The sequence below is a fragment of the Pieris rapae genome, chromosome 20 (genome assembly GCF_905147795.1).
Source record: "Pieris rapae chromosome 20, ilPieRapa1.1, whole genome shotgun sequence".
NCBI classification, from domain to species: domain Eukaryota; kingdom Metazoa; phylum Arthropoda; class Insecta; order Lepidoptera; family Pieridae; genus Pieris; species Pieris rapae.
In genome coordinates, this window is record NC_059528.1 from 6,465,288 (window position 1) to 6,609,466 (window position 144,179).

Genomic DNA, 144,179 nt, shown 5'->3' on the forward strand with positions numbered 1-144,179 from the left:
TAAAATCCTTTTCTGCAAACTTGTCACCATGTATTAATTTATTGAAAATATCACATGGTAAAGACAATGTTAAATTAAATCTTTTTTAAAATAAATCATATTATTTTATGCCATAAATTTTATAAAAAATTCAAAAATTTTACCGTGATATAAAAAAAATTAATTGATCAGCTAAATACCAAACATATCAAGCTCGCGAAGAATTCGAATGAGAGGTGACTGAACTCAAATAGGGTTGGTCGACAAATATGTCAAAATTATTACAGAAAAAGGATTTGCTTTAGACACTAGATAAAAAAAATTATATGCTTAAAATCCTTCGTTATCGATTCTATTTAAAATACGTTGACCATTGAAATATAATCGTATATCCATGTATAATAGTACTTAGTTATATAGAGCGTATTTAATAAATCGCATACCTATGTAAAAGTGTAATTCTCGCCAAAATAGCTGAATTGGCGATGGATTTTTGTTTTAAAGTTTGATTACTGTTATAAACATAAAATTCGTCCTTATCCATTGCGCTTAACACTTAGTTACTAATTCTTGAGCGTTTAAAATTATAACTGCGAATATAACTGTCAATATTTAATAAAATACTATTATAATAAAGTTTGATTTGTATAGGATGTGTATGGTTCCCGCCAAAACAGCTGAATTGGCGACAGGTGTTTTTTCTGTTTCATTGATACGCTTAAAATACGTCGTTATGGATTGTACTTATTTAACACGCATTGAAATACTTTGGAGGTTGAAATATAAGCCTATATCTAAGTATTATGGTTTCTATATCAATAGTTAATTTAATAATATTCATCTATAAACAACAACAAAAATGGCGATGTTTTTTTGTTTTTCTGTTAAACAAACGCTGTCTGTCGGTTCTGCGCCTGCTTTCACGATACTCCAGCTTTGTAGGGAATGCAGAAATACCTTTTATTATAATAATTTGCATTTCAACAAAGACAATGTGTTCCGTCAAACTGCACCGTTTTAAATTCTTTTTACAAAGCCATAGATGATGTCATTAAAAATACAGTTAATAACGGGCCGCCATAACAAATCGGGCGGTGAAACAAAACGATTCCAAATTTAAAAAAATGTGTAAATTTATCACACGTTTGACAGTTAGGATACTTTTTTTATTGACAATGGTGTTCGGGCCACCGTGACGAAGCGAAATGGGATATTAATGTTGTGCTAATTAAAAATATTAAGAGCAGTGTTGACCTAGTGGCTTCAGCGTGCGGCTCTCATCCTTCGTCGTAGGTTCGATCCCCGGCTGTGCACCAATGGACGTTCTATGTGCGAATTTAACATTTTGTTAGCGGTTTGGCCTTAGACCCAAAACATCGCCATCGACGAATTATCATGAAACAGATGCGGAAATATATAGCGAATAAACGCTAATAAACCTAGAGGTAGATGCTTCACCAGGAGACTCTCATCATAACACTTGCTCGTATGGTAAAGAAATACATCACAGAAGGCTGATCACCTACTTATCTATTATATCTATTAGAGAGAAAACAAATGATCACGATACAGATATCTGAGGCCCACTCCTAAAAACCCACCACTGATTTGTTTATTTTTAAATAACATTTAAACTTAAATGATTTTCTTATTTTAATTCCAAACGCTTGACATCAATGTTTTCTTTTAAATTCTGTAAAAAAAAACTCGCGTTCGCTTCTCACCGTTAAACTCAAAAATTGCAGGCAGGTGCAGATGAAAGCCTGTAAAAATATGGACAAAGAGATTTTATTTAAATATAAATAATATATTATTTTATTTAAAGTATTCGTTACTCAGTAATTATAAGTAACAAAAATATTTACAATTTTCTTAACCTACATAGTAATATTAAAAAAAAAACTTAAACACACTGAGAAAGATTGGTTCCTGTGGTTCGTTTTACCTTCAATGCTGGCAGCATTTCTTCGCTGTATTGCGATACTTAATCTTTGAGTAAGGTAAGCACTAGCACTCTGAGGTCAAACTTAAATCTAATCTTATACTTTATAAACGAAATCAGTCAGTCAAGTAGGTACTTAAATATCTTTATCCCAAACTGTTTTTTTTAATAGAACAGTGGACAGGAGGTTCACCTGATGTTAAGTGATACCGCCACGGACACTCAATGCCAGAGGGCTCGCGAGTGCGTTGCCGGCCTTTTAAGAATTGTGTAGGCTATAATGTAGAGACAGAAGAGTTTTATAATTAGGTTTATCCTAAATCCTAAAATCCAAAAGTTCACATAAGTTATCGTGAAATAAACGCTGCCTGTATATTGGGAACTTTGCCAAAAGTGACGCCTTTTAATAATATATTTTAGGTAATAATTTTTAAGTTATTATATTAGAATTATTTTTACGTTATGTTTGAATTTATATGCATTTCCCAAATTTAAAAAAAAATGTTTTTAACCAAATTGTTAAATGGTCAAATACAGAATTGTCGTTCGTTATTCATTAGGTAAAGGTACAAAATCAGCGGAACCTTTCAAATTCCGTCTCTAAAAACCAACTCCTAGGATGGTTTCTCTCCAAAATCTTCGTGAATACAACAGAATAAACACTACTTATCCAGAGCTTGATAGATTCTGTATATTCTGATACGTTATCCGCTATTTTACTAGTAATTGTTCGCTTATTGTTAAGTAAAATCTAGAAATCATAATTGGATGTGTTTTTGTAACATTTATGTTTGCCATGATTATTTACTTCTAACAAACATAAAAAAGGTTAATTATAAGTTTTGTTCATCAATAGAAACAATACCTATTTCTATGAATAGAGTTTAACTACGTCAATACGTCTGGCTTTCTATTAAAATATTACTCTAACCTAAACAAATATTATAAGAAATCATAAAAAATTACGATTAATCCTTTTTCACTAGCTACAATAGATGAAATCGATACACAAAATGCAACAATTGAATTCAATACAATCGATACTGTAGCAAATCGAACGGAAATAGGCTCACAATTGCACACACCATTCAAACCATTGTAACCAAACAGGTGCACCGAAAATCCCATGAAACCTTCAAAAAATCAATAGACAAACACGAATCAACGATAACAAAACGTCACGTCAAATGCTCACTTAACCCTACAATAACCATAAAGAATTACAATTAAACGCGGCTAAAAAACGTCATAATATTGTCCGCAACAGTCGCACAGAGGGCAGCGGGAGCCAATGGGGAGGCGCCCTGCTCCCAAATGCCTCTTGTGGGCCAATGGCACTCCCCGGGGCGGGGCCTCGAGCTTTCGCCCCCAGCGAAAACCTTTTCGCCTCCAGTCGTTTACAGATAAGCCTGCGGGATGGACGATTATTATTACATTTTCTACGCGTGATTCTGTGCCTGAGGCAGTACGATCGATGCGATGTGCTGTGGTGTTGAGTCATTGTGATAAACTCTGTGTGCTGTGATATGTTTGCCTTATACTAGACATAGGCATGAATCTATATATGCAGTGTCATCGTGAGGTATGCATTCTGTTTATAAGGAGCTGGTTTTATTTGCATGTTTGAAAGTGTTGCCATGTAAGAGTTTCGAGTTATAGATTATCATGTGACAATTAAAAAAAAAATTCTTAGCGATTTTAAACGGGTTTTAAGTGTGTTCTGTGCTGTGTTATTTTTTTATAGATGTACAAAATTATTATCTATCGTATCCAAATGAGGGAAAAATACAACAAATAAATATAATAATGAAAATACTTAAATAGATTTAACAAGCGGTAAGAAATAGACAAACAAATATCTTTCGCTTAGGTTGACATGGAAGAATCGTTGGCTTAGTTTGGGACGTGGTCAACATCTAAGTCCTAGGTTCAATTAATAATTAAAAGAATACGCCTTTTCATAGTGACAATAACCATGTTTGTGAATACGATAATGTCATACTTAGACAGTCGACTATTTCTGCTCTTAAATCCTCGTCATTTCTGAATATTAACTTTAGCCTAATGATCAAAGGCACTGATCGGTGATCCGCCTACTTACCAAGAAAATTAGCATTATAAATCTTGTGTTATTTAATATTTTATATATTTTTTATTTGAAGTAATGTATTATAATAAATAGGTAAAGAAATGGTTGGGAAGACAGTCTATTTACGTATAAGAGACACACTAATGTAAATTACAAGTTTGTTATAGCACACACGTTTATTATTAATTTTAATTTTTAACAATTAAAACAATTATAGTTATTATAAACGATTTGGTTATTTGGTGTTTGTAAATAAAATGCAGATAAAGATGAAAATTCAGGCAAAAAAAAGTTAAATTCCGATGCTGTTTTAACCATTGAATATTCAATCGAACGAACATTAAAACAGACTAAAAGGCTTTTGACATTTCTCAAATTTGAGTGGCTTCAAAGTAAAAATAAATGTTAATAAATATTTTATTGCACACACATAAAAGAGTGAAACAATCATGATTGGTAAATAATTTTATTATACATAAGTAATATTAGCTTTAGTATGTATTTCTTTATGTATACTATATAAAGCGACAAGATAGGAAGTCTCAAAAGATTAATGCATTTCACTAAACTATTTACAGTTATAAATAGGCTATAATAATTTGTATAACATAAATTTTCGAGTTCTAACGTGTCTTATCTGTAACTAGCTATCTATTCCAGGCAAACCTACTAGAGAAAAATAAAAATAAATATCTACTAAGGACAAAAATAAAAATTACAGAAAACAATAAAGACATACAATTTAAAAAAATCTAGTTTATAGAATACATAAATCTATTTATAAATCCGCTTTTAATGTCCGCTTCAAGGAAATAATAATAATTATTACATATAATATTGAAGTTAATAAGGACTAACCAGTCCTATTTAATATATTTGTGAAATATTTTATAGTTCTAATAGTTCACTCGTCCCAGTAATTTGAGTGTGTTACAATACATACAAATCTTTCTTCGAAATAACTGACTGCAACCATTAAATTAAAAAGATATGTAATTAAAAAACACGTGTATATGTTTGACAAATGTCGTTTGTGAAAATAATATAGTATTTTGATTGAACTTTTGTTTGTTTGATAATTGGATAAAAAGGAATTTTGTGTGTTAATAAAGCATTGCTTTTGGGCGACTTTCATTTGTCCAAATTACCTTTAGAATTTAGACAATGCTGTATTCGTCGCGTTAGCTACACCGTAGGAAGTGTTTGAGCACATTGAGAATTCATTGGTCCACGGTCGAAACCAGAATGACCTCAGAGGTGGACCATTTGACTAAGATTCAGTAAATAACATTATTGTATTTAATATTTCATAAGCGTTTATTATTCTTATTATTAGAGAACAGGGACCATCGGGGAGAAGGCTCATCTGGTGTTAAATGATACTACCGCCAATAAACGCTCTCAATGCCAGAGTCTCACGTGTGCGTTGCCGTGCTTAAACGAATTGATACGCTCCTTTCTTGAAGGACCCTAAGTCAAATTGGTTCGGAAATACTGCAGTGGGCAGCTGGTTGCACATAGCTGGTGCGCGGCAAAAACTGATATAAAAAACGCTCAGTTGTGGAACGCCGGTGATACGGGTGGAATTTCGTATAATCAACGTCCAAAGATGAAACTTAACTGCAGGTAATCATCCGAACAATTCTCAATACTCTCCATGGTAAATGAGAGAAGATGCAAAGTGATCACACATCTTTACACGACGCTAACGGAACAAGAAAAGAAAAGATCTTACGATTGTCTATGAATTCGTTCGAATCATAGACAATCGTAAGATTCACAGATAATAAAACTTTAAACACGTGAATAGATAACCTTTCTGGCCGTTAATATTATTATTTTCACCAACAAACCGAGCGTTTAAACTCTGACAGCCCGTAATTATATACAGAGCAGACAAAAACTTGCTATAGCTAATTGTGGAGCAAATTATAGGGACACCCTTCGAAACAAATAGGACCGAGTTGGCCCTTAGAAATAAAGGCTTAGTAATAATAAATAAGTAAATCAGTGGTGCCACAACCTTTTTAGTTTTAGGCCTCAAATGTATAGGTAGATCCTATTAGCAGGTTGCTGACACACGCCGTCCTTTTTTTGGGTCTAAGGTAAGGCCGCTTCTTCACCATCTTTACCTTCACCTTTCGAGCGTAATACGCATAGACAGAAAGTCCATTGGTGCACAGCCAGGACTCGAACCTCTACTACTACTACTACCTTAAAGACGAGTCGCACGCTGAAGGCCTATACTGCACTCTTACAGCTTCACTAATATGAGAGAGATGTGTGTGTTATGTATTTGTGTGTGTAATTACTTCCATAATATTGTGATTGACTGTACATTTTGCTCTCTCAGGCTTTCTTAGTTTTATAAGCGTGGCGATTTTCTAAATCGTCAGAGTTACTCCCGAGAGTATAGCTAGGGGTAGGCACTCTCTTTGACTGTTACGTTGCATTTATTCGTTACATATAATATAATATTTCATTATATTCTATTGTTGTAAGCGAATGGTTAAAGTAATACTATAATCCTCTATTATTTAAAGCCGAACACCCGGGAACAATAGAGCGATGATTTCAATGATTTTGAATTGACTTAATACGATTGGCAAAAAGTCCGATGATCGATTTATGGAAAATGTGTTTCTTTTGCATAGTAGGCCTTATTTATATAGTTTTTTCCGCGCACCACCACTTAGTGGAACCAGCTGCCCACTGAAGTATTTCCGAAGTAATTCGATCTAGGGTTCTTCAAGAAAAGAGCGTACCAATTCTTAAAAGGCCGGCCGGCACTCGCGAGCCCTCTGGCATTGAGAGTGTCCGTGGGCGGCGGTATCACTTCACATCAGTTGAGCCTCCTGCCCGTTTGCCCCCTGTTGTATAAAAATAAAATACATAATAAATAAATAATATTACCCTGCCATAGATCCTTTTGCAATATTAATTCATGGCAATTAGTTGTAGCGACATCTATAATCTACGGCTGCAATACGAATATATTGTATCTGGCGCGGTGTTTCCAAGTTCTGAGTACTCATAAGCCACCGCTTTCAGACTTGCAGTATGAAGTGTATCCCACACACTATCAAAGAAATCTTTTTTGTTTATACCGACCAAAGGCTTGCTGTGATCCGTCAATGAGAATAGATAAATGATATTTTGTATGCTAATGATAATGGACGTGCAATCGTTATTTAAATTACTATAAAGTGATCTATCATTATTAATTCTATATGCCATAAATTATCTTTAAAACATGTTTTTATGCTTATAATTTACTTGATTAACGCTAATTCTAATATTTAACTATGCTTAAGTAATGGCAGCGGTACAACCGGGTGGTATAAATTGATTTTTCATTGTGCGAAAAAACGATAGGTGAGGTAAACTAATGCCAAAGTTGACGTTTGACAAGCACAGATTATGTTAACTAAACATATGCAAATAGTCTACTGTTCAATAAACAGATGGTTTATAACTAAAATGCATGTTTTTATCTTTGAGAACTCTTTCAAGTAACATATGCCTTTGTGAAGTATAAAAGAGCATTTTAACATATTATGTGCGTTTCGGTAAGATATATTTACACAGTACTTTTTACATATGTTTAAGAGACTTCTTAAGTTATATCTAGTTATAAACAAATGAATGATAAAGGTATTATAACTTTTTGATTAATATTATTTTTATTATAAAAATATGAATTATTGCTTCGATGAATTATTGTATTTCTTTACTCAGGCCGCTGTACAGTAACTATTTAAATTGAACGTTAATGAGTTCGGAACATTTTCAATTTATTATGAACGATTAAAATACATAAAAAAGAGCAATTTGACATTGCCATAAAGGAAATTAAAAAATAATGAAAAGGATTAAAACGCGGTTCCATTAAGGCCCTGTCATCGCTGATAGGATTTAAATTAGGCGCACAATAAGCTTGCTGTCAAATTCGCCATTAATTTCGAATTTCGAATTTGAAACGGGAGCGGTGTTGCCATTGCAGAATTCTATGCTTCGGTCGTGACAAATCAATTAAGTGCGGATTCTTTGTAGGCGTGACGTGTTGTTTTGACAGGAATTAAATAATTACGTTTGGGACCACGCAGTTTCCACTATTCGCGATTTTTGAACGAGACTTTCTGACATGACATTTTTAATATGGGCGAATAGGCGGTATACCTACCTAAAATGACCATTTAGTTTTCGACTCAAAACGGGACATTGGTTTAAACACTTTTTTAAAGTAATTTATTTAAAGTTACAAATTACAAAATGTTTGGTTATATTTTTATTTATCAGAAGATCAATTGTTTTAATATGCTGGTGACGATTTCAAATAAGAATTAAACTCGACGATTTTTGTATAAACTGCTGCTCAAATTGTCACGTTGTTTCATGAAACGAGACAATCTTGCGTGCCACAGTTCATTTCGGGGACACCGGGACTCGTAATTGGAAAAAGGGACAGTCTGGTCACGTTAGGTATACCGTATTTAGACTTAGTATTTAGTTAGTTTATTTTTAAGTTTCCAATACTAAAATATCATAATAATTCTATTGGGTTATCAAGTACCAAGATTGTGTTCTTAAATTATATTTTATAGTTTTTAGTTGTATATTTTTTTTAGTTAGTTATATATAGTTCGTAAATAGATACTGATCGTATAAGATTCAAGGTATTTATTATTAAGTATTGGAAAATTTAAATGTCATATGCCCCGCCCATTACAAGATCTAGTTTTTTATAATTAAAATACAGTTTAGAAAAAGTTTAGAATCTTCACTAATCTTTATGTAGATTATGCAATATTGTTCTACAAATTCATAATTAAATTATAAATGTTGAATAAATATAAAGTACTAGATTTTGAATAAAGTTATTTTGACTTTGACTTTTGGTAAGTACAGCAGATAAATACTTTTTAAAAGTCGCATTAACATATATTATTTTGACGCAAAATTATAAATTACAGACAAAGTTAGATAGTAACTATTGTTCAAGACAAGCGTATATGTCAAATATATATAAACACACATTAATAAAGTTTTAATTATGCGTACCACGCTTGAACCCCTTAAATGAGAGAAGCCCTCCTTTATTAATTCCTCTTTTATTATTTAATTTTCCACAGGCACAGATAAATATAAATATATACGTAAATGGTCGAGTGACGATGGCGGACTGATCACAGATTCACCTAGCTACGGCCTTACAGATATCTTACTCGTTACTATTTACATTATCCTTACAATAACAAATAAAATATATAATATTAAATACATAATGTACCCAATATGACTACTGTGAACTTATACATTTTTATGACGTCTTACAAAGCTAAGGCGAACCAAGCTATTGATTATTATTTTGAGGTTATTTCCATAATTGATCAATCTCCTTAAAGGCCGTACTCAACATTTCTAGTTTATAAAACCGCAATTTCCATCGTTATTAATACGTATAAATCAAATCATTTTTCATCGTCCATTTTTTTGTAAGGCAATTTAGAGGTATTGTGCCGGCGATAGCCCGTTCTTGAACCCGAATTTATATCTGACATTATTCAAATTCAGCTTGTTTCACCTAATTAGAATCCATTCAAGCGTACCCCATTAAAACTCGTCTAAATTAAAATTCAAATACACGTATAAATCACGTCACACAAAGACAATAAAATATGTCCAATACGTTCAATAATTAATACAACAATACGGAGCGAGTAATTAAAATAAACTAATTTCTAAATGCGAGTTTATGAATGGTGTTTTTTTGTTGCTGGCAACATTTCTCATTCTCTGTCAGCGCTGACAGTTCGGTTGTTCCTTTTTCGAAGTGCGAGCTCTCAGCGTGTCGTAGCAACCGTTCGAATTATCTCGTTTTAATTACATAAATATCACTGCAGTTTATAATAATTATCATTTTAAATTGCGAACAGGATTTAATTAAACTGACTATTGAAGATATCATTTTATTTTTATTTAAATCTTTCCTGTTTTATTGACGTTAAAATACTGTACTTATACTATACTTTAAACTATTATGAATTACGTTAATTTAGCTTTTTATATATACTATATTATAAAGGTCAATTATAAAGGACCACCCTTCCTTCGACCTACCAACACAGAAAATTCCCAAATCCATTCTCACGATTATCTCTCGTGCATTAGGATTTTAATTCTGGCAACACTGAACTGGATGAGCGAATCAGGAACGCATAATTACAACTTTCGGTTGGAATTTGGAAATGGAATCGCAGCACGGTAGCCAATAACATGTAATTTAAATGTTTTGAATTTCGAACACGAATCTTGTTTTACTTTTATTATGGACATGTGCACTGCTCACGAAATAAATCATTGTTGTATGTTAATAAAGAACGCTCTGTACGTCACTTCACACAGAAGAGTTTTACGTCATATTTTATTTAAAAATATTATGTAATAAGGAACATAAAAGTCAGTTAACACAGAAACACTGTCAACCAACCAGAACAGCGATTTGTATACTACATAAAAACCTCAGTTTAAAAATTATCACTACTTGTAATTACAAAAAGATACTACTTTTAATAAGATTAATATTATGTCAAATTTGCTGTCCAATAAATCAGTATTATCATTGAGTATCATAATAACTTCACAAAATATCTATGATTTAATGTCTTATAAGCCCTAGAATGGGCAGAGAGTCTACAACTCACTGTGGACGCATTCACTCTTGAGTCTCGTATTTCACTATTATGGTTTGCTAGAAACGGCTACGCTTCCGCTTTCCCTGCTGGTTCCAATCAAGCACCTGCTTGGGGATATGATTGGAATTCTCTTCAGAGTGTATGAGCCTATCCATTTCCACTTGCGTCGCTTGATCTGCTGGCTAATGAGATTTTCTAGAGCCAATATTTACCCAGAACGGCGAAGACAGCGGTTGACGAAGACTTGAAGTCCGTGCTAGATGTCTTTAATCACCTTCCACGTTTCACAATCATAAAAATATCGAACTATCTATTATAATATTATTTAAACAATATATCGAGAAATAAATTTACCTTAATTACACATAAGCATTTCAAAGCTTAGACAATATAAAAATAATGAAATAACAATAGTTTTAAGTGACCTGTCAGTTGAATCATAGATCATATATCGACATTTTATCTGTGGACCGGAAACCATGACACCTCCATATTTACAACCATCAATTATGATAATAGACTAGCCATCCTACTCTATAGTCTATTTTTTGTCTATTAACCTTCACAGTTCATTGAACGTGACTTTTAATACTTTAAAAGTATTATATTTATTTATTATAAAGAGGCTTGGTTTTAAAACGCTTCCAACACAAAGTCCTAAGACGAATTGGCAATATAATCACAATTACAGCCTTTTTAGTCTATCGGAAAGTGCCGTCATGCAATTTAAGGTTGTTTATTTTATTTAAAACAGTACATCGTGGTAGCTTGACAGTTATCTTCATACTTAATAGAAAAATATATATTTTGTAAATAAATGTATAAACGCATTAGTACCCATAACTACCACGATATTATCTATCCTTTCCATATATATTATAGAGCAGTGTTACCTAAGCATTTTTGATCATGTTCATGAAAAAGAAAATGTCCCTTTAATCAATGGCAAGAGTAGTATGGTATTATTATAAAAAAATGCTAAGCCACTGGTCCCACCTTAGACTTAGTCCCTATGTTAAAACACAACGTTCTATTGATCCCGAAATATAAATAATAGGATTTAGCTAATCACTAGGAAATTGTTAACGAAACACAACTGATATTCAAATTCCAAATCATTTTAATTAAGATTATTCTATGTTCAATTATTATTTTAATTAACTCAGATAGCCTCATTTTTATTTCAATATATTCAGCCGATTTCGATAGCCTCCCTTAACATGATGATGTCGCCTGGAGACACGTGGAGCTCATGAACACTGACTTCAGCACCATATTTCGAAGCTATCCAGCACTGGTACTTTATAACTAACTATCCTTACATAGCCTATCTTATATCTACTATAAACAAGTGCCCTATAACTACTTACCGTCTACTTAACACAACGATTAAGTAAATCATCATTATAAGTTGTTTAATTTATTTTAATAATACCGGTATACAAAAGTTTCCTTACGAAAGGAATTTTTAAATATAATAATAAATAATTCGGCTTTGTTATGGTGTGAAAGTGAGTAATTCACGTATGAAAATGAGGGTATGTACGTGACATACCCTCATTTTCATGTTGTAAAATTTCAATTTTTAATTTATTTTTTTAATAGTCTAACATACAATTCATTAATATTGTCTGTATATCAAGATTTTATATATCTTTTATACACCATTGCTCACAATGTACTGAACACAACACCCAGTTTTGAGAATAACACTAATTCCATTCTCTTATTATCTCAGAAGTTCAATTTTTACCACGTATCAATAAAGACTATACTTACAAACGAAGTCATGGGTCGAGGCTTGTAAACTAATTACACGGTTACCGTGTTACGGCTGCGCGTGCGCCGGTCACGATTTAGCTTTCTTTTTAACGAAGCGTTTGATAAGATATATTTATTAATTTTTTATAAGCATTTTTTATCAATTAGTATGTATTATTAATATTAGTCGGCATTACCATATACATGTATGCATGAATGTATATGTTCAGTACTGGGGCAAAAGGGCACACATGAAAATTAATAGAAATTATTAATAAAAGGCATAGCAATATACTCGCGATACTTATTGGTTAAGCGGGGACCAGCTCTGGGGACACCTGTTCTAACCAGTCTTCGTGTCTCTTGAACCACAAGACAAGAGTCTCTACTCCAAAGAAAACAAAATCAAAATTTGAGAAAAAACTACATCTGAACCTATAGGTGAGACGGGAGCTTAATTTTTTGATGTGAAACATCTATAGCCGCACGTAAAACCGATTTCTGGCGTGGCGACGCATGCCGTGGCGACGCGTCGCCACGCTATATGATATACACGTCAAACAAGGTACAGTCTAAATGCAGTAGTAAATTTCACATTAAAAATATTTAATGAAAATAATGTTTATTCAACAAATACTTAGTCATCGTTATCTGGAAAAAAATCGTTATATTTTATTTTATCATTATGACATATTTACCTGGTTCCTATCACACTCTGTTCTTTTCTGCATATTACTTTTACAAAATAATGTCGATGTTTCACATCTACCAGGCGTCCCGTGACGGCTCACATTTTTTTTCTTGTATTATTAAATAGTTCCTCCAATGTACAAGTAAAAAATCCTACTTCAAGTAATCTTACGTTATTTCATCTACAAGTTCTAGACTAAAAAGTGCGTCATTTAAATGCGTCAACAATTCTCTATAAAGTTTACAACACATCATTTTTATGAACAATTATTTAGAGATTTCTAGACGCTCGTGCCACGCCTCGGGCGAGACTTGTTTGGCGAACTCGTTCGAAATTTAACTTCACTTTTATTTTAGTTCAAAGTACCTATAGAGCACACAACAAACAAATTGTTTTTGAATATAGAATAAAATCAGTGGCACTACAACCTCTTTGGATTGGGCCCACAGATTAATGTATCTGTTTCATGATCTAAGCTAATAGACAAGTTGGTGATCGGCTCTGTGCTTGACACACGTCGTCGACTTTTTGGGCCTAAGTCTGGTTTCCTTACGAGGTTTTCCTTCACCGTTTGAATGAATGTTAAATAGAGTAAGTCATTGGTGCACAGTCGGGAATCGAATCTACGACCTGAGAGATAAGAATGGCACGCTCAAGCTACCAGGCCAATACTGCTCTCAAACTGCAAAATATGTCTTTTATGTGTAACTAAATATTATATTAAATATTTGAAGTTTTAGGTACTTCTTTCGTCGCGTTAGGGAAAAAATACGTTGTGCGTTGCCAGGTTTGCTTGGCCACGCTACCACTTTCCTAGCGGGTTCCAATCAAGTGCTTGCTTGGTATATGTTTGGGATATCTTCGGAGTGTATTGCTTATCCATTTCCACTTGCGTCGCTTGATCTGAGAGCAGATACAGTATAGCTGGAAGCCACAACCTCTTATTGCCTATGTCCACCTAATTTTAAAAACGAAAGAATATGTTTTATAATAAGTATGGTATTTATTAAAAATAAAATAAAAATCCTGTTAAAACCAATTAACGGAGTAACATTAGATTTCAACATTCTTTACTTCGATTAAGCTCCTGTCTACGCTTTTAATTTATGTAAAAACGGAAGTCAGTAGTTACACGGTTTTAAGAAAGCTATAAGTGAATTTTTTAAAAATGAAAACTGTATTCTATTTTTAAAGGAATAATGGTGAATTTTAAAAACATCCCCGAGTGCGTATTATAAATTGGTAGCCTCGTTCCAACATTCCAGCACCGCCTTCTTTTTTTAAATTGCTTTGGTAAATTGCCAGTAATTTGTTTTTTTAATGTTACAAGTTGTTTAAGTTTCATAGATTATAGAGGCACAAATCGGTTTAAACTTATCGATGTCACCATTGTGGCCATATTCAAACTTTATTTATAAAATTGTAACTATGCACAAAAGCTTGATAGCCCAGAGGTCATATAAATCAATTTTATGTAAATTAATTTATTTTCGTATTTCATAATTGATCCGAGATTTATATATATTTATCATAAATCTCTTACGACGGCAGCACTGTCCCCGCTATTAAAAGGCGAATCGGCATGGCTAAAAATTCCATGACACGTTGAGGCAACATCTGGAAAATCTGGAATTGATATCAAAACCAAAATCAGACTGATACGTATTCCCTATCATCCTGAGAAATCCGTTCCATTTACCAACCAGATGGAGGAATCAATTGATAGATTCATCGTCCTCAAAATTGTACAATGTTATGAGAGAGGCTTTGGAGAGAAACCGATGGAAAAACATGTTTCCTTGCTGACCACAACACAGAGATGAGCTATCGACTATAGAGAGATATCTATATTATATATTTTTAGTTAGTTAGTAATAGATAAAGATTTATTTATCTCTATTAATTTTCAAGACGTGACTGATAAGGACTACTATAAGATAATTTATATTTATAGTTCTTAATTATTGAAGTTGGCAACATATTCTAATTATATCACAATTCCGTTAACTCAAATTAAAAAATGCCTATCAAAATTTCAAATATAGAATAACAGAAAGCTTTTAAACGCAAGATTTTAATCATTAAGCAGCGTTTAAACTCTGTTGTCGAAACGCCACGAGAGGGCGTGGTCGCATGATGGATGTCTGCGCCTAAGATTGAATGTCGTACGTCACAAACCCTATTACCCAAGCATAAAGATATTTGTAGATATATAAAGAAATATAAACTCTATTTTGTAAACCATAAGATACAATGATGTAAAAATAAAATTTGTAATATTATTTTGTTCCGACTGGTCCATTTGGTTGAGGAAAAGGTTAGGTAACTGAATATTAATGAAGGAAGTGGTTTTTGTGGTCTAATTAAACTGGTGAAATATTGTCTTGTACGATTGGCTTGTCATTAGCTTTTATGCGTTTTACCATTAAGTCTAGTAATAAATAAGTATCTATTTCAATTGATTTCAGTATATCTTTGTTTAATCAGCATTGATTTAGAACTTATTAAATTATTGGATTATTGGAAAAAATAGGTGTTATGTATTATTCGTTAATATTGACCTAATAAAATGTTTTCCAGTTCTACATTCAGTCAAAACCGTTTACGATGAACCGTTTTTTAGAAAGAAATCATTTATTTGCTAAGATAGTGGTACAATTACATAGATTAAGTATAAAAATCCGAACGATCGGCCATATGGTCACCATTATGGCTCGAAATCTTCCAGTCAGTTTCACACTGCATTTTTAAAATTTTTTTGTTTGATAGATATTTTGTATGGATATAGAGAAGGAGGTGAGGGGAACAAATACAATTATACCAATTTTTTTATTGAACGAACCCTGCCGAACGCCGATTGTGCCTCTTTGTCGCTTCTTCCGTGCTCTCGCTGGCACTTTAAGCCTTAAATGGAACGCCTCAGAGCGAGGTAACGCCGCATGAATCATATTTTTTCGTGCGTGCACCCGGCTCCATCGAATTATAAGACGTTGTCACGTCAAAAAGTATGAAATCATATAATCTAACAGTTTTCTTAGAAATATTTTACGCTATCGTACATAAGTTTTTTTTATGTGACAGGGTACAAACGGGCAGGAGGCTCATCAGGTATTAAGTGATAACCATAGACACATTGCCAGAGGGTTCTGCGTTACCGTTTTTCTGAAATGGATTACTTGCGATAAAATATATCGTGTAAGTTTCAAAATCATGTTCTGTATAAATTTTCGGCATAAAATGAATTCAAAGTTGACACTTTGAAATTTGCTATCTTTAGATTTATTTATCAAGCGAAGTTTAAATCGTGTTTCGATCTATCAAAATGTAAACCTACATAAACTACTCAACTCCACCAAATATTTTTTCTATTCTTCCAACTGCAAAAAATGATGACGCAAAATGGAAAGAAACAATGTACTTTTTTGGAGTTTGGTGATCAAATCAGTCCTTAAGAAATGGTATGCTATTTTCTTGGATCCTAGGTGAAATTGGTTCGGAAGTACATTGGTGGGAAGTTGGTTCTACATTGGGATTGTACGCGGTAAACACTGCCTTAAAAACGCTGCCGCAGTGGTTGAAGGAAGAAGGTGTTACGGGTGGGATATCATATTTTACTTCGATGATGATGAAGATTATTAGAGTACTAATCTCTATTAGAATGGGGTTCAGAGATAAAGGATTATATATATTTTGTCGTTGCTATAACTTAAACCAAATAAAACAATTGCCCGTATACAAGATCACTAAGTAAGTATTTTGTTTTGTTCTAGGTAAGCTGTGAACAGAAACCGTCTACTTCATGTTAGTCTATAGGAAATATTTTCAAAATGACTTTCCGTTGTGTGCCCACGTTTCAAGCAGTTTCGAACGATAGCAACGCCACTTGGGTAAGTTGCATGGCTACTCGATCATAGATGTCGCTTTTAAAGATAAAATTTTGGTAGTAACTTCATAAATTATGTTTTAAATAATATTATTCTTTTTATAAATAATTTTAAGTTGCAACTTTATAATAGAAATTAATTTAAGTAGTCTAATATTAATATAATGAATGCAAATATTTTGTATAAGGCGCCCTCTAGTTAGTTCATGCAATATGTTAAACTGTTCTACTTTTCTTGATAGTACTATTCCGAGAATAGAGATGGCAGCACTAGATTACAAAAGAAAATTATAATATGCTATGCAAAATTCCAACACAATAGCAATTTATATTATTATTACTTAAAATTTTACAACAATTTAGACATTACTTTAAAATAAATATCTGCCCCGATTCTCGGGTCTCCAAAGGCTATAGATAAACTCTATGGTTTTGGTTATAGAAACTACAGTACCACATTTATGACACATTTAATATACCTGAACTTTTTAAGACTACAATAAAAGCTTAAGCCCACTCAACCTGAGACGAAACCGTTAAAATCAACAATGCCACCGATCAAATATACTAATGGCGCTATAAATTAAAACAGAGCCAAAACACTTAACCATCGTGTAGGTGTCATAAGTATTGACACTATTTGACATGCTTTTGACATGTCAATAAGGCATGAAGGGTCAAGATGGGTTCACAAAGTACCACGCTTTTTTTTAAAACATTATTATTATTAGAAATTGTAAAGTTATTATGCTATGCGAACAGTTTTCACACAGGAAATTCTCCCAGTTATTCAGTTGTACTTTAAAGTTATAAATATATTGTATATTTATATTAATAATTGCCTTAAAACATGTTTAAAATCCCTTCAAAATTAGATAGCTCGTCATCAAACTCATTGCTTATAAGTAATAAATATAAATTAATCAATATTTATATTATAATACTTCGTTTAGTAAAATCGATAAATCATTTTGTACTCAAATCCACAACTTGAAATTTTAAATAATTATCTTCACACGCGAAGTGTTACCTACTTGCTAGGGCTGGCATCTTTATTTTGTTTTAAAATTACCTACCACAAAGTTTCTACTCGACGTTGCCACTGCAACCTTGGGGCTGGTCAATAATTCAACTCCTACCTTTAGATTTAATCCATAGCCAACTGGATTAACAACGAATTTACTAACTTTTAGGTCTGAGACCTATATTTCTATATCTGTTTGTTGATAGTTTTTCTAATAGAAAGATTACCTATATATGTTCTGCTTTGACACGCCATTCACTTAGTTAGATCTAATAATACGAGCTAGTTAAATGTTTACATAATCCTCAGAGATGAAATACTTTTATTTTAAACCTTAGGTACTTTGTGACAACCCTAACACATAACATTCAAACTGGATGTATTAAGAGACAGTGTTATAGATTCGCGGACTTGGTCGAGTTTTTACGTATATGTAAAATACTACTAAGTACGTGCCATCGTCTAAAGGCATTTTTTGTCTCGCAACACTACTATAGAACCAGTTTTCTCGTCTCTTGTCTTATGACGGGGGCCGGCTATACACCCAATAGTCTTATGAAATATTCGTCTGATATATTAATTCATATTCAAAGTAAGAATCGCTGTTTGTATTAGAAATAAGTTTTGGCTAATAAAAGATATATTTTAGTTTCTTTTAATACAATATTAATCACTCAATCGAAAGTAGTAAACATATCACGAAAATTAAGAATTAGAAGCTATAATAAAACTATTATGGAGTACGAAACTTAATCGAATATTACTAACAGCAAAAGCTATATTTAAACTTTAAGAGCAGTAAAACCTTATCGGACAGCCGCGGCCAAAAGCTCCGAGAGCTTTCACCACTTCAAGTTTTGCGTGTACTATGAAAATCCAAATCAAGCAAGCACTCTGCAATGGGCCACTCCATGTGATAGCCTCGAGCGACGCACGCTCACGTGTGCCGCGACGCGGGAAATTTGAATATCGAATTCTTTTTATCCTGTAATTGAAAAAGTTTTTTTTATTTGTGTTTTGTGCCAGTGTTCTATTACAATACGTTGTTTATCTGTGCATAAATTGGAAGCAATTTCAAATATCAATAACGGGTAAACAATAACATCATTAGAGTGAGAGCAGTGTTAGATAAAGACAACAAAGTCATCGTGGAATAGAATTCTCACGTAATGATACAATAATCGTGTAAAAGTTCACGTTATTCAGTTTGTATTACGGCCAGACTGTTTGAGCCTCATTTGAAACTAAATTAGATTCCATAAAAGATCACGACACAGTGGTTGGAACGGTCACAGATAATGATCTGATGATTTACGCTGTGTTAAACCGACAATAGATTCTATACAATGTGACCAATTAGATTCGAGGCAAGGAATAAAAAGCGAAGATGACCAAAATTAACGAGGCGAATGTTAACATGATGGAGCAAAATTCAGTTAACGAAATTTGCTTCACAGATTTAAAAAAGAAAGACAAAATTGAAAAATCTAAAATTGATTTAAAAAGACATTCGATATCAATTGAAGTCATAGACAAAGTGAGCATAGATAAAACAATTCGACTGGAATTAAGAAATCCAGATAACGAATGTATTGTGAAAAAAATTAAAATTAATGACAAATCGGGTGACAATCTATCGAAGTTTAACGATAGTTTGATGGAAAACTGTGATACGAACGGTGTTGAAGATTTTGAGTATTTGAACGGTGATGGGGAAGTAAGTAGCATTCTAGTTTACTTTTAAAAAGGTTATTTAACCAGACTCACACATTCCTGCTACCCAAGAAGTACCTTGGGCTAAAAAATCTAGTTATTACACGTAATTTTACATACACAAATTCATTTAAGTATTTATTGAAAATAATCAAAATGTCGATCAACGCTTTATTTTTATATAATGATACGTTTTTCAACAGTTACTACAAATTAATATTTTAGTGATTTTAATTTAACAGATATAACTCAGCTTTTATAACCATTTCTATTTTTAATTAATTCAGTAGTATTTTAAAATACAATTGAGGGTTTTTAAGGCAGTTTCTGGCGCGCACCACCACTATGTGGAACCAGCTGCCCACTGAAATATTTCCGGACTAACTCGGCTAAGGGGGCTACAAGAAAAGAGTGCACCAATTCTTAAAATGCAACGCACTCGCGAGCCCTCATGAGCCTCTTGAGAATGTCCATGGTCGGCGGTGTCATTTACGGACCTATCCGGTCGCCAAACTCCAAAAAAATATACTCCATTCTTTGCCATCGTTTCTAAAAGTATGGAAAAAATATATGGTGTAGTTGTCTAGTTTATGTATCCATTTTGAAAGAACGAGATTTAAATAACTTCACTCTATAGAAAACAATCCAAACATAGCCAATATTTGACGATTTAAATTCATTTTATGACGAAAATTTATATAGAAAATGATTTTGAAATTTATACGATATATCGCAAGTCAAGTAATCATTTCAAAAAAAATTGACTTAATTACATTAATATTTTACATAACTAATTATTATTACGGGCCGGCGCGCCTCAGTGCTCCTGCATCCATTGCGCACCGCAGTCCACCTCGAGACATTGATTAATCACAGTAATTCGTGCTGGGATAGGGCCTTAACATCTGATCCTCCCGTTTGACTCCTGTTGTTCACATAAGTTCCAAATCTTGGTATTTATCCACTAAAATGGTAGACTAATGCGAAACTAAGTTCGTGAGGACAGAAAAATGAATATACATTGAATAATACATTGAAATTTGATTTTTTTTATTATTTTTATTTTATGTTAGAGAAGGCAGACGAACAGGAGGCTCACCTGATGTTAAGTGACACCGCCGTCCATGGACATGGAATTTGGCTGACAGTAGGTATTATTGTAGAGTATATTATAAATATATATATTACGTTAATCGCTAAATAAATTCGGGATCTCTAAAATATTTTTTAAGCTTAAATACAGCCGCTGTATTTAATTGATAATATCATTTTCAATCTATAAACCGTTTCAATCGTGAATTATAATTTTTGCGCTCCACAGATTATTTCGTAACTGATGTAGATAACAGATGGGTTACAAAGATACAACTTCACCTTTCGAATGGGTCAAATAGTATTGCTTTCAAAATTGTATGAGTACATTTGTTTTTCTTTTTAATGAAAAAGGTTTTTTTTTAACTTTTTTTTATTTGTTTATTGTATACATAATCTTACATAGAAAGAAGTTGGTGTGGTGGAAACACAAAATGGATCTTCTTTACGCGATGCGCGCGCACACCGCGCATATACATATAATATGTAATGCATTATAATAAAACTTTCAATGTATTAAATTCCTTTTATCTATTGTTGGTGTCGTTTTTTCTACAAACGTAGAATGTGACGAAAGATAAAAAATTTTAAAGATTTTTTTTGTTATGGCAAAGAAGTATAATTTCTAAAGAAGTATAATTTATTTACGCGTGTATAGTGTGAACACACACATATTTTTTTGTTATTTTTATTTATTGGATAACGAGTCGACCAAAACGGGCCGTCATCGCCATTTTGGTGACTTCGTTTCCGGCTTTTGAAAGAGGAGTATACTCTTAATATATAGGTTGTATTCTATAATTGAACTCTGGGCAAAGACATTTCTGCCAAATTTTTTTTTGACATATAGGAGACATACTTAACCCAGTCTCTTCTGTAATTAACCATAAGAAACTGTGCGTGCGCAACCATATTCTATTTCATCTTGTACCTAACATTTAATTGCAAGTGACTAATGTATGTGACCTATAAATGTATGTCGTAAGACTCGTGCGGGCGACATCAAGAAACAATAACACATACTGTCAATCTGTCAAAATCATTTGACAAAATGACAATTGGACCTTGATGAAATATGGAATTGCGGGTTCTATACCTTACACAATATTATTGTTAAATCATTTACTGTTTAATAACTTTCACCCTTAGGACATTAATTTAAATTTATTTTAAATGTATTCTATGATGAAAAACAAACGTATTGGCTATTGCTTTCTTGATCATGCAAATGTTTTAACAAATACTTGACGTACTTAAAATTTAAACGACAGACCACAGCTAGCGTTTTTCCACAGACTAACAAACAAATTAAATTACACATCAAAATACATTAGATAATCAATCATCGAAATATAATTAATTCTCTACATGTATTTCATAATTCACAACTTTTAAATATCGCATTAAAAAATTAAAATTACTTAAACTTTAACTATTACCTATAGGTTATAAATAAAATATTGGGAAACTTTAATTACTTAATTTCTTATGATTAAAGTATTAATAAGGACACAGACAACATGAAACATTAATTTCTTATGATTAAAGTTTTAATAAGGACACAGACTATAAATTTTATTTTTATTGTTTTTATTATGATTGTGCTGTCATTAATCTGTCATAAGACAATTAACACCTATAATACAATATTTACGCAGTAAAGTACACTCAATAAAACGGGTTTTATTTACATTTTATCTTAATACTTTTTACGAACTTCACAAAGTAGGTTCATAATTTTGACTTTGGTGTAATAATGTCGATAAAAAAATTAGTGCGTTGGATACTTTAGGTTAAATTATTTGTTCAATAATTTCGATAAATATGTTTATTCGTTTTGTGTAAAATAAATTCGTACATTATTTAAATTAATTAATAATTGAAACCCCACAATGCTGCAAAGCTCCAAATACCCTCCTGCACTTTAAAGGCTTTTAAAAATTTTGATCACTTTTTTTTTAATTTTATGGCAATAGTTATAACTTTATGCCAGTTTCCCCGTTACTCGAATAGCAGGAAGAAAAATTATTATCTCTGTAGAAGCTAAATCTTTTCCATGGATAATAAAACATTCATATCGTTATAAATAACAATATGGCTCAAATTATTAAAAAAACATATTACCTGGACATGGTCTGAGCGCAATAAACGCAATATGCACTTCAAAACTTTCACTTAGGTGAGCTTAATTGAGAAATAATAATTTATTTCGTATTAATGATAATATTTCTTACTTGCCGTGGCACAAAATCCTTTAATGTTAAATGAAAATTCCAATTGTAGAAACACATTTGAAGAATACTCATTAGCGCGAATAAAATTTCATTTTCGCGCCTTTTCACCACAGATTAACGTAATGTAAAGGCTGGACTAATTTGCTATAACACAGACAAAGATAATTAAAGCTTATTCATATAAAAACTATATTGGGCAATATCTAAATACACTTATCATCTTTTGATCTCATGATTCCACATTGTTTCGTCGTCATGCGACCAGCAAACAATAACTTTTCTTCTGTGGCTCAATGCTCAAGTATTGGTCTATAGATTACAAAACCAGGTTTACTAATGACATTTCTATTAGTCTATACAGAAAAATATTGTTGAGAAATGAGAATCGTTGACCGAAAGTAACGAATCTGAAAAATATAATTGATTTTTCACTTTATAATAATTAATAAATGCTTCATTAGATTACTTTACTGATTTATGTAATCTGTGGTGGCTATTGAAGTGCATATTTCTCCTTACGCGGATCAAAGGTTGCCGCTTCCGGGTCGCATTGATGAATCAGAGAAAGCTTGGAAACGATCTAATTTTTAATATCCTTCATTTTTTATATCATTTATAAACACACACTCATTTGTGTGTCTGTCTTATGATATATATAATTTATACCTAAAACATTTCTTTCGTTTTTTACACAACTATAATGTAATAAGAGAGCCTCAAAACTAAATTTATCATTTAGTATGTTTAATAAATCTTATCTGCATTTTAAGAAAAACGATATAGGGTGAATAATCTTGATTAAAAATATCTGATTAATTGATAAAAATGTCAAATACAAAAGTATGAAAGCATAACTAATTTGTATGAACAAAACAAAAAGATTGTATCTGCGTTCTGTCTTGACCGAATTCCTTACACCTGCGCGCCAGATTACCCTTTGGCCGCCATCTTGATCATTTTCGCGGGAAAGTTTAGTATGTCATAAAAAATTATGTGTGCAAATAAGTGGTTGAGTTGATGAGTCATTCTTATTTAAATATAAAGAGTTATTAGTTTTGATTCAGTTGCTTGCAAATAATTATACTAGCGGATAATTCCTATGATAATAATATTATAACCAACATATTAAATATCGTTCCTATTTTAAATAAGTTTTCTGTTTTAAAATAATTATCGTGTAAATTATATTTAATTTCAAATTTAAAAAAAAATATAAATAATTATTTATAACTTTTAATTGTTTTTATTATTGTGTAAATTATATTCAATTAAAAATTGTGAGTATTTAAGTTGTTCCCTTTCTTCCAGTCACACTCTTTGACCGTCTTGACCTAACTAATTTGTCAATAATCGACTCTATTCATATCTGTGGATAAATTAATTATACAAAAAATGACAGAGTATAGAAATGATAAGTAAGCTATTACTAACAGTCAAAATCTAGTGGGCCTCGGCCCACGCACTCCCGCCTCTACTGTGTAGTAGGTTTCATAACAGTTTAAATTTCAACTATTTGTTCTCGAATTCATTTTATACTGTGGCAATTTAATTAAATAGAATGAGAATTCGATACATTGATTTGACTGTAATCACTTTAAATATATTTTGTGATATGTTCGTGTATTTTGAGCTTTATTATAAACTTTTTTTTAAATAACACCCTGAGTACTATGCAAACGATTTGTTTATTTCATTGTTATTGATTTGTGACATAGCGGATCCGACAGACGTTCTGTTGTTAAAAAACAAACGAAATATATTTAACTAAATAAATATGAATCCACTTAAACGCACATCAAAATCCAACCTAGAACACAGAATTTTTATATATCTAAATATCTTGTGTTTTTGTTATACAATATGTTATACATATTTCATATTTAATTTGTTGAACTTCCCTGAACTTCCACAAATATTTGAAGATCAAAATTGTCCAAATCGGTCCAGCCATTCTTGAGTTCTCGAGATAACGTATAACAATTTGTATTTAGATCAGTTTATTGTACCTAATAAAAGTTTATTGACACAATTTATGATAAAAGTTTATGCAAATACTACATGTTATACGTTCGTAAATAAATTCGACACATAAATTCTTTCTTCATTTCATTAGTATCGAGAGAGTTCCAGTAGTTAGGGAGTGGTTTAATAAACTATCACTACAATAATACTGTTTCTGTGTCCTATTGTATTTTTTACTTACCAACTTTGATAGATAGCAGTATCTCATCAAGAGTGCTTACAAAGAGTATAGATAGCCATCCGTCAAAATACATTCACAGATAATAAATATTATAGTTATAATGAAGGTTTTTGTTACATAAAAATGTAATACAGTTATTTATAATCAGTATATTCTACAGCATCAATTATGTAAATAATGGTGGGTTGTTTGTCAATTACGTTATTTTAAACGAAATTTTTACCACGAAAAAATACTTAAAAACATTTAGTTCGGCTATTCCATTTGGGCTTCTATATATTATGTAATTGTTTTGATATGATTATTATAAATATACCATTAATACTGGAATAACATAAAAATACAACTTGTCCAATAAACTTAGATTTTTTATTTATTTATATTATAATACACCCTCTGTCTTCTTTGCCGATGAGTAGGGATGCCTACAAGTTCGAATTGATTGACGTGGAATAAGTGATACCTAGATGATCTTATGTTCCAAAATAAACGTATTTTATTTTATTTTTTATTTTATATATACTGGCACACGATCTTCTATTTTACCAATACATCACTGGGTATTGTGTACCTGATATAGGTACCTTGTACACTCCTTAATATAACAAGCTGAGGGTTTTAATCATAATATAAATGGGCGGCTTCTATAGGTGTCGTAAGCATCTTGTCATGAAAGTATTACAAAGTCAACTAGATTATATTTTTACGCAACGAGTACGAACTGGGTTACAATTTATTCCATTCATAAATAACAATTATTATGTCATATGATTACACCTAAAGTTTGTTGTCCATTATGGCATGCAACAGGCTATTTGAAAGATTTTTGCTCACTCTAGCTTTCTTACGCCCAAACCCAATATTGATAAAAGGGTGCCAAAAACCAATCGACGGATTATAGTAGCCATAATGTCAATACAAGCAATCCATTGTATATGTAGATATACATTTGTATGAGAATGACAGTTCATTTGTGCCAATATCCTATCTTAATATTTTAACTTACACCAGTTTTTAAAGTAATTAAAAAGCTATTTGATATGTTTTAAACATAGACATGAATATTTTAATATTATTTGTACGGTTTGATTTACTTTATATTGATTATCAAAAAGAGCGAAGAGATTACATTCTATCCGTCGCCAATATGGGATTGTCTTCGTAGATTTGGTTATTGGGATGCAAATAGATCGATCGACTGTCACGCTGTGACTGTAGATTTATTATTGGGTTCGGGCATTAGACGTGTGTCGATTTCCTAAATCGTCCGAGTTATGCCGAGAGTATGGCTAGCCGTAGACACTATCTACATCACATACATTCGTTTCACAGCAATTAACATTTCATTGTTTCGCTTATATTCTATTGTTTTAAGCAAATGGTTAATATAGAGTAAAACTAAAATCCTCTATTATTCAAATCTCCCCGATGAACCAGGAACTTATTAAAACTCTATTTACTCACTGTTACTTATATAACACAACTTACAAATACAAAGAATGAGTTCGTTGATGATCATGCACCAGTATATGATCACTCCATGTATTCAAACTGTATACGTAATGATAAAATAAATAAATATAAAAAATCGCCAGATTGCCATCTAAAGTTCTGATATGGAATTCCGTTTTTATTTGATGATTTTTTTTACTACTACTAAGTCTGATATTGAATTTCTTGTAAATACTATTTTATGAAAAATCAATTCAAATAAAATCAATACCTTTTTAAGAATTAATAGTAGTAGGGTTTTCAGGAAGAAATCGATTGTTAGTGATAAGCCGCCCATTAATGCCATTCCTGCTGTACTGTCATGGATTAAGCTAGCATGGGCTCTGGATCTGATGAATAATGGCAATTTTTAAATCTCCTTGGATTGAATAATATTAACTAATTAAAAATATGTATAATAAATATGTTGAGGTTGGTATAAAATAAGGCTTTGATGCAATATTTACCCATAAAATTACAGCAATGAATAATAAATCATATCTGAGATTTCTTTCCTCAACTCGTCAGCTCACTTGTTCTTGAATAAGAAATGCAAAACATTTAAGAAACAGAAGGGTGTAACCACCATACATAATTTAACTTGACCGTATGTCGAGTGGGATAAAGAACAAATAGAATAAGCCTTGAGTTACATCGTTCTAAGCACAAACACCTGACGTATTCTAAAAAGTTGTAACCGCCAAAGAAAGCAGTACGGAATCGAAAATAAAGCATATTGAAGTTACGTCATTATGTAGCGCAATCAGCTGACCACAAAGGCAGAATCAATCACGTGTTTCGAGGAAATAACGGGCCTCGGTCGAACAGCTTTGCGAATTCCTTTTTTGAAATTTCATAATTAACAACATTTTTTACTTTCCATACGACATTTTTGTAAGCGTTGCTTTTAAATTTTCGCGCCAAATAAACACTTCGATATATAAATTTCATATAAGTATTTTGTTGTCTATAGACACAATACTGTAAACTGGCAACCCCACACCAATAATTATGCATTTCAAATTAATTCCTCATAGTCCTACCACATAATGGACATCATCATTTCCCAATTTTATTAATTATAAATAAATTATGTTAAATTCATGATTATGTCCCATAAAACAAAACAATTCTTATTAGAATCAACAAAAATAATTTTGTTTTATCTGTATTATTTCCCTAGACAATGCTCTGTTTTGCGTTATAAGACCAAAGTAATGTCTACTCTATCTCTATCATATCAATGGAAAATTCTATAAATAATATATATAATTGAATAGATTTTTGAGTTTCACGTATAACGGACCTATTGAGTGTCTAAGTGCGGAAAAAAAGTCCACATACATACATAGATTCTTAAGAACAATTTAAAATCAACAACGATATAGATTATAAATAATTATTATTCCACAGACTCTGTTATGTAATTTTTTTTATATGAATATTTTAAATAACTTTATAAACTTTTCGCCGCAGCTTAATTTTAACCCAAATTCCCATTAATTGAACCTACAGTTAAATCTCAAATCGAATGGCGTTAATTACAATGCTACCTATTGAATACAATAAAATTTGTTAATTGACTTGTCGATTTAAAATAGAAGAGTCTATTGAGGTCATATAAAAATAATTGAATGCCCAGTTATTTGAGTTAAAAGATTTGTAGTTAGGTTAGCCAATAGCAAATGATAGAATCTGAAGTGACATTACTTTAAAAATATCGTTATATACGGGTTTTTATACAAAAAAAAGTATTAAAACTTTATGTTTTGAAAAAGAAATCAACACATATCAATGTCACCGATATATCGTCGCATTGTTGAAACGTCTGTAATGCATTGCTCGTTTATTCTATAACTTCCAATTGATTCATACAGATAATGATGAAAATTATCTAGATCAGAAAAATTGGTTCTAAATATAAATTTACTTCACTCAAATCAAGGGCGTGAAGAAAAACTGGCCAATCAACCAATTTTAATCGCTAAATTTTTGGTTTACAACGCAATTCTTACACTAAGCTCAACTTGACAGATTGAACTGATGAGCCTGTTGTGACATCTACAATCTGCGCTTTCAAATGCCCTGGAACACGCTAACGAGTAGTACGAGTTAGTAATACTACTGTCATCATATCGTAGAAAAAATTAACCTACAAAATTAATTCTCAGAATTTTTACACTTCATTCTTCACACCTATAAAATCATACACAAAAGAAGCATTCGAAAAGTATATAATATAGAATAAAATAATTCCGGACGACTGGCAACACTGGCACCCCGCCATCTTGCCTCGGGCTACAACCAATTGGCGCGCTCAAAAATAACCTATTCACTTATTTGCATTGTAAGTATAATTGGCTACTTTTTAATGATTGACAGATTTTAGAACTAGCCTATTAAATGCGAAGCAAACATGAAGCAGATTTATTCGGCCAATAATTTTCATTTTTTATTTTGACGTAATTGATATAATTGGTCTACGTCATCCATTTGGTCTTAACCGTGTGATTTTGCTTTGAAATAATATTGCATACATTACTGTTTTTCTTAAGTTGCTGACCATTTAATCACACATTGACCATTATAACCTTCCTCCAGGAACTGCTATTTCTCCGATATAAAGAGTCGTCAACCAGTCCAACCACAGGCTATTTAATAGGATCTCGCTGTTGTACTGAAGGACCTTGACAGTTCATCTTGGGCTGTTAACCCTAGTTAAGGTCGAGAAGTTGCATAGTCGGAATAACTTCGTTAGCGCGTTTCAGGGTATGACGTCATCATTATAGCCTCGGATTGTAGGTGTCGCTACACTCATCATAAACTCGACTATGTTTAGAAGTAACAATTGAAATATTAATATGTCTAAAAAATGATATAGATATTTATATTTACAATCGTTTCGTAGAAAATTGTTTTTTTTTGTCCTGACAAGAAACGGATAATAATAATCACAAAATACATAAAAACCCAAAATAATAAAATAGATAATAGATAAATAAAAAGGTACCGTTCCTATCTATGTTATATAACACAGATTACATAGCCATAGAAAATATCTAATATGGCCCCTTGTGACATAAGGGTAGCTAACCGGATATTGAAGAAATTCGTTCTAATAAGGAAATGCGTTCTTCATAGGGAGCTAGTTTATTCATATTTCAAAAATAGAACTTCGAACTTTATTAAACTCGTAAAATCTCGATTTTATTATTTGATTTTTTTTTCTCACTTTATTATTTGCGTTTTATACAAAAAAATATTCTTATTTTCTTGAGCGTTTATATCAGTATTTATTATTTTCTTAATAATTGATTTAAGTATCAAGATGATTACTACATATAATGGTGCAGTTAGATAGTACAGTATTAACGCAATTCACAATGTCTCATATAGTAAAACATTGTGAAGGCTAGTTCTTTACTTTTTACTCCAAATGTGTCAAGAAGAAGACAGCTTCTTATTAGAAAAAGTATGTTGGCTTAATGTCTTCAGCGTGACTGTTATCTCTGATAGCGTAGGTTCGAACCCCGGTTCGCCAAAGGACGTACGTACGAAGCTCGTACGGTGAAGAAAAACATCGTGATACAAAATTCTAAACGAACCTAACCTAAAAGGTTGTAGTATGTTTTTTTTTAAATAAATTATAGACACATAATGCGTCTGTCCCATGATGGGGTTCTAATACCCTTATTGTAGAAAATATAATATAATTTAACTGTACTTAAATGCAGTTAATAACCCTTAATGTTCAAGATCACTTACTATGGTCAAGTGGGAATGGTTCAGAAACTGGTTCCGTATATGTTATAACGTATTGTCAACTTCGGTTTCGTTTTTATTGCCACCGATAATGTAGTTTTTATCACTTAAATATGATTAATAAAAAATATAATATACACCATTTAATCAAGAAAAAAATCTTAATTTCTAACGTGCACAGAAAGATAACAAAGGTTTTTTACTAAAAACTTTTAAACGTCAATAACATATTCGAAATTCAAATTTAGTACCTGTTTCGAAATTAACAACGGACACTGGCATGAAACGGAAATACCGTTTCTTTTTTTTAAAGACAACTATCGCCAAGGGTTTTAGTATTATGGAAATATGGAATCCTAAATAGAATTTTCCTGTTCAGCGAGCCGCGACAATGCGTAGTCTATGTACATAGTATATAGTTACAGTCGGTTGCGCGCCAATCGCGACAGCGCCTAGTAATTAGAGATTGCCTCGGGGCGGGGTAGTTGCACTAACTAGTAGTATCGGTTCTCGAAACTCACTCAAACAGGAAAAAATAACCGGAATAAACATTGCAGTTGGCCTAAATTACTATAAAGAATTTTAGAATACGATTTAAAACAACTTTACTTTTTTTAATATTAATCTTACATACATTAATTTTTGGCAGGGATTTAGTTAGAAGAGAAATGCCGTTTTGTCTTAGTATGCAATAGCCTCTAGGAAACCAATAAAAGATTGCCTATTTTTGGTTGTCATAGTAATAAGCGCCCATAAATTACTAACTGATTGGTTAAAACGTTTTACCTAATTAATTTCTCAAATCAAATTTTAACGTATTAGAAATAAAAGCTACATTTACGAAATTCATTAAACAATCGAATGTCGAAAAGCAACTCGACTCTGTCCATAGTACTTAACAAGGTCAATTTCGAATTTATTGTAACACATGGTACCCCAGGGCGGTCCGCCCTGCGGCAGTCTCCAACGGCTCGTGGCACGCGGTACACGCGGTTATACGTCAACGTGAAAAAGTGAATCTTATAGTGCTAGTCTGTGAAAATACCGCTAAACGCGGAAATAAGTAATGAATTAAAAAAAACTCGTTCTATATTTAAATTGATAGTGAATATTGTGTTTTCGTTTCTACAGCGTCGCAGAATATTAAAAAAAAAAAACTTATTCCATTTTTAAATTACGAATACGACCATATTTTAATGTTCCAAAACTGAATAGTTTTATTTAGATTTGTTTCTTTTTATTTTCAATCAAACTTTATCTTTCAATTATTCCTTTTTCAAATTGTAGCAGTTTTGATAGCCGCACTAAATTGACGTTATTACTTTATTTGCATAATATACCAATACACATTAGTGTTGCTCGGCTATGTTTTAATTAACTATCGATAATCGATAGCTTTTTATTTATAACTTGTTGATTGTATTTTATTACAAAGTAAAACATACATGTTAACGATCTTGATAATGGAACAGTGACGAAACTTGGTAAATTGCAATTTCGTCCAGCAATTTAAAATATAATCACTCAAACCGGATTTCGTCCGTAAGGGGTCAATATTTCTGGCTGTACATTTATTGTTTGATATTCGTAGCTTTCACCTCGCATGTTGAGAGAAAACGTTCATCGTATTAATGCTGAAACTTTAAAGCTTTTGTGATAAAACAAATATTTATCCATAACATATATATGTTTATACTATTTGAAAATCTTAATCAGTGAATGTTAATGTGCGAATGTGAAGTGTGACCATATCCCAGAAAATTAGTTAAACTTTATCGATACGTCGGATACAACACTGGCGGTGGCGTACGTTGATTTATCCAGCGTGATTGAGGTGCAGGTAAATATCGTTTAAAACTGACTACAGGATTTTTAAAAGTAAATTTTCAAATTGGAACACTGATTTAAAAACAGGTATTCGAAATTTAAAAGTTCTCAGTTTAATACATTTTTTTCCTTATAATTAAACACTTCTCACATTTCAAGCAAATCTAGCCTTCAACAATAAATCAAAATGACATTTGCATATATTGAATGACTAACTGTATTTTAAGTGTTTTTATATATTTAAAGATTAAATATTGTATTCAAACAAAACCTAATTAATATAGTTAAATAAAAAGGAAGAAAAATTGTATATATGTATAATAAAACATATACACGATACTGATTGCGTATCTATATACCCTTCACAACATCGAGGGCGTTTGCCCACATAAAAATCATGTCGATTTTTTATAAGAAACTGGATAGATATTTAGCCACAAACCCAAGTGAGATGTGGCCTATTTAAAAGCACACCTGTCCTGTTTAAATGATCCGACATCATACGAGGTAATAATCTAATGTATTTATTTTTGACCCTTGTAAAAACTACTTTAACACCTGGAGTTCTCGGTCTAAGCAGCGTTTTGCTTCAGCTTGACTCTCATCCCTATATGTTCTAAATCCAGTTGGCCACCAATCGACTTTCTGTGGCCATTTAGCACTTGGAAATCGTGAGGAAACTGTATCTTTAATCCAAACGAAATGTGTAAGAAATCAGAACAGTTGTCTACGAAATAAAATTGACCGAAGAAACGGATTGGAGTCCAAAGCCCAATTAGTGTTGTAACTAGGGTTTCTAGGTGGCTGGGATTCACCTGCATTCTCTCAATATTTTAAGTGATCACCCGAATCCTGACAATTGTCAAAAAGTCCAAACAAACTTTTACGAAAGTTATCCAGCAAGCTATCATTTGGAACACTCTATGCTAAAGAGCTCGCGAGTAGGTTTACGGCCTTGTAGAAGGCATTATGTAGGCAAATACGTGATCCTGTGCCTGACACACACCGTCAATTTGGTTCTAAGGCAAGCCGGTTTTCTTCCGGTGTTTTTATACGGGGTTCGAATGTTAAATGCGCACATAGAAAGTCCATGGTGTTCAGCTGGGGTTTGCAGGCTGATGCCACTAGAGTAACACTCCCTATCCCTCATACACTAGGTTAAGTTATATAAACTCTGCATTCAAATGAAATATAAATAAATCAGAACTAGATTTTAAACCCATACACAAGTGAGTTGTCAAAAGTATAAATACATTAATCATGTACATTAATGACCAGACATTATTTTATTGACAACACTAACGAATCTCGGCCCATTTCGTATGTTAATGAGATATATCGATCAATTTATGTTGCATTGTTAGATGCTATTACGCATTCCACTATTGATTGATCGGCATAACGGAACTTGTAATATCGATATCGATAAATGGTTTTTCGCTTCACTAATGTAACAGGTGTTCTTTTGACTTTGTTACGGATTTGTATGTAATAATTGTGTGTAAAAATATTTTTTTCCTTTTGAGTCGAGACTTAGAGGTTCCAGATCAGCTGCAGCCCTCGCTCAGTGAATCGCAATACAGTATATACTATAATAGAGTCAATATACGAAAAATTATTTTTTAGTTTTTTATTGTTATTCCTGTGTAGGCTTAGACTATTGTTAATTCGGTATTATTGACTCTGTAAGCAACAAAAAGTTACAAAACAACTAACGTTATACCGCCCATCTAGTGATGTACCTACTAGATAATTTTTTATCGACAATTTTTTTATATTGTGTATATAAAAATTGCTTTATTAATACAATTTATCTAGAGTACATTAGATTTCATGTATATTTCGTTGACAATTTTGCTTTTATATCCGAAAGTCGTAACGACCACTACACAACTGTACTACACTACGGCACTGTAGAACCACTTATCTAAAGATAAATATAATAAGATACGTGTTAAGTTTATAATAATTTACTATTGAAAACATTTGCACACAGTTATTCACTAGTACATTTAAAAAATAACTCATTATATCACTTTGAAACTGACTCATAAATATAACTCATAAACGTCAAAACCCTGGACCTTCTCTCCACGCCAGAGGGCTCGCGAGTGCGTTGCAGGCCTTTTGAGAATCCTTACACTCTTTTCTTTAAGGAAAGCGGACACCTGGTTCTACATTGTAATGGTGCACGGCAATGCCTTAATTTCGCTCAGTTGTGGAACGACGGAATTTTTTATTCCGCCTGGATGGGTTAGAAACATAAAACTATCGATAAATTAAAGTACATCACTGATTGTATCTAGGCCGAATATGTGTCGTAATTATTTTTTAATTGCATAAAAAAATGAAATGTCAATAACAAATAACCAGTTTTAGTTTTCACCACACATCCGGTGATAAATATTTTAATTTTAAAATTGGATCACTTCAATTTCTCATATGAGATTAATCATGCTTAATTGATCATTGCTCAATTTTATTTTGACTAAATTGAGCACAGACAAAACATAGAACTCGGATACTTTGCTGTCTCTGCTAACCAAAATGTGTCTCGTTACTACTAATCTGTAAAAAATGTATCTGTCTATACTAGGCCATAAAATGTTCTTTATAATGTATCTTTGTCTTGTTAGTGCTAATATTAGCATCCACACTTGAATCCAAAGAGTCTCTTCTTCACAAGGAATAAAATTTTGAACCTAAATAGTAATAAAAAAAATTATATCCTGTGGCAGTTTTTTAGGGCTGTCATATTTTTGTTTGTATTGCTTATTCGTTGAGCGTATTGAGTGTTTAAATTTTATTTTTTATACAGCATTAATCTTTAAAGCTAATTTAATTATATCTCATAAAAATGTCATTAACAATAATACGATGTTCGCGTGTCTTGGTTCTAATTTGATATTTAATGGAATGGAGATGATATTAGAAAATCTTATTTTGATGAATTACTGTAATATTAATTTTATTATACATAATAATACTAACTTGTTTAATAATGAATTTTCGTTATAATTAAATCATAATATATAATTCTAATATTTAAATAATAAGTGATAACGCTGCCCATGGACACTCTTGATGCCAAGAGTTCGCGCGTTGCCGGCTTTTGAAAATTGGTGCGCTCTTTTCTTGAGTCTTAAGTTGAATTTGTTCGGTAATACTTAAGTAGGCAGCCGGTTCCACAAAGTGGTGGTGCGCGATAAAATATGCCTTTAAAAATACTCAGTTGTGGAACGGCTTCTGATTTGACTTCCGATGATGGAAGTCAGCTGCGGTAGATGATGCAGAGTGATCTTCGTAACGTACCAAGGAAATGCGCTTGAAAAGTGACAGGTCATCGACGATTCGAACCGTTCTTCGTTATCTATTATTCGTAATAAAAATTTTTTTTGTTTCTATCCCTATACACTACACAATTAAAAAACAAATCTAGTTAAAACTCTCACCGCTTCAACCATATTTGACGCGAAATGAGCCAAACTTCAACTGATATATATTATCATATTTCTTCATCTAATTTTGTTTGATTACATATATAATTACAAAAACTAATTTTACTGTAATGGATCATAATTATCCATAATTGTCTGTCTAATTTGATAATTATAATTAACTTGTATAATTGCTTGAGTATTGTTGGCCTAGTGACTTCTTCGAGCGACTCTCATCTCTGAGGCATCTCATCTGGACTTTCTTAAAAATTGGTTCAATTAATCTGAAGTAAACGCAGTTTTTTATTTTTTTACATTGTCATCAACACGTATACAAATCAAATCACAAATCACTTGTTCATGTAGGTAACATAATGTACCTACACTTATGAACGATCAAAAAAAGAAATATACATTAAATACTTCTAATTTTACATTTCCTGCCAGTTCTCAAATCAAGAGAAGGAGTGGCAATAAACTCTCCGTCACTCTTTGTAATCGCCAAGTTTTTTCTTTGAGACAACGTTTGTAAGGAGCTTCATTAGAAGCATTATATATATATTGTTTGTATAAAATTAATTAGTGTACATTCTGTTACCTATATGAATAAATGATTTTTGAAAATGAATTTGAATAATAATCAAAAAATAAAAAATAAACTTAAAATTAAAACAAATTTAAAAAGTTAGGTCCTGTGGCAGTGTACCTTTAATGCTAGCATTTCCTCTATTGCGATACTTATTCGTTGAGCGAGGGGAGCACCAGGTCTGGGGTCACCAGTACTATCCAGGCACCAACTTAAATCTTTAATTAGCGCCTTTGACTTGAACCCCACGGCTCAAGAGTCTACTCCAAAGGGAGCATTGTTTATTTTTTTAATGTATGTTTTTTTTTCTAGGAGCGCCTCGGCGGCGGAGGGCTGGGTCTGGGTAGTGGCGGGTTCCGCGGCGGAGGTCAGCCCTCGCTAGCGGACTTCCAGCCGCCTTACTTCCCACCGCCCTTTGCACCGCCTGCGCATCCCGCCACACCGCATCAGCAACAAGTATGTTCTTTACTTCTTATGATGAAAGCTTAAGCCTTTTCAGTAGCGAAATACCAACATATGGAACATAGAGAGTGATTCCTTCCTTCCTCCGGAACAAAAAACAAAAAAAAAATTTTTTATAACAAACTTCATCAGAGTTCATATTACATATATTTTTAGATGTTTCATACGTTCATTTAATTTTTATAGTTAATTTTCTATATGAATAAATTACAATAAAATATATCGTTTATATAAACCTAAATAACACATAAAGTATTTACAATTTCCTTAAGTTACATAATAAACATAATTATTACATATTAATAAAAAGAAGAAAAAAAATATTAGAAAATTACTAAAATTAATCAATTTTGGTACTACTATGTCAAATTGTACATGTGTAATTATGGTAATAGTATGTCTACTACTTTGTATCAATTGATAGAATATGGTATTATATTCTTATATAATACCATATTCTATAATGATAAGCATATCGAAACTGAGAAATTTACATTTGTCTCCTGACAGAGTCATGGCATGGATTATGGAAGCAGTGGAGGTGGAGAGTATGGTCAGCACTACGCACCTCAGCAATTACTGCCTCGTCACCACGGTCACCACGAGCCGCATGGCCATCTGCGCCACCATCGTGATCATCATGACATACATTCGCACCATGTAAGTGTTTAAGTCGTTCAAATATCCGGCCCTAACTTGCCTGATGGGTACAATCTATCACGGCGCTGTATTAAATCAATCAATCAAAAGTAAACAATCTGGCAGTGCCCCAGAGAGATATTGGATCTCAGGGTATCTGATGATGACGTCAGAAGCTTCTAAGCTCCCGAATAGAGCATACATACAATGTATAGAAAATATTTTATATTAAGCGTTATATTATATTAAGCGTTAACTGACAAAAGTTCTGCTTCATGTCAATTCCTATACATACTGTAAGAAATAGTTTTTTTTATAAATATTTAATGAATTAATGTTTAATGTTGGTTTGTATATTTTCGTGTATGTAATATTGCCAAATTGGATCTGAATATAAGAAATTATAATAAAAGAAATTATTCGAGTAGGTTTATCTTTGAGCTTAGCAACATAAAATTTTGCGATTCATTTATATATATATATATATATATCTATGTCGCAGTAAAATAGTTACGTCCAAGAATTGAATCTCTAGACAGTTCGGTGTGATCGTGAAGAACTGAGAGCTGGGAAATTCCGTGTTTTGTTTTATTCTAAATAGTTAGGTCAGTCTTGTTGCCTAGGAACGTTTAGGGAACTTGTGACAAATTCGTTCCGTCACTTGTCTGACGGTACTTCAGCGACTTAATTGAATAACGATATTCAATAAACTGTCTAGAGATTCAATTAACTCTCTGATTTAACTACTTTACTACGACATCTATACAATGATGGATTTGATATAATTCATTTAAAGAAATCCGGATATATCACTAACCACACACTTTTCATACGTATTTTTATTAAGTAATTTTGATAATCTAAAAAACCACATAAGTTAAGACGTTATATAAAAAAAAGTTCTTTCATTTTTCTATTACATAGCATCATTTTTGCCCTAAATAGACGGATATTTTGACAATAACTCTCATAATAAAGCTCGGAGCTAAGTAAAATCAATAGAAAATAACAAGAAATGGAATGCACCCCCGCATACCACGAGGAATCTTCGAATAGTTGGGACCCCTTGTAAGACGATACTGAATTATGTTATTAAAATATCTTCATGCAAACTTCTTGTACCTTACACACACATAAATATATAGACTAAGGGTCTCTGATTATCTTTAATTTTGCGAAGCAAAGCAATCACATCCCAGATTGTCCATTTTAACCATAGCAATTTTCGCGTGTTACTTTGACATTTTTAAACCAAACTAACAATAGACTTAAAGCTATTATTACCTGATAGTACCTATTTTTAATTTTTGAATTATTTAATAATACATTATAAAATTACGTATAATATATACTTACGTAAATTAAAAATGTTGTCATTTGCTTCGACTAGTCCAATACAATAACGAGTTTAAACGAATCTTTACAAAACTATCTAAAATGTTGCCATTATAAAATAGTTTTGGCAATTCAACAAAAAAGGTTGAAAAGGCACTTAGATAGATTAGGTCTAATGTCCTCAGCCCTCTTTTGTGAAGTTCTATATTGTTAAGGCTTATTGTTGGAAAACGATATTTCATATTTTGATATTTGATTCTTAAAGAAATCGCGTCTATCTGTTAGGTAATAAATAATAAACTTTATTGATAACAAAATATGCTAGTGACAAAATTGATTACATGCTAGGGAATTGTAGGTTATTAGATTTTTTTTATATAGAACAGGGGGCAAATGGGCAGGAGGCTCACCTGATGTTAAGTGAGCCGCCCATGGACAATCTCAATGCCAGAGAGCTCGCAAGTGCGTTGCCGGCCTTTTAAGAATTGGTACGCTCTTTTCTTGAAGGACCCTAAGTCGAATTGGTTCAAGATTACGATAATTATTCCCTGGTATATGTTTAAAACCATTTTTTTAAATGTATACGAAAATTTTCCCTAGCAAAAGAAAGCCTAGCCTAGCTAGAGAAAGGTGGTTATATTTTTATAAGGTGCCTTCACAGCCTGGAAGAAATGTTTTGACAACAATTATACATACTGTTATTGTGACATTGTCACTTGAATAAGAAATTTGCGTGAATGATGTTGCGATTTTTTAATAATTATATGAACGTACCGCTCTCTTTACAAATATTTATTATTATTAAGAAAAAGTTGTCTTGATGAACACCTAATCATACTCGTGTATGAGTATTGTCTGAGAGTTGTTGTTTGGCATTGTCTGTGTGTTAGGATAAAACAATGAATTATCTTTAGCCAACAATTTCACTGAGTCTCACGTTGTTTCATATTGAAGCATTTTTATATTTGCCAAAAAAATACAACATTATTTAAACAATAATGTTTTATCAATTCTGTATTCAATTATGTAGCTGTATATAGAATCTTAAACCATTTTCGACCATCTGAGATAGACATCTTAATCCAAATACTGATAAAAGTGTGCCAATAACTAATCCACGGATTGTAATAGCCATCTGTCGATACAAGCTATCCGTGGTAGTTTGGATCGGTGTATGTGGGTAGACCTTTGTATGAAATTGACAGTTCGACTGTGCCAATATCTTAAGATATGTTTTAATATTATTAGTTCGGTTTTATTTACTTTATTTGGTTTATACTGCATATTGATTATCAAATATAAGTGTAAAGAGCGAAGAGATTGAATTGTATCCGTCGCCCAAAACACATTACATGTAAGCGGAAGTAATAAAGAGGCAATTACTAAGTAGAATATTGTTTATTAAATTTTTAATCTATGGACAGTTATCGCATGGAGGCTTCAGCTATAGCGGCAGTGATCGGCGGTCAGATTATGGAGTCCGGGAACAGCATGAGCTGGCGTTACATCATGCCCTACACTCCACAGATGAAACACAGGTTTGTATAGCATACAATTTGATGTCATATGACTGTTTCCTTATATATTAAATCAAATAAATAACATAGGTAATTATTTATTTTTTGATCTTTGATTATTGTTATTTTGTATGTTTCTGTGTGTGTGTGTGTGTTTTGTGTCTGATATTGTAGGTCTTATGGATATATCTTGTCGAACTTAAAAAAATACCTTACCTAGTTTACTGTATATTAAATTTTTGACAGTTAGGAAATTTATGAACATTTTCTCTTTTATTGTGAAAGTTTTAAGTGCTGAGAAATACAACAAATCAAAAACTACGAAAATCTTATACAGACTTTATTTTATATACATGAATTAGTGTTAGAGAAATAATAGTCGTTAAAACTAAGTGAAATATCTTTTAAACAAATCTTTTGTAATGACAAAGTGTAGGTAATAAAATTAGTGTATCTCAATTGATGCTTCGATTGTATATCATTAAATTGATTAAAGAGTTGCGTATAAAATCATATATAATTTGGCTCATTATGTTTGTCAACTGGCTTTCCTTTTTATATACACAATTTCTTCATTTAAATTATAGTGATGACAGGATGTCGGGAGTATGGTTTTTGAATTAAATATGAGAGGAAAATACTGAATGTATTGTGTGATACATTCATTATTGCTAGTTCTCATTGCTATAGTTGCAAGTTGCACTAAATTTAAATTTAGAAGCATTCTCTCACAATGGTATTTTTTTTATCAGGTTTACTATTTTAATTATATACTGCCAGTATTAAATGTAACGAAAACATGTTCTGTGCAATGAATTAAAACCTATTTTCGGCAGAAAAAATTCTAATTTCATTATAATCGATGGTGTATCGGCCCTTCAAAATACCGAAAACTATTATGGCATATTTCAAATTCCATAACACAATTATGCTCTATAAAAATACCCTTTTCATATATTGCCAAGAATTTAATAAGCCAAGTAAATTAAAGCTCAAGGAATGTTTGAGAAATTTCTCATTTCTCACTTCGATGATAAAATGGTGGGAAAAAAGCGGGAAAACTAAACTGTCAATATAAGATTGGAATACAAAATAAACTATCAGATTTCTGTGCGTTGTGGTTGTTTTCTTTTTTTAAATTTAGCGCCGATACATGAAAACTCAAAAGCTTTACAAAAATGAACTGTTTTTTTTTTTCAGAATGCTGGCATGGATGATACCACGGGATTCATGACAGACTTACCCTTATTAAAATGTAAGTATATGTTGTATTAATAATGAAATCGTATGTAATACTTATAACAAAGACGTTGCCTTTAATAAACGCTGTCTCTGACACTTTCGACATGTTTATATGTTGGCAGAGGGAGTTCTAGCTATACTGTGTATAATATATTTATATTTTTTTTCGACATTATCGTATCATATTATTGTAAGGACAGTGTATGATTTTTTGTAAATAAATATATAACTTCAAAATCTCTGGGACCGAGGTACGAAATCAAATATACTGTAAAATCACTTTCTTTTATATATTTACAAAAAGTTGCCATTGATACCAGATTTAAGTTATGTATTATTAAACCTATAATTATTTAACATAATTTTAAATTTATCCGACGTTTCCCGTGATTTACAGCGTGCGTGGTCACGGTGACTGAAGACAAAAGGTGTTGAATGTTAAAAAGTATCACAGCTGTAGAAAAAGTTACATTATCTGTATTAACATAGCTTCAATCCGGTAAAAAGTGTTATCTTTAAATGTGTAAAAGCTATGTTAATGAAAGACAACACTATGAATAAAAAACATAACAACATAATATAAACGAAGAAATAAAAAACTTAAGGAAAATTTCAAAGTGAAGGGAGAAACTATGGATATCCAGACCTAGCCCGTTTAGCTAGCGGGCACAAGTTATCTTTTTTACTAAGCAAAGTTAATTATATTCTGTAGCACGAAATAGAGAATGTAGTCATTTGTCTTTGGTCAATTAGGCATAGATTTAATTCAAATATAGAACTACTGTGATAGTAATTTAAATTCCGCTTCACAAGTACATGTTATTAACTTATCAAATGATGACCTCATAGATAAAACTGTAATTAGGTTCTGTACAATAGCTATCGGATACATGTATCGATTGAACAAGCGAATATCGAATAGACAATCGATCATCCATTTGATTAGCGGATGCGGAAATGAGATGCTACTTATTTTTTTTATCGCCAGTATTAATCGGACATGTCTATGTTTTATAATAGCAGATTCAGATATAAACTGTGCCAAATACAAAATGTCTACTGTATACCGTTTGGACAAGATACCATTTCCAATTTTAAAAATCTAATTTCGTAATACTACTAGAAAATGTAAACTAAGCCCTGTTCTCACATACAAACAAATTGGGATAAAATTAGTCGATACATTCAACACACAAAGGCTTTTTTAATTGTAATAGGAGACAAGCGGGAAGGGGATGATGATGAAGAGATACCGCCGCCCATGGACACTCAAGACCTTTCAAGAATTGGTACACTCTTTTCTTGAAGGACCCTTACGCCCGAACCCAATAATAAATTCATTATCTCAGATTGACAACAATCTGAGATCAGACCGTGACAGTCAATGGATCTCCTATCTGCATCCCAATAACCAAACCCTACGAAGACAATCCATTTTTGGCGATGAATAGAATGTAATCTCTTCGCACTTTACACGCATATATTATAATCATTATAGACCAAATAAAGTTAATAAAACCGTAGAAATAATATTAAAATATACATGTCTATGTTTAAAACATATAAAATAGCTTTTTAATTATTTTAAAAAGTGGTGTAAGTTAAAATCCTAAGACAGGATAGTGGTTTACACTCAGTTGAACTGTCATTTTCATCCATATAATATACCGATCCGACCAACACGGATAGGTTGTATCGACAGTTGGCTATTACAATCCGTCGATTGGTTATTGGCACACTTTTGTCAATATTTGGATTAAGATGTCTATCTCAGATCAGAAATGGATTGATATCTACATGTTATTGGGTTTGGGCGTAAGTCGAATCGGTGCGGAAATATCAAAAAAATCAGCTGTTTCCACAAACTGTCTTAAAACGCTCAGTTGTGATACGGATGGTATTTTGACTTCCGAAAATTAAACCCAGATCAGAGCAGGGGATGGCCGCGTGGCGTCTTTTGCCTACTATTACGATGTTTCCCGTAAAACAAAACGGTAACGTAACAGTCTCTTGTAAAAATTTACAATGAGAATCTGCTACAAGTTTTTTTACTAAACACGAATAAACATTATGTTAACCAAACTTTTCAACAAATTTTTCAATTAGCTACTACGCTACAGATTTTATGTATATATTTTGTAAATATATTGATAATTAAAAGAGCCCGAGCTTCTATTGCTTAACACAAGGAATAATAACAATTATGTGACTTTAAGAGTTTTAATACAAAAATAACTTTGATTGAACACACCATCACAATACATTTTTTTGTAATGGCAACTCTGACAAAATAATTGGCGGGATATTTTTAAAGGCTAATGTCAGAATGCGGTGTTAAATAGTCAGCATGGTGCCTGTACTAATGACATAGTAATGTTTATTGTATTAGGGTTACCATATGAAATATTACAATGTGAATAGCAATCACGCTGCGCGCTTGTTTGGGGCGTGGCTGGATTCGTAAATCCATTGTTCGGTTACACTGGGGATTCTGTAATCACCCGTATTTTTCTATTTCATTAACCTTATAAAATTCAAATTATTTCTTAATATAATAAAATATAGTAACTGTTCATAGGTAATATGATTGTTTAAATCTACATATACAATAAAACCTATTAATGCTGGTAGGTAGGTAGGTGATCACCTGTGCCAGACACCGTCGACGTTTGGGATTTGGAGTGTCAAATGCACAGTCACATGTCAAAAAAATAATCTATATAGAGACTAATAAAATAAACTTAATATTATGTATATATTGCTCATAGCATATCCGTAGACATCGTCCCTCGGATTGTCTTGTTTATGACTTCGAGCACTTTCCACAAAAAGTTTCTTGCCTATATTAAAAAAAAGAAGAATCATAATTTTTCTGATATCATTTTTATGTAGTGCCTTATTTTTATATCATCCGGTCCACAGCGTGACGTAGATAGGAAAATGTAATCACACAGAACTCCCTTTAAATTTATTTTAAATTACAAACTTGAAATGTTTGATAGCCTAACCAAACCAAATTAAATAAATATAGTTTATTAACAATCTTATATGTTACATTTTATCTTATTTCTACTTTATATACTACTTAGACTTATTAACGAATTTTAGTTAAACTAACTACTTAGTACTTACCTACTTATATATTTTTCCATGTATCGAGGCTATTACGTTCTTCTACAAACTGTTTTACTGTAAAAACAGAACCTCTTACAGAATATCACCTTTGTCATTGTTATTCAAGGTTGGAAATCAGTAGAATCTTCTGAATTCCGTTTGAAATGTTTATTTGATATCGTTTACCACAGGAACTTCGTTTAACTTGAAAAATCTATTTTCGTATGATATATTAGTCTATTTATCGAGGATTACGTTACGTTCTTAAACAATACAGTGTTCACCGTAAATGTGTATTATAGTAAATTATATATGATAAGTAAATAATATTTATATTGCAACTACTAAATTGGCTATTTTTGTTTTATGAAGAGTTTGTTTTCGCAGCGATGAAAGGCCGCGATGGCTTAAGCGCAGGGTCATGTGCACCAAACGACGTGTTCTGCTCTGTGCCCGGACGCTTGTCACTTCTCTCTTCAACCAGCAAGTACAAAGTGACAGTTGCTGAGGTCCAACGAAGGCTATCTCCCCCAGAGTGCCTCAACGCGTCGCTCTTAGGAGGAGTCTTACGGAGGTGAGGATTATTATCTGTAGTACTTTTAATATTGGCCGTAAAAACTGAAAAAGCCAGGGTCTGACGTAATACAACAGAGTCAAAGTGTCATTAGCTATTATTATTCTTTATTTTTTGTGTCAATGGAAAGTATAGCTTAGTATTTATGTACATCACATATATTTACATGTATTTACAAAAGTAAAACACTGATACATTGGTACAAGGAAAATGAAATACAATATATATAGTACTTATATTAATTAACATAACATTCACGAAGAGATAAAAAAAATCAACTAAAAATTAAATTGTAAAAAGTAACGGAAATCGATTTCAAAGTTTAGGGGTCCAACTATATCCGGATCTTACTCTTTTATCAGTATGCTCTGATAAACTATATAATAAACTTAATACTTTTCTAGACAATACAGTTACCCGCAGCCACATTTCCACGTTTTATTACCACTTACATTTTTTGCGCTTGCAACACAGTACGGTATATGATTTGACTTATTTGATCTGATAGGTTTATTTAGTGGTCAGTTAGTTTTTGTCTGTGGTTTCATAGACATGATCCATTTTAACTAGCGAAGCTGTGGCTTCTGCCATTTCAATTATGTTCGGTCGAGAGTGCCTATGCAAATAGAAAAAAAAAGAGTTTTTTAAATCAGTTTACAGTTATGTCAATGGCAAAAATATGAGAATGATATATAATATTTTATGGTCGATATTTCTCTATGTTTAGACGATATAATACGCATATAATATACATAATTATTCCCAGGCCTAATGTCAAAATACATTTCATCTTGAGAGCTGTCAAAATTACCAAGCTAAAGAAAATAATACCTAGTATTGTCTTTTATTAACATACCTTTTACACATTTAAAGGAAACCCTTTTTTACCGTGACCACGCAAGCTGTCGCAAAAACCATGTCGGAAAAATTGAAAATTATGTTTAATAATTATAACTTTACAATAATACATCGCTTCAGTCCGGTGAAAAAGAGTTTTCTTTAAAAAATAATACCTGATTATTAGAAAGTTCCCAAACGCGAACATTGTAACAAATATGGCGCTGAGTTATATATTTAGGGAAAAAAGGTTTGCTAACGGGCATTGCGTTATCATCTATAAATAATAAAATCATATTGTTAAATAAGTATAAAGAAATATTGTTTTATATATATATATATATCTGCGAAGCTGTCACTGAAGGGTTTAATTTCAGGGGAAATTTATAAGCTCACATAAACATTCTAGGAATAGTAGCGTTAGAACCTAGGACGGTTCAACGAAGGTAAAAAGTCTATCTAGATGAAAATTTTGATATCCTACACTTGAGACAATATTATCAAAACCACTTTAAAATATGATTATTTCTTTACCAATAAACCTTATTTATATGCAAATTGAATTTAAATTCGGCATTGCTTAATTGAAATCAAATTTTTACGAGGTAATTGTCGGGCGGCTCGGAATGCAGTAATTGCTACTAGAATTATAATAGACTGTCCATAGACACGTGTAACATCATTTTCATTATTCTAAGAATTATTCTAATTATCGCGCCAACGAATGACGTTCGATATTTACATTTTTAAACAATATTTTTAATTGTCAAACTTTATTTAAAATAAGAACCCGTTGATTTCCGGTGATACTCAGCATTTTCTTTCGAAAGGAATACATTATACTTTTGATATTCTAAATTTAAAAATGTCAAAATACGTTTTTCATTTTTAGGGCCAATGTATGGATAAAGTGCCAAATAGCTATGCAACACATAAATTATTCGAAAGAAACAAATAGCTTATTTGGAATTTATCCGGACATTGTGAAACAGGCCCTTAGTCTTTTAATACGATAATATTTTATGGTAATCCGACTCAACAACTCCGAGGTCCATCGTGACCATCACAACAGCAATTGACATATTTATACATTTATTTTTCTTTAACCAAAGTATAGTATATAGTATATATTTGGGAAAAGCATAATGAAAACCCATTATTACCGGGTTCAAATCGACTCAATTCGCTACATTAACCGACTATTTGGCATCTTAATTATTTGCAAGTTGCGCACGCGCCGGTTTTTATTAGGGCCTGATTCTCACATGCCTGATATTTTACGTAGCAATTTTTATCGCATCGTGTTACTGCGTATTTATTGGATTTATTTTGTAAGTGCGAGTTACAAAATTTTAGGCTAAACATAAATCTTGTAGCACATTTTACGGAAGTATATAAAGTTTGAATGCAAGTTTAATAATAAATTTGTTAATGAGAAATGATTAAAATACTTATTTACAGCACAATTAAACAGTCTATTTATTTTTTTTATCGTAGGAACATGTTTTAAAATAATTATAAATAAAAAAAATCTATCAGATGCATTCAATATGGAACAGAATCAGGTACAATATGGAAGTACGATAATTATATCATATAAACAGTCGTACCATTCGATATAATTTTTGTTATCATAATAGGACCCGCCATCTAATTTAAATCGCCAAAGAGTACGAAACAGCCAATTATTCCTGAAAGGAGGTTGTAATGAATTCGATCTCGTCATGAACTTTTTGTAAACAAAAACAAATTAAGAACAACGGTTATTTTGCTACCTGTGGGTTCTCTTTGGTTTGCTTTTTGCTTCATCTTCTTAGATTTTGATGGATTCTAATTAATAAGTTTATTTTAAATTGGAACACAATAAACTTTTTACTTTGTTCGTGGTTGCTTAAAACTATTAAACATGAGATTTTCTTCTCTTGAATAATGATTGATGACAATTGACAATAAACATTTGATGTTTGTTCATAGGCAGGATTTAGTCAATTTTCGACTGGCGTGGTCTACCACCGCCGAAGGAATTTGTATGAGAATGACATTAACTTGGTCACGTGACCATTTTCATACCAATTCATTTGGCGTTAGTTGGCGAAGTCTATCCCAAATTATTTTCTTTCAATACCCGGTATATGATAATTTAATGGTCATTGGGAACTTGCATTCTACACATTCTTTTCAAGAAAATCTTAAAAATAAAATTCGGTAACGAGTGTTACTTGTCGGTAAAGAGGTAATTCATTTGAAATTAGAATCAATAGAAAATCGAAATAAAAGATTGACGGGATAATCGGTTTTTAACAAGCTATCGATGTATTAATATGAAAGTATCGATTCTGATTATCAATCAGAATAAAGCACGGCTGTTTGATTTTAATAAACATGTACCGTTATGAAATAAATTGTTAGTTTTAAATCAACTTAGCTTACAAGTTATAAATCTTACTATTTTTTATTTGTCTATTAGATAAAACTTATCATAAATTCTGTAACTCTAGTAACTATTTCTCGGGGCTGACTAGCGGACTAGAAAAACGTTGGTCTGCATGATACTTCAAGCGATTAGGATATTAATTATTAAAAGGTATCGACTGCAGCGCCATATGCCGGGTTGATTTGTGAATCTAAACCATCCAGGGTGCCACCCAAACGTATACAAAAAAATCATTCAAATCGGTCCAGCACTTGAAGAGGAGTTTAATGACACACACGTTATAGAGAAAAATATACATAAAGATTTCAATAAGATTTTAATGATTTTTAGTAGACTACGCTTGAGCGGTCAAACAGCCAAATCCAGAAAAACATTGCGTCGTAATTTTTTTTTATCAAAAGCACTCCACTGAAATTATTTATTTTAATAAATTTTGATGATTTAATACTTCTTGTTCGCAGTCAACTCGTACTCGTACGGTAAAATAATGATGTAATACTTAGGGATCCTAAACTTTATACTTCGCATACCACGTTGCTAGAGTTAAATGACGTTTTTAACAGGTAGGAGACTCACCTGGTAGGTAGGTGGACTCATTGTTCGCAATTAGACTCAAACTCAATCCGTTTTGCGTAAAGGAGACTCGCCTGATAATAATAATGATTTATTGAAAGAATATGATACAATTTCATGATGGTACAATAGTAAGTTTGCATATTCTACCACACAAACGTACAAATTTGTCTTTAAAGGAATATTTCATTTTATATTATTCGTCATATAAATGAGTCGATTCTTATATTATTTTGTATCATACTGATATTAAGTGATATCCGCCACCCGTGTACACTCCCAATGCTACAGAGCGTTGCCGGCCTTTTAAGTATTGGTGCGCTCCTTTCTTGAAGTATTAGTTCGAGTATGTGCTTTGGCAGCTGCTTCCACATAGTCGTGGTGCGCGCCAAAAACCGCCTAAAAACGATTAGTTGTCGAACGACGGACGTATATGTGATACGGGTGGAATCGTCCGATGATGAAACTCAGCTTTATAATCCGAACAACTACTCTGAACAATCCATGGTAAACGCAAAACCAGTCTCTTACTCGGAATTTTGACATAAGGTTTTCACACCTATGAATAATAATTTTCAATTACGCGTGAGTGATTTTTTTATAGGGCAACATTTGACCACTTTCTACGCGTCAATCAATTTAGTAATCGATCTTTATCTGTGACTCAACCAAGTGGGCAGTAGCGAAGTCACGTCATTCAAGTTTCCGGTTACAAAAATAAAACTAGACAAATCCCGCGACTTACAGAGTTGATGTGTTAATGGAGTATAGACGATTTAGTTTTTTAGTTACTCTTTGAATTGGGTCACAAATAAATATAAAAATAAAATTAAGACACAGTGCAGAAGTAAGAACACTTTTAATTAGTTGATCTGCATTTCTTTTTATGAGTCTTTCAATTACTTTATTTATTTTTCATTTCCTCGCTCTATTGTAATACTTATTCATAATAGTTTTAATTTATTAGTTTTATTGTAATATAACTATAAATAAAAATTTATTTATCGTTTTCAAATGATCCAAATCCTTAATTTTTTTTATTTATTTTCAGAGCAAAAAGCAAAAATGGCGGACGTTTATTACGAGAGAAATTAGAAAAAATAGGCCTTAACCTACCAGCGGGGAGGCGGAAAGCCGCGAACGTGACCCTGCTCACTTCATTAGTAGAAGGTAATTTTACTTTATTTATTTATTTATTTTTTGCGCTTTCTCTGACCTAAGGATGATCCTCCGTCAGCACTTAATGAATGTCCCAAAGGTCCAGTAGGCGAACGAGTTGGATGCTCGCCTTAAGCGATACCGCCGCCCATGGACACTCTCAATGCCAGAGGGCTCGCGAGTGCTTTGCCGGCCGGCTTTTAAGAATTGGTACGTTCTTTTCTTGAAGGACCCTAAGTAGAATTGGTTCAGAAATACTTCAGTAGAGAGTAAAAACTACCTATAAATAACGCTCAGTTGTGGATTAACGAATGTCGAGGGTAATATGGGTGAAGAGAAAAGAAGTATTTAAGCTTAGCGGTCTTTCTTTGAATCCAAGGAAATTGATAAACATTTTTCAGTTATTTGTCTATGTCTATCTATGCCAGATTTTAGTTTTTTATATCTTGAGTCAAAAATACCTAAGAACGACTTCCACGTCTAATGGAAATGGCCAATTCATTTGTCTTATTGAAGTAAATAAACGAAAAGATGTCGTGACATCAACTTCATATATATTAGCTATGACTGGCTAAAGAATAAATCATTATTTTTACAGCTGAAGCGGTGCATTTAGCCCGTGACTTCGGTTATGTATGTGAAACAGAGTTTCCTGCGCGGGCGTTAGCGGAATACCTCGCGAGACAATACGCAGAGCATGACGCTAGACGAAGGCGGGACCTCTTGCAGGCCACGAAGCAGGTAAGATATTTTCCATTTATATACTAAATTACTTTAACAAAAGTATGGAGTCACAGGATACACTAGTGTGGTCACAATATTGTCTAGACCGCTGTCAAATATGTCAAAATTCACACATAAAAAATGCATTGGCTTCGAGATTAGATTTAAGGTCAAGTCAAAATCGGTTTAAGCCCCATATGCCAAAGTTCAAATATAAAAAATGATTTCCAAGTCCCGAAACAAAAAAAAATTATGTTTGAGTGACATTCTAGAATAAATGAGAAAAAAATTGCTTTTATTCGTGGACTCGACTTCCAACGGAGTGAAAGCCTCCTGCAAATTCTTCCACTTGCCTCTCATCCTCGACACCATTGTCCAACCCTTCCCCGCTATCCCTTTGATTTTATACATTAAAGAATATTTGCTTATAATAAGTGCGAGTTAATAAAAATATGAATTTATAATTAAAATCTACGTTACTAAAATTGCATTCAACACATCGATTTTAATTCATAATAATGTTCGTATGTTTATACGTCGCTTACTTATTTATTTATTAACTTTACGTTTCAGGTTGTCAAAGAAGTAATGGATCTTCTAAACCAAGATAGGTCTCCACTCTGTAATACTCGGCCGCCGCATCTCCTGGAACCGGCGATACAGCGACATCTAACGCATTTCTCGCTCATCTCGCACGGTTTTGGAGGACCGGCCATTGTTGCCGCTCTCACTGCCATACAGGTGTGTATTTTGCAATAGAGGGCGCCCTAAAAATAGTATCGTTTTCAGTTTCAAAAATAGACACCATAGATCAAACTATAAAATTGTGGTTGTGTTTGCGCCACAGATAAGATATAAGGAAAATTCAAGATTCTTTTATTTTTTATTACTTTAATTTTCTTTAGTGCTGCAATATAAATTGCTTGTTTCTATACAAGGTCCTCAAAATATAATCTTTTTATAATTTTTTAATACAGTTGCTCAAAAAGTGGCATATTGCAGGGAGGTATAGCGTTCGGAAAGTGGGCTATTACACACTCGTGCTTTTTCTTTGCCATTCCCGCACTCGTGCGTTTTCTTTGCCAACTGTCAAAACAATGTGTATTAAAAAGAAAAAACCAACCACGAAGGTTTTATTAAAAAGATTCATAGAAGTTTTTATGATATATGATTTCTAAATATTATAATAATTGGATTCAATAAGTTCGATTAGGTTTCTTTTCATTTCATATCAATTAAAAAAATATTAAAAAGAATTTTATAATATATGCAAATACGTATTTTTAAAAAGTTTACTAATAATTGGATTCAATAAGTTAGGTTAGGTTTATTATATTTCATATCAATAAAAAAAATATTAAAAAGAAAAAACTAACCATGAAGTTTTTACTAAAAAAATCACAGAAGTTTTTATGATTCGTGCAAATATTTTAAAAAGAGTGCTACGCTACTATTTGTTTAAATATCAGATTTAATGATTGGACTCAATGAGTTAGATTTGGTTTTCTTTCAATAAAAATAGTCTACTGAAGAATTGGCTGTATGGGCCAAGTTCCCTTTGCCTACCCAGAATGGGTGAAGAAAAGAAAAAACAAGCTTTGCTCATATTCTTTGCGGTTGGCGCCATTTTCCAAAAATGTTCTTTCGAGTTGAGTTATTTGTTGCACAGAATGTGTAATTTCGACGATATTTTATTTGAATGAATACTACCCGAACGCAGTATAATTGCATAAAATGCTTCGGAGAACAATTTACCGGAAACATATAAGTCGCTACATATCTACGTGCAACGAATTTATTCCGTAGAGAGAATAGAAAAAAAGCAAATAGTTTAATTAAATTGCTTTATTTTTTCGCAACTGTATTAAAAATAGTCGTTCAGTACACGTGCGGAACCGTCATTGCAACTTGTCCCGACTGTCAACCCTCACCTTCGGCTGCGCCTCGGCTCGGGTAGACATTCGTCGGAACTCGTTGCAATGACAGGCTTTCCGCACTTGTAATGAAATATACTATTTCAAATAGACATGTAGTTCAGAAATAATGAAAGCATTTTTGAAAAATATTTAAGTTTATATTACACTTACATTACTAATAAAAATATAAATCTATCCTCTTTGACACATTAGTATAGACTTATACTTTAGCATAGATAAATAATAATTGTATTCAATGAAAGTTTTCCAGAATGAGCACAAATCCTTTTTTTAAGTAAGATTTGATAGTTTAACAATAAGTAAACTATGGTGATTATTTAATGTTTTATGTTATTCATTTCAGAACTTCTTAAACGAGTCTTTGAAGCATTTAGATAAATTATATCCACAAAGCGGTATGGTTTCGTCATCGTTAGACAAAACTAAAATGGACCCTGATATCAAAAAGTAGCAGTGTGACGTCACCACAAGAAAGTATTTGTGAAATTACAACAGTATAGAACGTGCCAATCTCGATATTTTTTTTAATTACATATTGCATTTATACAAATTGGTGTTACTATATATGTTTTCGTTTTAAGTTATAAACCACTTCTGAAAACTAAAAATATATAAACTGTACTTTTTTAATTATACCGCAAAAATAAAGTGCAATTATAATAATACTCAAGATTGTGAGAATTATGTAAATATAGATTGAGAAAGTAGATGTAATTACGCATTTTATTATAAGTGCCGAGACAAATTACTTCTTTCGTTGCAGTGTAACGCTATACAAGTGTGTAGTGTTATGCTTGTCAGTTGACCATGTCATTAAAATATTGGCTAATCACAGTACCGTTACCAGTAATTTGTCTAAGAGCAACCCCGTTTTGTATTCTCTTCAAAGAAATAGTATTTTAATAACAGAGAGCCATCGCAATAAGTACACATATCAAAGTAAATGTACATAATAAAGTAAGATAATAAACTGTTTTAGAAGCGTTTTTTCACATTCAGGATATATTCAGTTTTAGATATTTTTAAGGACTAAAATTACTAATTTGTGAATATTTTCCACCTAAATGATAATAATAAAAAGTCAGTCTTAAATCCGCTTAATTTAAACATTGGAACCTCCTTAGTTTTAAATTAGATATAGTTTTTGCTAGATTCATTGTGAACGTGTGCCAATTAGTTTTAAAGTTATATTAACCTATTCTGAGTGTTTTACGTATGTTTAAAATAATAATTTGTAAATTAATTATTTCTTTAATTTAATTTGTAATGAAACCTGCAAGAGGTATCTTAGCTATGTCCAATAGTCACTCCAACATCATGGTTTACTAAACAGTAACGCATTTTTTTGTGTATTAAATTACCAAGTATTTATTTTTTCACAGACTGTGTTGAGACTTCAATATGAAAGTACTTGATATTGTGTATCTATTTATTGCCATCTATGTGTTTTATAGTATAAAGCTTCAATATTTTTATATATTGACTATATAAGTGAACATAAGTTAGCGTGACCACGATTCACGTCTGGCTAATTGCTCAACGTATAATTTATATTTTGCTATGTGTCATTACCTTCTATTCATTCTTAATTTTAAGGCAATATTTCTAACTACTTAAATCGCTATTAATCTGTGCATTGTTTATGTACGTGGAGGCATAAATTAAGAAAATAACTACATATAAAAACATTATATCAGAATTTTACAGCGAAGTTACAACGCAGTTTTAAGGAGAGGTATCATATAGTAATATCATCCTAAAGGAGCTTTTACATTTATACCCACATACAGACAATATGTACACAAAAATATTGTGTAATGAGAATAAAATAAGTGGTCTTGCTTGAAGGTTTATTCCTCTACTCCACATTATTAAACAAGCACGTTTATTATTTATTTCAAGTAAAATGTGACGTGCCAAGAATTAAAAATTAATTTTGTTTAATGTTTATGATGTATTCGATTTTAATTTTAAGTTATTTTGAAACAGTTATATGTAAATATGTATGTTACAAAAAAAAGGATTTAATTAAAAGAAAATGTATGAGATGGGTTTTATTATTCAAAAATGTACTCTACAATAACGCTGCACCGCTAATCTTCTTTTATATCATAATTTTACTAAAAATATAAGGGTCGAATTTCGACTTTCGAGTCAAGGTCCGCTAAAAGTTCTTGCGTCCCACAAATTATAGTCGACTATGTGTGGCTAATACGTGATTTTAACTGCATTCTTACATCATTAGAATAGGGTTTGTAATAAGAAACTTAAAGTAGGAGACGTTTACCGCAATCTATCTTCGTCTAGACACTAGTGCAAATCATTTAATTTGTGAATATAAACTATAAATAAAACTATATAACATATTCTTACAAATTGCCAAAAAAAAAGAATCAAAGATTTACAGTATAAACTGTCATTTATCAGTTGACTTTACCACATGTTTTAACGTTTATTAAGACGTTGTGACGGAGTAACTGACAGCTAAAAGTTTGTTAGTGTAGTTACTTGTTTGAAATTTGAATTTTGATTTTTGATCGTTTACGAATATCGTTCAAAATTATAAGAGGAATAGATGAAAAATTCCGAATAATTAGTAATTTACGTTACATAGACCTTATTACCAGAACTTAAAACGTTCACATTGCGTAAAACTTTAAAATGATTAATATTAGTGATGAAGAATTAGCCCGAAAGTGTTTTCAGTACCCGCAAACATTAGCCGGTAACCTAAATATCGTTTATAATGCGGCTAACTCTGTGACATGCTTGTGGAATAAGTATCAGATATTTATTCACGAGAGGTTGGACTTTGAAGATTCAGCTAAGCACATAACTCCAGATTTTCCAGTAAAAGAAATATGTTTAGTAAGCAATTATATTTTAGCATTAGACTATAACAACAATATTTATCAAGTCTCCTTAAAATTCAAAACCTCTGCAGCTAAAAGACCTAAACAAAACTTTCAGATTAAAGATCAAAACATATTAACATTGAAAAGTATAAATAATGATGTGATAAGTTTAAAATGTAAAGATAATTCATATTTTCTATGTACCTATAAAGTTGATGCAGACTTTAAGATATTAAAGCAGATTTTGATAAAAGAATTTTCAAAAGAAATTAAACCCCAATTATATCCATATAAGTTAACTTCAATAGAATTTGATATACTGAAGGAAGTTTTCAATTGTAAAAGTTCATGGAGCAATCATTATTTAATTATTATCTCTCTTGATAAGACAGTCTTTGGTTGCCTATTTACTTCATCAATTGAGGATCTAAATTTGTTACAAATCTATACTTGTGCTACATCTATATCAGACTTAAAAATATTGAATAGAAACTACCCTGAAATTATAATAGGCCTTACAACTGGAACTTTAATTCGCCTTGTACTAAATAGGGAAAGAAACTGTGATATTGTTCATTTAAACACAAGTATATGTAAATTCTTGGAATGCAATGAAAACATTATTTATACAGATGGCTTAACTTTGTGGAAGGCTGAAAGCCCATTTAATGATATAAAATTAAAACAGTTCCTTGTCAAACAAGTTAAAGATATTATTAAATGTAGAGAACAAATTATTTGCACAACATACCACAATTTTATATACATTTTGAATGTTGAAGATGAATCATGTTATTTAAAACCAAATTTAAATGAAAAGTACTGTTCAGTTGACCAGTTGCTAAATAAGACTCAGTATTATAATAAACTACTAGAGGAAATTAATAAACTAGAAATATTAATTAATAAAATAGAAAGAGAAAGGAATTATGTAAAAGCTATAGCATTATCAAATAAGCATGAAGTGATGGATACAGTGCTAAACTACAGCTCAACTGTTTTTGATAACTTTGAAGATTTACTAAATATAGACAAGGTTGTATTAACAGATAATCCTAAGGATATTTTTGAAAAAGAAATTTATTTTATTTTAATTACTATATCTTGCTTGGATCCTGAGCAAGATTTTAAGGAGATACTCTCTGGATTATTAGGTGATTTCAGAATACATATTACATTATCAACAAATGAGAAAATTATAAAAACATACACTATTAAACATGAAGATGATTTAAAAAAAATGAATATAGTTGTAACATTAAAAAGAAAGAATTTGGATTTAACTAAAAGATTATTTTCTTATGTTCAACTTATTGCAAAGATACCAGGAGCTTTAGATGAGAATGAAAGTTTGTGGACAAGTTTACATGAAAAAACCATGGAACTTACATGTGATCATTTTATAGTATCTAGTGAAAAATCAAATATCATGTATTTGAAACAGGACATGAAGGATGTTAGCGACTCCATTTTAGACACCGCAATCAAACATTTTTATACTTTTTTTGAAATAACAAAATCAGAAAATATAAAAACCAATGATTGGGTCTTTTATGTAAAACTGCCAAGTAATTATAAAGCAATCCTTAAAAATGACCTTTATAAGAATTTTCATAGCAGGAAAAGGCAATATTTAAATGAACAAACATCTGAACTGTTTATTAAATCTCAAACAACGCTTCATTTATTAGTAGGAAATGAGAAAACAGAAGTAGAAATAATAAATGATGGTTTTTTAAATCCAATATTAAAAGTTTCTTGTGCCAATCCTAAAATAGCTCTAGATATGCGCAACTTTTTTTCTACTTTAATATACAATGATTATTCTGGCTTAGACAGTGAATTATTTGCAAATTGGTCACTATATACTACTCTGGAGGTAGGTATTTCAGCTTAGTACTGAAAATTATATTGTCTCTAATCAAACTAAGTTAACTTAAACCTCATAATAACTACTACTATTCTCTTTAGACTTTTGTTATGGCCACACATTGGAATGATTTTAATCAATTAAATTTTAAAATTGAAAAATGATATCCAGTTTACCAAAATTGTTTTGTCAAGGCAGCTTTGTGATTCTTAGGGGTAGAGTTGGCGTTACATGTAATATTGATCAATTCTTATTTAATTTCAGACACTTCAGAGGGAAATAAAGAAATTTGTTGAGAGTGGAACAAGAGATGATTTCCTAGATTTACACAACACATTCCAAAGAAATATAATTGCGAATTTACCGATTTATTATGCATTTTATTTAGACTAGCCCCATAACCCAAGCTTTTAATTTATACAAATTAGTAATATTAGTATACTTTCTTATGTATTCTGAACCAAAACAGTATTTCTCTGGGATCAAACTCAGACTATGGAAAACATCAAGTACAAGGGAATCTTCTAAAAAAATTAAATAACTGTTTCTTCATAGAATTCATTGTAGGCAATAATAACAAATATGAAATCTAAATCAAATTTATAACAGGTTATCTTTTTTGACCAAATAAAACAATATCAAAGACTTACTAAAATATTAAAACCCTTTTTTTGGTGCCATACACATTGGCCAAAGAATAGACCTACTGTTCCTTTTCTAATCAACGTAGCCAACAGTTAACATTGAACATAAATAAACAAAATTAAAAGCATGAGAACTCGAATGTAAAGGGGTAAAACGGTTTTTTAAAATCGCTTATTAGAATATGCGAAAAATGATTTTGAATAAAAAAAAAACATAATTGTACGATAATATTTATTTAAACCATCCTCCTAAGTAGTTCGTTGATCTTGTCTTCGCGGTTTCCGAAGTCTCCGCCATCAACGTAGTGAATGGTCTTTTTGCGCCATCCTCCGGTTGGGTTGTTAAGCTTGAAGGGCCACAAGAAGTTGCTGGCAAACTGTAACAAAGAATATTTGATGTAAATATTAAAATTATTAATTTTGCTTGAAATGTACAAAAAATAAAAATACGTTTATTTTAAGAATTGGTGATAAATGGCTTGTTGAAAATAATGTTTTTAACTATATTTGATGTGTCAATAAGTATAACTGATATGGATTTTTGTCCACTTGCCTATAGAGAAGTGCAATTAAACAAGTCTCACTTTACATACCTATGAATGATACTATTTTGCTTAATAGCTCAAACTGCCCAACATTGACATATTATTTATAGCTAATGAAAGAGAATATTCTATTAGGAAGGAATTAAATCAATATCTTTCAAAAACAGTTACAAATGTACTATTAAGCTAATAGCTCAAACTGCCTAACAATGACATATTGTTTATCACTAATGCAAGCTAAAAATTATTATCTTGCAAAAAAAGTCACCAAAGGTTTTCTAATTAGTACAAATTTACCTTAAACTTGTCACCAACTGTGAAGATTTCGTGGATGAGATCCTCCACACAGATGATGTTGCTCTTTCCAAGTCTGCTCTCAACAATCTTGTTGGAGGTGATTGGCATACGCTGACCTTTAACTTTGGCAAAACCACGCTTGTAGATCAACTGAAACGTGATAATTGTTGGTATAAACTCATATTGAAAAATAATAGTTTCACATACCTCATCTGTTGAATAATGGCATTTTAATATGGTGATTGCAAAATTGATTATTATATACATATAATATATTGTAATTAATTATTCAAAGACAAAAGCATCCTCACCTCTCGCACACTCTTCAAGTTAGGGTAGCCCCAGGTGATGTAGGGTTCTGCAATTCTGAGCATGTTGACAGTTGCCTTGTTAAGCTTCACAAACACACCATTGTTGATCTGTCTTAGTCTGAAGAGCTGTAGAACCTTACGGACTTTTGGAGAGACCTGGTTGATACCACGGATACGCATGACAAAGGCAAGTTTGGCTTCTCCAGGAACATAGTAGTTTCCACGGTTGCGGGCCTGAAATTAAATTTTCATGTCGAACTATAGTCAACTATCTAATAACTATAAAAAAATGTACTGTTGCTGTTTTTAATATAATTGCATTAAAAACTCAAAACCACTTATCAAGTAATTCACCATATGTATCCCAGTAAAAAAATGTAAACATCCATTATATAAACGATCAAAATAACATACTCATTACCATAAGCCTTCCTTACTTCTATATTCATAATTCCAATTTGAAATTCAATTCAAATAAAAAAGATTCAAATTTACAATTTCTTAAGAAATATATTAAGCAAATATAGGAAAATAAATTTAATTTACCTGTCTTGCTAGCCTAATTTCATCACGTTCCTTTATTCTGTATTCCTTAACATACTGTTCTGCTCTCTTGAAGATTTCCTTACGTTTCTTAACTGCTGCTGACCTTCTTTTAAGTGTAACCTACAGAAAAATAACAACTAAAATATGCTCAAATGTAAATCAATAACAATAAGTAAGACTAATTTCATCAGAATAAAAATTTCACATCCTTAAAAATCAGATGAACTATGCCTTGAAATTAAAGGAGTCATCACTGAAAGATAATCTTGCTTTAGGTTTTAAATAAATATATGACTGTCCTTATTGTTCTTGAATGAACTAAACATTCAGTGAAAGTATATAAAAACCACAACAAGTTATATACAAAATTTAAGTAAATTTATGTATGTATGAAGTACACATGGTTGGAACTTTATATGGATACCTGTAATCTGCGGGTTTTGAGAGCTTCCCTGCGCTTCCTGTGTTTAAGGACTGATTCAGGAACAGCAGGCAACTTTTTGCTGTCTTCCTTACCCTTCGCCACCTTCTTTTCGGCGGGTTTCTTCTCTGTAGTCGCGACCATTGTGCTAAATTACAGAATTAAATATATTAGCTTCTGAAGAGAACAACACTATATGATGAATTAATGAGGATATTAGATTAAATTTGTGAAATTAACCATTAACTAATTGGATGTGAATGGTTAGGTTAAGAGATGTTTTGTAAGCTTGTATATGATTATAGAACGATTTTCGCAGCATTAATTAATCAGATAAGTACTGAAAATTAGGAATTTAAGTAAATTGGCTTATAATGTAAGCCCAGGTACATTGAACACAGGCAATGGACATGGCATGTTTTTCGAGGTTATATTTAAGAGAACAAATAAAAACTAATGTGCATCAAACCAGATTTAAAAAATATACAAATACCATCAATAATAATAATTAAATCATTAATAATAATACGAAGGAAAAATAAATAAAAGAAAGTCTATAAAAATACGGCTTGGCCGATCAAGCGTTCACTAACAAGGGACCACTGTTTATAACACTTTAACCACAGAAAAATGTTTTATGTAGGAAATATCACTGGATACGTTTCTGACTACAATAAGTTGGCAAAATATCACTATTTAATGTTATAATTTTATAAAATATTAATAACCTGCGAGGCAAAACTCCACGCGGCACGTGTGTCAAAGTATAAAAAGAACGTCAAAGAAAAAAGATGTCCGACATCAGCCATTTTAATTTTTTGAGATGGTAACTCGTAAATTATAACAGACTAAAGTAAAACTTACACTATATAGAAACTTTTCAGGACACAGTATCCATAGCAACGATAACAACGAAGTATAGTTCGCTGCAAGAAGGCAATTTAGATCAACTAATTCTCAATTCAACAGTTTAAATTAAGTTCCCTAGCATTAACATTGCAAATAAAAATGGTTGAAAAAGATCCCCAACTAAGCGCTCTAGAAGTAGGAGAATTGGACTTGTTCGTCCAAAGTATAGAACCATGGCATATTGAGAGCATTGGCAATCAATCGTACGAGAAAATATATTTAAATTGTTGGTTAAGTCTTCTTATATTTTATGATGTACAGCAAATTTATTTCAGGTGGCTAGATTGGCACATTCGTCTACAAAAATTAAATCAACAAGCTGTCTTGGAAGGATCGTCTATGCAAGAAGAACTTACAAAAGAGACCCTTATTTCATATGGAAAGGTAATTAAAAGGCATCGTGATTAACTGATAAGAATACACACATGCACAATTTTATATCAAAATGGAGCTTACTATTAATTATCTGTATTTTTAAATGTGGCAACAGTAATATTTAATATTTACCGCTGATCTTGATTCATTTTCAGTTACCAATTTTAGTAAATGAAGCGATTTGCATCCAAGTCTGGCGAACAAAGATATACCCTCAGATTATGAAATTAGAACCTGCGCCGACTCATACTTTTGGAATTTATATGGTTGTATGTATACTGCTATATTATGGACAATGGAGAAGGGTCCTAATACGTAGATTTTTCTTAATTCATTAAATTTCCTAGTAAGTAAGGGTGAAAACTTTTTCTAGCTATATCATGAAGCTGCAGCGGTTGGTTTGTTGGAAACTGTTCTTTTCCACGAAGATGGAGCCCAGTGCATCAAGGATGTGGTGATAGATTTGGTGCATTATGCTGTTGACCAGCTAACTGCATTGATCGCACTTATTAAGTATATTTCGAATATTTTTAATTTACTATTTAAAACAGTCTATAAACCAGAGATCTTATTCCCACTCAATTTGTCTGATATCGGACTGACTCGGTTTGGATGATAAGGCAGAACTTGTCTTAAAAAATATCAATGACTAGTTCACTAGTCTAGACTAGACTACTATCAATGATAAGTTACGGAATACCGTAATAATTACCTTTAATATATAACCTATACTATACAAAACAACAATTATGAAATACTCGCGTTCTTTATCAAACGCGTTCGCGATTTTGTAGTCCTTAAAACTTTGTTAAATGTAACAGACTCCGTGACTTAGTAGTTACCGCATAAGACGTAACTTTGATGTCCTGGATTCAAACAGTAGAAAATGAGAACGGTAATTAATTTGTTTAGCACTGGTTATCTCAAACCTGTTACCGCGAAGGATATGGAATGTGAGACCACTGCTGAAGAGTTAGAAAGACAGAAGAGGGATCTTCAGTTTGATATCAGTATGAGATGCATATCCATTGTTCGGTAAGTAAGGAAAATAGGAAAAAATGATGTACTAAGCAGAGTACTTCTATGCTTAGTCATGTAGTTGTCATGTATGTACTAATTCTCTGCTTAGTAGGTACATGAAAATTATCTACTTGATTAATAATCACTTTCATTAATTATTTATGAAAACATAGGGTAATTAATGAAATTAATATATTTATATAATTTTTTGTTATCACAAATATATCACCTATCTTACTATATCCTGTAGCGCAATTTCTTTTTCCCGTATACGAAAGAGGGAGAACAAACAACATAGTTCAATGTACACAGACATTTGATAATAATGCGAGCTTCTAAAATAAGACATGCGAAAAGGATGGATTTTATTTTATCTTGTGTTGGGAGTGCAAGACTTAGCGCTGTCTTTCGTATGTCAAAACGTTTCGGATTTGACATACGGGAGTCGAGTAGCCTTAAGTAACTGTCCCGTTTGTCTAAAAGAAACCGGATTATTGTATTTTTTTTATTGTTTGTTTTATCTGTGTTATGGGTAAAGAAACTGTTGTTGGCAGAGATACCGTACATTTTGTAGATACAATTATTACTATAGCGTAAATTAACAATGAGAAACCATCTTGTTTACAATTTTTATAAACAGCTATTTGACTGAACATATGGAGACAGCAGGAGTGGGTGCGTCTATATCGACCAATTTGTATAAGACATATGATGTACCGTCTTTATTATGTCATCTGATTAATTTCACCCCGTGGAAGAAGATAGGTGATGATGGTGAAATCCAGATATTTACTTGTAAGTATTACTTTATTAGGTATTTAATTTATGACTATTGATGGCTCCTAAACTTGGTTAGGCGCACTCATTAAATACATATAAATTTTATATATTACACTTTATAAACTACATATAAAACAAAAGAACGTAGGGGTGATATAACCTTTTAAGGTCTGAGCTTCAGATTTGTGTAATCGTTTCGTGGATTTTTTTAAATAGGCAAGTAGATAATCCGACCCAGGCCGTCGACGTTTTTTGGTCTCAGGCATGCCGGTCTCCTCATGTTTTCCTTCACCGCACTATTGTTAAATGTCCACACAAGGACATTGATGAACTACAAACTCTAGGATGAAAGTCACACCCAAAAGCCACTAGGCCAACACTTTTTCTATCTACCAACTCTTATGCTTTTTTAGTTGGGCGCTGGACAAAGCCAACTTCGGAAGATTTGTCTCAGTTACATCGTACGGAGGCGCAGTTATGGCTGTGCCTTCGCCAACTACTGTTGGAGCCTCGTCTTCAACACCACTATACTATTGACGAATGTCGGCGCTCTGCGTTCTGCTCTGTAAATATTTAAGTATTTTGACAATTGTACTACCCTTGCTTTATCGTTGGCTTGATTAATAAAAGTAGTTTGATATTGCTAATGTTACAAATAAATTTACATTGTATAGGTATGTAAAAAATGTTCTTTGGAATACTAATTTTTTTTTAGCTGCAAGCAAAAATAACAGATGCAATGCTCGACCAAGCACCCCCATTAGGTGACCTTAAGATGTTCTTATGTAGACTAGCTGTGGGGGATTACTCTAGTCTCCACAACCGCTCAAATGGAGTAAAGAATCCTGGATGTACGCTAATTGAAGTAGTTCCAACTGTGAGTTACAAAAAAAAACACGTTTATTATGGAATATAAGATCATCATGGTACCTATCACTTATTCCGAGTGGTGGCCGAGAGAAAGCTACTTATTTTTATATTTTAACAATTTCTTTAAGAGAAGAAATATATAATAATCTTCTTAGGTTTATTAAAGTACCTTTCAGTATTTCGTCAATTGTTTTGATCAGTTGATCAATCAGTTGATTGTATGATTATTACAATTATCTTTTTGAGATGCTTTATCAACATAAGTCGATAGTTTAGATTTTATAAGAGTATCGTTTTAGTTTTTTAGTGAATCGATCGCTCCTAAGTAACATTCGTTAACCACAATTTCGAACTCATTCGCAGATTAAAAATTCGTACTTGAAAGAGGTTCATAAGCGAACAAAAATAATAGCAAAGGCGCAATTGGAACACTTTCGCATGGATGGCTCAGAAGAGTCCAAATCCTTGGCGAAAAGACTATTAGAGTCATATACAAGTGATACGGCGCTGGTTTTGGACAATGGTGGTGCTAAATGCGCCAAGTGCGGCGATATAGCAAGCAAGAAGTGTTCCAGATGCAAGACTGAGTGGTATTGTGGAAGGTAAAAAATTGTTGCAAATTATATTCTTTAGTTTAGCGTTGGCAACACATCTGTGCTTCGCGGTTTAAGCATGATGTGATACGATATGACTTACCTCGAGAAATACCTAGACTATTACACCAAAAGGATTTTCATCTACACATAAATAATTCAAGCATTTGTTAGAAGATTGATTTTACGATAAGTTATATACGTAGTCAGTCCCTAAGTTCTGTCTGTAATATGTATTTATAAAAACAAAAGTACTGATCAGTTTTTAATGAGTGATATATCAATTTATAGTACATTAATTAAATAATAGAAATAGCATAAAATTATTCGAAATGCCCTTATTTTAAGTTATAGCCTTATATACAGGCCGTTATGCGTCGCGGTATATCGCAGCCCAGTGAAATTTTTTTAAGATGACTTCTCCTCTAGCGCCGGATAAGCCACGTAGCAAGAGTAGCAAATGCTACGCCCCCCACCCCTTTTTTTAACAGCTCAATTTTGCCTCACTTCTAAAAATCTAAAACTCGATTTCTTCGTGTTAAATTGTAAAAAAAAGTAAGCATTTTACAAACTTGATCTAAAATAATGTTTTAATGTTGAATTATAATCGGTATATTTCAATTTACTTAAATTAGTCTAATTGTAAGTGTTAATAACTCATATATTTGCCGATATTGTATCCAAAAAAAAAATTGTAACGGTGTTTTTTTATTTACCCTAACGAAAGGATTAAGGTTCGGACTGGAAGAAGGTCAATCCTCTAGTCTAATGAAGTCGATGCTTTTTGACGCTCAAGTCAGGCAGACAAGCCGATCCAAAACCGTCTCCTGATTACAGTTTTTGACCCGCTTTTCGCAGAAATGAACCTCAGTTGGCCCGTAATAGGACACTATAAAACAGACCATTACTGATGATGGAAGATGTCGAGTTGCATCCAGGCACTATATTTTACAGCTTCTTCAGAACTCTTAGCGTACACGCTTTCATTCCGTTTATTGTACATAGCTTCAATATCGAATATTTTTTCGTCCGTAAAGAGGATATCACAGTATCGGTTTTTCGCGTACAGCTTTAACAACACCCGCGATCTCTTAAGCCTTATTGCTCTTAGACGAGCATTTTCTTTTTTGTTTGCTCGTAGTCCGTAGACCAAGATCTTCATTTAAAAAGTTTTTTTACTGTTATTCTTTTGACACCCTTCTGCAAAGGCTGCAGCTCGTTTTCTTTTGGATAGCTTTGATTAATGCTGGTGTTCACCTCAACACTAGACTTCATTGTACCTATCGATACCTAGTACACAATCCTAATCGATATATTCAAATTTTCAAGCAACTTGAAAATGATACTCGGCGAGTGCCTACAGCAGTGCAAAACAATGACAGCTATTCGATTTTCTTTCAATTTCCACTCCATCGTGAAAAATTAAGGAAAGTGATTGTTTTTTGTTTTAAAACAATAGTCACACATTCAAAAATAGAATGCAATTTTTTTTTTAAATCATGTTCGAAATAGTGATAGAACTTTTAGAACGAGCGTGAAAGCCCTAAAAAATATTATACTTATACTGCACTAGTTATATCTTAATAAAGTCAGTACAAATATCACGTCGCCCAAACTGAGGATAATTAGTACGAAGCTATTCAATATCACAACCATTTAAATATTTATTTCTTAAGAGGGAAGGTAACATTTTTGGTGCATTATTATTTTTCAGGGAATGTCAAGTTCAACAGTGGCCTAAACATAAAGAATTATGTGACCAATTTGCTAAACTATGCATGTAATAGGTATTATTACTAATAAAACTAGTTTAATTTTTTTGGTTTTTTAATTATATCATAAACCTAAAGATTAGCTTGAACTTTTCAAGTAGTCTTTTAGTACATCCAGGGCTGGAGTCTCTTCACCGAAGTCCTGAAGTAAAAAAAATTAATTTATTTCTTTGTTGAGATTAAGTTAAGTCTAATGTATGCCATTTTGTAAAAAAAATGTCTGAACGATAAGAAGGTAGTCTATGCGCATTGCAGTAGACACCATAGGGGCGTCCAGTTAATATAGCGCCGCTTTTGCACTGGTAACCCATATGAACTAACAGTGTTCGTGCATAGCGCAAAGAACATTATTCACTAATAAAGTGTCATGATAATAACTGTTTAACTATAATAATAACAGTGTGTCAACATAGCAAAAAAGGTTGGCATTGTAAAATTACCTTTTTTTTTGTTAATTTGTCAAAACCATATGGTCTGTCTGAACAAACTATATACTGTATATTATTATTTTAATAAGTAGGTAAGGTTGAAACAGTTTAGTTCTAATTCATGTTTCGGACTAGTGAAACATGTATAGGTCTACTACACCTATACATATTTGCAATATTAAGATCTGCCAGATCATCGTTTTTTTCATAAATTATTTAGAAATGATCATGACTAACTTTGATTACTACACATGAGCATCCAACAATTTTTCTCGCTTTGCCATCCTTGTCAATTTTGCATAGACCAGCCCATTCACCAAGTTTCTTGTTGTTGTCAACCTAGTAAAATAAATTCTAATAATAGTTTTTCATCAGGCCGTAAACGGCATTTATTATACATTTTGTAATTTAAAAAATGTCTGCATGCTAGGAAGGTTGACTCAGCATTATGTGAGGCACCATAGGGGCACACAATTCAATGTTTGCTCCTAAAGGTCATTCTTGACAATTTATCAAGAAGACTCGTGCGGAGCAGCAAAATACATTTATAGTATAATGATATAAATAAATTTAATAGATAGATTTTAGTATCAGAAATGCATGTAAACTTGTTTTAGCATAAATCTTATTGTTTATTGATTTCACGATTTTACTAACAATATAACCTGAATAATAGCTATAATTAAGGATTTATACCTTGACAAGTGGAATTTGATGTTCATTGCAGAGTGCCTGAACTAATTTCTTGTATGCATCTTCATCACAGTTCTCAGCCAATACACATAGAACTGCTTGTCTCCTAAAAATAGAAAATATATTTTAAACATATATATATTAAAGCGCTCAATAACGAAATCTTTAACTTCTTTAAGATCAACTAATAAGCATAAAAGTATAGTTTGTAAGATACATAATACAAGCAAAAGTAATATATATAATAGTTTTATAAATTTATTGTGTAGCACATTTGGGAGGCCACAGTCTAGACAAACCATTCAGTGGTACTATGTATGTGCATTAATATTGGCTATGAATGAGGACCGCAGTAAATAACACAACAGACATTTCCACAAAATTTGTAACTAGAACAGCTACAAATAAGGTGAATATTTATTGACATTCATAGCCTAAAATATTGTATTGTATGGTACATCTTAGCACTGATTTTAAATGTGTTTAAGAATCACCATGTTATATATAACATGATATCAAAAAGAGAAACATACTTGTCCAGAGCTTTGGCTGCCTCATGGAGACCATGTACTAGACCACCATGGATAAGAGCAGTCTTCAAGACTTCTTGTAGGGCTGTGTTTACATCCATAGCACCGCCGCTCAACACGGGGGCATTGGGAACCTCACTAAATAAAGAAAATAGATTATTAACGTAAGTCGACCTAACCCCTCGTCCTCATGTAATACGATAATAAATTCTAACTCATACATAATATCTCGTCTGGTTCAATTCAACTATAAAACATATGGGAATAAAAATTGTAAAGTAATGTGTAACTTAATGAAGTAAAATATAGAAATCAACAAGCAATGTATAGGTTATGTTGACATCTATTTATGTTAACATAAAATACAAGATTAAGAATAAAATTTTCCACAGGAAGCGGAATTGATGCCTGATGACTCACGTATTGAAGTATCAGGAATAAAAATGATAAGAATAGTAAAGACAAATGAAACACCAAAAACAATACTCACACATCGGTCATGGTGGATGTATTTTACACTTTGTGTACCTGAAATACATAACAAATAACACTGAATGACTGGAAACCATATAATATCACTTAAATAAAGCACTGAAAAGTTAAAGATTTGATAAATATATTTAGATTCAGAAAAATTCACAATATACACTTTGACACTTTACCTGGCGTACCGGAAAAAGACTGGAGTTGCCATTTCTGTTGAAAAGATAAAGATGACATAATGTATATTATGACATTGACATTCTACTCTTGTGATCATGATTCAATGTTGCTATATATTTAGTATAAAATATGTGCAATACTATATTTCGGTGTCTTTAGTATATATTAGATTGGTTGAAAAAAACCTCATTTGTTCGCGCTTATTTTTAAAAAGAAATTCGATCGTCGTCGTATTTCAACAAATCGTGTTTGTAAATTTTTATTTTGTTATTTTGTAAACTTTTGTTGTTACTTTGCATTTTCGTAAAAAGTATTAACACTATGAATGTAAAAAGTTTTAGATAGACATATAAAATGATAGAATATTTTAAATCATATTATTTACATAAACCATTAAAGTAATGACGAGAAATCCAGACATACTATTTATAACTGAATATATCAAGAACGTGCTTTATTTTGCCACAGTAAGACAGGGAAGGCATCTCAAAAGCACCGCTGATACGCATTATTTCTGCATCGACAATCAGTTGATTTACGAAAATTATTATTCAGACTTTGGTCCTTTAAATATAGGATGTGTTTACAAATACTGCAAGCTTCTTAATGATAAAATAAAAGAATTCCTGAATAAACAAGTCATTGTTCATTATGCTTCTATTGATCCCAAGAAAAAAGCGAATGCTGCATTTTTAATTGGATGTTATGGTGTTTTATACTTGAGTCTTACTCCAAAAGACGCTTTAAAACCACTTGTGATTCATGGGCAAAATTACAGGTACTATATTTACTATTATAATTGATAATTATAGTAAAGATTTCTTAAGATAATCTTAACTATTATATTATTTAAAGGCCGTTTCAAGATGCTACACAAGGTGATTCATGTTACACAATATCGCTGATAGATTGTCTTCAAGCATTACTGAGAGCACGGAACTTAGGCTTTTTCAATTTCCAAGACTTTAACTATGAAGAGTATGACAGATTGGATAAAATACAAGGGGGAGATCTTAACTGGCTGATACCTGGTATTTTGCTTGCAACTTTCCACTTTTTTTTTTTAATTTTCTAATTTAAAGGGTATATTTTTTGTTTAAGGTAAATATCTCGCGTTTATTGGACCAGTGGATTATAGTGTATCATTGTATCACCCACCTGAAATGTATGTTAGTTATTTTTTAGAAAATAACGTGAGAATTGTCATACGTTTGAATAAAAAACTTTATGATGGAAATGTGTAAGTATTTCATTCAATAAAAATAATAATAATCTGTATTGGTTTTACTAATATTTAATATAGTTTTAGCAGTGTCGGCATAACTCACTACGATTTATTCTTTCCCGATGGAACATGTCCTCCACGCCATATTTTATTAAAATTTTTACAAATCAGTGAGGAATCTTATGATGCTATAGCGGTGCATTGCAAGGTTACGTATAATATTTTTTTAAGTAGCTAAGTATAGAATAAAGCGCATTCTTTGCTAAATAATAAGAGATTATGTTTTGATGAAAGACTCGTTTAGGCAGGTCTGGGTCGCACTGGCTCTTTGATTGGATGCTATCTTATAAAGCACTATCGAATGACAGCCCGTGAAGCAATCGCATGGATGAGAATTTGTCGTCCCGGATCGGTTATAGGCCATCAACAAGTAACTATCTCTATCTAACTAGCGTTTTCTCTTATTTCATTTAAAGTTTATTATTTTAACGATTACATTTTCCGTAGGATTGGCTAGAACAACTCGAACCGTGGCTGTTAAAACAAGGAAATTCATATAGGTAAACAGGTGATGACTTTATTAAAAAGTGAACATTTATGTATTCCTTTTCATTTATTTTAATATTTTTGTACGATAATTTGCAGAAAGCGTATGTATGATGATATAAATAAACTTCCGACACACGAATATGGCATCTACTCAATTGTTGAGAAAATTCATAGACAAAAGCCGGTTGTGTTTAATAAGTCACCATCACCTCCACCACCAATACAAAGATCAGCCGCTCAATCAGACTCTTCTTCTACCACAAGACCTCATGCATCTAAAACCAGGGATGGTACGTACATATTTAATCTATAAAAACAGTGTTATTTACAACAATTACGTTATCTATGGTTTGTTGAACAAATTTAATGATTATAATATATTATAATGGTTTTGGAAATAACACTGTTTCGGTACATACTTTGTTATATAATTGTTCAACGAACTTCCAATATCAAACAGTGTTATTTCTTAACAACAATATATAGAGATCAATCGTGCTTAAAATACGCCATTTTGTACAGAAAAAAATGAAAACGATGACGAAGAAGTTTTTATTACGTCATGCGATTTAACTATTAGGCCTACACGACCACAGACTCAATTAAAAGGTTGTGTCATTAGTACTATTTGGGAAAATGAAGATGATACAGAATCTGGAATAAATCGACCTTGTTTGAAGAAGTATCTCTGTTGTGCGCCTTGTACTAAAGCGTTAAATGATGGTCTGTGGATGTTGGCAGTTCGTTGTACAAAACTAGCGCCAAAGTGGTGTAGCTCTAATATATGTTGCAACTTATTTGATATGGTTGGTTAATATAAAATTGATTATTTATATGATTTTTTTAATATTCAATAATATATTAATTTTTTTTGAGGCAGTTGCTAATAAAACGCCCGAGAAGAAATTTGACTGGAACGTGAAAGTAAATACCCAAAAAGTAACACAAAAAGGGTATGTAGTACTTGTTTACATGAAGTATGGAACCACTTCCAGAGATTAAACAAAATTTAATTTAGAGACACCGCTGGGTCAAGAATACGTCGTGGCAGTGGTGCAGGGGAGCCGCGCGGTTCACGTCCTTTAACCCGCGCCAACACTCCCAAATTTCAAGAAAAAACAAGCACCAAGACTATTGTAAATAGTTTTATTTATTATTCAAATGGGATATTATTTATATGCATGTTTATCTAACATTTTATTCGTTCTATTAGGATTCTAATAAAAACACTACTACATACAGTCCCTTGCCTACATTCCGGACATCAGAAGGTCCAATATTTAAAAATGTGTCTGATGCTAAGGTAAGATGAGACAATAAAATATATTATACATATAAATAAGATATAAATAGTTAACCTCTCTGTTTCCAGAACTTTTTAATGCGAAGCAGCCTGTTTAACGATCAGAAAAGCAAACATTTGGCGTCTACGTTAACAGTTACACCACAATATTCGTATAAATTTTCTAAATTAGAAAACGAGAAGTTGGGCTTTAGCCATTTAAGGAAACCTTCGCCAACACCTAATGGTGCGTTTTAAACATTAATTCGGCCATTCTTACAGAAAAGATTCTAAAAAGATTACTATTTTGTAACACTATTGAGCACGCGTTAAGTAATATGGTTATTTGCAGCAACCAAGGTTTCAACTCCGTTTAGAAGGCAACTTGGTCGCAGCCCTAGCCCATCACCAACTCGACATGCAACTGAACAATCACGAGCCACCAACACTCCAACCCCATCTACGACCGACAGGTTTATGGCTAGAGATTCAAAAGTCGCATTGCGAGAAGCTTTATCAAGATTGAAATGTAAGTGTTTTTGTCTAAAGTTACCAATATCTTAAATAAAATTAAGTTGTATTACGTCTTTTAATAATAATTAATGATCACATAAATGATAATTTAAACAAAAAATTTAAATCTGTATAAACACGTGCTCTATTTTGTCGTCGTAAAGCGTGCCGCGAAATCGTAAGTTCTCAATTGGCCATAAAATCTAAAAAATATATTTCAATGGATAGAAACTTTCAAATATTTTGATGCTGTGCTGTATTTGTCTGTCAAGTGTCAGCAATGAACACCAGTGTCAAATTACGAATGTCATGTTCGAAAATTATGAAAAAAAATTCTAATCATTAATATTTAGAAGTTTCGACATATAATTAAAAAAAACCATTGATTTAATTTATTAAAAAATTATGTAATAGATAAGTTTACATACTTTAAATACTATTGCCACCTAAGATGGGTGCTTTAGTTTCAAGAGCATTACGGCCTATAAAGTCATTCAATATTGAAAATAGGGCTCACCGGGTGATATCAAAAGAAAAACCTCAAGTTGCACCAAGTTACCCTTCTACAGTCGAAGATTTACAAAGAGTACAAGAAGCTATACCAGATATTGATAAGAAATTAGACTCAAAAGATTCGCATCTCGACGAAAGACTGAAAAATGTTTATGTAACCTCTACGGGTACACCCGAAGATGACATTACACGGAAGAAGCAAGATGAAAACCCTAATCGACCTCTACCTCAAGATAGAAATGCTTTAGAAGATTTTGATTTTGGTTTTAAAGAACCAGAGAGAGTACCCTATGGACGTACTACGTTACGTCAAGCAATAGAATACATCACTTCATATCAAATGAATCCTGAAGAGGCAACAGCAGCTAAAATAGCGTATGAATATAAACTTAGAGAATCAGATGTTGAAAACATTCTTAAATATTTTAAAACATATGAAGTGTATGTTCCTGAGACTAAAGATAGTAAAGCAGTGATTGCTGGGCCAACAACTAATAGGCGGAAATTAATGGAACAGTCAGTTGGAAAAATTGAAGCAAAACAAGATTCAAAAGATGAGCAAAATGTGAAAAGTGCTTCATAAGACACTGCTTAATTGCATCATAGTTTTTATACAATTTAGGGTCTTTAAAGAAAAGAGCGTACAAATTCTTAAAAGGCCGGTAACACACTTGCAAGCCCTCTAGCATAGACAGTGTCCATGGGTGGCAGTATCACTTAACATCTGGTGAGCCTCCTGCCCATTTGCCTCGTTCTATATATAAAAAAAAAGTTTTTTTAATGTTTAAGCTACATCTCACACTTTTAGCCAGTTCTTTATATTCTGAAATTTGATAACAGGTGGGTTAACAATATTTACTGTTTATTTTCTAGTACAAAGCTAATATTTAATTTAGGTACCTTAGAATTCTGGCACAATGTTGTTATATTAGAACATTATTGAATTTTTAGTTGATAATATGTTAGGTTATTGATATGTGATGTAGAATAGTTAGATGAGTTAATAAAGAATATTTTATTGTTAACATTTTTGTTTTAATCTTGTTATGTTTAGTTAGTGTTGTGCATAAAAGGTCTATATAAGTGTTGAGTGTCAATTGTTTAGTAACAATATGCATAAACAATGTAAAGCTCTCTAAATTATTAATAATTTGTATAAACATGTTTTAAATTAATTTATAAATGAATTTGTTTTTAATTTATGCTTTGACAGTAACACACGGACAGAAAATATCTGTAGCATTGCACCAACTGGTATTTAGAATATGTAACAGAACATTAGACTATGTTATTCCTAATTTAATAAGTTGACTTCACTTCACTTTGAATAGGTTTTAATAATTACTTTTACAACTTAAGTTCAAATATTATTGCTTAACCACAGGAATTAAGGCTGGGACCTATTATCCCAGCTAAGTAAGCTTCATATAATATATGTTTAGTTCGGGTTCAATAAATTAAATGAGTGGCTTATATGCTAAAGCTATCCATCCTACTCCTGATGAGATTTTATGGTCATGACGGACACTTCATCAGGTTATCAAATGTATAGAATAGGTGAGTGCACCTATGTTAGAACAAGTTAGTGCACTATATCCTGTGTTTGGTGAGTTTCAATAGATTGTATCGATTTATAGATATTTAGTTTAAATCTTTCATAGTGGCTGGTCCCAGAGATGGATCAATTGGAGCGGCATCATTGGGTGCGAGACGAGACGCGCCACCTGCTAGGCGAGCGCCATCAGTTCGCTCAGATGAAAGGCCAACCGCTACACAAGGAGATATGTTGAACTGTATTAAAGTAGGTTTATAACTAACTGAAGAAAATAGTTTGGAATGGTGAAGTTCTTTAAGTATGGGTAAACATCGAAAAATATCAGTTTCAGTAGAAAATGTATGGATTGTTTACGAATTTCATACATTAAACAACCCCGACAGCAAAAATCACTTGGAGGTTTTACAATCAGTCTCCCGAGACTGCATTATCAGTAGCGTTGCCAGATGTCCCGTATTTCCTGGGACGTCCTGTATTTTAGGCTAACTTTAAAATATCCCGCCGTGACTGTCTCTGTCCTGTATTCGAATCGTTGTCCGTTTTTTTTTTTTAAATTAAAATTGAAGAACGTGTGGTTAATTACTGACGCAAAAGAATTGTTTAACGGTTTTAGTATGCCTAGCTCAAACCCTTTCCAGGTTCCTTATAAGTGGACTTATGTGAAAAATAAATGTATCGATAATTTAATGAAAACCAAATTCTCGTATTCTTATGCGTATTAAAACATTTTGCCCGTATAGGCTGAAAAATAAGTTGGCCATCCTAAGAATTTAAAGCATTATAATTTTTTTTTCTAAATCCAACCCTTTTTCTGAGAATAATTAAAAGTTAGATTTAAGAGATAGGTGATGAAAGAGCTTCGCATTCCATGCAATGTGCGCTAGTCTACCTAGACGGATTATATTCATGAAACCCAATTTTGTTTTAGTTCCAGAGAAGATTTCGTGAAATGGATAAAACGACCATTCTCGATAAACCAAGGTAAGAATAGCCGATCTTTATCCGAACAAACTTTTAATTAAAATTTTGTTTTTCTAATAAATAAATTAAACAACTAACTAGGTACTACAACTACTACCTTTTTAAATATGTTGTATAACCAATCGTTACAAATTAAAATACACCAATCGTTTTGCGTTTACACACTCGTCCTGCCCATTTTAATTAGCTTTTTTTACGTGTTTCGTTTAGTTTGACACCAAAAGAGGCAAGTATACGAGTCGTCAACTCTAGAGCGAGTACAATGGCCACTAGAGGACATACACAAGATTTGGGGTTAGTTATTTGTATTTTGGCGTTTTAGGCAATTTTTGAAGTTGTTTCTTTTATTTATTTTTGAATTTTTACGATGCGCGCACACTTTCACAAAAAACCGACACCCTGAAGTTAGCTATAGTCAACATTTCAGTTAAATTAACTATTCAACATAATTGTCATACTGTGGCCTTTTGAGTCTGTTACAGTAATGATTTTTAAGAGTGTTAAGTCCTACCAACTCGTAATAAACGTTTCGCCGGAAATCGAATTAATGATATCCAGATCTGTTAAACTATGTCAAAAAAGCTGTATAATAATGGGTTGACCTATGACAGTTCGTTTCGACAAATTTTCATACAAATTTAATGTTCAAAACACACTACTGTTATAGTATATTGACTGAGCCCCTTTTGCTGTATTATTTTCGTTCAAATAATGCTTTAGGTACTTGCGGCAAAAAGTTAATGGTTAGCAAGTGTGGACAACCTAGACCTTTTTGGCTTCTAAAGTGCTTTGATTTTATAAAATTTTTTTTTTTAATCATCAATAATTTATTTTTAACTTATAGACGCTAACCGTTAAATTTTTGTCGTGGTGGCGTTAATACGTCAATACCATGCTTTATATGAGAATTCTACTGGCCTCAGAATTTCTTAGCCCGTGCTTTCGATTGCCGTGAGTGCACCAATTAATTTTTCTATGTATACATACAGTGGAAAAGCGAAAAGCGAAAAACATGGCGATATAGCGATCAGCCTCTTTAGTCTCTATAAAATAAAATCATGAAGAAGATTGAAGCCAATACAGTTGTCTTCCCACTGCACTTGTATTTAAAATAATGTTTGCTGAAGACGGTAGGTGGGTACGCCTATTTAAATCTGTTTTTTTTACCAGGAGATCACCCGATCGTCAAACTGCAACTAGAAATTCTTCAAATCCACGCCCCTCTTCTCCAAAAGGCCGAAGGACGCAAAACACATACTTTGACAGTCGAAAAAATATTTAATTTTCGTTTAATTTTTAAATTACTGCGATTGAATAAAAAATATATTTAAAAATGTTTTTTATTTACATTCCTTTACAGATAATACAATGTAAAACAAAATACTATACATTTAATAGATAAACAATGTATTTTTTACCTGTGGATATTTATAGTATATTCGAAAATCGAGTTGGATTTTTTAGTTTATCTTTACAAAAAATTCATAACGATTTAAAAGATTCAGTCTGGAAGAGATCAATTGCAACAGGACTTCTTTTAAGTACTGTTTTTACATTGGCAATAAAGTATAGACTCAACACTATGGTAAAGGGTAACGCCAACTATGACATATGTCAAGCATAAAATTTGACATACAGGAATCAATTACCCTTAGAAAATATTTCAAGAATTTAATAAAGTTAAAATAAAAAATCTTAAAATTAATCCAAAGCTAGGGTAAACCGGGGTCAGGCGGCGGTGGCGCCATACAATTGCCGTCGGGGTATCGTTTTTTGAACGCCGCCATTAATTCTGGATCAACCAGACGAACACCGTCCACTTGGTTACCTAATGTTATCCTAAAACATTTTTTTTATAAATTTTAAAAAGATGGTTGAAAAAAATCTAATAATTTATATTATTTCAAATTGCATACAGAATTTTTTTTCTATTAAAAGGGTAAATTGTCCAATTATTAGCTATTTATTACTTACTAGCAGACTCGGCCAAGCGTTGCTGTGGCTAAGGTTTTTGTTATATTACATAGTAGTAAATTAATCAAGGGAAACCGTAGGAGAACTTATGTGAAACGTTGGTACCACGACACGGACCTAAACTAAACTACCTTTAACTCAGCGCCATCTGTTAGAATTGTATCAAATAATAAACAAATGTTAATGTTATCGTAATTTTAGTAAGGATGCCTATTTTTTTTGAAAATGAAATATAGCCTATGTCACTCAGGAATGATGTAGCTTTCCAACAGTGAAAGAATTTTTCAAATCTGCCAAGTAGTTTCGGAGCCTATTCAATTCATACAAACAAACAAAAAATCAAACCTTTCCTCTTTATAATATTAGTATAGATTGGTAGGATAAACAGTATTTTTGCGTTTCACGACTGTCAGATAGCGCTATTCGTCATGAACCGCGGAGTTTTTTATTGGGAGTATTTCTCTTCGAATAATTGTGTTGCATAGCTATTTGACACTTTATCCATACATTGTGAAACAGGCCCTTATAATGATAACTTATTTGGATTACATATAAAAAAAAATTGGAATCTTATATATTGGAATAACTCACCAATTGGGCTGAACATTATGTGGTCGGCCAAACAGTTCGATTTTCCTTGTGCCAGGGCTGAGTCTCTCTGCGAAAGAATTATATATATATATATGTATGTATTTGAAAATTATTGTGCCGTTTCGATGGACACACAACATTATTTCACCATGCCTCCTGCTATTAGAGGATCTTTGACTCTAATATCTATATTAAATAATACTTTCTCCTCACCTATAATGCCATATATTTCGTCAGGCTTGTGAGACGTAGCGCGTACTTCAGCAACTATGACGTCACAGTCTAACCCTCTATTCAAATTGTCGGGATTGCCTTTCATTCCCACCTAAAATGCATAACTATATTTATTTATTTATTTGGAAACAGATACATCTTTACAATAAAAATAAAGTTAAAAATAAAACGATATATACATGACCATGGTAAGATATACAATGGTCACGGGAAAAAATATTAATAAGGAAATTAGTTGAATATAAAAAAAAAAACTAAATTAATGTATGAAAACTTGTTAGAGTTGTTAAGAAGTTTTTAGCACTGTTCATTTCGTTTATCAAAACTTTAGACATATGTAAATATAATGAAACACACAAAATAGTAATAATCTAAAAAAGAAAACTGAAAAAAATGGAATAAATTTCAAGTGTGTTGTAAAGTGTATGTTGTTACTGTAACTGGCCCTGTATTAGTATTATGGTGTGGAGCAGAAGTGTTCCACAGCACTGGTTATTCTGCCTTTTCATCTACTTTTGCAATTATACTTATTTATTTATGCAGTATTTTCTTTTCTCTGATATTAATTCAATCTATCACTATACCAGTCTCAGACTAACACGCCCAATATAGTCTGTCTCACTCTAACGCGTATCGGCTGCACCGGCCGCTTACGTCACCGATGTGGTCAGAGAGATGTGAATACGCAGTATGCGTTCTGTCCCGCTCTTACGTGTATCATCATATGTTAGTTTTTTATTTTCATTAGCGTTAGCTTTAAAGAAAAAGTAAAAATGTCTAGGAAGATTTGTGTGTAAATTTGTATAAATGGTAAACTTAACTCACCAAACAATGCTCTTTTCCATGATTTAGCCAATGTCCTGTCCGTCCCGTGCGTATGATTCTCTGCAACTGGTTGGTTTTCACCCAAATCAGTTCATCCACTCTTTCATAGCCCCACAGTTTTAAACATTCACGACCAAGTTCCATCGCTCTAAACAATTAAAATTATATCGAAATACATATTAAATATCATCAAAAATCTTAACGACGTACCTATACTTCGAAATTTAAATAAATTCAAGACTTCGTAAAGAAAAGTCTATTACGATTAATTTTTTTTTAATTTTATGGCAATAGTTAGAACTTTATACCAGTTTCAAGTAAAAGACACAAACACAGAGAGTGTACTTTTAAGAAGACATTGAATTTCTATAGTCTATGGAAATTTACCATTTTGCATAATATCTGTGATGGCGTTTGAAATTGGAACAAGGAATTACGTCAATAAACCGAAGTTCGTTATCGAACAAAGTTCAAATTTGACTTTATTATTTCCACTTTTAAAAAGGCATTTAATTTCTATAGTCTATGGAAAATTAACATTTTACGTATCTATGAATGCAATTGGAACAAGAAATATAATTTAAGGGAACTTCATTATCTGTGATTTTTGTGTATATTAGTGGATTGAGTTACAATGGTAATTAAATTCCAATTACGATTTTTTTGTCCCAAAATAGTGGGGTTTTGTAAAGAAAAAAATAAATATAAGCCAAGGTGGTATGTTCTTAAGCTTGAATGGATGGCGATAAATATATTTTTTACTATAGTAAATATATATATCCTAATGACGTCATAGGGAGATTTATTTGAAGAACCCTAACATTGTACTTCGTAAATCGCTTACCTTCCAGTTACCCATAGAAATATAAGTCCACTGTCCTGCAGCTGCGGTACACCGAGACATCTCATCTCATCATCAGACATTGTTCCATACGGCAACTCCATGTGTATATCCCACGGCGGGTCCGCCATTATCACCGCAAACTTACCTATAGTAATTAGTGATAATAGCGAATTTTTTTTATGGCTTTAATTTGTGCCAACTCGGAACATGGTACATCGCCAGTGTCGAGCGAATTTATTAGTTTCCATATATAAATAATTCTACTGATCGTGTGTACGTCACTCAAATCCTCTTAAACGGTTAGACCGATATGAATAATATTGCAATTTTTTATTTGTGTAAAACGACTGTAGGATTAAAGTCTGTAGCGACTTTCATCCTTGGGATAGTAGGTTCGATTCCCAGCTACACCAATGGACTTTCAATGTGACATGTGTAAGGCTTAAATAAAAACGAACAAAGAAACGGGTGTAATCTAAGCTCACCTAAGAGTTATCAGTGCCATTGGAATTTTATCAAAGTGTTTTCAGATTTTTTTAATACACAGGATTTTTCAAATTCACATGAAGACTGAAAGTAATACGGAATTACTTACCTAAAAAAGTCATATCCAAATATCTGAGATCGCATTGAATCCACTGAGGAGGTGTCAAAGTTAATACGCCATCAGGTTTCGATGCTATAATTGTACCTAAAAGATTTCAATATAACAATATATGTTTGTGTATTGTTCAAAGTACAGGCTTCCGCATACATTTCACTGCCTTGATATAGATAAAACATTCTAATCATAACACCTTTACCAATTTCTTAACTAGCGTTAAAGATACAGGCTAGACCTAGTTTATACATTGTTTGTTTAGAGTCAAACGAAGAACTTTTTTAAAAATTTAATTTATCTTAAATAAACTACCCTCCAAAAACATTGGATGGATGGATGTCAGATTTATATGGTTATGGGTACTTTTAAATTGTCCCTTTATCTAGTACCACCTGGATTTTGTACAGGACCTGCTAGCCTGACTTCACCAGCCGACTCACCTTCACTAGACTCTCATTCTGTCATACAGATTAAACATATACTATCAAAGCCTATTCACTGAATTTTATTTACATTGAAAACAAAAGATTTTAATATTAATATATCTGCTGTTATAATAATTCATACCATTTTGACCGTTTTTCGAAAGTGTGTCCGTTTTGGTTGCTGTCAAATTGGGGTCTGCATTGTCAACCTCGTAATGAACATATCTGTCAACAATTTGACATATGTCATAAATCATAGTAAATAAACTTATAATAATGTCTTTGGAAAGTGTTAGGGAGCGTTCAACTATAACGTAACGATTGTGAGGAAAGGGGTCTTGAGGCGAGGGGCGAGAGGGTATTAGGAACTTCGGGTTGCGTTGCTGTTTTTAATATAAACGTAGGGAACACAGCAAAAATTTTAGCAACTTTCCGGTTACAACATATAATTGTGATGTTGGTCACTTGATGGTCAAGTAATCTTTTACTAGTGGGTACAGAATGACATTAGTGTGCGTTATATGGAGGTGTGAGTGAATTTTTTTAAAAATTATGGTTTTTTGACTTTTTGACTTTGATTTGATGACCATCTAGAGACCAAGAAATGACAGTCAAAATTAATTTAGCTGTCAAACTCTATCTCTATATAGTTGGAACTAGTACAACGCTAAAATCAAGATTTCGATTTGAACGAAACCAAATATTGACCTTAAACATTATAAAGCCATTGCAAGTTACCGCAAGTTGTACATAAGTTCAATGTTTTTTTTAATCTGTTGAAACATTGAGACTAAATTCGCTCACTCAAAATATTACATCTTTTGGAAAAAAAATTGAGAACAATTTATAAGCTATTGCATAGATTTTATCGTGGGCTTTGAGCACGGTGAACGAATCAAGAAATTCCGTAACGAAAAAACCTAACATACAATCAAATCAAATTAGAGCGGGACAGAACGCATACTGCGTCTCACATCAGGTATCAGGTACGAGTTAAGAGTGAGACAGACTAGGCGTGTTAGTCAGAGTCTGGTAGTGTGGTAGATTGAATTCATATCAAAGAAAAAACTTAAAAAATACTGCATAAATAATATACATATATAGCAAAAGCTCTATCGGCAGTCCCAGACTGATACACTTTTTTTTATGATACAGGAGGCAAACAGGCAAACACATTTGTTAATTGTAAAATTGTCTCTGGTTCCTGAGTTTCAAATCAATAGTCGACTGTACGATACTTGAAAAGGCCGCAATCCAATAGGAGCGGACTGAAGCTAGTTAATAAATTAAATTATAAATAAAATATAACCTCACTTGCATGTGTCCATATGAAAGCACGTGTTCAAAAACGAACAATCACCCAACGACTCATCCGTATGGCTCTGTATTATTTTCTTGAAATGTAATTTCTTGCAGTTGTAATGCGTGTCCGTTTGTCCGTCGTTGTCTTGCGTTTTGTACGCGCGTACGCATTCCGCGCGCGTTCCGTGCGGACAGAATTCCATTACTTGTGCACCTGAGGTTTCATTATCATTTCAAAAACTTATTTTAATTAGTAATCTAGAGAGGTCATAATCTTATAAGGAGTTTTGGTTTGGGGAGCGTTCAAGTATTACGTCACGCAATTTTTGGATCTCCTTGACCCCCCCCCCCCATTTAACGCGCCGTAACGTTCTTCTGTACCAAATAGTAAAACTTTTCGTAACCACCCAGTGACTTATTACACCTTAAAGTTGCCATATTAGTGGTGTAAAGTATCGAACAGTCGAAAATAATATTAACAATAACGCATAATTCAATTCCCGCCCCGCATCGTAACGTTTTATCCCAAAACCCCCCTCCCCCCAAAATTAGTTACGTAATACTTGAACGCTCCCTTGGCTGAAAAATGGTACAAGAACGAATTGATTTGCCGGCATTCGAATTCAAGGCTGTATATACATGGGCTAGCTTAGTTTTCTTTTAAATACATGCAGTAAAGAAAAACTAGCCCATGGTAGATTTTTTTTTACAAGTACATTATCAGCCTTTCTTACATTGAAAACAAGAAAACAATTTCTTAGTCTTGTGGAGAATTCTACAAGCGAGTGTTTCTTTGTAAGTTATTCTTTATTACTCAAGATGTCATATGGAACATGGTGTAATGGTTGCAGCACCTTACAAACTTTGTGTACAAGAAAAAACTTGGCAATTAAAAAGTGTGGCGGAGAGTTTATTGCCAGTTCTTCTCTTCCGTTCTACGCCCTTGATTTGAGAACTGGCACTCAATGTAAAATTAGAATCATTTCATGTATATTTCTTTTCTTTTTTTGACATTCATAAGTGTACATTATGTTACTCATATGAATAAATGATTTTTGTTGTTGTTGTTGTAGTGTTAAGCCACACATAAAAAAAGAGTCAACATAAAAAAGTCCTTTGACAGGTTCAGGCGCTCAAGAGATTAGGCCAACTCATGCCTAGATGCAGTAAATTTTTGTTTATTAAGAAATATAAGCCTTGTACAATTAAACAATGTTTTGTAACTCTTGTTTATTGAAGTCAAAACCTCCTTACCTCCTTGGCTCTTAAACTTGTCGGCCAAAGACTTCTCCTTAGCTGTGGGTTTGCTGAGCAGATCCATTATTTCTTCGCCTACCCTCTTCACAGCTTTTTCTCTACTTGATGGCATTGCTAATAATGACTGAAAAATATTAAGTATTCAATTATAATATGATTTCTTAGTTCATTAATTAAAATATTTGTAGATTTGAATCACACTTTTATAGACATGCTTATTCACATAAGATACTTATAGAAAGTTACGAACATAGAGGCAGAAAAAGAATATGAGTATTAATATCGACATAGAAAAAAATGTGCCCTTTGGCTATAAATACAATACTTTAAGTTGAAAATCATGTTGACTTAAATGGTCAATGGTTGGTCAATTACATATTGATACAAAAAAATTATGTATTCAATTACCATAATATCACTTGTCCCTTTGCCTGCTTTTTTATCATCAGTACTTGTTTTTGATACTTTTTGTTTCGGTCCCTCTACTGGTGTTTCTTCACCTGAAATATATTTAGAATAAAATAATTAACAACACAAGAGAATGTGTAAAATTTTGTGTACTTTTATCTATGGAATTCAAACATAAATAAAAAACAAATTTCAATTGTCAGCCAAACAATTTTAACAGTTTTTTTTTAATATTTTTTAATAATTTATTCCCAAGAGTAATTTAAATTTGACTGCATAAATTTCCTCTGGAAACACATTTTTAAGATTTTAACAATCTCTTTTCTATAATTTATCTATTGACTTATAGCAAATTTTTATTGAGAATCTTGAAACACACTAATAAAAACATAAGGTTACAAACACACATGTATGTAGAATGACAAGGTAATTTAAAACTGTATCAAGTCATCAAAACCATCAACTTACATCTATTTTCAAGTTTCAGAATAATTATAATCATATAATGTAATTAACAAGAAGTAAATACTTGTTGAACAAACTTTATTATTATTACCTTTTCTTTTGCAAGTATTATTCTGCTCTTCCATAAGAGCAGCTAGCACTGCAGCAAGCCGTACAGACTCAGCGCTCACAACCTCAATATCAGCATCTGTTGTGGTATCTGTACGCTCTTTTATACTGAAATAATAATGTTTATAGAAATAATATTGTATGTGATATGTGCAATTTTATACTTTGTTGTTTTGTTTGAATGGGATTTTGATACATTTTTATCTGTAAAAAAGTTTGAAATGAAACTATGCTGTCACAAAAACACATTCTTAACCCAAGTTTTACCCCAATCAATTACTTGACTTGTCTATGTAAGTTCTAACCATAATTACAGCTCTTCATAACACCATGTATAGTCCTTTCAGTATCAGTAAATGGACTTTACAGAGTACACATTTAAAGTTTTTAATTTCGTCTGGCTCAGCAATCAAATTTGGGTATAGATTTAAACACAAGAAAAATCACTATTAAGATGCCAATTACATTTACAACATATTAATTTTTTTTTGTTAATTCCTATTAAATCCAAACTATAAGAGTTGAAACATTTAAGACCTTCCTATTTATTAGAAATAAATAGTTAATTAAGACTTACATTATAAGCTTTTGTGTAGCAAATTTTTGTAACAAGCTGGCAACAATGCCAGTGTCAACATCTCCTAATCCCGGGAGTAAGCCACTGGCCGTCGCTGGTAATTGTAGCTGCATGTCAGACAAAACTTGTAATAGACGCACTTCTAGAGATGCTGGTGGAATTAGTAGCTTGGATTTGTCTGATTTTGCTGAAATTAAAGAGTTACTTTAGATAGATAATCATAAGATTCCAATCCATTAACTATTATTTAAAGAGTAATACTTTCTAAAAAATATTATAAATAAAATGATGGGCTTACATTCAGATTTCGTAGCCGGGCATGCATCTTTATCTTTCCTATTTGGAGACCCCTCATTTTTATCGCTAACTGTATTGGACCCTAAAATACTTTGCCGCTCCTTCTTACGTTTCTCCAATTTCTCTCTTAGACTTTTAGTTTTACTTTTTACCGCTTGGATTTCCTCCCAGGTTTCGGACATGCTTACAAACACAGTTCTACTTCTTAATAGAATAGCTTACATACAAGTTAATAATTGTTCAACTAAAGAAATGGTTGAATCTTTAATAATGCCAAATTAGAGTACCTACACATTATTCATTAAAAATACTAGTATTATAATTGATCACAAATATTTTAAAATATTGTAATCTTCACAGTTCACAACACTATTTCAATGTCAAACACATTACACATCTAAATAAACTTACAGATTAGATAATAAAAGTCCTTTCATAATTGACAGCATGAAAAAAAATCTGTATAGACTATAGATAAATATATGACTTAAAAAATCGTTACGCAGAAAACTAACTTTAAAATAATGATTAATTTATTTTAAAAATCCATAATATAAAAATATTGGTGTTATACGTCACGAGACAATAAAAGGTAAAACTAAAAGATTAGTCGTATCAACTATGACGTCGCATGCCTGTAGGTAGTAAAATCGCCACGTTGTTAAAGCCTGTTTTCAATTTAAATATAATATGCGCGTAGCTTTGTTATTTAAGAATTTTAATTCAATCTCTATATAGATATAGAAAAGTGGTTTCACTATTGTTTAAACTACTACTTTGATTTATTGACTGATTAAAGAATATAGGCATTATAATTGAATTATATATGAATTTACTGCCCTCACCCGAAAAGAAAAGTATTCGGAAAATGTTATATCCATGCTGGCCATATATTGAAGAGTAAAAAACCGTTTGTCAATTTGACCTTTGCGTTTATTTTCTTTGTAACATTACACATACGTTGTATTTTAAGAGTTGAAGAAGCCAATTGAACTCCTTAGTTTTAATGAAAACAATAAACAACATTTAAAAATATGAGTTTTGCACCTGAGTTACGAACTCATGCACAAAAAGTATGCACCCTTTATAAGAAGTGTATGCGAACTATTGAAAGTTATTACATAGCTAGGTAAGATAATATTATAAAGTGGAATACTAAAACCATATTTATTTATTGAATCTAACTTATTTCTACTGGAATTGACAATTGGTCAACTATCAGATATGTGATATTTCAGGTTCATAGTTCGCTACCATCAAGTGCTTTTGAGAAAACAGTTTGATGATAATAAATGCGTCAGTGATCCAAAGGAACAACGTCGTTTGTTACGAGTTGGAGAACGCGAGTATTGGCTTAAAAAAGATCCTCGTCCTTTGGCTAAATGTATAAGCTGATTATAATTTTTATATAATTATTAATTATCGGATATTATGTATGGGTTCTTTTATTTTAGTTCCGAGATCGGTTGGGCTTGCCGGCGGCGTTGCTTACGGCCGCGTTGTGACACCTCCAGACTGGGTTCTTGACTATTGGCACCCATTGGAGAAAGCACAGTATCCAGAATATTTTGCTAGACGTGAGTGCAGGAAGAACGAGTATGTTGAAAAGTGGTATAAGGGCACTTTGATGTAGTTTAAAGTAAATGGTTGCTGTACTTTATGTTATTCATATTCTGGCTATTTAATTATAATTAATATTGTACAATTGTCTTTTTCGCCCATAAAATGTTTGGCAAATAATTAAAAATATTTAACAAATTCATATTTTTTAATACTTTGCTTAGAAAGTCAAATTTATGCTAAATCCTATAAATTAATTACTGCTTGAAGCTTACAACTTGAACAATTATTAGTAACGGCTAACTAGAAAAAAAAATAACAAAAATATGGATTGATACTACTATCAATCCATATTTTATATAAAGATATACAGTTCTCACAGAACTGGAGAACATTAACACTTGTTCTATTTTGCAGATTTTCTTTTTGAAATTATGATTTTTTGATTTTTTAAATATTGCATACATAATAATAATAAGCATCACTAATTTCGAGATATAGCCAAACACAAGGCATCACTTATTTCGAGATAGCCAGGTCTATGTTACCAGGTCATAAAATTTAAAAAAATTGGCTGTGACGTTCGTGCTTGACATTTCTCTAGTGTGTTCATTTTGCATTGCAGAATCTTTCAAAGCGAGGTTATGTTTACATTTAAGAGAAAAGTGAAATAATCTATTAAAATGGGTGATAATGTTGAAAATAAATCTATGAGGATGAGCGACGAGGAGAGGGCGGCTTTGTGTCAGAAATTAGATCAGGAGCTCGACGATTTTATTGATGGTTTAGAAAAGAAAAGATATACCGAAGGATGGCCAGAAGATCGGTGGGAGGTAATATTTTATCAGCCTTTAGTGTCGATAAATGTTCAATTTAAAAATACATATTTAATATGCCATGCTATTACTCTAGACTAAAATATTATAGGATATTATTAATAATATGGACCGCGGTCTCAAGTACATATTAATCCCTTTACATACACTTTGGAAAAATATTATAAAAATCCTTTTGTCTAGGAAGAAATGGACAAACATCCATTTTTTATGAAAACTGCTCCAAGTGGTGACGAAATGTCTCCGTTAGCTGAAGGTTTAGCAAAACTCAAATATGATCCTGAAGAGAATACACCATTAGAACTTGCTACTAACTATAAAGAAGATGGCAACTTTAATTTTAAGCATAAGAATTACAGACTTGCAATATTGGGGTAAGTTGTACTTTATTATTGATTTCTTTTGTGGCTTAACTCTACTGAGCTTCACTGGCTTTAAATGGATTTTAATATATCAAATGTTCATTGTTACTATAGTATCTTTATTTTACAGATATACCGAGGGCATTAAAGTAAGATCAGATAATGCAGAAATAAATGCAAGTCTTTATAATAATAGGGCAGCTTCTCATTGGCACTTAAAGAATTATAGATCAGCTTTATTTGATAGTGAGAGAGCGCTAGCATTTGACCCCGAACATAGTAAAGCCAGGCTTAGAGCTGCAAAAGCAGCTTTAGAAGTTGCCCTGTATGACAAATGTGTAGAGCACTGCAGTAAACTACTTGAGAAAGAAGAAAATATAGAAATCACTGACCTTTTAAATGCAGCCAATAAAAAAAAACTACTAAAAGAAAGAGATATAAGGAAAAAGGAGAGAAGAGAAAAGAAAAATGAAGAAACTAAAAATGTAATAGTTAAAACAATAATTGAAAGAGGCATTAAGATTTCAAACTGTGAAGATGAAGATGATATAGATTTGTCCAAATTAGAGCCATGTTTACCAGGAGCACAGGACTCAATAGTACATTTGGAAAACGGAGTGCTTAAGTGGCCAGTCTTGCTTCTGTACCCTGAATATCAGATGACAGACTTCATAAAGGCGTGTCCAGAAACTGTTTCATTGATAAACCAGTTAGAGCAATTGTTCCCGGCCCCATGGGATGAGGAAAATAAATATAATTCAGGGTCTATCAATGTTTATTTTGAAGGTTGGGATAAGATGCCCCACGTGGTTGATCCATCACGGAATCTTGGCGATTTACTTACAACAAAGTATTTTGAATTAAAAGCAGGGACACCTGCATTTTTTGTTTTGCCACGAGGTAGCAAAGTTGAGAGACAGTTTTTGGAGACATATATATAAATGTGGTTAGCTATTAGCTATTATGTAAATGTTGTATGTTTTTGAAATACATATTATTTTTTATAGTTATCTTATAATGTTTACAAATTCCTTCTATTTACTTGGGATAACTTGACTAAGAACTATAAATTTAAGTCCAAAAGTAAATTACTTAAGTATTTCTCCATAGACCCATTTAAATTTTGTATGGATACTTTTTAAGTTATATGTCTGCATATCCAAGAGCATCGGGTTAGCATATAAGCATATTAAAACCAAAGAAGTTTTCAAATATTGTAGTCTATTTAGGTATCTGTATCATCTTCCATGTCATAATTCTGATGAGGGTAGAATGAGCCGGGTGGGTCAAAACTACCCTTGTCCTCTGTTAGTGGGGAATATGGATGATGGGGCATGGCACCCATCCATTGTGGGTACCAGTATAAACCCTGAAAACAAATTTAGTAATAATATATATAATAAAATATAATTATATAATAAAGAAGTATAATTCTGAAAGTTTATTTTTATGATAGGAGGCAAACGGGCAGGAGGCTCATCTGATATTAAGTGTTACCGCCGCCTATGGACGCTTAGATTGCCAGAAGGCTCGCAAGTCCGTTACCGGCCTTTCTAGAATTGGTATGTTCTAAGACGAATGGGTTCCGAAATACGGCAGCTGGAACAAAAACTGCCTTAAAAACGATCAATGGATCATATGGAACGACGAACCCCGAGGTGATACGGGTGGAATTTCGTATTCTGCCTCGACGTCCAATGATGAAACTCAGCAGGTATTAATTCGAACAACTCCCCTGAACAATCCATAGTAAATCGGTTGAAGAAGCAGAGAGAGAGACCCCACATCTCTACGCAATTCGGTCAAGCGGAAGAAGCTGGTACTGGGGAGTTCCGCCCAGAGGGGAGAACAATACTCCATTTGGGGCCGAATTTACGCTTTATAGAGTTGCAAGCGGTGAAATGTATACCATATTTTAATGACCATAATTTCATTATGAATACTTTCCTGTCTTTCTTTCTGTCCTCACATACCTTAGTGCCTCCTGCGGCGTTGCATGTAAATCTGTCATCGTGTAAATCTACAGTATCCAAATAGCTCTTCCCGGCTATAGATCCATAGTTAGGTGGGTACATGAACAAACATCCTTCTAGGATATCTATAAACCAATTTCTTCATGATTACGACATTACGAAGTTCAGCCATACTGTCTTTTTTTATTAACGTTTGCGAGAAATGAACAATGAACAACTAAAGTTTCAAATTTAATTTAAAATTATTTAACCGTGAAGCATTTACCTTACATTTACATTGATATTAATGTATAAATCATGATTACTTAGTTTTTTTTAATATAACCATAATATTCTTAAGTTTAAAGGTCTGTCCACTATCCCCTAGTGGTATCCCATACCATAACCGTGCTAGGAACGTATCCAGCACGGAAAGTGTGAACCAAAAAGTGATTAAATGCTCTAATCTGTATATCATATATAAAATGCAACATACAAGGAACAGTGATATTTTCCTCGTCAAAGCCATCTGGTTTGGGCGTGGGTTCTATGTAGGGCGGTACTGCGTCAATACCCGTTCCTGGATCACCGGGTATTAAGAACGGACCTGAAATGTAATTTGAATTTCCACTCAGAACTTTCAAATTACTATGGCATGTAATCATTTGGGTAAATATGAAAAACAAAAGACAAAACGATGCGTCTTTCCGTTCGTTCTTAACAATGAACCAAACTTGATATGGTTTTGTCTTTTGTTTTGCTTGGTTTTATACTCACACCCAGGTCCTAACTATATAAGGTCTTTGTGGTAACAATAGAGATAAAAAGAAGAAATTTTTATTTATGTTTATTTTGAGGGTAGATAGTTGCTTTCTAATATTCTTACCTCCATAATGATTAGTGTAATTCCACTCACACACGTGATGGTCACACACAAGCGGCGTATTTGCTTCCTTAGTATAATATGTGTTACCATTTGGGGTTGTCTGCAAACCATTAATATATTATTATTAATATACATTACCATCGGGTTCCTTATTTAATTACAAATTATTTAATAATTTGATAATTTTCTTAAATTGGAGAAATAATTAAGATTAAATTAACATATTTTAAATATACATACTAGTAAAAAGTCGTAATGTCGGTATCTCAGACCCTGAATATTAAAATCCAAAATAAATGAACCGGAAGCGATGATACACGCAGCAGCGGAGAGTGGCGGTAATTTGTACATTATTAGACCGCATTTGACTATCGCCTTGGGTAGAGTTGAGACGTCCCTTTCGCGCTGCAGTAGCTTATTAAAGGGAAATCTGTAATTTCTTTATAGCTACAAGAAATGCCTTGGAATATTTCATTAGTTTATTAATTCAAACTAGTATTGGGTGTTTTGAAGAAATCCCTTTTTTAATTTTCTTACGTTGAATATTTTGTGGGTATTCAATTAGAAGATTTATTGATGTATTCAAGATTATACAGTGCAGTTGAGCGGTAAATAGCGGTGTTGAAAATTAAAAATTATATTTAATTCTTTAGTATAGCAGTTAGCACCATTTATGTGGATATTTTTGGAACTGATTTTTATAATGTAACATTGATTTTGTGATTTTGTCTACTCACTACAAATATTGAGAGCACTATAATGTGGCATATAAACAGTCTTTTTTTCAGATCACGAAATCGCCATGTATTATATAGCGACGTTTCCCCAGATTTTGACAATATTAAATAATAAACGATATTTATTACGAATGCATACCTAAATATACAAATGCCCACATGACACTCCAAACCATGCATATAATTATCTGTCGGGAAGGAAATGCTCGGGTCATCGAGGAGGTAGTACTTTTGCTCATCATGATAATGTAGGAAACCAAGAAACACGAAGGATCTATCTTTACAGTATGGAGCTATTCCTTTTCCAATGTTGTAAATGTCACTATACAGTTCGGATAGGAATATGTATACGTTTTTGCCGCAATAGTATTCTGAAAAAAAAAAATCTAATTGAAGAAAAATACTGTATATTTGATTGTAAATATTGTAGAAAATGTATCAAGCGTTAGTTATATCTAAACCAACTTTGGATTTTTTTTCTATCGAGCGAAGTTATTTAAATCGTGTTGATCTTTCAAAATGTATACATAAAGTACTCAAAGCCACCATATTTTCAATGATGTAAGACAAAATTGCACGCCATTATGGCAGAATATACGAAGTTTAGTTTACTACCACAATAATTTTGTACCATATTTATGCAAATAAATGATTATTATTATTACTCGCGTGTACGTGGTTGACTCATCAGCGCTTATGATGGAAGTTACCTTGACTTATATAAAATTCGGTGGGGACAGGTCCACCAGTGTAAGTAGCTCTCCTCTCAGCTCCGATTGAGTTATGGTTCTCATACATCGTTAACATATTGTCCAATACATCGTCAAGAGTAATTAGTAAGACCTATAAGTTCTCAGAGATTATTAGTTTGTAAGTAACCCCAATTTAATAAAAAGCAACAAAAAAAAAATGTGCACATTCATACGTTTGTTTCTTAACTTTAGCGAATCAATCGCAAACTTAATTTCATCTAATATTTGCAGAGTATTATAAAAAATCAGCGGCACTACAACCTCTTTAGGTCTTGGCCTCAGATTTCTGAATCTGTTTCATTATCATTTTTAAATCTTTTAGGCAAGTAGGTGGTCAGCCTCCAGTGCCTGATACCAGTCGACTTTTCGGGTCAAGACATGTCGGTTTCCTCACGATGTTTTCCTTCACCTTTCGAGCAAATGTTAAATACGCACATAAAAAGAAATTCCATTGGTGCACAGCCGGGGATCGAACCTACGACCTCAGGTATGAGAGTCACGCTGAAGCCACTAGGCCAACACGGCTTGCAGAGCAACTATTTTTTTATTTTCTAATAATTTGATAACACGATGTACAACTAAACTACCTTAAATTTTAATTTTCAAAGCGAATGTATTTCTTTAAACCAATTTTTGTCATAGTAAATCTTTTAGTAAGTATAATGAATTGCCAAGCTGATGGATGTAGTGTAGAAAAGAAATTGGGGATAATTTCGTCCTTAAGGAGAAACGGTAGGTAATCGGTGTGCTTTAAATAATAGAATTTTTGTTTTACTATGTGGCTATTAACCACTCGCTTACACAATAGAATATAAGCAAAATAGTGAAATGTTACTTGCTATGGAAGGAATGACTGCAAAATAACAGTTTGAATAAGAGAGTGCCTGCGTCTGGCTATACTCTCGGGGCGTAATTCCCATGATTTAGTTAATTACTATGAAAGGCATTTTCTTTTGTGAACTAGCGAACTGTATTGACTACCGGCGGGGTTCTTCCCTGAGAGATACGACCTCCAACAATTCAAAATACGAGCGTACTCCCTTAAAGGCCGGTAACGCACCCACTAAAAATGTGTGTCTGGGACGACTGCCTTTTTGGCGTCCCGCAGGCTTGTTTGCCCCCTATTAGTAACAGTTAAAATGCCTACGTCTGGGTATACTATCGGGGCGTAACTCCAACGATTTAGGAAATCGCCATGCTTATAGTATAAGAAAGCCTGAGTGTGCGAAATGTAGTATGGGTTCATACAATTACTTATTAATTTATGCTAATAAGCAAGGTACCTTCAATTCCTGAATATGCAATTTTATAAACCTTCCCAAATGGTCAGTCGCGATGTGGACCCGCTCGTTTATTAAATACTAAAACAAACATTAATTAAACGCCGATTTAGGATACTTAGGGCCTGTTTCACAATGTCCGAATGGTAGGATAAACAGTATTTTTGCGTTTCACGACTGTCAGATAGCGCTATTCGTCATGAACCGCGGAGTTTTTTATTGGGAGTATTTCTCTTCGAATAATTGTGTTGCATAGCTATTTGGTACTTTATCCATACATTGTGAAACAGGCCCTAAGAATAATAAGTATTTGTGATTATAATAATACCTAAGGCTTTTATGATGTAAAAAGTATAGCTTGAATTGAGACATATCTGGACCTGCATGCTTAGAAAATTATCAGAAAAAATCTGATCACTTATTCAATGTCTGGAATTAGTGCTTAAATTCAAATGTATGTCATATGCTTTGAGTATTAAGCCAGATTAATACTCAAAGGTCATATGCTATCTCTTTACCTAAAGAATATATTTGTCGAGAGAACTCTATTCTCAAAGACAAACTTGTGGGTCTGTGGACAACCACAGGTACAAACCTCTAACGAAACCAAAATTACATGTACATCTTTTACCGCATTTACCACGCAGAGTGCAGTTGAGTTTTATAAGCGGACGTCGAGGTGGAATACGAAATTCACCTTGACGTCCGTCGTTCTACAACTTTTCGTTTTTATATGTGTGATGGCGGCGGCAAAAATTGTTATTCAGTTTTTGCCGCCGCCATCACCCAACCATCACTATGTGGAACCAGCAGTCCAAGAATTCCAAACCAATTCGACTTAGGTTCCTTTTAGAAAAGAGCGTATCTTAAAAGGCCGCCAATCAAGTGCATTATTATTACGAGCCCTCTGGCAATGTAATGTATAGGCGGCGGGCGATATTACTTAATAACGGTCATATAAATAAATATTACTACGATACTAATATTAAATACGATAAATTATATAGACTCATAGGGTCTATATTTTTATTAAATATGGAAGTCAAGAATTTACAATATAAATTTTCTATTTGTATTTTGTACCTGATCTTCAGCTGTTTTAATCCTCATCATCTCATTTTGGTAGAGCCACAAATTATCCAATTTATCTGTGGGGTCGTGTCCATAAATTTCGAATGCGTCTATTATCATTGCCAATGTCAAATTTTCGTTGGGTTCAAGACAGCATGGGTGGTTTCTTATATTGTACGGGTACTATAATGGATACCGACTCGCTAATTACTACTTAATATTAGTTAGATAGATAGTACACTTTTTAAAACTACGTATATATTGATTTACGTCGGTTCATTATTTTTGGTAAAAATCAATTCGAAACAAATCGAACACTTAAAAAAAGTATGGTTTTCCACAAATAGTTTTTTTTATGAAAAATTTATTACCTACAAGATTTGACAAAGTCGTATATTCTTAAGCTCTCAGCTAATTTACTTAAATTTGAATAGAATGTTAAAGTATAGAAAACAAACAAGACTCATTTTCCCCTACAGATATGGTAACTGCAAGTATGGTATCTATATTATAATACATAAACTATATAATAATTCTTATCATCTAATTTGTTACATACAGTTATCTCTAGCCAGATGATACATAGTACGAGCAAGACGCAGGCGTGAATGAAGGCACCCATATTCGCAACATGGCGCCTAAAATGGACGCTTGTGTGCCAATTAGGCGCCAATGCTGCGTAATTTGTTCTTGAATTTATTGCCAATTATTTTTATGTGCAACCTATGAAACCATTTTTTTACACGCAATAATGTTTAGTAGGCATTAAAGGTTTCATCTATTTTATTTATAAGACTTTTTGCAACATTCCGCTAAAAGTATTCATTTTTATTTATCTTTTGATGTGTAATCAATATGGATGATCAGAATATTCTGTTCCTAAAACATAAGAGTGGAAACGGAAATTGAATTCAGAGTCATATTTATAAGAATTATTTATAATACCATGGCGATTGGCGACGTTAATATTGATTTAATTTGTGCATTTAAGAAGGGAGAAATAAAACAATATTCAAATAACATCTCATATTCAATAAATACACACCTAATCTTTTATTTTATCACAAAACATATTGAATACATTGTTATTAATTATTAAATTTATTGCGTCGTTAATTTTTGAATAAATAATTTCTTAATTTAGTTTTTGAAGTGACACGGTAATAGACAAAAAACCTTATAATTTTGAACCTAGCCGGGCATTGTTTACTCTCTGGAAATGAGTTTTATTTTATGGCGGTTAAACGCAAATTATTGACAGTCCACAGCGCACAAATATTAAACTTTTGTAACGAGTTCTAATATTTTTATTGTCGCTTATGATGCGCATATACCATTAGCATTAATCTATTTCTATGGAAGAAACATGTCAACACACAAAATATTACTATTTATATAATATGTGTTTTATCAAACGAATTTTATCCTAAAATATAGCGATATATAAGATTATAATTAGTACTATTCTAAAATGCTTTACAACAACAAGACGTCTGAATAAGACAGACAATAAACGTAATGTGTAAATCTGGAGATTTTACTTACATTTTTTTCATAAAATGTCATTTAGTATGTATTACATATATATATTGTTATTGTCTTTTATTGTACAATTAATAACATGTGAAGTTATCTATTAAATTAACTAGTTTAGTAAACCCTCCTATAACACGATAGATTCCTTCCGCTTGTAAAAGTATACTCGCCCTTTATGACCCTTGTAACTAGTAGGTACATAAATATTCTCTGAAATCTCCGCGTATTTAGGATAATGTCCGTTTTATACGGGAAATTGATGTCGCGTAATATGAAAATGCGTTATAAGAGAACCGTGTTATCAGGGGGTTTTATATGTGACATCGCAATTAAATGCATTATACATTATACAAAGTATAATTCTACTGTTTGCACAAAATTTGTAAATATATAACTTTAAAAATACATTTAAATGGAAGACTTCGTTGTTGAAGATTTAAATGTCTGGAAGACGCTCGATTCTTAACCTATCAATGTGACCATACTGACATAACGTCATTTATGTCAATTGTTATACATATAATCATTATTTTGGAAGACAATGGATACATCAGCAACAAGTTTAAATTCTTAACAGCTAAATCTAAATTACAAAATCACATCAGACTAAATATTGGCATTAATACGCCGCAAACAACTTGCAGGGTTATAAATAATAGACATTTAATATGCATTATTCTAAAAATAGTTCAACAATTATTGACTACTAAATTAAAACGGCAACCCTATTTTGAATGCTTTTATAAGAGCAGAACCAGAATCGTACATTCCGATTAGGCCGAATAACACGCCCAAACCAATAATGAAATAGTCATAGGCGACAGTGGTACTGTCGAGCTGATTGGCCTTCAATTTCAAATGGAAGTACGCAGGCCAAATGAAGCTCAACATCGTACCAGTGAAACTACCAATAAAGCCCATGAGTATCAGGAAATGTGGAATAAATACTGCCATCAGAATTGTAAACATTATCACACCCAGTCGCCATGCTAGACCCCAAACCTTCAGCTCACCATCCAAAGCGTAAATTGGGGGAAAGACAGTTTTGGGTTTTCCTCGAAACAGAACACGTTCAAGCAGATCACAGGCCGCATAATAAGGAAGGGGGTAGCTTAGCACAGCTTTAATCACGAGGAAGAAGTTTACGAGGCCCTTGAAGCCAGCAGATCGAAGGTTATTTGTTATAACTTGCTGAGTGTCGTTTTGGAATGTCAGAAAACAGAAATATCCAAAAGTAGCTTTGAATGCAGCAGCAGCGATATGAGACCAATTTAACATCCACTCGAATCTAGATCTATCTTCCATGTTGCCCTCCAAGGTGGGTAAGAATATTTGGGAAGTATATGAAAAGACGATGACACCCAGACTAATGGGGAAGTTTTCCAAATCGAGGTTCCATTTCACTTTAGACCAACCCCACTCACCAATATAAAGAATGCAATAGCCAAGAACAATGGCGTTTATTATTAAGTGGCTCATGGTACACCAGAAAGACAGCATACTAACGCTTTTGAGAGACTTTAAAAATGCCAGAGGCAAAAGGAATATGCCCGTTAACATCATCCAGGATCGGGTGTCGATTGACCCATCGGGGAAGGTTCCAATCATCAAATCCCCACAAACCACAACGTACAAGATACAGGTCATCAGCAGTTCAATAATCTGTGCGATATTGACAATTTTAGCGCCATATTTTCTCCCAAAGCATTCTTTAGCGATGCTGACGTAAGAATCACGGACTCGTACTCGTTGACCAGAAACTGGGTCATCTTCGTAGAGACAATCTACTAGAATTTTGCCTGTGTAACAGCAGATGTGGGCAATACCAACCATGGCGGCTATTGACCAGTATCCTCCTTGGAGCACAGCAAATGGCAATGATACAACGAACATTCCCTGAAAAAAATGTAAACAGACTTTGACAGTATTGTTATTAGATTGTATTAATATTATATTATATAAATTATAATTTTAAATGAAGACATACCTGGATAGCATTAGTAACGTTCCAGGCGGCTTGAAACTCATTGATCTTAGCACCTGGGCTACCACCACCCTCTTCGAACCCACCCTCTTCCGATGAGGCATAAAAGTCAACGCTTTGCATGCTCTGAGTTCTGAAAAGTACATTGCATTTTATTGCGACTTGACCTTATGAGAGAATGACATTGACATCTTTCGTGTAAAAAAATTTTCGTGTTAAAATTTAAATAGGTTTGTCTTTAAAACAAAATAATTATAATAACGTAGCAAATTTAATTGCTCTTCCTCCTAAAGTGACTTGTCTCTTTCAGTGAAGTGTGATAAAAGAAAAGAGACAAATGATTACTTTAGTTAAAATGGTGTAGATTTATTTTTCTGAACAAGGAGGTGAAGGATGAAAAGGTTTTATAACCATTCAAGGTATTTGATGTGATGTGTTTAATAGAGTATTAAATAATACCTGGGAGCGCCATCTTGTTGTGGATATGTGTTTTGATAACTGGTAAAGGAATCTTCAGCCTGAAGCTGTCCACTCAGAAATGGGTTGGTTGGGTTCGTAGACTGGTATGACGGCGATGTAGTCTCGTTCATTGTAGATAGCTCACAGCTTTCTCCCATGTCTAATATATATAAATAAAAGAACAAAATCAAATGGAAATTTGCGTTGCGTTCCATAAGATGTACGATTTAGTGTTTCACTAACCTGAATTAGCAAACCGGACATTTTGTGGTGGGCGCGGTGCAGTCCCAGGTCGTTCTGGTACTTGCTGCCTCACAGTCTGCATGGCCACATCCAGCACATTCTTAATCGGTGGCAACTTGAAACGCCCCACGTTAATCATTTTAAATTCTTTTTTCAAAAACTTCTATATTTAAAAATTGACGTAACAGGAAGACATAGACATTAATCTAATTCTTAACTATAATGGAAGACTTCGTTACACTAATTTTTTTTATTACATTTTACATCGACAGTAAAACCTTATTTTCACTTTTTTTTATAATCTGTTTAAGATTTGTTTAGAATATGTTATTCGCGGTCATTTTGGTTTGGTTTGATATTTTTTTACGGTTAATGTAACATTTTTTCACGGTTTTTGTGGGAATAATGCGAGATGGCTGGATTCTGGAGATGTACCGTAACCGACGCGTGGGATGTGCGCGGGAAATCGATCGATAGGCTCACGAGAGTTTTCATATTACGATATTAAGGGATAACTTTGATGTTAGAACGGAATGACAATTTTATGGTCGAATTACTTCTATTATGATATAAGTATAAGAATTCTTAGGCCAATTTTAATTTAATTATTGTAAAGCAATATAATTATAAAATTTCTAATATATTTACTAATACACTTTAAGTACTTGTTAAGTTGTTTATATAAAAATAAGTCCAGGCCTTAGGTATTAAAACATGTATAGTATATATATACTGATGGAATGGTTGCATTTTTCAAAAGAAAATTTTAATTAAAATTTGTTTCATAGATATTTGTACTGATATAGAGGAGGTGAGGGGAAATCACAATTGATCAAGTTACATTTATTTGGACGAATAAATACAATTATGTAAATTTTTAACGTACGAACGCTTCCGAACGCGGATTTCGATTGCGCCTCTTTGTCGCTCGTTACGCGCTCTCGCTTGCACTTCAAGGAACGCCTCAGAGCGAGGTAACTCGGCATGCGTCAGGCTTTTACTGTACCGTTTTAAAAAATTCTTTCACCATTTGAATGCCACATTATCACTGCTTAATAAAGGAAAGAAATAAGGATCCAAACTAAAACTACAATAAAATTACCCAATGTGTACAAAGTATGTTTAATCGCAGGCGACAACTAATGATGATAGAAAAAGAACTGTTCCACAATAATATTAAAGAACAAAAAATGTTTAAAAATAAATGCCGACCCGTGCGAAGCCGGGTCGGGCCGCTAGTGTTCTAATATAATTGATATGAATATGCATGTGTATCTATAAAATGTATGATGTCATATTTTTAGTAAAAAAAATATTTTATTTAAGTATAAAGTAATTTAAAGTAAAGAGGAGTCACGGGAAAATCTATATTACGGTAATATAGCATTGTTATTTTTAATTGCAATTTATGACTTTTATTACTTTTTCGTTATTTATTTTGTACCTATTGTGGAGGTGAAATGCTAGCAAACAGTTTTTTATTTTTAATATGTTTCACTTTTATAGTAAGTCTTTTTTTAACGCTTACATTAGAATTTGACTGCCTAATTTAAAAGGGTGTGATTTAGTTTAATTAATTTAAGAACTGGCAGTAAATTTAAAATTAGAAGCATTTTCTGTATTTTTCTTTTTTTTTGACGTTCATAAGAGAACTCTAAGTTACCTAAATGAATAAATGAAATGACTAATGATTAATAACCTATTTTTTATATTTATTTTATGTGAAGGTACTACCGTAACAAGTTTTATATTTTTTTTAAGCGCTCAAGATTTTTTTTGTGTAGAACTCGGCTGAACCAAAGACAATATTAAAAGAGTGTCAAATAAAACCAAAATCCGCATTTAGATATGTATAAGTAAAAAATATTTTAGTAAAAAACTCTATTTGAACCAAATTCATCTGCATACAGTTATGTAAAAAATAAAATAATATTTTTCTCAGAAAGCGTACGATATAAGAAAACACCCATGCTGTCAAGAGCCAACAGACAACATAACTCTAGCAATGATTATAGACGCGTATGAGATCTATGGCCACGATCCGACTGATAAGTTGGACCACCTTGCTCATTACCAAATTGAGATGACGAAGATAAAACGGGCTGCGGATCAGGTATGTAATAATAGACGTGATAATGTTATGTTTGGTATAGAAACCACTAACGCCAGAACCCAATAATTAATCCACAATCTCAGAATGAAAACAATCTGACATCAGACCGTGACAGTCGATCAATCTCCTATCTGCATCGCAATAACCAAACCCTACGAAGACAATCCATTTTTGGCGACGGATAGAATAACATCTCTTAGCTCTTTACACTCATATTTGATAATCAATATAAAAAAAAACAATTCGACTTAGGGTCCTTCGAGAAAAGAGCGTATAAATTCTTAAAAGGCTGGCAACGTACTCGCGAGCCCTCTAGCATCGAGAGTGTCCATGGGCGACGGTATCACTTAACATCAGGTGAGCCTCCTGCCAGTTTGCCCCTGTTCTATAAAAAAAAATGACACACGAAGAGCACAATCAGATACTTATACAAATATGGTACAGAAAGGATATACATCTGTGAAAATACCATGAGGACTTAAAGAAGAGAGGAGGAGGTAGACCAGATCCAAGCCACTTCCTCACAATCACAACCCGCAATTGCCATAAGTATAATGGTTCCTATATTTTTGTAATTACTGGTCTTAATACTCTTTCACGCTATAACCACCTTGCCTTTAAACATTCCAATTGTATGCCATTGTTTCAGTACTTAATAAACGAACATGTTCACATAGCCACCGATCATTTAGGAAGGTTCATCAATATGCATATAAAAGAGTTGAAGGTAAGATCGATAATTCAAATATTACTATAGTCCGTAACTTGGCAAGACTCAGGCTGATTGAAAGTTTCCGATTGTTTTTAGGTAGGAAAATAAACAAATGAGTTATATAACATATACACTAACAGTTTAATAAACTAATGCGCGCGTATTTTGACATTTGGAGAAAATATCCAACCTATTTATTTATTTTATATAAAAAAGTTAAAAAAATAAAATCCATTCCACCATTGAACTTTTTTATATAATAAATTATAAATAATAATGTTCGATGGTGCACTGATTACACTTTCCGGAAGCCTATTCCAGTCGGCCACTACCCGGTTTGGGAGAAAGTTCTTTAGGGAATTTGTGTAATGTTGAGTAGTCTTAAGTTTTAAAGAACTACCCTTCAAATGTGTATTTTCACTTAAAATAAAGAGCTTTTCAATTCCTAGAACATTATAGTGGCCAGTGAGGATTTTATAGGTTTCAATTGATATCTCAGTTTAGGATGTTTTTCATTAGAACAGTGTCAATAATAATTGATTTTAATAATAAGCCGTAATAGGCTGTTTTTCCCACGAGAATGTAAGTGCCTGCTCCTATTTCACCATGCCTCCTGCTGAGAGAGGAATCTCTCAGATGCCATGTGGGACGTGGTGTAATGGTTGCAGCTCCTTACAAACATTGTGTAAAACGAACTTGGCTATTAAAAAGAGTGGCAGAGGGTTTATTGCCAATTCTTCTCTACCGTTCTACGCTTTGAGAACTGGCAGAAAATGTGAAATTAGAAGCATTTAATATATTTCTTTTTTATTACCTATCAGCCTCTCGAAGGCATGACAGTTTCACACTCTTGTTTTTATTAACAACCACGCTGTGTTAATTGTGTAGAAGAAAAATTCATCAGTGATTCGAACACTCAGTTAGACACACGTCCACGACAGTTAGTCAATACTAAATCCCCCAATTTCCAGGTTTTACTCATTGCCCTGGACGACGCAATAGATAATATGTTAACTATGTATGACAATCACGATACGATAAAGACGGAACGAGTGGCCACCTACAATGCTGGTGCAGGCGGGGCTGTCCCAAGCGAGTTTTATATGAGTCAGGGTACGAAAAATAATATCACTAGAATGATAGACACATAAAATACTTACAATTTTTTAGGCAAGCATGATTATTGGTACCTCATAGAGACTGTTGCGACTCCATCTTGTCTCGGGAAGAGTTGTTAAATTATAAATATTTAATTTGATTTAAAGGATGAAAAATTACATTTTGTATAGATTCTATGAACTAGACAAGTCATAGATTTTAGGAATTTAATTCGTGTATGCGGTGATGTTAGTTATTTCGACGATGTATTTGCGTGTTGTTCCCACGAAAATGTAAGTGCGTGCTCCTATTTCACCATGCCACCTGTTAATATGGGACAAAAGACATCATATGGGACATGCAGTAATGGTTGCAGCTCCTTATAAATATATTGTAAAACAAAAAAAATCGTGATTTAAAAGAGTGGCAGAGAGCTTATTGCCAGTTCTCTTCCGTTCTACATCCTAGATTTGAGAACTGGCAGTAAATGTAAAATTAGAAGCATTAATTATATATTTCTTTTTTGACGTACATAAGTGTACATTCTGTTACCTATATAAATGACCTTTTTTGACTTACTTGACCTAATGTCAACCCTAGAGGCAGTGAGTGTCCCCAGAGTCTCCATGTAATCACTTCGCATAGATTCTTTAGATACTAATAAATGTCGTTTAGTTATATCCTATTACATTTTCAGAGTACTTTTGCGGCAAAAACGTATATCTATTTATATCACAATTATATAGTGACATATACAATATGGGTAAAGGTGTGCCGCCATATTGCAAGGACCGAGGATTTCATTTCCTTGGTTTTGTGCACTTTATGGACGATAATAAGTACTTCTTGGAGGAGGACCCAAATGTGGCATTTCAAATGGATAATTTCATACATGGGCTGGAGTGTCACGCTGGTGTTTGTATATATAGGTAAGTTGAAGGAGGTTGTATAGTTCAGAATGTTGTCTTTGGTATAGTTCAGAGCAGTTTTCATCTAGTGGCTGCAGCAAGTGACTATGAAACTAAACTTGTATGAAAAATTCTCGACCCGAACTGTCATTTTCACGAATTAAGTTTTGGTAAGGTTAAAACATAAAACTCTTCTCATATATTATCTATTGTATATAGATTCCCCTTCAAAAAAGGACTTCAACACATCCGGGACGTTTCAACACTGCCAAAGGCCATTGTGAAATGTGGTACAGAGGTATACAAGCTCCCTCCATTGACAGCCGCTTCTTGCATCATCACGTCAGGGTCTTTCATCTTGGACTTTAATATCCAGGGAATCCGCTTCCGCCATTATGATTATATGTTGGTAAGTCTATGAATGAGCGTTAAGAGTTGAGTTTGAGTAAGAATTGTAGCACCAGTGGATTTTTTACCATAGTTTCGTTTGCCCCTAAACGATGATGTTAAGTGACACCGCCGCCTATCGACACTCGCACTGCCAAAAGGCTCGTTATCGCGCTGCCGGCCTTTTAAGAATCGGTAATGGATATATACCGTTATAAGGATAGCCGTACAGCATGACTTTACTTGCAGTGACACAAGATAAACGTGCGCTGTTTATTAGTTTTTGAAACCTCGAAGTAATTCCAAAATAGGTTTTAAGGTTTTAATTTATACGTCACATCTTTTATCATACATCTAGTATATTTATATACAATATTAACCTTTAATATTCGCACTAATCTTACAAAATTTTCCTTTCTTTGTAACCCTAGAGTTACTAGAACTAAAAGTCTTCTATCGCTCGAACCCAATAATTAATCCATAATCTCAGATTGTGGATTGTCAGACCGTGACAGTCAATCGATCTCCTATCTGCACCCCAATAACCAAACCTTTGGATTGTCTTCATAGCAATCCATATGTACCTACGGCTCGCCTATCCGCTAGTTTTAATAGTGCAGTGAATAGGCTATCTCGCCCTTTCAAGTTTATTACAAACATTGATGTGTTTTACAACAGTCTACCAACTTACCGTAGCTTTGTTTTGCAGGCTCTTAATGTGGTTTAAGTTATCATTTTGTTTGTTTATTACTGTTATTTTTAATTTTAGTTATTATTATTTTGTTTATTTTGTGGTCGGTTTCGTTTTTTCATTTGAGATACTGCTTAAGTTGTAATGTAATTGATGGGAATGTGTGTGTTAATTTGTGATGTCATATTTTCTTGTATGTTACATACACACTGTTTTAGAATGTATATATGAATAAAAATTCATTCCAGTTCCTTCCGAACGGTCACTCTTACTACACTAAAGAGAAGTCATCACCTCTCGCGTGTGATCATCACGTTTGCGAATGGAACAATACAAACTTCTACGGTGGTAAGAGACTTCGAATATATATGGTAGGGGAGCCCACGATGCTAAATGGGGATTTACTCGAGCGTCGTAGAGACCTATTGGGTTGCAAAGCTTAGATGATAAGAAGAAAAAAATGTTACATGATATATACCTTTTCATCGGTGGGGAAAGCGGCTATAGATGTTTAAATATGTAAAAAAAAACTGTTGCATGGACATACTCGAGCGCGTCAGATATTGATAGCATCAATGTCCTACGTATTTTTAATAATGTACGTATGTTAATCTGATCATTTGCATGATGGGGGTGGTTGTACGTAAGGGTTAAAAATGAAAAAAAAAAAAATTTAATCGAGCGCGTCAGGTTTTCTAAGGGGGTGTTAAGTGCACCAAAAAAAAAGCTCTCATTCAATAATCTGACGATTTCGAGCTGACGCAAACTCGCAGCCATTATTATAATGTGCAAAAAAAATCGCCATTTTGAAATACTCGAGCGCGTCAGATTAAGATATATATGGTTCAGATTCATATTCTAAACGTACTGTCTCATAATCTGACGATTATCTAGAGGGATTTGCCTGATCTGACAAAAAAAATATTAGAAAAACGGTTTCCCCTAAAGGCCATGCCTGCAATTCCATTCCTGGGCGCTTAAAATTGTACTTATGAGCTCGCTGAGTTCAAAGAAATAATACTTCTATGCGTTTGAGTTCTCCCAGCTCGAAAGTCTGATAGAAGTTTCATAGAACACTATTTTTGAAATTTTCAAACCCCAATAACTTTTGAATGGATCAAGCAATTTTCCCGCGGTTGACGGCGATCGACGCATTTTTTAAGCTCTAATTATTTAATTTCATCAAAAACGATAATCCGATATGAAATGTCGAAGTTATGTGATAGAAACACTTTTTTCGGTTTTCTTTCGTTCACGATATCTCTCGAACGAATCAACCGATTTTCACCAGTTTGGTGGCGATCGACGTCGTTTTTCAAGCTTAAAGATGGATGAGTTTTTTGAAGTTGATGGATAAAGCCGTTTAAAAGTTATTGCAAAAAAACACTTTCAAAAAAACAAATTGTTATTTTATTAGATTTTTCAAAATTTCTCAAAATCTATCGGTCCCCATCGGTTCAAATTCACATGAAATCTAATTTTGAGGGAAACGCGGAGAAGGAAATGTAGGCATCACGCAGCTGCACGCGTTTATCGCACGAACTTTATCGACGAAATTTTGTTATTTCGGCTTGCGGAAATCGTCAGATAATATATTTTTCAATATTCTTGAATTATTTCATTCAAAATAAAAAAAAAATTAGCTACGCTCGAGAATGTCAAGATGACGTTTTTTTTTTACAACTTTGCTGCCCTCCCCTCTCTTTACGTCACTCTCAAATTGTCAGATTAGTGGAATATACACTTTTTAGGATGTGATTAACTTACACTACCTTAATCTGATGCGCTCGAGAATGTCTGATGATCAATTTTTTTTTACTAATCTGATCCTGTATCCTTTACGGGCGGCCTTATATATGGGCCTCATATTTGGTGGAGGTACTTAACCGGGTACAAGGTATCCCCCTGTATATTAATCTGCCGCGCTTGAGTAAATCCCGAAATCCCCTCTTGGGCTCCCCTACTATAAGTTCTAACTCACTGTTTATCTTCATATCTTAGCTTGTTTTTTTTTCTGGTGGGACCCCTACCTCCAGATTTGTGACGGAGTGGCTAAGCAGCAGGGGAGTGTCGAATTCTCCCCTTTCCTAAAAAGGGACATTATTAACATGGAGGGTTGGCGTCTCCCGCCGGGCCCGGGCGACAACTACTCCGGCAATATTGTCATAATATTTATGGGCGAGTTGGGGCCCGCTGCCTGGCGCCACCCGCCTAACCTCTTAGCTTGTTAACACAATCGATTTTTTATTAAGAAACCTATACTAATATTATTAGGAAAGATTTGTTTGATGAATTGAATGGGATCCGAAACTTCTGGACTATTATCATTATAATCCTACGTTATCCCCGATGAATCTATATATTATTTATAATTATTAAATTCTGTATGAAATTACAATAGTGTTACCTAAGGTATGAAAATATCATTTATAAGTCCTACGCGGTATACGCTACAGAAACTATTGAGAATAGAACAAAGTTATGTTCAACTGTTTTTGGAAGACATTAATACCTACAAATTATTTTTGAAGTTATACTTCTTTTGGCGCGTTAGGGAAAAATGATGACAGTTAATTCTTACGATGCGCGCGCACACCGTAGATACTAAAAACGACACTGAAGATTTAGTCAACATTTTAGTTTTTCTGAAATTTAAATAAACTTTATTTAACTTGATAATGCGTTAAAAACTTTCAATGCATTAAATACCTTTTTTTCTTTTGTTAGTGTCGTTTTTTCTACAACTGTAGATAGCTACATAAGTACCTACGTGCTATGACCGAATTAACTATTTACTATATAAATTTGACACTAGACTCGACGATACGGTACAATTATCATTAGCATCATTAATATTAGTGATTGTAATTCAAACCCTAGTCTCTCCTCTTCTCTCGATTTTCATCGTCACTAATTTCCTCCAACTCTCGTATGTTAGCAATACTCTTGGTGCAATTTGTAAAGCTTATTAGAAGATCAGACTGACAGTTCTGCTAAATGCGCACTAACTACGCAATTTCTACTGGCGTTATCATACGATTTCAGGTCTAAGCATCACAGTCCCTAGATCAATGGGCTGTATAGCTCCTATTTTAATTTTGCCCCGATTGTTGTATTAATTTCAGGACCTTTTATAATACCCGGCGATCCAGGCACCGGTTTGTCTCCGGTACCGCCCTTCATAGAGCAGACAACAGAAAGCTACACTGTCTCCACTGAATCACCACACGATTTCTCTAACATTACTTGTAAGACATTTATTATAAGATATACAGGATTAAATAGCGAATGAAGTCGTTTTTTAAATTTTGATTGTTACATTCTTGCTTGCACGCATAATGTTTGTCAATTCTACTATTTATATAGTAAAATTGTTTAGTGTGTGTACTGGTACTTTATTATTATATGTAGGCAGCTTAACACAGCTAATACGATAAGATTTTTGTTAATTAAACCATAGATCTATTAAATTTGTTGTTTCAGAATTTTGAGGAGGAGATTTGGTGTGGGATGTGTAATGCGGGGCGGGGATTGAATTATCTGTTATTGGTTTTTTTTTATAGAATTTTTTATAGAAACGGGCAGGAGGCTCACCTGATGTTAAGTGATACCGCCGCCCATGGACACTCTCAATGCCAAAGGGCTCGCGAGTGCGTTGCCGGCTCTTTAAGAATTGGTACGCTCTTTTCTTCAAGGAGTTTAATTAAAAATTTGTTAATATTATTTTCGACTTTCCGATACTTGACACTACATATATGGTAACTTTTAGGTATAAAGTAACTGAGTGGTAACGAAACGTTTTACTATTTGAAACAGAAAAACGTTATGGCGCGTTACATGGGGTCAAGAATCTCCAAAAATTTCATTTTGAACGCTCCCTAAACGATTATAATTTCGTCAGGAGTCAAACTCAGGCACTCCAACTTACTATACAAACTATTTAATTTCTAAGTTGTTGCGTATAACTGCCATCCCTGAAATCGTAGTTCGATCCCCGGCTGTGTACCAATGGACTACGTGCGCTTTTAACATTCGAATGAAAAACATGAGGAAACCGGCTTGCCTTAGACCGAAAAAGTTGACGGCGTCTGTCAGGCACAGGCTAATCACCTACATATTAGATTGACATTTATAAACAAATAAATCTGAGGCACAGACCGAAAAAGGTTGCCACTGATTTTTTTATTACAAATTTTATTCGATTTGTATTTTTTAGATTCGCTTGATGGTTGCTGGTTTATGTTCCCTCCAAACTACGGGTCGATTGCTGGAGTCAGCTACTTAGACCCTCTAACTGTCAACGAGTATCGATACACCTGTTCCGGTTCCGGAAATAATAAGGTTCTTATGCATTCCATAGAGTTCGGTGTACGAACTCTGCCTTTTAATAAATTTAAGAAATGCTGTTTAAAAAGGCTTACTATAAAGTGATTATCTAGTTGATAAAAGGGCCTGGAACTAGTGCTGGGCAGGCTGCTTCTAATTAATTTGCTATATTTGATTTAAAATATGTGTTGTTTAAAAGAGTACCGAGATTTTTTTACGCCGGCTTTTTCTCTCGGCCTACATCCTCTGTCTTCTTTGCCGATGAGTAGGGATGCCTACTGGTTCTTAATGACGTGAAAGAAGTGCAATAACTGTATATCCCATGTTCCATAATAAACGTATTTTATTTTATTTTAACGCTACTGAACGTTAGCAAGAATAATAAAATTGTCGACATTCGACAAGTTGATGCCTATGAGAGATGAAAGTCAAAGAATTTTAAGTAAGCTATCTTACAAGTGATATTAAAAGCCTTTTGTTATACTATATGTAATTTAACTTTATTTAACCAATTTTTGTAAAGTTACATATAGTAGAAATATTTAGAAAAAACAAGATCATAAAAAGAAGTTTCACTTGAATGTGTACACACACTTTTTTAAATATGAACTTGAGATAAATTCAAGTTCATATTTAAAAGACAAGTGACTGAATAAGTCTTTTGTCTTTGACCTCTTTTCTTTTGTTTCTAGTAAATGCTTAACATCTCCATTATATATGATGCTATAGTTTTAAATACCAAACTTTGATTTTTCTTTTAGGGTCTATATTGGTATCCCCAATGGATGGGGGCTCCGCCCCACCATCCCTACCCGCAATCTGGCGATATACCAAGTGACATGTCAGTACCAGCAGCCGGCGCATTCTACCCGCATTTAAGTAAATCAGCAATCAATGCGCAACTACCCTCGTCGCAACAAAAATAAATATTTTTGATAAAATGTTGTTTTAATTACCTTTTAAGTGCAGTCTATTGCTATGTCAGTTTATTTTAGACAAGGGCAGGAATTAATATATTATACACAAACGAGGGTAGTTTTTTTTCAGTAATAACTCAATATCGCTTGGTATTTTGTTGCCAAAACGAATGGTTATGGCAACTTATAAGGAATGGTTTATCTTCTGGAGCTTGGTCGGTCGGACTTTTTTCTACTTTAAGTATTATACTGGTGAAAGTCACCATTTGTTTTAATATGAAGGGGCAACATAATAATTCATACAATTTTTAATAACTTTTATTTATAGTTTCGTTATCATAATTTACAAACATAACGACGTCTAACCAACTCAGAGTCACTTAAGCACTACGAATTTAATAATACACATTGGTGTGCAAAAACAATTCTTCCACCAAAAACTTAATTAAATTTTTCCGACACACAACTAGAGTTGTATATTTTTTACATAAATGTGTCTGTATGACATATGCCTTGTATCAATTTATGTTGCAGCTATGCTATGCTACAGCATAGCATTCATTGTTAGTATGCTGTAACATCGCCTATGTTACAACATAGGCGATGTTACAGCATACTAACAATTTTATACAATACTTAGACGTTGAAGTTTCGTATTTATAATCTGAATATGTTTACAATGAAATAATAAATGTTAATATTGATCGCCGTTAAACCTCGACATTTGGAAAGAGACGGATTGTGTTAGTAGAGTGTTATCTCTGTCACACACTGACGTTGTTCTATTGGTCATTTCAAATACAAATTTATACAATAATAATGTATTGCACACCATGACATATTGCACTTAAGCCAGAATATTGTCTTGTAAACATTTTTATTTCCATAACATCTATTTTATGGCCCAAAACCTATTCTGACAGGTAACGTTTTCATTTGCTATAGACAAAAGAAAGATGGCGTCGTTTGAATTTTCAAATGTCAAAAAATTTGGGCACATTCGTGACAAAAAACCGCCAGTACTAAATAAAAGCGAATTAATTATCACATTTCATACAACACAAATACTTATCAATTTTAATGTACAATTAGATTTTCTAATACTTATTGTAAAGCTTAGACTAAAGGGTATAACATACTGCATATATTAAACGAAACTTAATGACCTTTATGCCTTAACAAAATTTACCTTAAATTAATGAAATCCTCCAAAAAACAAGAGAAACCAAAAATGGTGGAGATGGGAAAATCGAGTTTAAATCAACGTATAAAATACCCATAAACTGAATGAATCCTAAATTCAGTCATCATCGGAGAAATAACTATAAAAATATCAAAAACCCAAAGTAATAAAAACTATACTTTAACAACCATAAAAAATTATATTATAAATAAATGGAAGCATCAAATAAAAGTGCGTGTGTTCAAAATCGTACTAAAATATACCGTCAAGATATTTTTGACGCAACACATCTCAAAAAATATATACAATTCGATTATTTTACTGAAAGAAAAACAAACGAATTTCATAATCGTTCCCATGTTGTCTTTTGCCTTATAAACCGTTCAATTAGCCTAGAGTTTTAACTAAACGTCGCCGTTTAACTAGCGGCCTGAAAGATAATGGATATTAATCTTTCTCATCTCTGCTAATGCTTAGGCCATTTAGGCAATTTTTTTTATAGAACAGAGGGCAGACGGGCTCACCTGATGCTAAGTGATACCCGCCGCCTATGGACATTCTCAATGTCAGAGAGGTCGCGAGTGTATTGCCAGCCTTTTAAGAATTGGTACGCTCTTTACACTCCATTTTACTTGTTTGCCATTAAACTTTGGAAAACACCATCAGAATTGTGGTTTCCCGACGCCATACTGACAGTTTGAAGAGTACCGTTTCGAGTTTGAGAGTGGAAAAGTGGAATTAAATTTAAATTAACAGTCAACAGTCTACGCAAATAATGAAACGTCATCGATAAATGCCATTTGCCTAGTTGTTTTATTACCTGGCTGAATATGTTTCAGGCAGTTAGTTAAAAGGCCTGTTAATTGAACGGTTTATTAAGCTAGCTGCGACATATACACAGTTATATATTTAAGTTGACTCATTAAGAAGCAATTTGACATCCCAATTAATTCAGCTCATTGTCAAAAAGGTCAATGACCTGTCAGCTTGACAGGTTGGCAAAGACAATCTAGAAAGTTATTACGCATTGATAATGGACTAAGCAAAAAAATTGATTGTCAAATCGATGAAAATACAACCATTTAAATCTAATTTGATTAAAACAACGTAAGTAATAAAAATGTCGGCTATTAAAACCTACTGTACTAAACACTGATCCTTATTAACGAATTAATTTATTCAAAAATACGAAATGAAAAAAAAAAAACAGGATATGACGTAAATTATCCATGGAGCCGAGTCCGATATCCATGTTTTTTTTTTATTGGTTTAATTGTCAAAAAAACGCGACTACAGTCAGGCCTTTTGAGTCGCCGGTTCTTCGACTTCAAAGTCTTTTTCCCAACTCTCATCTGAATTGGCGCTAGCATCATCATTCACTTCCTTATCACCAAAGTAGTCCTCAACTAAATTCCCACATTCGTCGGCCTTTGTTTTATTCGGGGATTTATTTTTAGGTGTGGCAACTTTTATGGGTGACTCGGCGTTGTTATTGGCAACATCTTTAGTTTGCTTCTGTTTTTTCGATTCTATTTCCTTTTCGTATTCTTCTAGAAGTAAAATTTGCTGCTCTTCTGTCAGCTCGACGTCATTAGCGAAATCTTCTGCTCGTGGAAATAAAAGTACATTTATTTCTCACCAACTAAAAGGAATGTAAATTATGATGCAATCTACTACTTACCATCTTCCCAGGCGACAACATTGTCTACTTCAGGGGTTTCGGTTAGACCAGAGAGAACTTTTTTTGGACTCCTGAAAAAAAACGACAATCCATAGACAATTTTGTATTTTAGTCCGACTTCATAGGACCCGATGACACAGCGCCAAGTATGGTTTTTTGAAGATATACTTCTTTTGAGGCGTTAGGGACAAATTATGAGGGTAAATTTTTACAACCCGCGCGCTCACCGTCACAAAAAACCGACACCCTAAAGTAAGTTTTAGTCAACATTTTAATTGTTTCTATTGTAAGTGCCGTTTTACTACAAATGCATATTATGTTTTTTTAATTTTGAAGGGAGCTCGGCTGCATAATTTTAAATTTTCTCAAAAAATATACCCCTTTTTTAAGTTTACTGTCAAACTACAATGATGTAACAGTGTTGCCAATACATAAAAGTACCGACCGGCACAGACAACAGAGTTGCCTTTATATGGAAATAATATATAAGATCCAAAGTCAAGTTACTTCAACGTTCTAAAATTTCGACGTAAATATAATTTAATTTTAGTTCATTAAAGGTTTCATATGTGACAAATAAATATCGGCTAAGTCAAACCAGCAATGAATGGCTTCAATAAAATATAAAAGTATCCATCTGGGCCACAATGCACAAACCGTGCGGGCCATAATAATAAAAATAATAATAATATATCCATCTAATATAAAGATACTCACGTCTGTATAGGTGTAATTTCTTGCGGCAAATGAGCTAATACCGGATCGTCGGTTACCGAATCTGCGGGTACTTTGCGAGACATGGCGGCAAGACGATCTTGGAGTAACGCCACTCGGAATAGATACCTTAAAATAACCAATTTCATATACAGGATGTTATATAAATAACGTCACACCAAAGGTCGGTGATGGGGCAGTGTTATGTCACTAGACGGTCGGATAATGTTGGGGGATGTAACAGTTTTTGTCAGGCCGGCAACGCACTTGCGAGCCTTCTGGCAATAGGAGTGTCGGTATCACTTAATATCAGATTGGCCTCCTGCCCGTTTGCCCCGTGTTACGAAACAAAAAGATGGGTTAGCCATGATAACATAGAAGTATATACATAGTACAGTGTGTATGAAATTATTTTACTTTTTTATTTATTTTTTTTATTATTTTTTTTATTTTCGGAGGTTGCCCTTCCCTTTAGCCTTAGGCTTTGAGTTGATTTATGAAACACCTGTATAGTGTGACAATTGGACCTACCCACCCTTCACTCGTTATTCGGGTTCATGCCAAAAAAAACAAAAACCATACATGATGGATTTAAACTCACTACAATACCTGAAATATACTTAAAATTAAAAAAAACTCACCTCTCCCAAAACTCATCGTGTGAGCAGGCGTCGGGGACCAATTTCTCATACTGGGTCTTCAGTATGGGACTGTTGTTCAGCCTCTTGACGGCTGCGACGGGAGAGATGACGTCATCGTTCTCTAAGCTCTCTCTCCAGGCTGTGAAGTGGAGCATGTCTGGAGGTACTATGTATGTCGCGTCAACTCGTTGGAGGGATTCCAGTTCTTTCTGGAATAAAAAAAAAACTTGATAACCTTATTTAAAATCAGAGTACATGAGGTAACCATTATTTAAAAAAATATATCCGTTATGGAATGCGAAAAAATCGTTTATGGAATGCCTAAAAAGTAAGAAAAAATAAAATGTGATTAGTAATTTAGAAAGTTAAACGACCCAACCATTAACTATTAAGTCATACTTAAAAAAAAAAAGATTTTTTAATAAAAAAAACCTAAATATCTTTATTGAATTAAAAAAAAAATACTTTATTGGACTCAAAACAAACATTACATTCTATATACAATATTCATTGTGGTTAACCTAATACATAATATACTTCTATGAGCACTAGGGTTTAAACTAGGCCTAGACTGTATCTTAAACGCTAGAAAATCTTCGCGTTGTTACAGCCATTACTATAAAAAATAAGTAATTTAAAAAAAATGGTTACAATTTTTTGAATGGAAAATGAGTGAAATATTAATAAATGTGTTTTATTAGTTAAAATTCTCGTTTTAATTTTGAAAAATAAAAAAATTACGTCTTATTGTAATTGCTCTAAGGTCTTTGCCTTCTTGCCTTTTATTAAGGAATATGGTCTTCAATTTTTTTAACATACCTTATAAGTAGAGAGCATAGTGGTGTCACCAGATGAGAGGATGACTTCTGTGTCGTCTTCATCATCAGGTTCAGGGTTCAAGACGGTGCTTACTTGCCCTAAAAAGGTTTTTGTTCAAATGCTTATGTTTCTCTTAGTAAATATCATGTATAAACTGTTGCTAGGTTCGCTTTCTGGTAAAACAATGTTTTCGGGCTGATATAGCTGAATTATTAGACATATAAATATAATTACTTTAATAGATAAACTGAAACCTCATTGCCTGGAAAAGATCACTTGTATGAGTATCGGCCGACATCGTCCTCCTAATTTAGTGTGCTGATTATTAAGTGTCCTGATTATGAAGTGTCCTGCTTATTGACTGTCCTACTTATTAAGTGTGCGGCTTATTAAGTTTCCTGCTTATTAGGAGTCCTGCTTATTAGGTGTCCTGCTTACTAAGTGTCCTGCTTATTAGGTGTCCTACTTACTAAGTGTCCTGATTATTAAGTGTCCTACATATTAAGGTCCTGCTTATTCAGTGTCCTGATTTATACTAGGAAATATTTATAAGAAATAAACAAAGTTTTACCTATAAAGCTACTGATACTTTTCTTCATAGCATTTGTCTGTGGTTCGGGTACAGCCATCTGAAAAATCATTTTTAATTTTACATGCAATCATTGACTTTCAAACTCAACTTATACACATTAAATTAATTAAGTTGTCACTGTCATTAATGTAACTAGGCAGCAAAGGGCCATTTTTGAAGCTTCTATACATGAGAACAATGAGAAAAAAATATAATGTTGATACATACTAAATCAGTTTTAAGAAAGAAAACTCTAGTTAAAAACTTCTATGAGACTGTATTTCATTATGAGGTGTACAGTGTTTGCAAATCGTAATTTGTATAATGCAAAAATGTTGTTAATATAATATTTATACTCTTTTAAATTCATTAATTTTATACATTTATTATTACCTTCCAAGTCTCTCCTATAGCTGTTGATGTTGAATTGAAGACATGGCTTGCCTCGCTTTTGACAGCTGTGCCAATCTCAGCCAAGTCTTTCTTCACCATTGTATACACTTCTGCGGACTGGAATATTTTTTCTTTTTCAATAAAAAATATGGAACATACTTTTTCTGACTTAAGATGTTTTTTTAATTCAAAATCATATCAACTACAGCTATAGTTGGATCTGGTCCTGCATTCTTACGTGTCAGTATAGCCTCTACTAGTTAGTGGGTAGCCACTAAAAAACTTGGCAGCCCCATCCTATTACATAGAGAGGATTCCGGGGTTCCTTTAGTATTCTTTTACAACTTAATACTTGATTTCAGAATTATTTTTATAATTATATTAATAAGTATTCTAGCGTGAACACGTAACACATTTCCGTGTCTCGTTCGAAATTTTTTATAATAAAGGCTTTGTTGTTTTCCAAGGTTATGTGCTAAATTTTTTTCAGTAAAAAAGATCACTTTTTATACAATACAAATAGGTTAAATCTTTGGTGCTTTAAACCTGATTTATCAAAATATGCATTATATTTTATAATAATAAGAACATTTAAGTTCTAAGTTCAATAATGTGTATGGTCAAAGAACATGGATGTACTACTTGCCTAGCGTTCTTAATGAACTGCCATTGGAGATGTAGAACATATTTGTGACTACCGATAAGTTTAGCAGTAACATAAAAAAACACTTCACAGATAGTTACAAATATACTTCCTAATTTATTCACTTTTTTTCTGTTTAGTGTATCTATTGTATCTGCTTAATAGTTTATGTATAACAATTAAGTGAGCACTGAAAGCGACAGATTAACCATGTCAGGTTTCCGTTCGCTGTAAAAGGTACATAAACCTACGTTTTTAAATTAAATAAAAATCTTAAAAAATAAAAAAAATTTACATAGCACCAAATGAAATATTTCAAATGGTTAATCCTTACTTTTGGATATCAAACATTTCAGTTAAAAACACAAGATAACAAATGATAAACTCTACATCTGATAAAATCTTAAATTTGTGTTATATATCTTTGTTTTTATTCAAGTTGCATTTTGAAAATGATGGTTAATCTTATCTCTAATCTAATTTTAAGCCATCTTTAGATTAAAAAGAGAAAAGTACTCTTTATGAGCCTTTCGGATTATTTTATGAGGAGCCCTTTGTTTTATATCTTAAACTTACAACTAAATGACTCTATCACATGCAGTAGGTACTAAAGTCGAGAGTCCTGTAGAGGCTTACAAATACATATATACAATAAGTGTTCTATTAAAAAAATAAACCTAAAGTGATGAATTTCCTACCTTACTCTTAGCGGATGTCAGCCAGGAGTCCCACCAGTTACCGCTTGACCTATCTTCAGTTGAAGGTGTTGTTGCATTACTGGGATTTTGACTATTCCTGAAATTAAGAAGCTTGTACATTTATAATGTATGAGCTTTAATTTTGCATGCCTTTTTTAATAAATTCTAAAATATTTTGTAGAGTAGATTGCCAATGCCATTGTCACATTACATAATAAACAATATACCTGATACCTACAACTTTTATGAAAATAAGATTTATATTTTATAGTAATTTTTTTTGTTTTATTGTTGTATGATAATATACTGTTTGTTTAAATATAAGCTATGATTGAATAAAACAACATATTGATGAAACAAATATGTTAAATAAATAATTATGCATGCAGCTTTGCATTTAAATGTGTGTGCAAACTATGTGTATTTAATAAGGGTGATAATTAAAAAAAATATAGCACCTATATATATTATTATATATATATAGGATTATCATGCAAGAGAATTCCCTAATAGAGGAGTTTATAATATTCTTATTAGAAAAATATAATATAATTATTGGGAACCACAAACCATCTTATGGATTGCATCGCCTCAATCTTATCAGAGATAAACATTTTTTTGTATCTAAAAGTATGACAAAACAAACAAGGTCTTTGTGTTCCTTAGTATTTGTATGCAATATAATATTACATTAAAAATTCAAGATTTAAGTAGGTTATTAGTTTAATTACGTGTAATATTTCCTGTTTGTAAATCAATGCATGGGAACACTGGTTAAAATCAGTTTGAAATCAGGACAATCTGTTTAGCCAGTTTTCATATCCTAAGTATTCAACTTTAATTTACGCATATTTAATAGGTGTTTCAATACAATCATAATTTGATTCGCACACATTAATCTTTGATTATTTATTTATGTAATAAATTAAGGCTTTGAAAGCATGTTGATAAACAAAGATGTGAATTACTCACGTTTCAGCCATCACGCCCAATTTTCACTATATTGATTAATTAAGTTAAAAACATTGGTTTTCTGTATTTTTATGAGGATTTGTTTTTGTTATTACAAAGAATTTGGAAATAATTTTGACATAGTTTTGTTTGCGTTGACATTTGATTCTATTTTTCTTTATATCAATCTCCACAGGCTAAGTCTTAAGTTCGATTCGGTTCTAAATATCATAGATAGATAATATATGGGCTAATGTTTTCATAACTTTACTCAAAATTATGAAATATGTGATCTTGGAGTTAATTAAAAATGTATTGGAAATGAGAAACACTAATTCTTTTATATAAATACTTATTTCTACTTGAAGGACATATACTACACTCTATTTAGATCTTGCAACATTGCATTGATTAATTTCAAGAGCGGCAAATTTAATAAATGTTCTTAGTAGATATTTCAAAGAAACGCATGTTATTTCTTTTATCATTCAATATACAGCATATTTTTAATCCATACACAATAATTAACAATATGAACGTGAGATTGAATCTGTATAATTCAATAAAGTATTGAGCACTTCATTTTTATAATTCCAAGGGCTTAGTGCTTAAAAGATGTTGGCGTTATGATATAAGCAATGTTTGTTTTACGGGTACACTAGGGCACAAAGCTTGATTGACGTTAGAAATATCGTTTTTTTCTGTTTTTAATGTGGGATGAAATTTTTAAAGAATTTAAAATTAAGATCTTACTCTTACGCTTCCAATAGTTAAATAAACTTAGTATATGTGTGTTTCTAATTGTACTCATGTAATGTACAGTCAGACTACAAGTAAGTAGTATGACATTTTTATTATATATTTATATACATACAGATAAATATTGTCTATGAAAATAATCTGAAACCTATTGGGTTTGACCAATGGAGGGCAAACTTAGCAGTTACGTTAAGGGTTAGGATTCAGTAAGGCGAACTCTGTCACTATGAAGTAATATCTCAAAATCCAATACATTTTTGACGAACGTAGTGTTTCACACTTTTACAATGTTTCGTTTCTGAAGCTCATACTTACATACGGCGGTCTTACCCCATGACCTCGATGTTATATAGTATCATAGTATAAACTATAGACTAGACTAATACTACTTTTATTAATTGACTATTCACAATGTGAAACAACTCAACTTCTAAAAATATTAGATAAAATAATCAATAAAGTAGTGTAACAAATTTCATTTTAGAGCAGATGCAGGCCGTAAGACCCTTTTCTATAAATAAAATATAACAACCTATATTTTTGCCGAACGCGTTGTCCTGATAAAACTTGTGTTCGTCACTGTACCTGCATCCGAGCACTCCCACTGTTAGTTTTCGATCAGATTCGGCTCAGCTTTCTTCATGTTATTAATAAATGCTTGCGAAACATATCTTAACGGCTCCACACATACGGGATGTTTTACTTTTAGTTTTAAGTTAATTTGAACTTTTAAATTGTTAATTTGATGTCAAATATATAAAACTATTATCGTAATTGCATCGCATATGAAATTTTTGTTTTCAAGTTTAAGATAAATACGATACTTCAAACATTCAAAATAAACCGGTACGTTTTCGAAGACTGTGACGCAAAGTTACACATTATACACTCTTGATTTTTTATTTATTTATTAAAACTGTTTATTTTATTCGCTAAAATTATATATTATAAGCAATAATAAATGTATCTAACTCATTACAAGAGGTATGGAATGTAAAACGATATTGAAGATTTTGACATAAATGCAAAATAAAACCTCCTTTATAAAGCGGATAATCCTTATAACCTTTAATAATAACGTAGCGTGATCGACACGGAGTCATCTCAATCAAGTCGCGTCATCGTGAGCTGCCACGCCTCGCCGAAAGATGGCGCTCTACGATGTAAAATACGCTGTGTGTGGGAATAACAAAAGTGAGCTATGTATTACCAAATATTACAAAACGTAATTCCACGTGATACTGATAAAATCGTAGTTAGAATTTTTATATATCAGTACAAAATTATTTCCATAAATATCTTACTATATTAGCGATTATTGGCTTGTTCCTTGGCACGGCTAGACAAGATTGTTTTAAATATTTTCTAAAATTGTGTAAGAATTGTTGAAACCGGTGCTGTGTTTTTTGAGTTTATTTTTTAAAAATGTGTAAAATACAAATACGTTTTTCTAGTCACTAGAGTGTCATCGAATGTGTTAAAATTCAAAGAAAACATGTTTTAACAGTTCTTAATTATTTAATGTGGTTCAACTACGGTCTATTTAATATTTGTTACAAATTAAGGAAACCCTATTTATAATTCATATAAGACAATTTCCTCTTATGATCCCGCTTTTCCGCTTAGGATGCGTTTTTGGTAAGATACAAACAATTGAACGGGTTTTAATTAAACTTCTTAAACTGTCCACGGCTAATTTATTGATGATGTTTTAATCGTGTTTCATTAAATTGTTGGACAAACGATCAAGTGAGTAACGAGAAATAAATGAAATTGTTGTGGTAAAAATAAATTACAGGCCGCCATTTTTTTCTTTTTCCGTAATATCCTATTATTCCGTATGTCTGATGAAACTTATCCTTTTGCTGGTCTCTGTTTATGATTTACTATGGTTTTGACACCATCATAAAAGATTCGATAAGTTGTACTTTAGTAGTTGTCAAGTGCTTTGAAATGTTGACGAAGTTTTGTTTGATATTACGTACATGGCAATTAAAAAGATTGGCGGAGAGTTTATTGCCAGTTCTTCTATTCCGTTCTACGCCCTCGATTTGACGTATATTTCTTTTTTGACGTTCATCAGTGTACATTATGTTACCTACATGAATACATTATTTTTGAATTTTACATAAACATTTTATTAGACTAATAAAATAGCAAATGTTTTTATCAATTCAGTGCAAGAAGGAATGATTGTTCGAAGCGCTTCGCGATTGTTTTATTGATTGGTAGGAAATCGTGGCTCGTTAACTAAGGTAACCAGGTTTTAATGAATAACATGGATAATATAATAATAATATACGTTAAAGTATAAAAGTACGTTTAATTTAATTTAATTTAATTTCCTTCTTAACATTGCTTTTATTAAATATTATTCATTGAGTATTGGCGGAGAAGATTCAGTTAACCTTTAAATTAATTCACATTAAATTTGACGTATTACGTTTATCGCCCTTGGACAGTCGCACATTCAGGAGGTTGGCAACTGCGTTGCTGGCCTATATGGTGGTAAGCTCTTCTATTCAAGGCCCCATGTCAGCTCAGCTGTTTTCTCTCTACTATTCTCTAGTAAGTATGTTTTCAAAGGTAGGAACTTGGGCGATGTATTTAATAAAGCAAAAGACTTATAAATTTATGTGGCATTATTATGTATCTATCTATATACATCTTCAAATATGATTCCTAGTTATAGTAGAATAATTACCTTACATTTTATTTTTCCTGTAAACGATTTTGCATTTACGACTTTGTTCTGCGGTGCAAGCGTTTAATTTTTACAACACAAATGATTACATAGACTATAAACTAAGATTTAAATTAGACATCCTTAATGTACTGTTCTGCGAATTTTATAATATTGTCAACCTACTCGGGCGCAACGTGGGTACTCGTGCGCATCTACGATTCGTATTAAAATTTGATCGTTTGCAACCTGCTCAATACGTTTATGATCCCAAAGCCCTTATTACTGCTTAATTCCTCGATATTTATTATACAATGAACGAATCGTGATTTCTAAGACGGTAATTGTTGATAACTTAATGGCATTCTATAGAACTGATATGTGCTATGATTCCAATAAAAGGTGATAAATTAAAATTAACGTTTCTATGTATATTGTTGTTTCGTATATTTGGTATGGTAGTCTCTAGTCTTATTATTGAAAGAAAGATAGAAAAAACAACTTGATTATACTTAAAAGTATAGCCCCCACACAAGGTGTCCCTGTTTTGTGGGCTGCCATAATAATGACTTTTTTACAATTAAACGATTGTTTCAGAATAATAATATTTAAAACTCAATCATTATATTGCTATGGAATTATCAATAAGGCAACATTTATAAAGAAACAAATAACTCTAGTTATTTATACATGTTGTAACTAAAATTTTTCTGTAAATACATTTTTATAAACAACGGGAAACATTATTTATTCATGTATGCGAAAGAAAATATATTATATAAATAAAATCAAGTTTCTGTACCAGGAGCGCAGCGGCGGCGGGAGCAAAGAATGTCGCATGAGGATTTATGCGAGCGCGCGCATGCGATGACAACTGACAGCGGGCGAGCGGCCACCACTCTACGCGTTATGGTCGCTTGGTGCTTGGCTATCTGAAATTTAAACATTTGCTGTTCAATGCAAGCCTTTTATTTTAAACAAGTTTTGACGAAACAAATAATTTATATTACTGCAGTTATATATAAATAACTAGTAATGTTTGAAACACGTTTTCATTTTGGTTTTTATTTCAGATTGTTGTACAAATTATATCGTTACTCGGAGGGGTCTGGCAGTTTTTTTACGACAAGCGCCGGTATTCAATAATATGCCATAGCGAAAATAATAGGTATCCCGATTATGTTATCAATTTCAGTAAACTTCTTTCAATATTCGTAAAGTTGATGTCACAGATGACGCGTTGCAGTAGTTTTCTATTCCACTCTTCAAATACCAACAGATTGAGCTGAAAAAAAAATGTAATAAATGTAAATTTAGCATAGACGTGATGTATTACGTGTATCATATAAGTTTTTTTAAGAAATTGTGTACAGAATAAAAATAAAAGCGTCTTAACCAATATGTTATGTATTCCATATTCAAATTTCGTTGATAGCATCCAATGTTGTTTCGCGCCAGATTTTCGGCCAGCGATACAAATACCAATTTCCGGTTACGTTATCTGCGCGGTCATCTAAGTTTTGACAAATAAGTTCATTTTGACAACTCGGTTAACGCTTCACATTTATCACAGCGTACTTTTAATATCACTTTTAAGATTGAAGATATATGACACTTATTTATTCTATAAGAAGAAAACTAGCACCTCAGACTTGTATATGTTTCATCGATTATGTTTCTTTATAGGCAAGTAGGTGTTTATCCTTTTCGCCCTGATTCTAACCGTAGAGTTTTGGTTGGATTTCTCAGGTTTTTTTACCGTGTAAGCAGGTATTTATTTATTTAAACTTACATAACAAATAATAACAAGTAATATAAATTATTAAGGATTCAACGAAAGGCTTTATCTTTAACAAGGGATATCTTCCAGGCAACCCTAGTAAAGGAAAAAACAAAAAGAAATACTTAGGGTAAAATGCATAACCAAACAAAATATTAATATATTTACGATAACCAAACTTAAAATATTAATAAAATATATAACACTAATATTACGGTTCCTAAAATGAAGTATAAGAAAACATATTTTAAAACACATGAAGAAAGTAACGATTGTCCTGACATGGAAATGCTAAAGATATTATGTTGATGTAGAAAGTTTCTATAAGAATATTAATTGTTTAAATATGTTCGTTAGTACACAGCCGGGGATCAAAGACACGACCGCAACATTGAGATACCCGGACTAACCACAAACCAAATCTAGCTGTTTTATATTACATTAGTTTATATGATATAAAACCGAGCTAAATTTGGTTATGCGTACTCGCATAAATATACTTAAGTATCTTAAACAAAATACTAGTAATTATACGGCTGCGATTATCTTAAGAAAAACCTGCTCTTAAAGTTCCTTTAATAAAATAAGTTTAGAATTTATCAAAAGTAAATTAGAATACTAATTTTATCTTATAGATAGGTTTAGCGGCGGCAAACCTAACTACATTACCATCGCATAAGTCGGGTCAGATGCAGGATAAATTTAAACCGTAGTTAGTTTTACTAGTTCAATAATTTAATTTAATATTTCTTTAACATCCTTATCTGTATAAAATAAAACAATGTTCCAAAATCAAAGGTTACGATTTTTTCAGCGATTATATTATGCCAGTTACATTTATATTTATTTCATGGGAATGTAACGCAACCACAGCTTAAGCAACGATTAAAGAACCACAGACAAAAGATTCGATGCTACCCTGCCCTCTAAGTAGTTGCGTTTAATTAGCTCTATCTAATTATTTACGCGGTCGCTCACGGACCGACCTCTTAGCTTGATTTATAAAGGAATCTCACTAACCCATGCCTCCATATTGGGTAACTTTGCATTTCGATCGTGGTTTAAGCGTATCGATATTTTATAGAAATGCGATTAAACGTATCTCGTAATAGCGTCGGGTAGTAAGTTTTTCAGGATGTCACTTCTATACTCTCTGGTATTTAAAAATGAATCTTGTTACAGATAAAATAAAAAATAATAGTGTAGTTATTTCTTTTGTGCTTGATGTCACATTTAATACTGTTTATAACTAGCTAAAAAATATTCTCAACCGTACTAGATGTAAATTAACTATGTATTTGTAGATTCATATACAGAACATTTAAGACATTTAATACCCGATTAATAAAGGAAGTGTGAACTTTTTGGTATCCACTCATGTATCCAACTTTATTTATTCTTGGTTCTGTGGGCTACAACAAGAGAGAACGCCGAGAATTCGCGCTTGTAATAACCTAATAAATTTGTTACATGGCAATGACAGTAATTCGGCAGTACTTCAGTAGGTAGTTCTTAGCTTCAATGTACCTGATGGGTATGTCAGAAAGCGACATCGTCCGCCGTTACTTCCTACTACAGCTAGGATTACCCTTCTGAAAAGGGCACATATGATTGGGTGTATTAATTTACTTCAAGAAATACATAGGTGTGGGAATATGGAATAGAAGTGTCTTTCAAAGGATCGGGACTTGATACTTAAAGATTTGAGTTTTGTGGTTTAAGATTAGGGATACATTAATTGGAACAAACTAATTAATTATAACTTATTACTACGTAAACATATGGTTAAGTTATAAAAGGTAAATAAATAGTAATTAGGTAAATAGAAATATTATAGTCCGTTGAGTGATATGGCAAAAGTTCTATTATTTGTTATAATTGTAGTTAGTGAATATTTCGTATTTTTTATTATGTACATAATTTCATATGTTTGTCTTTTGTTTCGTCTGTAAAGTTTACTCACTTTTTGTTCACTTGTGTCAATTTAGGGTCACCTGTTATGGCAGTAGTGTTTTAGTAAAATAAATAAATAAAAATCTTATCGAACATATTAAATAATCTCAGTAACAACTAATTGGTCTAAAGTTTTCATAACAGAATATCCCATTTAATTTGTTACGGTACTGGACATAATTAGCCCGCGGAGTTACAGATAAAGCGAAGTTTATTTCTTTACTGATAACATTTAAATAATTTGATACTTAGCGTTGGTATATAAGGAATTTATATGTAGTTAATGAGGATTAATATTTATTTCTAACAAATTATGATTGCGAACAGATATTATATCATATAGACGATAGATAGATGTCATATAGACAGAGATATAATAGACGTGTTGCCTGTTTTCTGTTTAATTAGTTTAATTGAGTGCCGTCTACCTGCGTTCTTTTAAAAATGGGTGATATTGACATGGCATTGTTAATAAGTTTGATTGAAAATAGGCCTGTAGTAGGACAAAACCCAAGAGTGCTATAAAAATAGACATTCGAGTTTTGCCGCTTGGAGAGAAATTTGTCTTGCGTTAAATGAAGGTTTTGAAACGATGTCCGAGAAAAAAAAATGATTTTGGTTCAAAACTAACGCATATAGACGGCAATCCATCCATCCGGTAAAAAAATATGTATACAAGGATAGCCGTTTATTGACGGTCCGTTATCCGGTGAAAAAAACGGACGTCTACAAGCGCTCTTATGCGTCAAAGAAGGTCCAGGGAAGGAAGGAAGCCGGGGATCGAACCACATGCGACTGCTAAATATATCAGCTATAATAATAGTATTTCACTTCAAATTTTAGTTGTTGTGTTTTTTTTAATCAGCCCATCACCGATATCAAACTCAGGATAATTATTATTAATTGTGTGTGTGTGCATGAGAGGAATGAGAGGTGCCTGTACTCTTCGATTAAAAATTCTATTAAGACTAATTACGCCTACGTAATATTGTAAGCATCCCAGGAGATCTTGGGGATCAGGAGATTTAAATACCAATTTTCATCTATATCCAAGTATCTAGTATCTTCTAAGCTATTTTTAAGGTTCCATCCTAGACCAACGTAGCTAGTTTAAAAAAAACGTTCATTAATAACTTAACTCATTATAAAACGATAGTCCGATATCTGATATATAAAAGTATTTTATTATTTAGTATAAAACTCTGTAACAGAAACAAAACCCTAATCGAGCTCTTGTTCGCCTGCTCGAACTAATTACTGATCAACATCTTCGATTTATTGCGAATTCGAGAGTTTTAAAAAGAACAAAAATAAACCACGAAATATCATGAGCGTTTAATGAATTCTAATTTATACTAGACATTGTAAAGGCTTTTCAATAAGGCTTCACGCTTTTTATTTATAAGTCTTCATGGAGAATGTCATCGTTAGAGATTTTCTTGTCTAAATAGGCTGGCCGGCAATGCACTCGCGAGACTCTGGCAATGAGAGTGCCCATGGGCGGCGGCATCACTTAACATCAGGTAAGCCTCCTGCCAGTTTGCACCCTGTTCTATAAAAAAAGAAGTTGCTTGAAATTATTAATGTTTCCTTTTTAATAACTTTTCAATAATGAATATAATCTTTATTTACTCACAAAACTTCGTACATAATAAGTTTATTTTTATACAGGGATCCCTACATCCTAGCTTATCAGGCACGCAGTCAGGCAGATATGTGACCGGGTGGCTAAGAAGCAGGGGAGTGTCTTTTTTTTTTATGGAATCTCGCTGTTGGCCTTAAGGGCCTTTACAGCACGGGCTGTTTTGGCGAGCTTAGCTCAGCCAGGGGACTGTCGAAATCTCCCCTTTCCCCCGAGAAGATACAGGGTCTCCCTCTGGGCCCGGGCGACATGTACTTCGGAAATATCGTCATAATATTTTACGTAATAAAACTATTTATTAATAAACAATTATAATTCTTTTGAGGGAAATGATTTGTGTAAGACTGATGTCTAAGGGTGAGCAGGCCTCCACTTCGGATCGACAGAAGATATTAAAAAATAATAACAGAAACACTATGTTTAAAGGCAGAAATGCGGTAGTTTAATGTATAGAAATATAGTAAAATGTGTCGGCTAATATGGTATTATACGCAAAGTATATGGAAGCATGTCGTGGACAGGCGTGTGCTACCGGCGACGATACTAAATAACACTGTCACGCTGCCCTTTGAACACCGCCGGCTGAGTGTTATGCAAAAGTGCGACAGGCAATCTTGTAATAAAACCCATAGAACTAGAACAGTGTTGCGAATAACAGCACTAAAACGGACGGTAAACGAAAATGTGACGGCAAAAGTTAGGAAAAACGTCAGGCAGGAAACCTACCTATTAGAAAACATCTTGAGAAAAGTGGCAAAATTTAGACGAAAAAAGTTTGCGGTGGGTGCCAGGCAGGGCTATTAGAAAAAACAAATGATCGTGAAACAAATACAGAAATCTGTTTTTTTATGACGGTATGCTTGATATAGAAAACCATCGTGAGGAAAGCTGCAAAGCTTCGACAAAAAAATCTCTACGGCATTTTTTTATGACGCTACGCTTGATATAGGAAATCATGATGAAAGCGGCAAACCTTAGGCAAAAGAAATTCTACGGCGTGTTTTAGGCAGAAGGATACCTATTAGATAATATAAATTATAATGATAGAAATACAGAAATCTGCCTTTTTTTTTAAATAGAACAGGGGGCAAACGGGCAGGAGGCTCACCTGATGTCAAGTGATACCGCCGCCCATGTACACTCAATGCCAGAGGGCTCGCGAGTCCATTGCCGGCCTTTTAAGAATTGGTACGCTCTTTTCTTGAAGTACCCATTAGATCTTTAAAAGCTTCAACGTTTTAAATGTCAAAATTGATCCGTATCGCATAACACCATTCAGCGCTCGCGCACCTTTTTGTACAATTCCTTCGTATTTCGGCTGCATGGCCATTTATCGCTATCATCTGAGATACGACTATCCGCAGCATCTTTATGCCCTTGTATCAGATAGCGGCTCGCAAAAGCCACTGATTAGCCGATAGCTATTGATAGCTGGTTCATATCACTTAATGATATAGTCTCGTTAATTTGGACGAGAGGAGAAAGATAGAGAAAGAGTTGCAATGTACCATTACCATATATACCATATTTTATAGCACCGTTCGAGCGAATGTCAAATCTTCCTATGTGCTCATATAAAGATAGCCCATTAGTGCACCGGCGCTCGAACTTACGACCTCAGAGATTACAGTCGCACGCTGAAGCCACTAAGCCCAACACTGCACCAATAAATGTATAACGTAATGTGTTCATTTCTTTATTATTTATGCACTCCTTGTACTTTACACTTAGTAGGTATTACGTATTTCCAATTTAATACATCCTTAAATGATTTATCATAGTAATTAGGGTTAAAAGATTTAAACTTTAATGATGCCGTGTTTTCGTTTTTATATAAAAAAAATAAAACAAAAGTTATGTTTTGTAATACTACTTGATAATTGCAATTTTTTTTTTTTTTTTTTTTTTTCAAGAGCGCATCGTGCAATCAGTCTTCTGACTATGAGCAGATGAGTTGTAGGAGGACTGACGGGTGGAGACATTCCTCAATAGGAATATCTACCATAATAATATTAGCTCAGACAATGTTGCCGAGTTCAAGGGTTCTTCGTCTTTTGAGACGGCTTATACACTCGGGTAGGGTGAGTTGAACAGCTAGGTGGTTAGGATGATTTTCCAGCCTAGTCTTGTACTTCTGGGCGTACAATTTTATTTCCGCTTTAACTGTAGGTATGCCCAGGTGTTCATGTACTTCAGCGTTTTTAATAAACCACGGCGAGTTGCTTATTTGTTTAAGGATGTAATTTTGTGTTCTTTGAATTTTAGTTTTGTTAGAGTCGCATGTTGCTCCCCACAATTGTATTCCGTAGGTCCACACGGGTTTTATAACAGAATTGTAAATAAGGAGTTTGTTGTCGATGGACAATTTCGAGTTTCTACCCAATAACCAGTGCAGCCTCTTGTATTTCAAGTTTATTTCAAGCCGTTTTGCCTCGATATGCCTTTGCCATGTCAACCTACGGTCCAGGTGCAGTCCAAGATATTTGACTGTATCACTTTGAGGCAGCTCCCTTCCTCCTAGGTTGACAGGCGGGCATGTCCTTCTTCCCAGAGCGAATGTCACCTGCACTGACTTGCCCGTGTTCACCCCGATTCTCCATTTATCGAACCAGTTGCTTATTTCATTTAGGCTTCGCTGGAGCTTTAACGTGGCTTCTTCCGGTTGTTTACTCGAAGCCAGGATTGCGGTATCGTCTGCATAGGTTGCAATATTGACGCCAGGGGTACATGGTAGATCTGAGGTATATATGGTGTACAGCACTGGACCAAGTACAGAGCCCTGAGGTACCCCTGCAAGTATATCATGAAAGCCTGATGTACAATCCATCTCTTTCACTTGGAATATTCTATCGGTGATATAAGACTCTAGGATTCCATAGTAACTATGAGGCAGAAGTGACTTGATCTTGCATAAGAGCCCCTTGTGCCATACCCGATCGAATGCCTAATGAACGTCCAGAAAAGCTGAGGAGCAGTACTCTTTTAGCTCGAGGCTATTGCTTATGAATTTACACACCCTGTGAGTTTGTTCAATGGTGCCATGTTGTGCTCTAAACCCGAATTGGTGATCTGGAGTTACAGAATTTTCATTCATAGCTTGCAAGAGTCGTCGTAGTAATACCTTTTCTAGTACTTTAGAGACAATCGGGAGAAGACTTATAGGTCGGTATGATGAGACTTCATGTGGCGATTTCCCGGGCTTATGGACCATAATCACTTGAGAAACCTTCCATAGCGCTGGAAAGTATCCAACACTTATAATCCGGTTGAAAAGGATTGTCAAGTAGGTTATAGCCTTACGAGGCAATTCGGAAAGAACCTTTTTGTCAATGAGGTCGAAACCTGGTGCCTTTCTATTCTCCATTTGTTGTATAGTTCTTTGTACCTCCCTTGGTGTTACAGTCTTCAAGGGCAAATCCAATTGGAAATCCTGCTGGAGAATATCATCTATTTCTGCTTCATCCGACCCTGGAGTGGCTTCGTTTGGTACAAATACTTTAGCTAGATGGTCAGCATAAGCATTTGCTTTTTCTAGTTTAGATCTAGCCCACTTGCTTCTATCTAGACGTATAGGTGGTTTAGGGTTTGTTGGTTGATTTAGATTTTTGCATGCCTTCCAGAGAGAGTAGTCGGTGTCTTTTGTAGCTGTTAACGACTTCAGGTTTTCCTCAATAGTAGCATCTAGATTATCTTTTATAGCCTGTTTAAGGTGTTTAGCGTAGATGTTTAGTGCTGTTTTGTCAGCGGGATGACGACTATTGTGCCACACTCTACGTAATCTTCTCTTCTCTAGGATCATGCCCTGAATTTCGTGGGGTACAGAGAGCTGTCTGGTGTTCTTCCGACCCACTTCCTCAGAACTCCTCCAGCATGCATCCTGCACCACCCTCGTAAATGCCAAGACTGCCTCATCTATTTCCTCCTCATTCTTTAGTGAAATGCGCAGAAGTAGGGCGTCCTCAACGAGTTCACGAAACATTTGCCAATTTGTTCTATTGTTATACAGTACTAGTTTCCGTTGGCACTCCAGGACGTTGGTACTAATAGTTAATATCACTGGGATGTGGGCTGAAGAGCCATCGAGAAAGCCATCAATGTGATGAAAGAGTCGTGAGAGACCCTTCATTAGAAAGAAGTCCAGGACATCAGGCAATCTTCCAGGGTCGCTTGGCCAGTGGGTAGGCTCGGGGGTGGAGATTGTTGTTAAGTGGTTTTTATCAACGCATTTTTTAAGTTCTCTACCTCGCGTGGTAATCAATCTCGACCCCCAATGCAGATGCTTTGAATTCCAATCTCCACCTGCTATGAACCTTGGACCGAGACTGTTTATATATGTGGTGAAGTGTTTCTCAGTTATGGCGTGCTTTGGAGGACAATAAGCCGAGGAGATACAGAAATTTCCATTTTCATCCTGTATATTTATTGAGGTGGCTTGAATGAATTCAGATCGAAATTGTGGGAGTTCATAATGTTCTATGGATGATCTAATTATAATAGCAGTGCCTCCATGTGCAGTGCCATCGGGGTGATTTGTTGAATACACGTTATAGTTTTGTATATGAATTTGGCTGTTCGATGTAAGGTGCGCCTCAGAAATAAGCAAGACATCCAGATTATGCATTTTTAGTAGGATTTCAGCTTCACTTTTCTTAGGCGATAGGCCATCTATGTTCCAGGTAGCAATTTTGAGTTTATTTATTTTTGTGATAAGTTGGTAACTAGAGTAGTCAAGAGCCCCAGAATGGTGCTCATTTGTTGTAGGATTGTATCAATTTTTTGTGATTGCTTTATAAATATTTCCTCAATTCTGTTATTCAGTGATTGATGATCCAGTACAGACTGTTGGTTTGTGCATCGATCTAAAGGATTACTTTTAGCCACTTCATTATACCTCTTAAGTGTATTACTTGTTGGTGGGTTCGAGGGTTGGTTTGTAGGTTGTGAGTTTGGGCTTATAACATTATTGGGAGAGCGTGACGTAGCAGCTTTTCTCGTGCTTACAGACAAACGCTGTGTTTTTCTGGCTAGGATTTCTTTATATACCTCGCAACCTTTATAATTCGCAGGGTGAGGGCCGAGACATAGTGCACATTTCGCAGGGGTACTGCGGTCCACTTTAGGACAATCTTTAGTTAAGTGTGATTCTGCACACTTGAGGCATCGACCTGGTCTCATACAGTAGTTTTTGGTGTGACCATACTGCTGGCATCTTTGACACTGAACTATAGTGGTCCTCTTTTTTGGGTCTTCTATAGTAACAATTTGGTGGAAAATATGTCTAATTTCCTTGGCTGCTTTATTATGCTGACTAGGCTGCAGGTTAACAAAGAAGGTTGAGGTAGGTTTTTTATTAGGCCCAAATCTGGCATTGATAATCTCTCCAACTACTATGTTTCCCGTTTTCTCAAATTCAGTTTTTATAGCATCAAGTGGAGTAGTGTGGTGCAAGTTTCTTACTACTAGTCTGTAATTTCTATCTTCTTTTCGGTTGAATGTATGGCCAATGAGACCCTTCTCTCTTACAGCTGTAATAAGTTTTTTGTAAACATCTATATCTTCACTAACAATTCTAATTTGTGTTTTGTTTACTATCTTAAACTTGAATGTGGATCTTTCAGTTGCAGATTCAAGAAATTCCGTTAGTTTATTGACATCTTGGACTCCATATAATATGATTGGAGGCGGATTGCTGGGCTTCTTTCCTTTAGTTTGAATAGGATCTTCAACTAGAGGTAGTCCGTCGAACATATTCGAAGTAGCTACACTTTCGGGGGACTGATTTGAGAGTTTCCTTTTTTTATTCGGCTTTCTATTCACTGGAGCCGTTTGCCACTCAGGTAAGTTGGTATCGCAGGCTACTTCTTGAGAGTTCTGTGGTGCCTTCTCCTCATTTCTGGTAGGCAGTAAATTCCCAACTGATACACTTCTCTGTCTTATAAACAGGCTTGGATGGAAGGCTTGTTGTACATATTTCTTACTTTGACCAGTTGCATTCACTGTCACGGGGGCCTGAGTACCCACCCTCGTGTTGTCTTCCAGCCCGGGTGGAAGGCACCGGGGGTTAGCCGGATCGCAAGACAGATCACATTCGCTTTCATTATACATTTGGTGTGGCAAAATTTTTGCCTTCCCAGAATACGAGGGATAGCCTGGGGATTGCTTTGAGATGTCGATTTTCGAAGATTTAGGTGGTGTTCTTTGCATGATGTTCCCACGAGTAGGGTCGAATAAACTGGTCGCTTCTAGGGTGACGCCCTTTTTCCCAGAAGAAGGCACATTACGACAACGTTTGCCAGGTTCGTTGAAGTTGATAATTGCAATTAACTAAATCTAAAATTGTGTATATTTTTAAATAGTTCTCTATTCGGGATGACCTTGAAAATTGGTCCAATAAACAAACCACGGTTCTATATATGAAAAGTAACTAGATAATAAATAGTACATATACACAAAACTCTATACAATGCAAAATTTAATCTCCGGTGGTCCATCAACCTTCTCAATCTGTTTCAGCCGCGATCAATCCAATTAATTAGATCAGAGATATAAGGATTTAGATAGTGTAGTCTCGTGATATTGCGATGAATGGACTTGTATGGTTGATACACTCTATATATTCGAATAACGCTTAGTTGTATTGTTTAAAATGTGTCATAGTTGTATCGAACATTAGATATACAACTTTACTCCAATTAAAATAATTTTGACAAATGATTTGTTAGTGTGGTGTACATGTGGCAATATTTACTGAAATTTTGGGTACTTCGGGTATATATTTACTGAAATGTTGGGTACTTTGTTGTTTTAATTTATTGTGTATTCGTAAAGTAGAAGGTGGCTGACACAGATGGCGCTAATAATATTATATAAATATCATTTTTAGGTAGCCCTAGCCTTCAAAACACACACTTCAACCTTCATCACTGTCGTACTATTATTGTGAGATATAGGATTTTTAGGGAAGGAATTTATGTTTGTTTAACAAAATAGATAAAAATGAATTAAACGACAAACACATTTGCTAGCCTTCTGTGTATGGTCGCCTATATCATGTATATGGAATGATATAGTAGTGTGTATCGTATCACCTAACATCTTCCTGTTTGTCCAATTCTAAAAATGTATCAACGTAAAAAACATGATGAACTTAGATGATAGTAATTTTTTTTCATTTTCTTAATAATAAGCGCGTTTAAGTCTTTTGTATTATCATACGGTTGGCGTCACAGTTGAGAGGTTTACACTGAAAATAAAAAAAGACTTGAAATAATATATTTATGAATATATTATTTCAAGTCTTTCATAATTTTATATATATATAATATATTTATGAATTTAAAAAGATTATTCGCGGTGAAGACTTGCAACCTGAATAACTTTTTGTGATTAATTTGTAAATGTATGTATATTGTATACCTACTATTTGTAAAGGTTAATATTTAGTAAATCAACACTGAAGATGTCACTAAAATGCTGTGTACAGATGTAATTGTACTTCAGGTTTTCAAATGATGTTTAGTGTGTAATAACTGTAGGTATTTAATCAATCTGTTTTCTGTTTCTATAGCAAAATGTAAAAAAAAATATGTAAATAATAAATTTAAGCTTAACTTAAGGCTGACCGGCTTCGGTGTCGTTCCTTCCAACCAACCTGTCACAATAAGTCCAAGTTATCCAACATGGGCTGGAGGCTCATCTGTTAAGTGGACAGAGTGTCAGAATGACAGAGGTTTCGCGAGTGGATTGCCGGCCTTTTAAGATTTAGTACGCTCTTTTCTTGAATGACCATAACTGAAATTGGTTCGGAAATACTTCAGTGGGCAGCTGGTTCCACATAGTGCGCGGCAAAAAATGGCTTAGAGAATGCTCAGTTGTAAAAAGGACGTCCAGGTGATACGGGTGGAATTTCGTATTCTTGACATCTAATGATGAAACTCAGCTGCAGGTATTAATTCGAACAACTCTGAACACTCATTCCAAAATTGATTTATTTAATAAAAAATCAACAATGTCCAAAGAAGCTCAGATTAATTTCAAAATAAATTATATTACTAACTAGTATTTAATACTTTGAAAAGTCTTTATAATATCCTCTCATTTTAGAAAACTACTTTCTTTAGTTAGATTTCGGTAAATATAGTTCATACAAAGTCGCGGGCATATAAATTAGTGTGAACCTCATTTACCTGCTATCTATAAGCAGATATCTGAGATAACGTGTTACGATAAATAAAATAATGACGCGTACAGCCGCGGGCATAAGTTGTTTTTTAGTTTAAACCTTTAGCCTTGGTAATATTTGAAATTTAATTTATATATGTATAATCTAATAATATTATTAAAAGATAATAACTAACCTTTAAATGTAATAACTAAAATATATTATTAAACTTTTAGGCAAGGTTCCGAAGATACTGGCAGCGTTCCCCCTTTGAATAGCAAGACTAATTCTTTGTCCGAGGTAGCTGCCAGCTCTTCATCCTGTGATGTCAACTAACCTTTTTAGATATTTCCCTAAAAAGCCTTATAGCGCTAGGACCCCAAGGACCATTGGTCTAGACACCGAATGGGACAAATGTATTAATTTGATACATAAAATCTATAATTGACATATCGGTGGTTTGATTATTATATCGTAATTGAACCTACGACCTGCAAGTCTGTCAAGCAACAGACATCTAATTTATTTTGTCATTCTACAAATGATATACAACAAAAAACAATTATCCCAAACATACAGCCAAAGATGGAATACAATATACAAGATTCAAACATTTACGAAAGGAAAAATCTATAAATATATTAAATGCGTAATACATAAATCGGCGGTGTGTGTAAAAGTGAGTATTTACGGGTGTGTATGTGTGTTCTCATGATACATGAGAATTATACATGTAGAAATCATGAACATTACTGCGGTCTGTGAGAAATCTAAATGTTAGTTTAGAAGTAGGAGTAATTTTAATATATAATTAATAACAAAATTATTCCAAAATATATACAATATATATATATTTTTTTTATAGCCTAATATCAGAATACAAAATATATACATTATAGCTATTGTTTTTCTTAATCTAAGATGACTGATTCTGTGTGCCCACGGGCAAAGGCCTCCCCCATTTTCCTCCATTTTTCCTTATTGTATATCAATCTCGTCCAGGTCTTTCCAGCCATTTCCATGATTTTGGCGGCTTCTTAAATTGCCTACCTCGGTATCTTTTATGGCCAATACTATTCCAATATATATTAGTTACTAAATATATGTATGAAACATATTAGCTGGCGACTGTACGAAGAGTTAAAATTAGAGGTATTTGCGAGACCATTAACATAGGAGAGATGCCCTAAGCGCTTACGAGAGGTTTCAGCTTAAAGCCTATTAGAGGGTGACCATTATTTGGTGAAATGAATGATAATTTGTGGGATTATTATCTAGCACTTAAACTTGTATTGGTCTCTTGTCTTGTAAGTAGCAAGCAAGCTGAGTTTCTAAGGTCTTTTTTTATAAACAGGAGGAGAACGGGCTAGAGGCTCATCTGATGTAAAGAGATACCGCCGCCCATGGACATTGACATTTCCAGGAGGCTCCCAAGTGCGTTGCAGGAAACTGGTTTGCCGGTCTCAGACACCTAAGAACTCTCACTTCAGCTTGCTGCCAGGGCTTTTTTCAATAAGGTTGATAAAACTGTGTTGGTATTTATTAAATTATATAAATAAAATATATGTTACTTCGATATGGGTGAAAAAGAGATTTTTTTATAAAAGCCTGAGAAAATACTTAGGATTCTCTCAGGCAAAATAACTTCGTTTCATAGCGATCAGGGCGCAGTAAAAGTTGACACAGAAGCGATTCGAAAATAGAAAGGTAAAGAGGAGAAAATCTATGAATGAGAAAAAGAAGGACCTGAACGTTATGAATCTAAAGAAAGCAAGCAAGAAACGAAGGGATGTGCCATATATCTTTCACCAAAATCCCTTACCTTTAGACAAAAAAAAATTTTTTTTAGACTGTACATAATATTTTATTAATCTAATTGAACGTGGGGTCACCCTACACTGGCATAGCAGAAGCCGCGATCGAAGCAATTAGTGTATTGATATCCTGAGTACAGTAATTGGCATAAAATATTTAGAAAATTCCACTTTTATACCGGCTGAATACATTTTCTTAAATTTTTACAATTCTCGCACTTTTTTTATCCGAGTGTAATTAAGCCGTTCACGTACACACACAAAGTACTTTTTTATTTTCTTTACAGCTTTGAACTACTACTTACTACTGATTAAGACAAATAATATCAGAATTTTCACGTTTGGTACTAATCATAACAATCAAATATACATGTTAGTTCTCATATATAATTTTATTAAACTACATAGTAACAATTAAAATTGTCCTAACTCAACGCGAGAATATTTTCGGTCAATGATTAATTATGACTTTCGATTACTTCGAAAACCAATAGTATATAGTAGTATATAGTAATAGTAGTATAGTATTGGCAACTTTCTACATTAAGGGTCTGTTTCACAATGTCCGGATAAGTTCGAAATAAGCTATTTATTACTTAGTAGTAGTAGTCAGTTAACCCTATTTGTCAAGAAATGCGAAGTATCTTATTCGGATTTTTTATCTTTCGAATAATTTATGTGTTGGAAAACTATTAAATTTATTACTTTATCCATACATTGCGAAACAGGCCCTTAGCCATTTTATTTGTCATTTTCAGTGTTTCCTAGGTATTAGGCTAATTTCTTCTAATAACTTATAACCTGTTCTGACACAATCCGTCGATTTTTGGGCATATTATCCTCACACAGTCTCCTTCACCGTTCGAACAAATGTTAAATGCGCACATAGAACATGCATTAGCTGGTGATCGAACCTACGACCTCAATCAGGGACGAGAGTCGCAAGCTGATGCCACTAGGCTTTGATTTTATAATTTATTAGTAAGATTTTCTTTTATATTTTCCAAGTAATAAAATGGTTTTGTAGGAGCTTCAAAAACACTGTTTTGACTTAAGTTGAATTTTGGTACGAGTTCTATGCCATTATGTCCCTCAGTCATGGTAACAAATAACTTTTTCTGACAATCAGCTATTTGGGGACTCGGGGTGGTCGTTTTTTGAATGTATAATTTATTTATGAGATGAATGAATATTTATACACTAGTGATGTTTGAGTTTTTTCTTTGACAACACGTTTTTCTTGCATTTAAAACCCTATATTATGACTAAAGTGTGAAGCATTAAGAAAAAAATTGGATACCCTATGCCCCATGCAGAGGTCATAGGATATTAAGTGAAGTCATGATGTATTTTAAGCTCGGCGCGGCGACCGAATCAAGAAATTACGTAACGAAAATTAAAACCTAACACACGATGATGTAATATGGGTGCGGGCAATACTACTCGGTCTGGCGAGTTCGGTGACGTACCGCAGGTGCGTTAGAAAGAGACAGAACGCATACTGCGTATTCACATCGCTCTGACGAGATCGGTAGCGTAAGCACGGTCGGTGCAGCCGGTATGCGATAGAGTGAGACAGAGTATATAGTGTATTAGTCTGGTAGAGCGGTAGATTGAATTTATATCAAAGAAAAAAAATACTACATAAATAAAAATTAATAAATAATTATGATTGCATAAGTATCATGCCATGTAAGTGATTTATTAAATATTTATATAGCACGGGGGGCAAACGAGCAGGAGGCTCAGCTGATGTTAAGTGATACCGTGGTTAATTCTAAAAGGCTCGCGTGTTGCCGGCCATTTAAAAGCGAGTAAAACATCATCCATGAGCTTCACTGGGAGTGGATCATAGTCGTCAAAGCGGGACTTATATTTCATGATATAGAAAATTACTCAGTTATAAATTAGCTTTAGTATTAGAATTTAAAGAAAAACCTTGCCTGATCAGGTTAATAAAATGTATACTGCTACTCAACTGCGTATACATTTCAGATTTATTGTTTAGAAATAAATAAAAAAAAAATATTGTGTTTTGTTTCACTTTATTTTATTATTGTTTCTTTTATGGTCGTTTTTTAGTCTAAAAAGACTGTTAACATTTTATAAGGAACAAAAACAGTTTAAATCATAATAATTTTATTATGATTTGAACTGTTTTTGCAACGAAGTGTTTTAAAAGAAAATGAAAGTATATTAACCAAACCCTCATCAAACTTAAATTAGGTTTTAAGTTAGTTGTGGTGACACCAGCCTCTCACAAAAATATAATTATATTGCATGCTGCAAGCCATCTATTGTAAGTAGATAATAAAATTATATATTAATTTTATAGTTGTAAGAAAAACTTAACTTAGAATAGATTTGATTTTAGATAGTATGAAGAGTGCTTGTCATGTCTGCATCCTGTCATCTGTCACAGCATTTACATAATATCACTGGGACAGGTTTGCGGTATAACTTTTTAAATGTAATACAAAACACGATCCGGAGGCAATGAACATGTGGATTTAAAAACATCATAACTAGACTATCTTTACATTTTGTGTAGAGTTTGCAATATTTAGAATAGCAACTTGGCATGAAGAAGGATATAACATAATAGGAGAAAAGAAGAAATATAGAAAATATTCATATATTTTACAATCTTTTAACTTACCGTAATTTATCTTACTCTTAGTAAGGTTTAAGTTTCTAATTAGTTTTTGTTATTATTTTTTGTATTTTTTTTGGTTGCTTGTTTATCTCTTTCTCTTGTTTGTAAAATTTATGATCTCATAATTTGTTGTGTAATTTATTTATTAGAAGCTACAAATAAATAACTATGTCAGTAGATTCTATATTTTCTAGAAATAATCCGTGGTGGAAGAAAATTCTCACTCAACATCAAGTAAAAGAACCAGAAGTTTTTTCTCTCTTTATTTTACAAAATAATATAGTATATTACAATCTGTTACATTAGAAAACAGCTGTGGTTTGTATTAATGCAAAATACTCGTAAACAAATTATCTATGTAATAGGATCAAAAATATAAAATAATAATTAATATATAAAATTGTTTAATGATTAATTAATAATATGTTATTATTGTTAATTAATAATTTAACATTAATTTTCCTTAAGTATGCTTGCCAAACATGGAAATTTAACAAAAAAACAAAAGATAAAATAAGGCACACCAAAATTAGAAATATAACCAAGGCAAACAAAGTTTCACATTCAGAATCCAAACCAATAGCTTTAAAACGAGCCTGTTGTAATACATTGCATTTACAGTAAGCCGGTATATATTAATGATTGTAAAAATTCACTATCAAAATGTCATTTATTTTGTGCAAATGTTTAGAAACGAATCGTATTACGCCTAATACAATGGGTAATTAATGTATGTTTTGCTTGTACATAGCTGATAACGCACGTGGCAGACGGCGTGGACCTTTTGAGCTTGTGAATGAAAGAAAAATTCAGGTTTTTTTGCCACTGGTGTGTAATCTTTAATAATTTAACACATTTAATTATCTTTCCTCGGATCCGAGTGAAGCGGCTATAGTAGCGGTGCCGCACACTCGGATCCGTGCTAGCGTCCCGTTCATTTTTTTAAACCATTGCCGTCTTTAGCTCTCGGATCCGAGTATTCGGCACCCGATGTGCTTTATCTGAGATATATTATTTAATAAAAATAACATACATTCATACATATTTTCAAACATTCACAATATTTACATAATCAAAATTCGACCAAAAAAAGTTTTGGTTTCCGGCTATTACTTTGTATCCATTGTTTAAGCATTCAATGTGTTAATAGTAATTAACCAAAATTTGGAAGGCCTGAAAGAGAAGAATTCCAATTGGAATCACTTGGAGACTAATGGTTTAATATGCCATGTGAAGTGACTTGTTGAATCTCAATGGCTGAATATAATTATTAATAATAATAATTTATTTCAATTTTGTGTTTTTGCCATCGAATTAGTACAGTTCAAAAAAAATACAGTTCTTACTTATTTATTCTACGTCATTAAATTTGAATGGGCATCCCTACTTATCAAAGGCAAAGAAGACAGAGGCAGAGAGAAAAAGCCGGCGTAAAAAACTCTCCGTACTCTTATAAAATAGCAAATCATCAAACAACACTTATTTTAAAACAAATATAGCAAATTAATTAGAAGTATCCTGCCTAACACTACTCCCAGGCCCTTTTTTATTAAAAGGCACAGATAAAAAGCCTCTGGAATTTCGTTAAAGAAAAGTATCTGTTTTCCCAAAAAATAATTACTAACTTTAGATAGTCTAGTAATTCTATCTAAAGTTAGTAATTCAATGTCAGTAAAATAAACGTTTAACTCAGCTTTGGAACACTACAAATTTCAGTTCATATTCAAATTACTGCGTTTATAATATTTTGTTAAGTACGTAAAATTATAAAAAAGCGTAAAAAAAATTAATAGATATAATTCATATAATTACTAACAAATTAAGTATATGTAATACTGTGTGGGCAGGACCTGCTATGCAAAGTATCCTAATAAATGTATCGGCGCAATCTTCAAAGGCCCATCTTTGCTTTTGCGCGGCCGCCGCTGTCGCGTGTACATGTGGCTAAAACTGTTTACCACATAATGCTATAATATACTTAAGTTTCTCACGCATGTGTTTTCAGTTATGAATATTCAATATTCATAATTCGTTAATTTATTAATTTTATTATTAGAAATCTTACAGCTTCGGTACATATTATAAAACAATACAAGCAGCGAAAACAGATTATATGTTATAAACAATATATATGAAAAAAAAACAAGTGAGTATATAGACAAAGATTTAAAAAAAAAACTAAAGAAATCTTAAATTTAACATTTGAAACAACAAATAATACATAATATTTCTAATTACTACTTCAAAAAAAACAGTGTTGTCGCGCCTCTCTCGCGTACTCTCTGCTATTCAGAGATTGGGTAGGCAATACAAAAAACTCTCGTTTCTAGAAAGTCTCACAGAGGCTTAAGCGTCACATACCTTAGCGACACCGGCAAAGGCCGGGGCCTCGCATTCTGCCGGGGCCTCAACGACGTTACTCTCGAAACGGTGCACTATACACTCGGAGGAGATCAGAGATGGTCGATGGTCTTTGTAGCATTACTTGCCCACAGAAGAATATTACTGGATTATACAGATGCTAGTTTATGTAATATAGCATATCATATACAAATAATGATTGTTGAAGTGAAACTTCTTTACGCACGCTTGACTTGGGGCGTCGAATTTGTAAATACACATATATATATATATATTGACATATATTTACATATATATAGATTGTGCAAAAGATGTTGCACTTCAGTCGTGAGGTCATAAGCACACTCGTTTTTTTATTTTGCACATTCTGTATTTACAGTTATTACTAATATGATTGATTCTTTAAGTATTAATAAATAAATATCTACATCGATAATTCTACAATAAAAAAATCATAAAATGTATATCTTTATGTTTAGTAAACACATATTTCATGGCAACAGTTTATACATTAAGCCAGTTTCAACCGAAAAGTTAAAGCTTATAAGTGTGATATAAGCAGTCAAGTTCCATTATTATTATGTAAAAAACGCAACCAAACCACAGACACAGTATTTTTTTGACTTGTTTTATTAAAATATTCTTAATTTACATTTCAAATGTTAGTCACCTGTGGATATGTACCGCTTTTGGATCTCTCCCGACCCTTTCTAGGCTTTCCTAATATTGTGCCAGTCTTTTCTTGTCATTTCTATAACGTCATCATCCCTCCGTCCTTTTATGGCCTGTCCTCTCTTCTTTTCCCGGAATTTACGGTTACGTACAAAATTACGGTGATCGATGTATACGTATACTTTCCAGCTATTACCGGCGCTAATGCGTGACCTTCACTATTTTTACATATATTGTAATATAATCTCATAGCTTGAGAAAATCTTAGCTTTCACAGTACAGGTAGCTTTATGAGCGGTCAGTTGAATATTTATCGGTCCTAGAGGCCATTACGACTGGGCTGACGCCATTTTTCCCTTCATTTACGTTTGCTTTACAGCACTGTCCGCTCCTGGCATATGCCAGGGCCTACGATTGAGACGAAGCTTTATAGCCGAGCATGTGTGTCAAACATTTAACTTTATGGTAATAACAATTTCTTTAGACTGACCGCTTCCGTATCAATAAATATAAATAATAAAAAAAACACTTTAACTTAACTATTCAGAATTTTTCTAGTAATGACTAGAATTTCTTTTATTATTATTAATTAACTTACATTGTTAATTTACATTAATAATAAATATTTTATGCAAGTATACAGATACAGTACAATTAAAATAATTGAATAATACTATCACTTAACTTAACCTATCCTTAAACAATCCGTTTGTCTTCGGAAACATAAAAAAATTAAATAAAAATGTGGGCAACTGGCAGTCTTTCGGGCAATCTCCTTCAGGCAACCAAAGAATACACTAAAGACTAAAGAAGATATTTATTATTACAGCGATGATACTGCAAATTTGACAACAAAGGACGGTTACCTACAACCAAAGCATGATCTTTGACAAGTCGTTTTTGTGACTGTTTTGTCCGAATACCCCAGAGGCAGTTGTCTGATTCATGCTCGGCAGTGGTTTGAATGTGCTTATTGATGACATCGTCACAAT

At 32.9% G+C, this 144,179-nt stretch overlaps 14 protein-coding genes across 18 annotated transcripts; 8 read left to right on the plus strand and 6 right to left on the minus strand.

Annotated features, from left to right (window-relative positions):
* Positions 1 to 3,328: 3,328 nt before the first annotated feature.
* LOC110995981 (transcription factor AP-2-epsilon) lies at positions 3,329 to 54,934 on the plus strand. Of its 3 annotated transcripts, XM_045632756.1 has the most exons (11): positions 3,329 to 3,503; positions 16,933 to 17,044; positions 36,722 to 36,865; positions 37,382 to 37,531; positions 40,270 to 40,383; positions 41,563 to 41,617; positions 45,106 to 45,292; positions 50,188 to 50,306; positions 50,893 to 51,035; positions 51,591 to 51,758; positions 53,298 to 54,934. In XM_045632756.1, exons 2-11 carry the CDS (start codon positions 16,985 to 16,987, stop codon positions 53,403 to 53,405), a joined length of 1,248 nt encoding a protein of 415 aa, XP_045488712.1. In that variant the 5' UTR covers positions 3,329 to 3,503; positions 16,933 to 16,984; the 3' UTR covers positions 53,406 to 54,934. The 3 variants fall into 3 exon arrangements, with proteins under 3 accessions (XP_045488712.1, XP_022119142.1, XP_022119140.2); XM_022263450.2 differs by lacking the exon at positions 16,933 to 17,044; XM_022263448.2 differs by lacking the exons at positions 3,329 to 3,503; positions 16,933 to 17,044 and adding an exon at positions 18,981 to 19,781.
* A 511-nt stretch (positions 54,935 to 55,445) lies between these two features.
* Positions 55,446 to 58,147, plus strand: LOC110995967. The gene is made up of 2 exons (XM_022263432.2): positions 55,446 to 57,688; positions 57,944 to 58,147. Exons 1-2 carry the CDS (start codon positions 55,616 to 55,618, stop codon positions 58,070 to 58,072), a joined length of 2,202 nt encoding a protein of 733 aa, XP_022119124.2. The 5' UTR covers positions 55,446 to 55,615; the 3' UTR covers positions 58,073 to 58,147.
* A 393-nt stretch (positions 58,148 to 58,540) lies between these two features.
* LOC110995961 (60S ribosomal protein L7) lies at positions 58,541 to 61,263 on the minus strand. Its single transcript, XM_022263418.2, has 6 exons — positions 61,172 to 61,263; positions 60,447 to 60,591; positions 60,023 to 60,142; positions 59,477 to 59,710; positions 59,166 to 59,315; positions 58,541 to 58,700 (listed from the first exon to the last, which is right to left on the minus strand). The coding sequence occupies exons 2-6, from the start codon at positions 60,585 to 60,587 to the stop codon at positions 58,560 to 58,562; spliced, it is 786 nt and encodes a 261-aa protein (XP_022119110.1). The 5' UTR covers positions 60,588 to 60,591; positions 61,172 to 61,263; the 3' UTR covers positions 58,541 to 58,559.
* A 63-nt stretch (positions 61,264 to 61,326) lies between these two features.
* On the plus strand, positions 61,327 to 66,856 carry LOC110995962 (zinc finger MYND domain-containing protein 10). Its single transcript, XM_045632708.1, has 10 exons — positions 61,327 to 61,555; positions 61,628 to 61,736; positions 61,883 to 61,996; positions 62,101 to 62,240; positions 62,640 to 62,762; positions 63,388 to 63,542; positions 63,941 to 64,092; positions 64,243 to 64,404; positions 64,761 to 64,999; positions 66,705 to 66,856. The coding sequence occupies exons 1-10, from the start codon at positions 61,452 to 61,454 to the stop codon at positions 66,772 to 66,774; spliced, it is 1,368 nt and encodes a 455-aa protein (XP_045488664.1). The 5' UTR covers positions 61,327 to 61,451; the 3' UTR covers positions 66,775 to 66,856.
* LOC110995973 (40S ribosomal protein S12) lies at positions 66,800 to 69,104 on the minus strand. The gene is made up of 6 exons (XM_022263439.2): positions 69,076 to 69,104; positions 68,904 to 68,941; positions 68,417 to 68,551; positions 67,887 to 67,989; positions 67,428 to 67,529; positions 66,800 to 66,904 (listed from the first exon to the last, which is right to left on the minus strand). The coding sequence occupies exons 2-6, from the start codon at positions 68,912 to 68,914 to the stop codon at positions 66,842 to 66,844; spliced, it is 414 nt and encodes a 137-aa protein (XP_022119131.1). The 5' UTR covers positions 68,915 to 68,941; positions 69,076 to 69,104; the 3' UTR covers positions 66,800 to 66,841.
* A 224-nt stretch (positions 69,105 to 69,328) lies between these two features.
* Positions 69,329 to 76,997, plus strand: LOC110995970 (dual specificity protein phosphatase CDC14C). 2 transcript variants are annotated; one of them, XM_022263436.2, is made up of 16 exons: positions 69,331 to 69,854; positions 69,932 to 70,107; positions 70,178 to 70,316; positions 70,380 to 70,509; positions 70,606 to 70,731; positions 70,809 to 70,861; positions 70,947 to 71,140; positions 71,731 to 71,803; positions 71,869 to 71,986; positions 72,064 to 72,153; positions 72,223 to 72,379; positions 72,485 to 72,661; positions 74,820 to 74,959; positions 75,642 to 75,694; positions 75,905 to 75,988; positions 76,865 to 76,997. In XM_022263436.2, the coding sequence occupies exons 1-16, from the start codon at positions 69,478 to 69,480 to the stop codon at positions 76,974 to 76,976; spliced, it is 2,199 nt and encodes a 732-aa protein (XP_022119128.2). In that variant the 5' UTR covers positions 69,331 to 69,477; the 3' UTR covers positions 76,977 to 76,997. The 2 variants fall into 2 exon arrangements, with proteins under 2 accessions (XP_045488673.1, XP_022119128.2); XM_045632717.1 differs by lacking the exon at positions 75,905 to 75,988 and having other exon boundaries at positions 69,329 to 69,854.
* On the plus strand, positions 72,946 to 74,183 carry LOC110995971 (protein NDUFAF4 homolog). The gene has a single exon (XM_022263437.2). It carries the CDS (start codon positions 73,097 to 73,099, stop codon positions 73,739 to 73,741), a length of 645 nt encoding a protein of 214 aa, XP_022119129.1. The 5' UTR covers positions 72,946 to 73,096; the 3' UTR covers positions 73,742 to 74,183.
* Positions 76,998 to 77,173: 176 nt separating the features above from the next.
* Positions 77,174 to 85,992, minus strand: LOC110995972 (N6-adenosine-methyltransferase subunit METTL3). Its single transcript, XM_022263438.2, has 13 exons — positions 85,604 to 85,992; positions 85,306 to 85,492; positions 84,712 to 84,836; positions 84,156 to 84,247; positions 83,745 to 83,871; positions 82,503 to 82,704; positions 81,331 to 81,413; positions 80,758 to 80,853; positions 80,163 to 80,307; positions 79,319 to 79,466; positions 78,473 to 78,584; positions 78,260 to 78,326; positions 77,174 to 77,533 (listed from the first exon to the last, which is right to left on the minus strand). Exons 1-13 carry the CDS (start codon positions 85,782 to 85,784, stop codon positions 77,407 to 77,409), a joined length of 1,692 nt encoding a protein of 563 aa, XP_022119130.2. The 5' UTR covers positions 85,785 to 85,992; the 3' UTR covers positions 77,174 to 77,406.
* Positions 85,993 to 86,545: 553 nt separating this feature from the next.
* On the plus strand, positions 86,546 to 87,315 carry LOC110995975 (NADH dehydrogenase [ubiquinone] 1 beta subcomplex subunit 9-like). The gene is made up of 3 exons (XM_022263442.2): positions 86,546 to 86,731; positions 86,841 to 86,986; positions 87,057 to 87,315. The coding sequence occupies exons 1-3, from the start codon at positions 86,637 to 86,639 to the stop codon at positions 87,233 to 87,235; spliced, it is 420 nt and encodes a 139-aa protein (XP_022119134.2). The 5' UTR covers positions 86,546 to 86,636; the 3' UTR covers positions 87,236 to 87,315.
* A 472-nt stretch (positions 87,316 to 87,787) lies between these two features.
* On the plus strand, positions 87,788 to 89,366 carry LOC110995974 (DNA polymerase interacting tetratricopeptide repeat-containing, protein of 47 kDa). 2 transcript variants are annotated; one of them, XM_022263440.2, is made up of 3 exons: positions 87,788 to 87,995; positions 88,182 to 88,372; positions 88,491 to 89,366. In XM_022263440.2, exons 1-3 carry the CDS (start codon positions 87,846 to 87,848, stop codon positions 89,299 to 89,301), a joined length of 1,152 nt encoding a protein of 383 aa, XP_022119132.2. In that variant the 5' UTR covers positions 87,788 to 87,845; the 3' UTR covers positions 89,302 to 89,366. The 2 variants fall into 2 exon arrangements, with proteins under 2 accessions (XP_022119132.2, XP_022119133.2); XM_022263441.2 differs by having other exon boundaries at positions 87,881 to 87,995; positions 88,186 to 88,372.
* A 198-nt stretch (positions 89,367 to 89,564) lies between these two features.
* LOC110995977 lies at positions 89,565 to 95,711 on the minus strand. The gene is made up of 10 exons (XM_022263443.2): positions 95,598 to 95,711; positions 95,051 to 95,221; positions 93,971 to 94,048; positions 92,646 to 92,778; positions 92,075 to 92,306; positions 91,439 to 91,628; positions 91,199 to 91,298; positions 90,809 to 90,919; positions 90,334 to 90,458; positions 89,565 to 89,729 (listed from the first exon to the last, which is right to left on the minus strand). The coding sequence occupies exons 1-10, from the start codon at positions 95,658 to 95,660 to the stop codon at positions 89,586 to 89,588; spliced, it is 1,347 nt and encodes a 448-aa protein (XP_022119135.2). The 5' UTR covers positions 95,661 to 95,711; the 3' UTR covers positions 89,565 to 89,585.
* Positions 95,712 to 96,104: 393 nt separating this feature from the next.
* Positions 96,105 to 99,700, minus strand: LOC110995960 (vesicular inhibitory amino acid transporter). The gene is made up of 4 exons (XM_022263417.2): positions 99,261 to 99,700; positions 99,018 to 99,177; positions 98,562 to 98,691; positions 96,105 to 98,470 (listed from the first exon to the last, which is right to left on the minus strand). Exons 1-4 carry the CDS (start codon positions 99,397 to 99,399, stop codon positions 97,286 to 97,288), a joined length of 1,614 nt encoding a protein of 537 aa, XP_022119109.2. The 5' UTR covers positions 99,400 to 99,700; the 3' UTR covers positions 96,105 to 97,285.
* A 995-nt stretch (positions 99,701 to 100,695) lies between these two features.
* Positions 100,696 to 110,436, plus strand: LOC111001614. The gene is made up of 10 exons (XM_045632664.1): positions 100,696 to 100,765; positions 101,203 to 101,373; positions 102,023 to 102,100; positions 103,057 to 103,198; positions 103,881 to 104,112; positions 104,311 to 104,500; positions 105,418 to 105,517; positions 108,295 to 108,417; positions 109,386 to 109,510; positions 110,257 to 110,436. Exons 1-10 carry the CDS (start codon positions 100,721 to 100,723, stop codon positions 110,419 to 110,421), a joined length of 1,371 nt encoding a protein of 456 aa, XP_045488620.1. The 5' UTR covers positions 100,696 to 100,720; the 3' UTR covers positions 110,422 to 110,436.
* A 616-nt stretch (positions 110,437 to 111,052) lies between these two features.
* On the minus strand, positions 111,053 to 118,883 carry LOC110995946 (BSD domain-containing protein 1). The gene is made up of 9 exons (XM_022263394.2): positions 118,728 to 118,883; positions 117,756 to 117,852; positions 116,415 to 116,531; positions 116,022 to 116,079; positions 115,451 to 115,548; positions 114,632 to 114,840; positions 113,994 to 114,119; positions 113,277 to 113,347; positions 111,053 to 113,199 (listed from the first exon to the last, which is right to left on the minus strand). The coding sequence occupies exons 1-9, from the start codon at positions 118,736 to 118,738 to the stop codon at positions 112,892 to 112,894; spliced, it is 1,095 nt and encodes a 364-aa protein (XP_022119086.2). The 5' UTR covers positions 118,739 to 118,883; the 3' UTR covers positions 111,053 to 112,891.
* Between the last annotated feature and the right edge of the window lie 25,296 nt (positions 118,884 to 144,179).

Bases quoted from the DNA above. Each gene is read 5' to 3' on its own strand.
- LOC110995981 (XM_022263448.2), top strand. From the start codon at position 19,452: ATGACCAAAATTAACGAGGCGAATGTTAACATGATGGAGCAAAATTCA. The intron at 19,782-36,721 runs GTAAGTAGCATT...TTTTTTTTCTAG, and splicing joins ATTTGAACGGTGATGGGGAA to GAGCGCCTCGGCGGCGGAGG. The intron at 40,384-41,562 runs GTTTGTATAGCA...TTTTTTTTTCAG, and splicing joins ACTCCACAGATGAAACACAG to AATGCTGGCATGGATGATAC.
- LOC110995967 (XM_022263432.2), top strand. From the start codon at position 55,616: ATGATTAATATTAGTGATGAAGAATTAGCCCGAAAGTGTTTTCAGTAC. The intron at 57,689-57,943 runs GTAGGTATTTCA...ATTTAATTTCAG, and splicing joins CACTATATACTACTCTGGAG to ACACTTCAGAGGGAAATAAA.
- LOC110995961 (XM_022263418.2), bottom strand. From the start codon at position 60,587: ATGGTCGCGACTACAGAGAAGAAACCCGCCGAAAAGAAGGTGGCGAAG. The intron at 59,711-60,022 runs GTAAATTAAATT...ATTTAATTTCAG, and splicing joins AAATTAGGCTAGCAAGACAG to GCCCGCAACCGTGGAAACTA. The intron at 59,316-59,476 runs GTGAGGATGCTT...ATCACGTTTCAG, and splicing joins ACTTGAAGAGTGTGCGAGAG to TTGATCTACAAGCGTGGTTT.
- LOC110995962 (XM_045632708.1), top strand. From the start codon at position 61,452: ATGGTTGAAAAAGATCCCCAACTAAGCGCTCTAGAAGTAGGAGAATTG. The intron at 64,093-64,242 runs GTAAATATTTAA...ATTTTTTTTTAG, and splicing joins GGCGCTCTGCGTTCTGCTCT to CTGCAAGCAAAAATAACAGA. The intron at 65,000-66,704 runs GTAAAAAATTGT...ATTATTTTTCAG, and splicing joins ACTGAGTGGTATTGTGGAAG to GGAATGTCAAGTTCAACAGT.
- LOC110995973 (XM_022263439.2), bottom strand. The intron at 67,990-68,416 runs GTATGTTTCTCT...TTCTATTTTTAG, and splicing joins GCAGCCAAAGCTCTGGACAA to GAGACAAGCAGTTCTATGTG. The intron at 66,905-67,427 runs GTTAGTCATGAT...TTTTTACTTCAG, and splicing joins GCTCATGTGTAGTAATCAAA to GACTTCGGTGAAGAGACTCC.
- LOC110995970 (XM_022263436.2), top strand. From the start codon at position 69,478: ATGACGAGAAATCCAGACATACTATTTATAACTGAATATATCAAGAAC. The intron at 71,987-72,063 runs GTAAATAGTTTT...TCGTTCTATTAG, and splicing joins AAACAAGCACCAAGACTATT to GATTCTAATAAAAACACTAC. The intron at 72,154-72,222 runs GTAAGATGAGAC...CTCTGTTTCCAG, and splicing joins AAAATGTGTCTGATGCTAAG to AACTTTTTAATGCGAAGCAG.
- LOC110995971 (XM_022263437.2), top strand. From the start codon at position 73,097: ATGGGTGCTTTAGTTTCAAGAGCATTACGGCCTATAAAGTCATTCAAT.
- LOC110995972 (XM_022263438.2), bottom strand. From the start codon at position 85,784: ATGTCCGAAACCTGGGAGGAAATCCAAGCGGTAAAAAGTAAAACTAAA. The intron at 84,837-85,305 runs GTAAGTCTTAAT...TTATTATTTCAG, and splicing joins GCTACACAAAAGCTTATAAT to TATAAAAGAGCGTACAGATA. The intron at 78,327-78,472 runs GTGAGGAGAAAG...ATTCTTTCGCAG, and splicing joins CGAAATATATGGCATTATAG to AGAGACTCAGCCCTGGCACA.
- LOC110995975 (XM_022263442.2), top strand. From the start codon at position 86,637: ATGAGTTTTGCACCTGAGTTACGAACTCATGCACAAAAAGTATGCACC. The intron at 86,732-86,840 runs GTAAGATAATAT...GTGATATTTCAG, and splicing joins GAAAGTTATTACATAGCTAG to GTTCATAGTTCGCTACCATC. The intron at 86,987-87,056 runs GTATAAGCTGAT...CTTTTATTTTAG, and splicing joins TCCTCGTCCTTTGGCTAAAT to TTCCGAGATCGGTTGGGCTT.
- LOC110995974 (XM_022263440.2), top strand. From the start codon at position 87,846: ATGGGTGATAATGTTGAAAATAAATCTATGAGGATGAGCGACGAGGAG. The intron at 87,996-88,181 runs GTAATATTTTAT...CCTTTTGTCTAG, and splicing joins GGCCAGAAGATCGGTGGGAG to GAAGAAATGGACAAACATCC. The intron at 88,373-88,490 runs GTAAGTTGTACT...TTTATTTTACAG, and splicing joins TACAGACTTGCAATATTGGG to ATATACCGAGGGCATTAAAG.
- LOC110995977 (XM_022263443.2), bottom strand. From the start codon at position 95,660: ATGGGTGCCTTCATTCACGCCTGCGTCTTGCTCGTACTATGTATCATC. The intron at 90,920-91,198 runs GTAAGAATATTA...ATTACATTTCAG, and splicing joins TTACACTAATCATTATGGAG to GTCCGTTCTTAATACCCGGT. The intron at 90,459-90,808 runs GTATGTTGCATT...ATTGGTTTATAG, and splicing joins GGAAAATATCACTGTTCCTT to ATATCCTAGAAGGATGTTTG.
- LOC110995960 (XM_022263417.2), bottom strand. From the start codon at position 99,399: ATGATTAACGTGGGGCGTTTCAAGTTGCCACCGATTAAGAATGTGCTG. The intron at 99,178-99,260 runs GTTAGTGAAACA...TATATATATTAG, and splicing joins TGTCCGGTTTGCTAATTCAG to ACATGGGAGAAAGCTGTGAG. The intron at 98,471-98,561 runs GTATGTCTTCAT...CATTTTTTTCAG, and splicing joins ACGTTACTAATGCTATCCAG to GGAATGTTCGTTGTATCATT.
- LOC111001614 (XM_045632664.1), top strand. From the start codon at position 100,721: ATGCTAGCAAACAGTTTTTTATTTTTAATATGTTTCACTTTTATA. The intron at 108,418-109,385 runs GTAAGACATTTA...TGTATTTTTTAG, and splicing joins CGATTTCTCTAACATTACTT to ATTCGCTTGATGGTTGCTGG. The intron at 109,511-110,256 runs GTTCTTATGCAT...TTTTTCTTTTAG, and splicing joins CCGGTTCCGGAAATAATAAG to GGTCTATATTGGTATCCCCA.
- LOC110995946 (XM_022263394.2), bottom strand. The intron at 115,549-116,021 runs GTAAAACTTTGT...AAACCTTTTTAG, and splicing joins AAGTATCAGTAGCTTTATAG to GGCAAGTAAGCACCGTCTTG. The intron at 114,120-114,631 runs GTGAGTTTTTTT...GGTTATTTTAAG, and splicing joins CACGATGAGTTTTGGGAGAG to GTATCTATTCCGAGTGGCGT.